Source organism: Bactrocera tryoni, unplaced genomic scaffold (genome assembly GCF_016617805.1).
Source record: "Bactrocera tryoni isolate S06 unplaced genomic scaffold, CSIRO_BtryS06_freeze2 scaffold_243, whole genome shotgun sequence".
NCBI classification, from domain to species: Eukaryota; Metazoa; Arthropoda; class Insecta; order Diptera; family Tephritidae; genus Bactrocera; species Bactrocera tryoni.
Window position 1 is genome coordinate 184,028 of NW_024395970.1, and position 120,328 is coordinate 304,355.

Genomic DNA, 120,328 nt, shown 5'->3' on the forward strand with positions numbered 1-120,328 from the left:
GAGCACACAGTCAGCGAGCGAAGACTCCGCCAACTGCTTTCCCTTTTAAATTCGATCTATACATGCAGTTGTGCGATCTGAGAAGGAACTGCCAGAATAAGGTTCTGCGGTGCACTGATCTACATTAGAAGGAATACAATCGAAGAAGCAGTGAAGAACTGAAGTGTGTCCCTGATAACAGTAGCCTTCGTAACTACGGTTTTATAGTGCTAGAACTACACTTTCTGATGAAAAGATCCATCTCTTCCTTTTATAAAGCGACCTGTTCGTTGCTATAAATATATATATATATAAAAATAGAGCACACGAACTAAATGAGAGTAATATTTGATATTTTGTACCTCCTAGTATAGTCTCCTAGTCCTAGCTAGCTCAGTTTAATTTGAATTTATGTTTAAGCCATTTCTCTCTGTCCACATTCCTTTACATTTATGGTAGTTCGTAAAGGACGTTCAGAAATTTGCCTTTTACCGAAAGAGCTATGTACATACATAGACTGGGAGGCAAACTCGTTCCTCAAGTTTCTTCTAGAACAAAGGGTAACGGCGCCACCTTGCGAGATGTGATTCTAAATATTTAATTCTTGACTCAAAAGCAGCGTCTACAAAAGAATGCAGTGAGCAGTCACCAAAGCTCTGGCCGAATCACAATGGAAAAAATAATTACACATAATAAAGTGATGAACAATAAATGTGAAAATTATAATTTATTTCGATTATCTAGGAAATACACAAAAATTAAAATAAAAATTACAAATTGCTTCGTAAATTCCCAATTTCTAATAGTTATGAGACAATCTTTTAACGAGCGATGTTTCTAAATTGAGTAAATTCTAATAAAAAAGCCAAAATTTTAATTCATGTGAACACTTTTACAGATCGGCTAAGTTCTAGTGGTCGCATGATCTACTAGACATTTGGAAAATCTAAAGATTTAAGCGACAAACTTGGCCTTGCGTTGCTTGCCTCTATATTGTGTGTTGCATGTTCTCTTTTTTACGGTTTTTCGCACACATTATTTGCTGAAAATGCCAGCTAATCTTATCCGAACGGCTGTCAAGCTAAACACACACACAAACACGCCTGCATAGCATTTTCTTGACAATAACTCCGGCGTTTGCAAACCTGAGCGTTAATTTCCTACACCTGAACTATGTGCGCTAATAAAACGAAACAATTTTTTTAAATAGAGCAAATATTGGCAATAAAAATCTTGCAGCCTGACTGCCTAACTCACAAACACAACACCAATGCGCTGCTTTCTGTGGCACAAATGTTTTTTCACAGCTTCGACAGTCGCTGTCGTTGTCGCTATGCCGATTGTTTGTTTCTGTTTGTGTGAGTTAATTTTTATGCGCAGCTAAGCGTGCCTCTAAAACTTGCCACAAATTGCAACAAAGCAAACATTGACCCTGAACGATGTTGGTGCAAGATAATTCATTGTCAGGCGCGTGCAACAATAAGGTGCAATAAGTAAGATTAGCCTAAATGCGGGCGGGCTCGGCATTAGAATGAATAGTAGGTGTTATTGCGCAAACTTATTAATATTGACTTCAATATATCAATATCATCAATATGTCAATTTGTCAATGAATCATAATGTAAAAATAAAATATTATGAATGTTGTTAATGTCATCAATAATATCAATATCATCAATATTATAATATTTTCAACACCATCAATATTATTAATTCATTCAATATCACTAATGCTTTCAATATTGACAATAAAATATATTTCATCATAGCATCAATATCTTCAATATTTGCAATATTTTTTAAAGACATCAATATTATCAGTTTCATCAGTTTTGAAAACAAAATAAATTTCATCTATCTCATAAGTATCATCAATATCTTCAATATTAGCAATATTTTTAATGCCAACAATATCATGAATTCCATCAATATCCCTAATATCTTCAATATTGACAATAAAATAAATATCATCCGTCAATATTATCAATACGATCAATATCTTCAGAATTTTTCATTACCATAAATACCATCAACATAATCAATATAATCAATGATATCAGTATTTTCCATACAACAAAAGTATTGACAATATCGAAAATATTGATGATATTGACGATATTGATGAAATTTATTATGTTGTCAATAATGATAAAGTTGATGGAACTACAATTTTTTCAATATTCAATACTCTCAATGTGGCCAATAGCATCAATATCATCAATATTATCAGTTTTATCAGTTTTGAAAACAAAATAAATTTCATTTATCTCATCTATATCATCAATGTCATCAATATCGTCAATATTAGCAATATTTTTAATGCCATCAATATCATTAATTCCATCAATATCACTAATATCTTCAATATTGACAATAAAATGAACGGATGATACGTCAATATTATCAATACGATCAATATCTTCAAAATTTTTCATTGCCATAAATACCATCAACATAGTCAATATAATCAATGCTATCAGTATTTTCCATACTACCAAAAGTATTGACAATATCGAAAATACTTATGATATTGACGATATTGATGAAATTTATTATATTGTCAATAATGATAAAATTGATGGAACTAAAATTTCTTCAATATTGATAATATCATAAATTTCATCAATTCATCAATACCATCAATATCGTCAATGTTATCAATATTTTCGATATTGCCATTATTCAATACTATCAATGTTGTCAATATCATCAATAACATGAATATTATCAGTACCATCAATATCAACAATGCCATCAATATTGACAATATAATAAATTTCATCAATATCGTCAATATCGCCAATGGCATCAATATTTCAACACAACAATATCAATAATATCTCAATATTTCAATATATTAAGTTTCAATAATTTTTTTTTATAAAAAACCGTTAAGTGAAAAAAACCATTTCACACTAGGCAACATCTTGTGTCCGGTTAGAAAAGTTAGAAAACCGCATGGTCAATAAATAAATTATAATAGATGAAAAAAATATAAAAATAAATTAAATTTCAAATATGCCACCGCTAAACACATTGGATGCCAACAAACAATACTAACAATAAAAAATGAATAAAAACAATAACAACAACAAGCAATTGGAAAAATACCGAATGAATAAAACAATTAAATGTGAAATTTAGTAAACAAATAAATAAATAAAAACGCTTAGCCAATATGCTACATTCGCTTTTGCCGCAGCTTGCACTCGCGCACACACACACACACACATGCATACTGCCATACACCGTGTATCACCTGCGCGCTTGGGAGTATATGGTTGCATGCATAAACGCCATTTGCGCCGCATTTGAATTATTTATTGAAAGTGTCGTTTGCGCTGCACAGCACAGCCGAGCGCCGCCGGCAGCAGCAGCGGCATAACACTGTTACGCTTGCCTTGCCATTATTATGGTTATACATTTGCTTTCCATTTTTTTCTCTTAATTATCGAAGCTTGTGTCAACATGGCGTAGACATTGCCGCCAGTCACCATTTGCCTGTTTCTATTTGAAATCAATGTCACCGGGGTCAATGTCACTAGCTTGTTGTTGTTGGTATGGTATTTGTTGTCGGCGTTGCTGTCATTGTTTTTGCTGTTAATGTTGCTGTTGCTGTCTCGATGACTCCATGGCAAGCATATGTCAAATGTGCAACCGTTACATTGGCATACTGACATGACACTGTATGGGAAAATTATGAGGCCGCTAGCAGTGTCGAGGATTTTTTAGGTTATATTTACTTCGTTTGCGATAATAAAACAATAAATGTAAGTTATCTTTTGTTAGTGTTTTAAATGAGGAACATAGTTGGACAGCTTAGTCACACTTTTTGACGTTTCCACCGTAATCATTTCAAATGCAACGCTGTATGTATAGGGTTATCTAATAAGAGTGATTTGAATTCTTTAAAGAAAACTCACTAATTGTTAAAGTAATATTTTTTATTTAGGTGAAGTATCGAGTTTTTCAATAAACGCGCTACAAAAGCTCCTTCCTATAAAAATACATTCGATGCCATTATGTATGGAACTCGATTTTTTTCATGGCCAACAATTCTTGATCACCACGGCATCATGCCGCCGGCTCATAAACCGCACCAAACCGTAATTATTTCGGGATGCAATGGTAAAACATGGTGTACTTGTGGATTTCGTCCTGACCAATAACTCATAGGTATTTTTCTTATTGACGAAACAATTCAGCCTGAAACCAGCCAATCTCTAAAGATGATTTTTCGATGAAAATCCATATCATTTTCAATTTGATACTCAGCCCAATTCACGAACATACGACTATTCGGTAGTCAAGCGGCCTCAATTCTTGCGTAAATTTGATCTTGTAAGTATGTTGGCCAAGATCTTTTCGCAAAATTCGCCACAGCGACGTCACAAAGATGCTCAAAGCTTGAGAACGACGTATGAGAGACTGATTTGCGTCTTCCTCAATTGATGCGCTAGCGTCAGCAATATTCTCGATACCACGGACACTTCAGACGCTCAATTGTTGATTTGATAGGGCGATTATGACGACCATGAATGGGACGTAGCACTCTTAAAGTTGAGGTCCCGAATTTAGGTAGTAGGTTTTAGTATTTTGGACTGGTTGTTGGATCGTATATCTTTCCATGATAAAATGAAGAGAAATGTCAAAAGTTGCTGTCCCTATCGGTCTACTTTTGTAGCGTCCCTATTGAAAAACCCGTTACAATCGATATAATTAAGCTCTGAATATAAAATTAAATGGCCTCCACGACTTCTTTTGCTAGAATGAATTCGAAGAGCCCAATTTGCGAGTCCTTTTTTCACTAAATGAATTTGTATTTCATGTATAGCGTAGTCAATATTGACTTCAAAAGCGTGAAGAGAGTGCGTTTTTTTCTAAAGATCAACGACATCAATTAACACCACAACAAGTAGTCTAATGGTGTTTAATTGTTGTTCAGAACTTCTTGGCATACAATTTCACAATTTTTTGAAATAATCGAATCTCCAAACTTTTCACGCAATAACAACACTTGCTTGAAAGTCAGCAATATTTTCAATACATGAAGCGGTTATTTATCTTATTGGCACTTGAATAGGTTCCACGGAACGGAAATTTCAGTTTGGGAAACAAAAAAAAATCAAACAGAGCCAAATCTGATGAATATGGTGGTTGATCGAAGGTCTTCATTGCGTTTTTGGCTTTAAATTCCGTCACAATCGAACTTAACAAAAAAACAGCTTTATCGGGACGAGTCGAGCAAGAATGCGTTTCATACCCGAAATATCCACCAAAATTATTCAAGCGGACTCGCGAGCGATGTCGAGATCTCTTGTCTTCCCTTACACACTTGTTGCGAGCACCATATCCCCAATTTTTTTTAATATTTTCATCAGTTGAAGAGGTCGAGGCAACGATCTCTCGACCGTCTTTGAAGGAATTGTACCACTTGTAGGCTTGTGTTTTTGATAAAACTGAATCACTGTAAGCCTTTTCCAGTATTCTCAACGATTCACGAAATTTTTTTAGAAATAAAAAAAATCCGAAAGCTTTGACTCATCCATTAAAAAGCTTAGTGTGTCTTCACTCTTGCAAAGAAAATTTCACCATAGTTTCACGCGGCGCCGCGATGAGCTAAATGATACGGAATGAAGTCTAAGTGTTAAATGTTTAATAAATACCCTGCTTATTTGTGTCGATAATAATAAGCTGAACCTTTAAATTGCGGGATCTAGTGGTCATGGCGGCATTCTGTTAGTTGTTTTGTCTTATGGATAATTCCAATGAATTTTTTCCGCGTTAGTGGATAATACATATATATGTTCAAAATATTACATGTAGACAAAATAAAATATTTCCTTTAACTCCGCTTGGAGCGGTGGGACAACATTTTTATCAATATATTTTCGGAAAAATGGCTTTTCCAAGTTCATTACTCGGTGAGCCTATAAACCTGCCATAAAGCTATACACGTACTTATAACGCAAGCCGCTTGCTCCAAACCAGATGCCCGCTGTAGCCGTCACTATCATGTGAACAGAAGAAGATTGTTTTAGCTTCGGTACTCACCTTCGACCTTACCGACTTTGGAGGCCCTGCCAGTAACTAAGCACGGCATCGCTCTTAGGATCATTGTATTTACTAAGCCCGTTCATGGCGAAAAGATAACAATTCTCGAGGTGAGAATAATCAGATTTAATTAGCCTTATCTCTGAACAGGGATCATCGTTGCTTTTGAGACAGAAAGCTGTCACCAAATTTCGGCTCTTTTACTATATGAATCAAAGTTTTCTCACCAGCAATGTCTAAAGCAGCCTTTAATGCGTCGGAAAGCAACGACGGATGGAAGTACCGGGATTTGCTTTCAAATGCTTTTGAAATACTTTTTTGTGATCATTATCAAAACCAAATCTCTTTGATACGTTTTGTTTGGCAAACATTCTATTGAAGATTATCAACAAATTAAAATTCCGATTCTCTCGATTCCTTAGTGCGGCAAATTGTCATTGAAATCCCACACAGGTTGAGCAAGTTGTCAAACCACGAAAAAAATTCAAATTAACTACAACAACAATAGCAGCAAAAGCGCTTGGCAGACCCCAACAGCTTCATTGATATCGCTGTGACAAAGCATTTCCTTCCATCAAATCAAGTGATAATCTTAGCAAAGATATTGTTCTTTCAGGGAAAAGAAAAGTAAACGTTGAGAGCAAATAAAGAATAAGAAGAGGAGCAATAAAGCAAATAGTAAGAAATACAATTTTGTAATAATAAAACCAAAAAATATTTTTAGCAGAAGCATAGCAATAAAAAAAGAACTTTGAAAAGAGTACAAAAATACAACATTACAACATTACAACAACAACAATATTAAAATTAAGTAAAATAACCATTACCAAAACGGCAGCAATAAAGACACCAGCTAAGGGCTTCACAAAATCAAAGCGAAATCGGCAATCTGTGGAAAAAATCAGCCAAACAAGTACGTAACGCCCGCACAATTTCAGAAAAAAAAACAAACAACAGCTTATAAATATATGTACATACATACAGCACACGGCGCTTAATTCTCGTGGTGGTCCGCTGAGATAGCGCAAGCGCCGAGCGCCGAGGTAAAGCAGGCGAACTAGAGTTTGGCAAATCAAAAATTGGAGCATTCAACATTGAAATTGTAGCGGCATGTGTTGTTGCTGTTATTGTGAATGCTTGTCATTGCAGTGACGGCGGCGCACTGCCACTTACGCCGCTGTAAATGGACGCGCAAAACATACACACACACACATGCACATAAACACGCAGTTTAAGCTTTGTGGAGCCTTCATCACAGCACCATTCATTTCAATCAGATATGAAAAGCGCGTTCCTCTTGTCATCAACAAAATATCGCAACGACAAAATTCAACTAAAAACAACAACAACAACAACAACAACAACATAAAACAAGTTGCAGAAATAAACAACAATAATGTGACAAAGACAGCAACCGACTATGCCAATAGCAATATGCCACAAAGTCGCTTAATTCTAAAGCTGCTAAAGAAATATAAAATAAGTAAGGTGTGGCAAATCGCGGTTGTAGTCGAATATTACTTGAACCTTTTACATAAATTTATAAATATATATTCACTGCATTCAAAAAACATACTTGCGTAAATATAGATATAGGAAAACCTTCCAAGTAATTATAATATATCAGCAAATCTCGAGATAAACTTGATGCTGACCACAGTTGCACACTGCAAAAATAACAATGCTCGACACACATCACCTCTTCGACGATTTTGAAGGTACCAAAAGCTCCGTCAGGATCGCTGAATAGGGAAGGTACAGTCTTCTAACAGAGTGTACAACTGCTGGTGTATGCCGACCGTGCCGTTAGTTCTGCTTTCTCTAGGTTGGACAAAGAACCGAAGTAAATGAGTGTGGTAGTGAAGGAGGGTAAGACGAAATATCTCCTGTCATCAAACAAACAGTCGTCGCCATCGCGACTTGACTCCCACGTTACTGTTGACAGTCATAACTTCGAAGTCGTAGACTCATAGATTCCATTCCAACAACAACGTCAGCGTCGAAGTCCAACGCAGAATAACTCTTGCCAACAGATGTTACTTCGGAATGAGTAGGCAATTGAGAAGTAAAGTTCTCTCTCACCGAACAAAGACCAAACTCTATAAGTCCCTCATTATTTCCGTCCTGTTATATGGTGCAGAGGCTTGGACGATAGTTTTCGATTATTCGACAAAGGCTAGAACAAGTCGTCCGAATGTATGAAAACACCCCAACTCTGCGAGTTCAACGCAGTACTTGCCGGGGAAAGCAGAGGAAGAGGAAGACCTTCACCCCTTTGGAAAGACCAGGTGATGAAGGACCTGGGTATTCTTGGAATTTCCTACAGAGCGGCTGCCGCACTGTTGTAAACACTGCCATAACCGCATAAGCGTTTTCTACGCCAGTAAAGAATAAGGAGAACGAAGGTCTAAGTTTGGATATAAGAATTTCGCATATCATCAGCATTAAACTATAACCTATTCAGTAATATACAGTCAATTAGTTTTGCTGAGGAATCCAAAGTTTGAAATTCTTTTATCAGGTATTTGGGATATAGAGATAGGATTCGAGTTTGTCTATTTTTAGCTAAATACATATTATTAACAGAAAAATATGATCTTTAAGGTTTTTAAGGTAGCTCACATACCATCACCAATTTATAAGGAATAAAGTCGACCAGATGTTTGTGAATCCTATTATGGGAGCTAGGGAAAGTTTTCTTTCGATTTTATTCATTTTAGGCACAAAGATACACTGTTGTGAGTAAAACTCGCTCTCCCTACTTCATTGAGGTAACTCATATATGTATTTTAATTTGGAGATAGGAGATATATACACGCCATTTCCGAAGAGTTTCAAAGCACAGGCGTCCCTTCTTAGTGTGATTCTTTGTACCAAATAACAATTGTGCATCTTAAGACGTACTAACGGACAAACACATCGGCGGAATGAAAGAACGAATATATCAATAGATGAACATAAAGGCAGACGGATAGAAAAAACCTACTGAGCAACGAACGCGTCGACGAATGTTTGAACCGAAGTACAGACAATCTAACAGAAAATGTACATGAACGTATCATAATAAGAGACGAACACATCGAAGGATTAACAAACGGACAAGCCCAATACGAGCATACTAGACGGACGGACTTGGTAAAGGACCGATAAAAAGGTAAGGAAGGATAGTCCGTTCCCACGAGAGTTGGGTCTACGTAATCGGAACAGACTCAGGTTTTGATGCGACTGCCAACTCCGGAGAATTCTGCCGCTACAACAACAAAAAAGTAAGGATATAAGAATATTTTTCCATTTGTAGACGCAGTCATAGATAGAGGTACCAAGAAATTAACAAATTTATAGATGTGCGGACGTACCCAGTGAAGAATTAAGCGGATCAACATACAAGCTGATGAGTACTAGAGACATCGAAGCAACGTGCTGAGGATTGATCACATGAACGCAGTTTTTGATAACTTTTCAGCTCAGGCGACGTGGTGTTGTCCTATTTTAAAAGCAAATATGAGCTAAGCTCATCAAAGCGTTGCACCTGGGATGAAAAATATATGTATAAAAAGTCAGTGCGAAAGCGAAATCTCAGCGAGACAAGTTACAGCTTTTCTACTTTAATAGCCGCTATAGCCGCCACAGTCTTATCTCAGCAGTCTACATAGCGCACCGCACCATCGCACAAACAGCCAGCCAACCGACCAACCGCCAACAATCTTATGATACAAAATGTTGTTCTTAATTAAATTTTGCGTTACGTTGTTGATTCAGAGTGTTGATGCGACCGCACTGATACGCCACCAAGTCTGCGACTGCTGCTGCTTCGGCTATGCCCGTGGCCGCACACATACACACTCACGGAAAAGGCGCTGCAAGAGCAACTGCTGTGTAGCAATGGGCGAAAATGGCTAACACAGCAGCCGAGACGCGCTAAATAAGCTTGAAAAACTGGAGCAAAGCCGTCTGTCGTTCGTTGTCCATCGCCCGTCGGCTGGGAGTCGGCTTGATGTTGCTAGCGAATTTCCCATAGAGTCTCGCGACACCAAACCAGCGTGTACGTGTGTGTGCAACAGTGGCTGGCGATAATAAGACGAGCAGCACCAGTCCTAAGCCAATAAGCAACTTAAATAAACTAATAAAAACAACAACAGCAGCAACAAAAACGCTGGCACTATAATGTTGACAGCAACATTGTTAAGCAAGTAAGAAGAATCTGTGCGCTGTTATCGTTTCTTATTTTACTCGCTGTTAATGTTGTCCGACTTTTTCTTGTACTCTTTGTTGCTGTTTGCTTTGCTGTTGTAGCGAACTTGTAGTCGATGTGTTGATTAAAATCGCCTTGTTTGCCCCTGGCTCATAGCGACAGCAACGCTGTGGCCACTGTGTTGGTGGTGAATTTACGCTAGAAAAGTCTTAAGCTGCAGACTTCTTTGTGGATTTTGAACTCTGTGAGTACAAATATTTGGAGACAACGTGATTGTTCTATTTCAGCAAGATTATGACATTTTATTAACAGCCTACGACACATTGTGAAGCGCTTGGTCAAGCCAGTAAAAGTTTCTACTCTAAAGGAGTCAATAAACTCGTGGTTCGGCTGACTAAGACCGACATCTGAGGCCCAACCGATGTGCTTGTTTCAATAATTTAATACCGGTAAAGCAAAGTTATTGGTAGCAGACCCCTACAAAGGCAAAGAACATGAAGCTCCAGCTGAGGCTCGCAAATTCTGAATGATAATCCTTGCTCAGATCAATAACTTTGCACATTCGATTATTTTATATAGAAAATATATAGAAATTTATTTCTATCAAAGTTAACTTAACCGGATCACGCTTACTAATTTCAATATTAAGTAATTTATAAAAACTCCTTAGTATAAGCTACGACTGAGAATTTTGTCATATCCCGAGCTATAACAGGTCTCAAGGGGTCTTACCACGGGGCTTTCTGGTGTAGTAGGGACTAATGGGAAGTCTTTTCCAATTTACCACGGATTTCTAAGATCTTTCTACCGGAATATTTTGTTTGGAATCGAATCTAAGTCCCGATACATGCGGATTTCAGTAGTCTTAAATCTCACTATATCTCACTTCAGGCTAGGTTTACCAGATAGTTAATTTAATCATAAGCTCGTCGGATCCCTTGTCTGACTTCTAGGAAACCTTGGCAATATCATGGGGTCAGTATGGAACCAAACTATGGTTAGTTTATTGATTCAGAAAGGGAAGACCGCATTAAGTTCATCATTAAGACCATTATGGTAACCAAATTAAGCCTTATCCACTAACTAAATGGATTTTTAAAATACCTTATTATTTTCCATCTTCGCAGTCCAATCTCTCTTAAGTTGGAGCCCGAGCAAGCCAACTACTTTTTCGTTTTCTGGTGAATAAAAACGTTGTGTTTAATTCCTCGTGGATCTCCTTGCCAATTTAGTACGAGTTCATTAACACGTTCGACTTTGGAACCGTCACGCTGGGGCCGAATCTGCCCCAATGGCCTAAAATCATGATGCATTAAATCATACTTCACTTGAATATATATTCGCGAATATATTCGAATTTTGTCGGCGCTTATTTTTTGCACCGAACTTCGAGATGCTTTTAGACCGAACTCCGCTTTATATTAGGTTGTCAAATATCTCCCTTCCGCTTTGTTGCTCTTTATTCAATGTTTTATAAAAAGTGTTACAGTGATCGTATTTAGTTCAAATATGCGCCGTATCATTACATAATCTGTTTCCATTTAGACGGCAACTTCAAAATATCCCCCTCGTAGAAGCCCCCCTCCTTATTTGCGAAGAACTCGGACAGCCACTTTTCACACTGGTCTGGCGTTGTCCTGGTGGAACACTACATTCTCTTCCTGTTGGCCAATTCTGGACGCTTCTGGTCGATCGCCTGCTTCAAGCGGTCCAGTTGTTCGCAGTAGACAGTCGAATTAAGCGGCCATCTGATTCCCTTCCAATCCCACCAAAAACACAGCAAAACCTTCCTTGGCGTCAATCCCGGCTTGACCACTGTTTGGGACGATTCACCGGCCTTCGATCACGACCATTTTCGCTTGATATTGTCGTATGTGATCCATTTTTCGTCGCCAGTCACCATCCGCTTCAAAAATGGGTCCAGTTTGTTCCGCTTCAGCAGCATATCGCAGGCGTTGATTCGAAGGTTTTTTGGGTGAAATCATGCGGCACCCAAACATCAAGCTTTTTTGTGTAGCCAGTCTTCTGCGGATGGTTAAAAATAGTTGGGTGACCAATTCCCATCTTCTGGGCGATATCACGAAATGCCACAACTCTATATTTTCCATGATTTGATCGGTATTCGTCGACGCTGGTCTTCCACCGGCTAGCTTATGCATGGTGTCGTTTTCCCCGCTCTGAATCGTCGAAACCATTCCTCCGTAGTTCAAAGTGATAGACACCATTAATCTCACGGAACTTTATCTAACCGATTTTCCTCTAACGAAGGAAAACTTTAAAATTGCGCGAACTTCGGCGTTAGTAAACTCTATGTTTACACGTCCATAACTGTTGAACGCAATATCCAAACTAATCATGTATAGCGTCGTTTTGTAGGTTATGTCAAGACCTTTTAAAGATGTAAAGTATTGCCAGATACAAGCTCTGTAGCGCTTTATACATAGCCTGAAAGGAGGAAGGGAGATATTTGACAACCTAGTATTTGGGGAATGGGTCTTAAGACAGGGTCTAAGACATTCACGTGATGAACTTAAAAATAAGTTCGACAACTTTTATCAAGAGCTTTATTTAGAGCTTTTAGTTTCTTGTTAGTAATTTTAATTTACCTAACATGAGCGAGGTCAGTAATCAAAGGGAACTAATCGCTTGTATTTAAAAAGATCTGCTCTCAACTTTGGTATTTAATTTTGTTATTATAAATAATTTAAATATATACCCCAGCATATAGACATCAAGCTTTAGATCATTTTTAGATTACAGCTATAATTATTCAAGTAAAGAGTTTAAGCCATAAATTTCCTTGGGAACTGAAAAATATTCGCTGCATTCCATTCATTCATTATAAACGCAATCGACACGTTCACACCCAGCGAGCGAATATGGGCGATAGCGAGACAAGAGACTGCCTGCCACAAATCACGCTACGACCCGACAATGAATCTATGCAGATGCACCAATACACACATACATATGTATGTACAGTCATTGAAGCGCATATCGCTTTCGTAGTCCTCAACGCCTGCACCTTGCATCGCCTTGATTTCATTTAAATTACTCGCGAATGGTTGGCAATGAAAATGAGTCGAACACTCCGCAGCTTGAAATGGCGGGCAAAGTGCAAAAAACGCATTATCATTAGGCGTTTACCGCACACAAACCTCACACATACACAAATCCACTCAAAGCTAGATGGATAGATAGATGAATGCAAAGCATCAGCGCGGCGTAAAATAAGCCTCACAAACGAGGTGGGTGATCCTGGCGTTCGCACAGCGAGCGAATATACAGATTTGTACAAACTATATCTTTATATGACAGTATGTTTGTATTTGCCACAAGTTAGTGATCTCACCAGCAACACTCGGAAAGGGTGCGTAGCTCGTATCTTAAAAGTACAAAGGCGTCGCCGAAAAACTGAAATTTAGCTGAGGTTAGATTAGGCAACTGTAGTATCACCGAGTGAAAAGTATGCCTAAATGCCCAAAAGTCTTGCCCATGTTATATACGTGCTTCTTGAGCTTGCAGTGTCCAGTGTAGAATGCAACAAGTAGCCTGAGTTTGTCCAGGTGAGGTTTTTTTCATATTAAAACATGCTGATGTTGTAACCCCCCATTAACAACTTGGCATGGCGCATGCCTTTGGTTTTGTTACCAATAACTCTCCCTAGCTACTTCTTCTTCCGTGCGGAGCAGCTTCTTTATGGAATGCGGACCCACCACGACGAATGGTTCAGGTCCTACCGTCTGGATGCTGCTTAGCGTGCGAGCTCATCAACCAGTTCATTCCCGGCTATAGCTTTGTGACCGGGCACCCAGATAAGATGCACTTGGTTACGTTCCGATAGACTGTTCAACCGTTTTCTACACTCCTGCACCAGTAGGGATTTGATCTCGTAGGCAGAGTTTGCTTTAAGTGCCACTTGACTGTCGCTAAGGCTGTCGTAGAGGTTTATCCCTACGCAGCGACTAATGGCAAAAACTTCTGTTTGAGATATGCTCGGAAAAATTACCATAGGTATGGAGAATTTGTGCGTGGTCCTGCGACCCCTGCCCTAATTCCTTCCGACGTTTTCGAGCCGTCGGTGTGCCACGTGATTGTACTATCCCTAAGCAGTAGCTCGGGAGTGGAATCATTCCATTCAGCCTTACTGCTAAGGGTGACCTTGAACGTCTTGAAGAATAGGCTATGGTATTACACCACTTAAGTCCCCTGCCAAACCCTTCTGTTGACATTTGAAGCAGTGTGTGACCGACTACTAGGTGAAGTGGAACATAATTTCAAGTGCTGCCTTCGGGCATGTTTGCAAGGCACACGACATGTCACCACCGCAGAGTGAAATTCAGCGTGAGTCCAAGATATTTGACCATATTATACATCTCTACCTCTCTGAGGCTGAGCCCTACGTCTCGTAAACCGAATGATGGTCGTCTTCGAGAGGTTGACATTCAGCTCAAGTTTAAACCCGTATATACTAAGTTGCAGAGGGTGTCCTTGAATTCGCTTCTAGCTATAATAACAATATCATCCGCATATCCTTGACAGCGGATAGCACCCCAGCCTGTGGTCAACTTCTTGTAGTGCTGAGATGAATACTGATATACCCTACTGTGGTTTCAGCTATTCTGGTACGTAGTGCAGGCTCTATCTATCTACGCATTGTTGCTGCCACATTCCTTTTCTGCAGTGCTCTTTCTACGCTCTTGTGAAACGTGCTGTCAGGAGCACCTAAGATTCACAATGGATCCGTAAGTATAACTGCAATTATTGAGGTAATATACCAAAAAACACAGTCTACCACATAAACATATAGACTATACAAAAATTACACAAGTAGCCCCCCTTACAACAGTTTTAAACGCCCGCCAGTGTCAACAAAAAACTAAACTAGATAACTAATGTCTCTGCTGTTGATCGCTGCAACCTGTCAGCCAGTTTGTTTACTGACTTTTACTGCAGTCGACGGTATTACGAACCGAACACTTAGATGGGCCACAGGAAAATATCTATTAGGCCAGCTGGCACAATGAAGACACACATCAGTACTATGTACATATATTGTATATGCTAAATATACTACATATATGGACGTGTGTGTGTGTGGTCTGTATCTTTCAAATCACTACCTCAAATACACTGCGCTGTGGTGGCAACTCAAAAAGACGGCTAATTGCTCGAAATTATTCATTTCGTTGGCAAATACGAAACTCATTTTCAAGGCACTAAAACTTAATGATCACAACTTAAGTAATTATTTAACGAGCTGCACTTGGGTATGGATAGGCAAGTGCAGAAACTATTTTGCTAAGCAAAGAAAGCCAAGCTACTATGCGCTAATCACGTGGAAATATTAATTCTAGTATGTCTTTATATTGTCCTGAACTTACTTCTAGTATCAGTCACAGGTCATATGTTGCATACAGGGTGTGACCGAAGATTTAAAATTAAAATACGTTAATACGTTTATGACGTTAAGCACATATATAGGTTAAGGCTTCAAAAAATGTTTGTGAAAATCTAGTAGTACCACATAAGTCGCACGTTCGTATCGAAAACTTAGCTTGAACTATGAAAATGAATTAGTAGGTAATTTAGAACTCCAAGGCTTTTGTTATTACTGTTCGAGTGGCAAAAAATCTCTTACATAAATTAACTGGACCGTTAACTACTAGAATGTTCCGGCGTCGAACTGTGCATTTTATTTGTGTTGAAAGATACCAAAAATTTCGAATGGAATTAAACAATTTTTGGGCGAATTGTACCTTGGAGAGCTTATTGTCTTTCCTAAGGCAATATTTTATAATTGCATAAGTGAATACTTCATTCAAATATTCTGAAAGTTTGAGTTAGTTCTGATAACTTGTGATTGACTTGAACTGGAACTCTGTGGCAGTTAGCAGAAAATTAGCCTTCTTTTCTCCCATTTAAAATATTTACTATAACAAGATTCCTAACCATCGACCCACTGAGTTTTCGCACTGCACACCATATTCCAAGAAATTTTAATTTGCCTCACCATTTGTTTATTGCGTGCGAAAATCAATTTATTTGCGATAATTGCGGAAATGTTCATGCTAACAAGGGGTAATAATGGCACGAATTAAGTTCTATGTCTTCGATTAAAATATCGCAGCTGCGATTTGTGGCGTGCGCTCACATTAAGCACTTTAATTACGCACAAGCCAATGACTTGCTAGTAAAGAGTGATCCATTTCGAGGTTCCCTACTTTTTTAAAGAAAAAAGCACAGAAACTTCAAATTTAATGGGGAATATTTACTAAATATTATTAGAAAGAACATTCTTTAGCATTAATTTTTTGATGATTATCTCTTTCAAATGTTTACCGCGGCTACGTTTCAAATGGTCCATCCGTTGAGTCCAATTTTCGAGAGCTGCATGATGTTTTGTTCCAAGGATTGAATCGAAGCGAAATTGTCCCCATAGACTTTAGATTTTACATATTTCTACAAGAAAAAGTCTGACGGTGTGATATGACACGATCTTGGTGGTCAATCGACCGGCCCGAAACGTGAAATTATCTGCTCACTGAAGTATGCAGATCCATAAATCCATTAATTGATGCGATGTGTGTGAAGTGGCGATGTCTTGTTGTTGAAACGAAATGTCGCCGAGATCACAACTTTCAATTTCAGGCATCAAATAGTCGGTTATCATGGCGCGATAACGGTCGCCATTCTCGGTTACGTTCTCACCGGCAGCTTTTTTGAGGAAATATAGATGGTTCTACCTGACCACAAACCACCCTAAACTGTTGTTTTTTGTGTATAAAATGACAACTCTTGAATCTCTTCAGGTTGCTTTTCATCCCAAATACGGTAATTTTGCTTGCCTACATATCTATTGAGCCAGAAATGGGCATCATCGCTGAACAAAATTTTGCTCTTGGAACTTTGATCTTCTTGGAACTTTTTAAAAGCCCATAGAGCGAAACGATGTCGCTCCAGTGGCTCCAGTTCTTGCACAATGTGTATTTTGTACAAATTTGAAATCTCGACGTAAAACGGACGTTGTCAATTCGGTCGAATATTTTCCAATAATGAATGCTGGGTCTCAAGATGGGTGATTGTGTTGCTAATAGTATGCTCAGTAGCCCGGTTATGTTAACCATAAGTTGAGCGAAGCGCGCGAAACACATTCTTTACAGAAATTGAACAATTTGTAAACTTTATTCAGACGTATGGCTTTTCAAGATGAAATGCCAAACAATACTGAACAAAAATAACATGACAGTTTGGCACGACTCAGGCCTGATCTGTAATACAAAGGCTATTGAAGAAAGTACCCCTACTTTGATCACCCACTCTTGTTGCGAGTTTCACTTTACTAAGAGCCACAGGGCAGAGGGCCTCTTACGGCTTACTCTGGACCAGAAGGACCTCGCAGTCGCACAAGTTATGGTTATTGGCCAGCGCTTACTGAGTTCACTGAAGATCCAAATATCCAACGACACAACGCGAGAAGGCATCGAAAAGACTGATATATGTACCTTGAAATTATTATATCGAAAATTATCAACATAAATTTACTGATTACATTAGTAAACAATGGCAAGAGTTATTTCGTGCCACCATTAGACCCGATTGTTTCTATGAAGTTGTCAGAGTTAGACAACGACAACAAGTATAATTCTCACTACAGCCACTTCTACGTTACAGAACGTAAATACTCAAATTGTAGCCATCCAATCACGATCAACGATCGATTTCAATGGTCTAACCCTGTTTTATATCGGTAAGTAGTAGTAAGACAGTTGAGTTGATGGTGTTACCACTTTCATTGTATTGTCAGGCAAACATCGGAAGTCAGCAACTCCTTCAAAAGTTTGTTTCAACAAATCTGAAAGGAATGACTAATCGAGACCGTGACGCTCGGATCACGTGCTTGAGATTATCGTCTGCACCCAAGTTGTTCTCCGGAGCTGGCCTCCGCCACTTTTTCATTTTCTCAGACATTAAGAGAATAACTGCTGGCAAGAACTTTAGCGACACTAAAGAAGTAGCTGAAAAGACAGAGCTTTTTTTTCAAACAAAAGATAATCAAACCATGTTAACGATGGATTAATCGCGGCACGAAATAGCTACAGCCGTTTTATAGAAGTTAGAAGTGCGCACTGCCACTTCGCAAGACTTTGAAAACCCAAAATTCGCACATCAACAAATTGTTTATTGTAATGATGAGTTTCCCTCGGTAGGCAAATGCAAAAGTTCCTTGAGAAATCTGACAATCATCCCGAGACAAGTATATAATTATGACATTAGGTATTTAATTTGTTAAATAAGCTTGACGAAACAGCCGACGAAGATATAAGCGCTGGTACCGAAAGTTTACATCCTATTTATCTTATTGGCCAAAGTTCTTAATATGTTATTAAAAGCTCGCGAATGAGAACGATTATACAGGCTAGAGCAACTTCTTTTTCTATCTAGTATTTCTCGACAATTTAGGCTCATTCAGAATTGTGAAAAAACCAGAAACCTTACAGTTGATTAAAAGACCAAAGTGTGTCAGTAAGTTCGAAGAAATAAGAAACTACGATGCTTTTCTAATTATCCTTTACCTGAATTTGTTCCCCACCTCCCTCCAAATACACTGCCTGTTTGTTACATCTGAAATTTAGTTCATATTGAGTCCACAGTAGAGAATTATACATGGGAAAGTCGTCTCACTAATCCACTGAACTAATTTCTTTTCATACAACACTCCCGCGAATGACTTCCACTACTTTCTCATGCAACACATGTCAAGCGGGTTGGGAGGAAAACCAAAACCACAAACTTTCGCTGGGCGCTCCTCTAACCAGAGACGCTGCAACAAGCCAAATCAATTTTAATTTTCCTCTATTTTCTTTTCAATTAAATTTGTACATATTTTTATCGTTTTTCTCGCTTTTCTTTCCTCCGGACGCCGCATTTTATTTTTTGCAAATTACCAAACCAAATTACTGACCAGCGCACTAAAGCGGCCGCAAAGCGCCAATATACAACTGCATAGAAAATCGGCGGGAAAAAAGCGTTGCTCGCAGAAGCACACAAACAAAAACAAAGCGAAATCGAAATCGCCGAGCGAACAGCGTGAGAACTAATTGAGCCATTTGGGGCGCCGCGCGCCGCCAACTCAAAATGCGCAGCGGCAAAAGCGACGGCAACAATGCAAAGGCTGTTAAATAGCCAACAAATTGTGCCGCCGCTTAAGCGCAAAAGGCGCAGCAACGCCATCATTTGCGCATTGCGCGAGGTCCAGGCAATTGGCCGGTCGAGCCTGACAAACGAACGCGGCGACAGCGCAGAACGCGGATGTGTCGAACCGGCAAAGCGCAGCGACAACAAGATAAAACTACAACAACAGCAACGGCACACAATTACGTTAGTTGCAACAACAACAACAAATAATGAACGTCCAATTGCTTTCTTTATGCGAAATTAAAGTTTTGTTTATGAATGGAATTAGGCAAAAAGTTGTTACGGCGGCACTGGTTGACAGTACAAAGGCAGTAAGGTAAGCTACAAGCATAACAACAACAATTGCCACATAGCAAGTACTAGTTATTGTGAATTGTTTTTGTCATTTCAACAGTTGCGGCGTTAAGGCGCAAATATCGTCACAGGCACTTCATTTAAATGTCAAGTCGTAATTTCCTTGCAACAGCAGCCACAATCAACAACAACAGCAACAATATAGAATAAATGATGCTATTTAGGTGCCGTGTAAACGACAGCAAATGTGCAAACCTAAACGCATTTGAAATGCAAATTTAGTGCACGCCACACGACAACAACAAAAACAAACTATATACATATACATATGTACATACATACATATATGCGATATATACGGTATATAAGGGCGAAAATACACGATGGCTTAAGGAAGTGCTTCGACAAATATTTGTTGAAACCAAATTTTAATAATTATTGTATTTGCCTTAAAAATATGAAATACTAGATAAAAATATTAAAAAATTTTAATTTAGTGATGCCACCTTTTTTTAAATATAACGAGATTTGAGATATATGTATGTTACCTTGATAGGAAAAAAATACCATGGCAAAATAATATTATTAAGTAAAAATAGTAAAATAAATAAAATTCGGTGTTGCCACCTTTTTTCAATGTAACATTAAATGAGATTTTTGCTTGCTTGCATAAAAAATAAAATATTAGATAAAAATGGAAAACATTAAAATTGAAGGATGCCACCTTTTTTAAGAAAAATATATTACGTACAAATAAAAATATTAGGTAAAAATGGTGATTATTTTGCTTACAAAAACAGAAATATTATATAAAAAAAATAGTAAAAAGTGTTAATTTAGCGTTGCCATCCTTTTTAAATGTAAAGGCATTTGAGATTTTTGATACTTAAATAAAATAAATAAAAAATAAAATGTTTGGTGATGCCTCCTTTCTTTAAATATAGATATTGATTTTTTTTTTATTTTGTGAAGAAATATTTTGGTATCACAGTATAAAAAATATAAATATTATATAACATAAAAACGATAAAAAACTAAAATTTAGTGATGCCACCGTTTTGAAATATGTAGATATCTCAGAACTTCTTTGAAAACTTAGTAGTTCCAGCTTTTTTTAAATGTAGCGAGATTTTGATTATTTTGCTTACAAAAACAGAAATATTACATAATAAAAATAGTAAAATGTGTTAATTTAGCGTTGCCACACTTTTTAAATGTAAAGGCATTTGATATTTTTGCTTCAGGAAGAATAAAAGTATTACATAAAAATAAAGATGTAAAAATAATAGAAAATAAAAATTGTATTAAAAGTAACGATATTTGGGATTTTTGCTACTTTTTTTCAAAAAAACAGATGAAACTAATAAAAAATTAAAATTTTGTGGATGTCACCTTTCTTTAAGTATAGATATTAGATATTTTTTTATTGCGAAAAAATATTTTGGTGATGCCACCTTTTTTAAATATGTACCTTGAATTTGTAGAAACCTTCCTAATATTTTAGTACAAATCTAGGACATACGCGAAGTCCCACATGTGAGTTGCGAGGTTAACCCCTCCAAGAACCAGAAAGTAGCTTTCAAGCTCTCTGATAGAGCTTTTTTCTGATTCGTCACTGCATCCTAATACCATATATTTCTCTCAGAACTCAGGACCTACTTGGGTATAAACCGATCCTGAAATTAAATATTGCTAAGAATACCAAATATCGTACTAAATATGCTCGTATTTAGCCACTTTTGTGTTGTTGTTACTGAAAAAGAGGTATGCAACTGCTTTGCTTTATCGTCAGAGCAACTGTAAATTTATAGAAGTTGCATGCCGAGGCCGTGTTATTTGCCTTTAACTTTCTTATACTTCCTTTAGTTGTTCCTGTTGTTGTTTTTGTGCGTCAAGCCGTCGCAACCCGTTGCTTCAACACTTTATATCATTAGAGTAATTTAAGTAAATTAAATGAGGCGATTAAGCGATCGTCGCCAAAGCACACAACGTAGCTTGCTTATGCAACAACAACAACAAGTTTACATAAAACAGAGTCTTGGTTGTAACTTAAAAAGCAACTTGCAAGCGCAAACTGATTGCTGTGCTTAGGTGCTATCTTATTGTTATTGTTGTAGAGTAGCGAGTTATTTCCAAATGGCCGGAATTACCCGCTTTTCTTATTCAATTCCTTATAAGACCACATTGACACACCCAACAACATCGCGTCGCACCTAATGCCCCGCCAACTTATGTAACATTGCTAGCGTTGTTGTTTTTGTTTTTGTTTTTGCAAATTGAACATTTGTCGCATCTTCAATTTATGCGCTCATACTCGCGCTGGCGCACTCTTTGTGGCGGCAACAACAAAAGAACGCAATTTCAATTTGTAGAACAAGCTGAAAATTACCGCGTCTTCTAAGTGAGCGAATAAATATCCTCGCCAAATGGACGAGAGAAAAATTGACGCAATTTCGAGCATTTGGAGCTTCGCTTGCAGAAGAATTCCGAGACGTAATTTTTAATGAAATTTCCATAAATTTGTAAACTTGGAAATTATTGCTTTTTAAAATATTTTTATTTGAAATACCTCGTATCCTTGGGGATTCCAACTTAGCCATTTATCAAGAAGCATGATTTCGTAAAGTGTTTTTCTTATGATTCTAGATTTATTTTAATAAATTTTTTGCAGTTTTTATCGGATAATATTCTTTTAGAACTCCCAGAGGTGAACTAGTAACTGATGCCCGGAGGATATTGAAATTATGGAGGGAATACTTCTCCAGCCTGCTGAATGGCAGTGAAAGCATAACACCAGCAGATTATGTTCCCGATTCCCAAACGATGACGATGGAGCGACCGTTCAATTACCCGACTATGACAAAGTTGCGCTACGAAGAACTGTGCTTCGGTTCGTTTATAATCGTAAAAGAAATTTCCTAAAGAAAGCATAGATCTTTACGGAAGTTATGCTTACAATAATTGTTTTCTTTTTAGGTATTGCCTCAAAAAACCTATGGGGGTTAGAGAAATTTTGCGAGAGGATGATATCATTAATCATCATTTGATCGCACGCGACTTTTACTCTTCCTACTTATTTTCCACTAATTTTTATTTTTTATCTTCTAATCTAATACTCATACATATGTATCCATAAACCGCAATTTCTATATCGAACGTTCGTAAAATTATGAAATCTATCCATTATTCATCCTTATTAGCCTAGTTGTTGTTGTCCTAACCCATTCAACTGCCAACCGCAATACTTGTAGCAACACATTTTCCCAGGCACTTAAAGGCGCTCAGACTGCCAAAACGGTAACAACATTTGCTATATTCTGTATGATGACTCCCGAGCTCAAGTAGACGATGAACGAGGCGGCGGTGGAAGGCGACAACGAGGAAAAAGACTACTTAAAAGCTATTGAAATCAATACGATTTCAAAAGACACAATTGAAACTGGCAGAAAACCAGGGCAACACAGCCAAAGCAAAAACAAAGTGAACAGCACAAAACACACACAGAGCAACGAACGGCGAACGGCGAACGCGCCGAAATGGAAAACAATAGACGCCAAATAAATCAGAGCAAATATGAGTACGTTAACAACGATGTTGCATGCATAAAAGGAGGCAAAGAAAAAAACGCAAAACCAAAAACAAAATATATATGTATGTAAATAAATAGCGAATAACGAAACGAAAAAAACAGTTGTGGAGTTATAAACAAAAATAAAAAAACAAGACAGAAAGTGGCAAAGGAAGCCATGTGGCAGCGTTGCAGCATGGCGCTACACGAATGCAATGATGCTTCCACAGTTTTATACATTGTTGTTGCAGAATTTCATTGGTGACATTGTCGCCAAGGTAGTATAGCCAGCAGCTGTTGCTGTTGCTGGAGTGTTCTCTGCATTTTCTGCAATTCATACCAAACGTCGTTCGGAGCTCATACCCTTGCAAGCAGCGGTACTTACGAGAGCGTTCCGATGTGTACTTAACCTACAAGAGATAAATGGAAATTTTGGAAAAATTGCGCCTTATACTTTTTCAGGCATATTTCCTTACGTTTTCTGGAAGTCTTCGTGATAGCGATTACATTTGCAAGTGGAAAATAAACGAAGTTGCAAGGCGAGAAATCTAGACAATACGATGGTCATCACTGTTGCAATGGATAGGACAGTATTCGTTTTCTTAGAAGCAGATTCGTCAAATGGAGTCGTATTCTCTACGTCGCCGTTGGATTCTTCCAATAATTCGACATGGGACTCAACGATAATATTTCCTTTCCTTCGGTAGACGTTGCTCTTATCTTGAAACACTTTTGCGGTCTTTGGTGTATACCAGGAGATACATATTTCGTAAACAATCACGAAACGATCCAGAAACTCCTTCGGATCACGCTAAACAGTGTACAACACTATATTGAAGTGATCTCACAGTTGCGTTTAAAATCATTTGGTCTTTTGAGAGAGATCGTGGACGTTTGCCATTTTATCATACACGGTAGTGGATGGAGTCATGTGTAGAAGTACGCGCAAATGAGGAAAGTTCTCTGATCGCCATTCACTTGGGAATGGCTAAAAACGATTCTTTTACAAAGTGCGTTCCAAAGTAAATAGGACTTTTTAAATCTAGCGCCTCCTGGTGGCGCCATCTATATGTCGACTGGTGCGTTAGAATCTGCTGTTTTTATCGATTGTTCAGTGAGAAATTCATCAAAAAATCGTTCGAAATCATCATTAAAATTCATGGCAATGGAATTGAACATCTCCAGAACATCGATTTATCGCATTTTGACCGAACATTTGGGCTTACGAAAGGTGTGTACACGGTTTGTTCCGCACAAATTGACTTACGACCAAAAATTGCTCAGAATCCAACATTCGAAGGACATCATTAAAGAGGTCAAAATGGACAAAAACTTCCTTTACAATATTGTGACGGGTGACGAAACGTGGCGTTTCCAATATGATCCCGAAACGAAACGCCAGAGTACTGAATGGAAGGCACCAGACGAGTTGAAATACAAAAAATCGCGCATGGAGAAGTCAAAAGTGAAGACAATGCTGATTTGTTTTTATGACTCCAAGAGTATTACCCACAAAGAATTTGTTCCAGCCGGCCAAAAGGTTAATGCGGTATTCTACCTTGGAGCTTGGAAGCGTTTGGTGCGCCGTATTCAACGTGTTCGGCCCGACTATCGCGAAGATGAAAGTTGGCGTTTGTTGCACGATAATGCGCCGTCTGATCGATCGACGATCTTATGACCGATTATTTGACCAAAAATTACATTTTTACCATTAACCACTCCCCGTATTCACCAGATATGGCACCGTGCGACTTCTTAGTTTTCGGAAAAATGCCCATGAAAGGAAAGCGTTATGCAGACGTAGAGGCCATTCAAAAGGCTTGTACCGGCATACTGGCGGCCAACGAGCTAAAACACTCATTCGACATGCTTTTCGACCGTGCAAAAAGCTGTATTGAAGCAGAAGGAGACTATTTTGAATAAAATAAATTCATTTTACCGAAAAAACTATTTGTTCTGTTTTTTTTTTAATCTTGTTTCCTCGTACATAGGACTGAAGCAGCTCACGACTTACGGTCTTAGACCAAGTATCCTCTGGGTTGTCAAAACACATCCGTTTGAAGGCGAGCTAAGGTGAGATGGAGAACCATCCCTCCCCAGGGTTGTGCGCTGGGTTCGAGACCCACCATGTAAAAAACCCTACCAATGAAAAGAAGGAAACATACTCGGATAAGAGTGCTACTTCGGCCTGAGTAGACAATTGAGAAGTATAGTCCTCTCTCGACGAACGAAGGCCAAACTCTATAAATCACCCATTATTCCCGGCCAGCTATATGGTACAGAGACGTGGACGATGACAACATCTGATGAGTCAACGTTACGAGATTTCGAGAGAAAAGTTCAGCGGAAGATTTATGGTCCTTTGAGCTTTGACAACGGCGTATATCGCATTCGATTCGATGAAACGATGAGCTTTACGAGTTGTACGACGGAATTGACATAGTTGAGCGAATAAAAAGGCAGCGGCTACACTCCAGCTCTGAAAATATTCGATGTAGTACCCGCCGCGGGAAGCAGAAGAAGAGGAAGACCTCCACTCCGTTGGAGTGATCAGGTGGAGAAGGACCTGGCTGTACTTGATATCTCGAATTGGCATCGAATTCCTAAAAGAAGAAACGATTGGCGGACTATAATCCTGCTGCCGAGCATACGTCGGATGGCCCTCGTACTTACATATTCTAGCTGCATAGCTGCCCACTATGGGCGGATTGCGAGTGAACCCTGAGAAGTTTTTCGGCAACAACGTTGAAATCTGTCTGCCCGTCTGTTTGGCTACACTTTACTCTATGTGTTGGTGTGTATGCGTGTATGTATGTGTTCATTCGACAATATTTTTGCGTATGTTTACAAAATCATAAGCATATTTTTTATTATTATCCACACTACTATTGTCATTCGTGTCGCCTGCATACCTACATGGGCACATTGATTCCCTCACATGCTGCTATTACATACAATATAATTGTTGTTATTGTTCGCTTTGTTCGACGTTGTCGCCAATATGTTGTTGCATTCGCTTGCGATATCCAATCTGGCGTACAATATGAGTTTATGTCGATCGATATTAGCGACAATGCCTACAAAAACGAACAACAACAACAAATACAACAACGACAAAAGTACTCATAAAAATAACAACGGCAGAATTGTAACAATAATGCAGTGAGTTGAGTAAAAAACAGAAAAACAACATATAGAATGCAACACAATGAATGTTGAGTTGACAATGCGACAAACTTTTCGAAAAAATTGCTTGTAAGCTTCCTTTTGTTTGTATGTATGTATGTAAACCACAGAGTTGGGTAGGTATTTAAGTAGGCATTGTAATGAATGCCAACTTGCAAGGAAATTTGGAGGATAGGGATGAGGGAAAAAAGAGTTCAGTATAAATGTTGAGGCATTCTTATATCCCAAAGTTTTGGAGCGTGCTAGGGTAGCACAAGTTTTTTCACCAAATGTCCGTTATAGAAAGGTGTGTTAAGTGCGTGACTAGCACCCATAAGGGTTGTGGGTTTAAATTTCGGATGATGCAAAAATCTTAAAACATATATAATTTATTTTTCTTACGGGAAAGATTGAGGTCCGGACCAATTTGACACATTTTACGTCGAGATCTTAAAATAAAAGCGTACAAAATACAGCTGTGCAAGAACTGAAGCCGCTCGGCCTTCCTAAGCGACATCGATTCGCTCTATGGGCTCTTGAAAAATTCCAAAAAGATCCGATGTTTTCAAGCCAAATTTTGTTCAGCGATTGAGGCCCATTTCTGCCTCAATAGGTATATAAACAAACCAAATTTCCGCATTTGGGACGAAGAGCAACATGAAAAGATTCAAGAGCTGCAATTTCATCCAGAAAAACAAAGGTTTGTGGCCCAGTCGATTCATCGGTCCATATTTCTTCAAAAATTATACCGGTAAGAACGTAATCTTCAATGGCCACCGTTATGGCGCCATGAAAACCGACTATTTAATGCCTGAAATTGAAGCTAGTGATTTCGGCGACATTTGATTTCAACAGGACCACTTTCCACACATCGCTTCAATCAATGGATTTAATGAGAAAACACTTCGGTGAACAGATAATTTCACGCTTTGGGCCGGTCGATTGGCCACCAAGATCGTGTAGCAAACCGTTAGCATTTTTGGTATGAGGACATTTAAAGTCTAAAGTCTATGCGGACAATCCCTTTTCGATTTAGACCATGAAACCAAACATCACGCGTGTCTTTCGCCAGTTACCAGTCAAAATGCTCGAACGAGTCATCGAAAATGGACTCAACGGATGGACCATCTGAGACCTGGCCGCGGCCAAAATTTTAAAGAGATAATCTTCAAAAAATGCCAATGAATGTTCTTTCGAATAATAATAAACATTCCCCATTAAAATCTAGTTAATGTGTTTTTTCTTTAAAAAAGTAGGGAATCTCGAAAGTCGGCTTAAAAGTTCTTATGTACTCATGAAATTCCTGCTCTTCTAATTAGTAACCACAAAATCTCAATTAGTATACAGCTCAAGGGCAGATGAATGTGACATAATTTCCTTCTTCCGGGTCTACAAATTTCTGGAAAAAATAATGTACTTAGAATACAGTTTTGGATTAACCAGAGTCCTACTGACGAAATATATATGTATGTACCTAGACCTCTCAAACTTTTCATAAGCTATGGCTTCTTATTCTGAATATTCCATTAAGGAGAAGACGAATGATTGTTTTTATTGTTATGGTAGTGTCTTCCATTATCTGCCTACTTCACTGTTTACTTTGTTTTTAGGTTTTAAGTTTTGGGAGATTTTTCTGTCATGCAGTAAATATTTTTTCTCACAGTCACACAAACACATTCTCATTGAAATATGTACAGTCATGTACTTATGTATGTATATTTGTTCATATGTGAGTCTATTCGTTTGGTGCAATGTTACAAGCATCGCCAGCGAGCAGACGTCCGTGTAAAAACAAAAACAAGGAGAAAGACAGAATTATAAAAAATTGGCGAGATGTAGACGATCATAATGTTGAACAGACAGTTTAACCTAGAAAACGAAATAAATCTAGCGGCTCCTGCCAGTCGCCAGCCAGTGTAACGCTTTGTCATACATTTCCCATCCCAACTGCCGCGCGCTGGCAACAAAAAAGCTTCCTTTTCATTTGCAATCTGTAGAGTTCGTGGTCTGCAATATTTTGTCGATTTTATTTTCGGTTTAAACAATGAAAGTGTAACACTGGTAGACATGTATATACCATACCCCATATGCCATATATGTAATACATACACATATATTTATACATATATAATAAGTACATGTACATATTCTTTTTATTAGCGGGACATTTCGACAAATAACCCGTTCGTGAAAAGTGGACCCACTTGAATTATCAAAAGCTGACATTGTACCTCAGAGAAGATTTCAGATGAGTTCCACTAATTCTAACTTAAATAGCGCTAACTTAGGAGAATTTTCGATGTCGATATGTCTTATACACACAAGATAATTAAAATCCCACTACAGGGAGTTTCAGATGAAAGACTAGCAATATTTAACTGTTATTCTGACCTGTAATTGTGATCCACTCACTCCAGAAGAAACTATGGTTGTTTACTGTTTGAAACCGGCAACCTTATTACAGAGAAGATTCACGCCTTATAATTGACCACAAAAATGTACAAAACATCTCTATCTGTCTTAAAAAAGAATCAAGTCGTACACTACTTAAAATCAAATACAAATTAGTTTAATAAAGGCTGGTCTATTACGAGGTTCCTTACTTTTTTAAAGAAAAAAACAAAGAAACATCAAATTTAAAGGTGAATGTTTATTATCATTCGAAAGAATATACTTTGGCATTTATTTTTTGCAGATTATCTCTTTTAAATGTTGGCCGTGGCTACGTCTCAGATGGTCCATCCATTGACTCCAATTTTCATTGACTTGTTCGAACATTTCGACTGGTATCTGACGAATGACAAGCGTGATGTTTTGCTCCATGACCTGAATCGAAACGGATTGTCCGCATACACTTTATTCTTTACATATCCCCACAGGATAATGGTGTGGTATCACACCATCTTGGTGGCCAATCGACCGGCCCAAAACGTGAAATTATCTGCTCATCGAAGTGTTTTCGCAATAAATCCATTGATTGATGCGATATGTGGGAGGTGATGCCTTCTTGTTGAAACCAAATCATCACGAGCTTCAATTTCAGGCATTAAATAGTAGTCGCCGTGCGGTAATTTTGTTTGTTTACATGTTCATTAAGCCATTTCTGAACAGAATTTAACTCGAAAACGTCGGATTTTCCTGGAACTTTTCAAGAGTCCGTAATGCGAAGCGATGTCGCTTAAGAAAGACGAGCGGATTCAGATGTTGCACAAGGTGTATTTTGTACGCTTTACATTTTGAAGTAAAATGCGCCAAGTCGTTCTATACGTAAGTCCGAGTTGTTGCGACCGGCGCCGAATCGACCAAGTTCTTCGTGTACACTCTCAGCTCGGCTGCTATATTTTCTTCACCGCGTGCTGGATGTGGTCTATTCCGAATAGTACGTTCAGTAGGCCGATTATGTTGACCACAACTTGAATTTTCGTAATAAAGTTGAACGATTTGTAGACGTGGTTCTGGCATAAATCTTTCCATGTACTGAAGAAAAATAACATGACAGCTTGACACGACTCACGGTTGATTTGCCAAAAACAGCCGATTGAGAAAATTACCTTTACTTGGAACACCCGTTAGTGTACGTATTTTGGACTAAATAAGCAAATCAAAAATAAATTTCCGTCGAGAAGAACGAAAATTACGATTTCCTATTGGCAGGACGGTTTCTTCGTAAGCCATAGTAGCCGTAGTAGTCAACAAAAAAGAAAATCACAGCAGCGGCAATGTTGTATTTTTCATTCGGATTCTCGTTTTACATTACATTAACTAAATATACCTCTCTTTCATAAAATACCAATACATAGCTCCAAGGTCTCTCGACATTTCTGCATTATTTTCATGCCTAGGCTGGTTGTTCATTAAACAATCCGTCAACACAGTATCACATAAAAAGGCCAAGAATATTGACGGCAAGTTAAATAAGAAAGTTCACTTCTTAAACAAAAAATTTATCGGAGTTTGAGTCTCATAAGCTGAAAGTTATCAAGGGTAATAACCTTGTAATGATGTGGCATTATTATGTTGGGCTTTTACGGAATGATTACTTTAGGGTATAGGGAACAGTACTAATTTGTACGACAAGGATTTCGAACTGAAAGAATCACGGTATAATCAGTTTCTTTCTCAGGAAGAATTAGAAATACCCTTAGCAAGAACTCATTCGCAGAAGTGCATTGAATTAGCATATATAAGACTTGACAATCGATTCTACTTAAACGAAACTGATCTGGGGCTTTACCCTACCAAGCACTGTCAACTTCACTGCATTCCTCAAAATTATTTAAGGAATGTTTGTTGCCACTGTAACAACAATAGCTTGAGCGGCCTAAATTTTTTGTAAATTTGCAAGTAATTGCTTACCGAGCCAAACCCTCAATTTTGAGAATAATCTCGAGATAAATATCGGAAATCTTGCACCCAATTTTCACCTTAAGTTTCACAAAACCGCTTAATTAGATATATGGAAAACATATCTGAAACATACTTTAGACTTGGAAGAGGAGAAGCTGAAGGCCTATAAGCTTTGTTCTTCGGAGCTCAATTTCATTTTTTACATATCTATCTACAATATATAAAAGTTATAAACAAGGAAGCATAAAATATCAGAAGTACAAAAATAATGCGAAATCTCTCTTTCGAAAACAACAAAGTTCACACCAACCAACGCTTGTGCTCGAAATCGCGATAGGCGGCAAAAATGGCCAATAAAGCAATGCCTCTTTAAAATAAAGTCAACACGCCCACAAAGCCATAAATTGAACTGTTAATCAGTTCAAGCATAATTTAATGCAATTTATATGGCAGCAGCGACAACAACAATAACAAAATTATAAAACTAAAACAAGAAAAGCAAGAAAAAAACTGAAGCAACCGCAAAACTGAGGTGAGAAGCAGGAGCATTAGCAAGTTTAAATGAAAAAATAAAAATACATATAATGCAACAACAACAGCAAAACCACAAAACCGCCCAAAATTCGCAAGGAGCACAGTGGTAAAGAAAAGTGGCAAAGCGAAGTGATAAAAGCAAAGCAGACAGCCAACTAAGAAATGAAGCGCGAAATGACTGTGAAATGCGTCAGCGCACAGCAAATAATCAGCAGCAGCAACAACAACAATAATGGCAAGAATACAAAAATAACAAGGCTGTCCGCACAGGGATTTTTTGCTGGCTGTTGGAGGCGCAGAGGCATAAAAATTAAAACCAAATGATGAGTTAGTGATAAGCAAGCCAAGAAAAAGCAAAAACAAAAAAAAAATAAATAAATAAACGTCAACTTCGGCTGCACCGAAGCTGAAGACCCTTCACAGGTCCATTTCTTATAACATAAAAGGACATAAAGAGATATTTAACTTAATTTTGAGCGGTCAGTTTAAATGGTCATGGCTAAATCAGTTCAGCTCGTAACACTAATCATTTGTATACTTTAGCTATAGAACCTCCTAAGTTTTCTTTTAGATATTAGCACGAAAAGGAGCTGCCTTTAAACCGTTATGTCTGAATTTGGTGTCTCCGCAAAGCTAATACGAATCGTCAGGATCGTGAAAGACCTCTCTGAGGTTTCAGACAAAACGACAGTTTCTCGTGCGACTTCTTCAATCTACTGCTGAAGAAAACAATTCAAGCTTCAGATCTGAGTATAGAAGGTACAATCTTCTACAGAAATGTGCAACTGCTTGGTATGCCGATGACATCGATACCATTGGCATTAACAAGCGCGCCCTTAGTTCTGCTTGGTTCGCACGTCAACATTGACAGTCATAACTTCGAAGTCGTAGATAATTTCGTCTATCTTGAAACCAGTATTAACACCAAAAACAATGTCAGCTTCGAAATTCAACGCAGATTAACTCTTGCCAACAGGTGCTACTTCGGACTGGGTAGGCAATTAAGAAGTAAAATCTTCTCTCGACGAACAAAGACAAAACTGTACAAGTGACTCATAATGACCGTCCTGCTATAATGAGGAGTGTTCGAGGAAAAATTTTGCGGACGATTTATGGTCCTTTGCGCATTGGCCAAGGCGTGCAATGCAGGCGTTTTAACAATGGGGTGTACGAGATATACCACGTCATTAACATAGTTAAGCGAATTAAGAGACAGCGGGTACCATCCATCCCTGAAAGTATTCGACGCAGAACCCGCCGTGGGAAGCAGAGGAAGACGAAGCCTCCGTGGTAAACTCGGCTATATCCGCGTAAGCGCCGTCTCGTCAATAATGAAAAAGTAGAATGTGCCCTGTTAAGGGTATAAAATACTAAAATATAAAACAATAACTAACAAATAAAGACAGAGCTGCAGCGTTGTTGGCTGTGAAATGAGTTAAATGAAGTCAAAAGGTAAAAAGTAGGGAAGAGCCGAGTGCGTGGCCGCAGCGCTGTGTGAAGCTGAGTGGAGTAGGGTTGAGTTCAGCGCTGCAGCTGCCACAGCAGTTCAGTTCAGCGGCCAAAGCAAGTGGCGTGCGAATTACTACTGGTGGCTTAAAGCGCTTGCTGTTACTGCGGCCGATGCTGTTGGCATCCTTCTATTATATATACTTATATATATTTATGTATATACATTTTTAATTCTTAATATGTTTCTGCTCGCTTCTACAGGATGACTCTGAGCAGCCAACCAGCCGACTAGCCAGGCAGCCAGCATGCAAGAAGTGTATCAATCTCTTAATCAGATTGCATGTCCACTAATTCGTTGGCCAGTCGCACTGAACAAAAGCGTTGCAGCGCTCATAATGCCGCATTTGTTATTGCTGTTGTACGTTTTTATTTGTATTTTTTCATTAGCCGCGCGCACAGCTGCAGCTGCTTTTGAAGGCGTTCCGTAGCGTTTCTTTGCTATTTTTGGTGACGTCCCGTTTTTATGCACAACAATTCAATGTCAGTTATTATTGCGTTTGTTGTTTGTTGTTGCTTTGGTTTCTTGCTGCAGTAATTTGTAGCAAAATTAATGTGTCTTCAGATTAGTGGTGGGGCCAATTTGTGTGCGCGGGCAATTATATTTAGTTAACAGTATTGTATCTTAAGCACAATTAACCTGAAGTTAGAAGAGGGGCGCTAGAAAAGGAGGGGAGAGCATCGAATGTTTTTAGAAAACAAGAGAGGCAATAAATAAATTTTGAAAATAATTTTCACTTGCCGACAAAAAGTTTCCAGTGAAACGTACTTTGTCTTACCTTAAATTCTGTTACAAAATTACATACAACGAAGTCAAATTCTCAGAAATAGTACCGTTATTTTTTAATAGTTTATACCCATATATAATAATCAGTTTAGTACTTCCTTGCGGTTATTACGAATGGAGTGGGGAGCTAAAGAAAATCGTAATGCAGGCTGATCTCCTCATGAAAGCCTGCCCTTGACCATCTGCTGACAACGCGCTTGATGCATATTTTCTTCAATCAGAATGCATGTCCACAGAAATTAATTGAGATAATGCACTGCGACCTACGGTCTATTCTACCCTCTCCTATATCACATATGGTCACGAAGATCCAGCACTCTGAACAATTCCAGGAATTTCCTGTGCGCGATGGAGGTGATGTGATTCATTTCCACGTAGATGGATCCAAGGACCTTGAGCCTGCTTCTACAAATTTCTGAGCAATCTAGAATAACGTATTCTGGAGTTTCCGGTTCCATTAGTTTGCACATTGGCGTGGCGCATTCCAGTTGTCTACAGTCAGTGCCGCTCTCTTCCCACACTCTCCTCTGTGCGGAGCAACTCCTTAATGGTATGGGACCATACCGCAATGCATTATTCGGATCCCAACATCCTGGAAGTAGCCGCAGAGCGAACTAGTTCGTCGACCAGCTCATTGCCGGCTACTCCTTTATGCCCCGGCATGTAGATCACAGTGGCAAACTGATAGGCGGTTCAGTCTTCCTATACACTCCTTCGCCAATAGCGATTTGATCTCATAAGCTGAGATCGCTTTTAGTGCCGCTTGACTATCACTGAGTATAGCGATTCAAGAGATACAAGCGACCTTTTCGGTGGCACGTGGTCAACTGCCGTGAGACGTTCTTTTTTATAGATAAAAAAAATTATCTGTATTGAAGAAATGTTTAGGGACTGTCGAATACTCCACAAAAATAACTTTAACGTTTGAGTAACCTTAGTGCAACACTTTTATCCCGCCCAACTTAACTTTGTCTGACTTAACCCAACTTAACGTGGGTAGATAGAGTGTGTGTTTGACGATGCACATTGTGAAATCATTGGGACTAAAGTCCCCATACTCGATTATGTTCTCTCGAAACGACCCCGTGCATCTAAAGAAGTTAATCAATAAACTAAGTTTTATCCGTGCAACTTTCGAAACATCATCAAGAGACCTTCGACCAATAGTTGGGATTATTTTCCTATACGAATCTTTGCATTCCCAAAGAAGAAGTTTAAGACTATAAAACTATTTAAACTATAAAACTTCTTCTACCTCCTGACAGTATCTACAATAATCAATATATGTGACCTGGTCTACGGAAAGGTGGCTTAGGTGTCAAAAAAAAGGAGAACAATTAATGAGATAACGAGAAACTGACGACTATTTTTAACAGCTTTTCCCAGAAAACTAGTTTTCGCACGTTAGCTCCCTTTTCGTAGACTAGGTCACATATGATGTTATTAAACAGTGAACACTCCTACTATAGTCTTATATCATTCCTTTTAAATGTTAGTAGTCGGCATTTGCGGCCCATATTTCACAAGCAGGATGTTGAGCTAGTTAGGAATTAACTGCACTGAGACTCAGCTATATTTATAACATATGTGTCGATTAAAGGTCTTCTATCCCTCTTTAGTGATTTCAAAGCCTTGTCTCTCTGTATATATAAATATATTCCTTGTTGTGAGCACGCTCTTTGTCAGAACAGGTAGACTTTCTCTAATATCTGCGATCTCCGCTTGGACGACTTTTCAGTGGTCTGATGATCTATTATACGGAAGGCGATTCTGGTATCTAATATAATTTGGCTGAAAATACACTATCTTCTACTCGCTTAACTAGTTTGGACCCATCCAAACAGAAGCTCAACCCTGTGTTCCTGTCCACCGAAGTTCGTTGCTTAAATCTTTTGATTTAGCGGTAATATTGTGCTTACTTTTGATAAGTTTATCGTTCATGGTTCAGATAAAGGAACGATACATAACGATCAAAAAGTTATCGCTACATTATTTATACCATCTGATCAAATTTGAGCCGGACTGAGAGAAAAAATATATATATTTTTACGTATTAAATACAAATCTTTATTATCGCGTCCTTTATAGGCCTTCAGCTCGGTGACAGTGAGCTCAAAGATAGTCAAGGAGTGCATGACTTCACTACCTGTGGCATTAAGGTGCTTCGATATTAAATTTTTTTGTATGCCTGATGCCGATGAGCTCGCTAGAAAGGGCACCCTTAACCAAATCACAATAGGATAGGAACAAGCAGGTGCTCCCCGGTCGTTATGCACTCAAACGCTGGATCTATTAGATATTATTAGCATGAGCTTAGCAGGCGTTCGTCAGCAATCAGCATTTGTGGAATAGCTCATAATAAGACTCACATCGCCGCAATGACAGGTGTTCCAACTGGTTTTGTTCTATTAGCACTCACAAGGTGACGCTGAAGAATTTGGAAGATAAATGTTGTCAAAGTTGCAGGGAGGAAGATGTGATGGAAAAATCTAAATACTTTCTCCTTGACTGTCCAGCTGTTTCTAAGGTTTAAGCATCTTGATTGCCATACTTTCTACGAAGCCGGCGAATTGGCTGGAGTAGATATTAGCCAGCTCAATAAATTTATTGCTGACGCTTCGCGCTTTATAGATTTACGTTTTTTTGATAAGTACTTAGGAATTCTGGGCGAACAAGCGTCTCTAGCAGTCCAAGTGCAATTATTCGTGGTATCACGCATATCAGCCTATTTACGTAACCTAATTTGCCCTTCTGCTTTCTGAGTGCACTCATCAACAACTCGGTTTTCGGAAAATGCAAACGAACAGCTGGTAGGACGCGGAGTGTCGTGTCGTAGCGGAGAGAAAACAGACTGCTTCCCTCGCGACGTTACAATCGACTATAATACGTGCGAGATGGAATAGATACCGAGAGTTGAAGAGGAAAGTGAGATACGTGCGTACGATTAGGTTGACAAGCTGGCCGACAGGGGTATTGCTCGAAAATTCGACCAAGAAATGCGACGACTAATAGAAGGTTTCAAGACCGGAGCATACTCTTGTAGAACCCCCAGAGGAGGTGATCTGGTAACCGATGCCTAGAGCATAGGAACACCGCACAGCCTGCTGAATGGCAGTGAAAGCATAACTCTAGTTGATGTTGAACCCGATTCCCCAATCAATGACGATGGAGCAGACATTCCATTGTCCGACTTTGAAGAATTTCGAATAGCAATTACGCCTCTGAAGAACAACAAACCATCGGTGGCCGATAGATTTCCGGCCAAGCTATTCAAATACAACGGCGAAGAACTGATAAGGAGCATGCATCAGCTAGAAGATGGTCAGACGAAAGCATGCCCGACGATTGGAATTTAAGTTTCTCTGCCCAATCCACAAAAAGGGAGACCCCACAATCTGTGCCAACTACGGTGAGATAAGCCTTCTCAACATCGCATAGAAGATTCTATCGAACGTATTGTATGAATGATTAAAGCCCACCATCAACAAACTGATTAGACCTTATCAGTGTGGCTTTAAGCCTGTAAAATCAACAACTCACCAAATATTCACCATGCGCCAAATCTTGGAAAAGACCCGTGAAAAGAGAATCGACACACACCACCTCTTCGTCGATTTCAAAGCTGCTTTCGATAGTACGAAAAGGAGCTGCCTTATTGCCGCGATGTCTGAATTTGGTATCCTCGCAAAACTAATACGGCTGTGTAAACTGATACATAACTTCGAAGTTGTAGATAATTTCGCCTATCTTGGAACCAGCATTAACAGCAACAACAGTGGCAGCCTCGAAATCCAACGCAGTATAACTCTTGCCAACTCCTTGGTGCTACTTCGGACTGATTAGGCAATTGAGAAGTAAAGTCCTCTTTCGACGAACAAAGACGAAATCCTACAGTCCTACTATATGGTGCAGAGGCGGCCACCATGACAACATCTGATGAGTCGGTCTTACAAGTTTTCAAAAAAAATTCTGCTGAAGATGTATGGTCCTTTGCGCATTGGCAACGAATACCGCAGTCAACGTGTCCACGCCGATAAAGAAGAAGAGAGGGTTGTCAGGCACAAAATTAAGATCAGACTAAAGTAAACTTCGCCAGATTACTTTCTAGTTGAATAAGCCACATTTTTACTCTACACAAACCAGCCAATCGTTACTGCATTCCAACTCTAGATACATATATTAATCCCTTACATGTTTAAATTTCCGCATGAATATTTCTAGTTATCAGATCCTGCTAGCACCAGAGAGGCACTCGATTTTATGAATTGGTTAATACTCGTATAGCACAAATAATGAAAATTTTTTCATAAATAATAATAATTATTATGTAATAAATAAATAAAATAAATAGTACAACATAATAACATTCTAGTTCTTCACTTTAATGTAAGAGTTCACATATGTATGTATTTGTACCTGCCTTTGTGTTCGGCTCTCTTGTGCTCAATGACCAACATAATCGTCGCACATTTCACTCGCAATTTACGATTAAACTTTATTTACATGTGATTCTCGCCTTTGAGCGTGGCTGAATGCAAACATACACATGCGTACATATATGTATGTATGCCTGTGTATTAACTGTTTGAGCTTATGCAAAGGCGAACGGCCGATGCGGCGGATGAAAACGGACAAAATTGCCTGACAATTAGTATGAAAATTTGCTAACAAACATTCGCCGGCGATCAGCGATCAGTCAGCTAAACAACACAGCAACAACAACACACGAAAATTGCAGTGCTGTAATGTGGGCATGTAGAAATGTTGGCGGCGACAGCAACAAATGTGACGACAGACAATTTAGTGGCAGCAATGATGTTGCAGCAACAACGAACTGGCGAACCGGCGAGCCGGCGAAGGTCCAGCAGCAATAGCAGTTACTGCAATAATACAACAACAATAATAACAGCATGAAAATATTGCTGCTGCAATTCAAGAAGACACCAGCGCTACACTCGGCAATGAGCGAGAGGCTGGCGCAGAAAAAGGCGCAAGAAGAGGCACACCAAGTGTGGGCAAGCTTGTACAACAATAATCACAAAGCGAATAGTGTATGCATATGTGTGGTTGTTGTTATTGTTGTTATGCTAGCACTAATCTAGCAAACAGCACTTAACATCAATCAGCAAAAGAAAACCACAACAGAAGTTGACATATGAGTAAACAAGCAATGCGTTGCAAGTGCGGCACGGGAGTGGGCTGTGGGCACAGTTGCGCATAGTTGGCAGGGAGTTGTGCGGCGCGTATTTTCAAAAGAAAAGCGCCGCAAAGTAGGTACGGACCAAAAATGGCAGAGAATGAACCGAATTGCACTTGGACTTGAGACACACTCACTAAATATCGCGAGGACGCTTGTATGCACAATTTGTTGTTATTGCTATTTTAACAGTGCATGTCAATTGCAGTTGTTGTTCGTGGACTTGTTAGTTCTTTGCAGCACAGCTGCGGTTGTTGCCCATACTGTTATATGCAACTGAATATACAGACATGTACGTATGTATTCATGTTTCCAACAGCAACAATAGCAACTACAATTAACACGCGCAATTGCTGCGCAGAAATGCGTGAAGTGTTGTCGATTGCATCGCACTGCTGCCGGGTCGCTTGGTGATGAGCCGTAATGTGAGATTGCTGAAATGTTGTGACAGCTGCGCGAGCAACAACAATTTAGGCGCAAGCAATGACAATTAAAAATCATGTGACACGCTTTTTGCTTTGTGTTATTAATTCGTCGTTTTCTTTTTTTGTGTCTTTAATTTTAAAATTTTCGCACATAAACGCAAGCAATTTGGTGTGATAAAATTCGCATCAACAATGGTGCCTATATACATACATACATACATAAATATGTATGTATGTATGTACATATGTAGTTTAATTTATGCATAAAATTGCAGAGACCGCCTATTGTTTGACGGGTAGCTAAAATGTGTTCAATGAGCCGTAAATTAGAGGCAAATTATTGACAAGATTGCAGAAATTGGAAAGTAAATATTGCAGCACTTCAGTTCTCAGGAGTAGTATATTTGTTCTGACTTTAAAATGCAGCAAATGTGAAAACTAGCAAACAGCTGTTTTGTGTTTACAATCATATAGAAATTAAGAACACAAAATTTTTGTTGAAAAGAAAATGCTTTTGAAGTAAGTTTTGGTCGACAAGCACAACAAAAAACTAATAAACAGCAATAGTAAAAGTAGCAAACGCGGCAACATTCAACAGTCAGCAATGTCTACACGTCAGTCAGTCAACTCAGCAGCTGCTTTGTCAAACCATCTAACAGTCAATTCATCCAACACTGCAAGATATCTAATCGGCCGACCGCCTGTTCTATAGGCGGTAGTGAGTCCTTCAACTTGTTTAGCAGTCAGTCAGTACTTCAACTACAGCAGCGCATCACTGCCGCCATCAGTGCACATCAGTAGTACGAATGACGGTCAAGTCGCGCTGCACTTTCAACACATACACACACTCAGCACTTGAATGTCATGAGAGATTTTTTATACGCCACAAGTTACAGCAGCTACGCGTTTGCACAATTGCAAGTACGTAGTTGTAATTGTAGCTTTTGTTGTTGTTGCTGCTATAGCTACAACGTCTACGGTTTGCATTTCAAGATTTTTATCCCGTTGCTTAATCGTCTGACAAACTTGCAACAATTTGCTCTCGATTTATTAGAGCGAATACAAGTTTTAAGTTCATGCCCACTTTTTGTCATTATACTGGACTCTGTATTAACAATGGAAATGAAATTCTTAGTTTAAATATGGCTTTATTGATAATTAACTTATTAAGTTGAATTTTCATTCCAACAAAAAAAAAAACATTCAAACACCAATCAGTTAACAAACGTTAGATTTTTGAAATGTACTTTAAAATTGAAGTAAAAAATTTATACAGGGAAGTCATGAGAAATGAAAATTTAAGCTCTCAAGTTCAATTTACCTATTCAGAGTTAAACAAAAATACAAACAGTAAATAAAACATAAATTTTGTAAAAATTATTAATAAAATAAGTGTATTAAATAAACAGATAACTGAAACACTGAAATTTAACTCTCAAACTTTGAGTCGCCCTACAAAAGCAGCACGTGAACAGAGAACGTAAAATCTGCATACAATATCGTAAACCGGCGAAATGTCAAAATATTTGTTTACAAATTGCAGGCGGCGTGTTTTCTTTAAATTATTGAACTAAACATTTATCAGCAAGTAAGAAGTTATAATATGAGTTTCCTAAAGCCAAAAGAAGTAATTGAAGAGGGTGATACAGTTATACTTTATCTCACTGTAAATTCGATGCATGCCATTGAAGCAACACCAACAATAGTCAACAAAAAGGGCGAAACCATTGAATATGTAATTAATTATTGAATTAAATAATACTAGCTTACCTTAAATTTTGTTATTATTTCATGCAGATATTTCAAACCTCATACGGCGCGTTAAAGGTGCGCAATCTAATTGGTGTCACTTATGGTTCGCGGGTGGAACTCTCGAAAGGGTGGGCCTATGTACTGCAGCCAAATCCTGAATTGTGGACCCAAACGCTGCCGCATCGCACACAAATCATTTACACACCCGATATTAGTATGATACTCTTCCAACTCGAAGTTCGCCCTGGTTCAGTGATAGTTGAATCTGGTACTGGCTCAGGTTCACTGTCACATTATTTTTTACGTGCTATTAAACCTTATGGTCATTTGCACACATTTGACTTCCACGAAGCGCGAGTGCAACAAGCGCGTGAAGAATTCGAACGACATGGTTTAGGTGATTTTGTAACCGTTTATCATCGCGATGTGTGTCAACTGGGTTTTAGCAATGAGTTGGAAGGCAAAGCGGATGCAGTATTTTTGGACTTGCCGGCACCTCAGCTAGCGGTACCATTTGCTGCTAAAACACTTAAAACGGAAGGTAAATCTAAGTGAATGTTTGTGAGCATGGAAAATTAGAAATGTAAAAAATTCTTACATATTTTATTAGGTGGACGTTTCTGTTCATTTTCACCTTGTATTGAACAGTCCCAACGTTGTTGCATCGCTTTACAAGAACATGGATTCACAGAGATTCGTTCAATGGAAATACTACAGCAGGAGCATGTTGTTAAAACTAGAACATTGCCCGTGCTAGATTTAGAGTTCCTGAAGCACAAGGTAGCTATTAATCGCATTTATGGTATAAAAGTAAAAATAAATATTTCATCGTTTATAGAAACCCTCTTCTCAAAAATTGGATGAATCGAGTACTAATGAAATCAATGAAAAGACAGATAATTTAAAAACTCCGAAAGAAACCAAGAAAGTGCTCACATCGTGTGCGCCACCTACCCTACCAGGCCACACAGGATATTTGACATTTGCAACTCTTCCCCCAGCCTTCGTACGATAGCAAAAGTTCTTCTACAATTCAATATTAAAAATATGTTGTAGTACCATAAAATAAGTTTACAATGTATAAATTGTCAGTTGTATAAATATTTTTACAAACCCCCAAAAAACTAATCAAGATTGGCATGTAAGTTTTAATTTAATTTGATTCAGGTGATTTAGCACAATCAGAATTTGATGACACATGTTAAATGCATAATGAAAGGATTTTAAAGATTTACAGGACCGTACATCATAGTATAATTTACCTTTTACTACGATGATATTCATTTGCGACTTGGGCGTTTCAAAGGTGGTGTTATATCAGGAAGGCATGATTTTTGACAGTTAATTCTCAGGATTCAAATACATCGAATAATCTGCTTGAGTTTGTTAACTGCCCATTTATATATGTATATATTTATATTGAAATTTCAGTTTAACTAGCGGAATAAACACACCTTAAAAAGTAACATAATGTGGATACGGATATATTATTTGAAAAAAATTTTGACGTTATTTTCGTTGAGGAAAACTTTGATAAACTTCAATCTTACGTCTATCTATCAGATATCGATTTTTTATCGATTACAATTTAAATAAATTACTTCTACCAATTTTTCCAGCTTCAAACCGAATTACTGTTTTCTTAATCTATATTTGGATTTGGTTTACATGAATATAATTCTGATGAACTTTTAATTAAAGGTAAAAGTGACTTTGATGCACTTTGACCAGAGAACGTACATTTATAAATATACGTTCTCTGCAATTACAATCTTTTCAAATTGCATTCTACACTTCCGAATGTTTGCCAAAACGAGTACGCCATACATTCATATGCCTTGAAGAAAAGTATACAATACAAGGCTGAGAAACTGAAATGACGAATATCTCTTAAGCACATTGCCCTTCCGTGCCCTGTCAATAATTGCACAAGAAAAATAAAATAAGTGGAAAAGCCGCGCATCTTTCAACAAACAAGAATCGTACGAAAAAGCAACAGCAGAAAACTATATAATCAAATCAACCACTTTCAGTACACGTATACAGTTAAAACAATTTCATGCTCAACGCAGCAATTCGAAGTGGTGGCACATATCTGTATCGTGACCTGTGCAAATTTAATTACTCAACAGCTACTTCCGTCTGCCGACAATTCAATACAACACAAGAGCAGTTTCAGAAATTATCGCAGCTTTGTAGCAAATCAATACTACGTTCATTTAACAATAAATCAGTTACACACAATACCTACGTCAAAACAAATAAAATAATTATGCCAGAAGAGCAAAAACCTCAAGTTGTGTTTGTGTTGGGAGGCCCCGGCGCTGGCAAAGGCACACAATGCTCCAAAATAGTAGACCGCTTCCAGTTTGTACATCTCTCTGCCGGCGATTTACTGCGCGAAGAACGGGCACGTGAGGGTTCCGAATATGGTACATTAATAGAGAGCTACATACGCGATGGCAAAATTGTTCCTGTTGAAGTAACTTGCTCACTGCTGGAAAACGCAATGCAAAACTCGGGCAAAACTAAGTTCCTCATTGACGGTTTTCCACGTAACCAAGATAACCTTGACGGCTGGACACGTCAGATGTCGGACAAAGTCAATTTCTTATTTGTGTTGTTCTTCAACTGTCCTGAAGATAAGTGTGTGGAACGTTGTTTGGCACGCGGTCAAGCTGGTTCTGGTCGCAGCGATGATAATTTGGAGAGTTTAAAGAAGCGTATACAAACGTACAACAACGATTCATTACCAATTATCAAGCACTACGAACAAATTGGAAAAGTGCAACAAATCGATGCTAATCCAAGTGCAGATGAAGTATTCAAGAATGTGGAAAAGGTATTTGTCGACGCAGGTTTCCAATAGAAGTGCTATGTGCAATTAAGTATACGGCCATCACCTTGATTTGCAACATCATTCACGTAGAGTTAAAATATTGCGGAAATTGTTACTATTGATTATTAAATTGTATCGAAGTGGATATTAGAAAATACTTAATTTTACATACAGTCAGATATACATGTTTATAAAATGTGTGGTTTTTTCAAGTATATGTACCCAAGGTCAAGTTCTGTCTACTTGCCAATAAAGCCTATAATTTAATTTAGTCTACAACAGATTGTTTACTATTAATAATACTACTTCTTACGTTAGGGTCAGTTTGTGAATAATATGCTTATTGTATGCAATTTAGTTATAAGTCATACAAATACATATATTTAAAAATGTGTAATTTTTGTATTTTTCCAAAATTTTCACATTAATTTGGAAGGAATGATTTAATCGGCCAAATAGGCATTACTTGGAAGCGCACAAACGTTTGTACAAATTATGCATCATAATAATGACTAGCCTTTCGTATAAAAGCGAAATTTCTTTGGGGGAGGGAGCGTTGATATTAATGAAGCTCTATAAAGTAATTATTTTAGAAAAGGGACACGGGGAAGAGTACGTTCGGTGACGTCTGTCGTACATTTGTAAGATAAGGCAATACTTAAAAAAATACATAAACACAATGATTACGAATAGTTTTATCAATACATACATATACGTACATATATACTAGTAAGACAACGAGTAACTTATTAAATTAATTTAAGTTAAGAAATATTTCCCATTGTATCTGCTTCTTGTATATTTTGTATTGAGGGCATACTTACATATATAAAAATATGAGAAAATTTAATATGGGAATGCAAATTGTATAAAATACTTCAACTAAATTGTTACTGAATAAATAAATTAGAATTTTAAATGCAAACAATTAGTTTTTATAACAATTTAGACCACAGACGGAACTTTCAATTCTTCAACGTGTATTTTGAATTGTTCCGCCAAAAGGCTTACATACTTTTTATTATGTACATGAGAAAATTTTTATTTGCACTTCGCTTTTTTAATAACGTGATTGAAATGAAATTAATTCATATAAAAATTACCACCTTATTTCAGCTAATATGTGATATAAAACTTAAGGTCATATAGCAATAAAGTAAAATACTAATATTTAAAGTGTGTTGCGAAGCCTGAATGCCTGTTCAATCGTTTGCAAATAATTCCTAATCTCTTCGCAGTTTGTCCAAGCGCGCTTGCAAGTCGGCATCAGCATCGGACACTGGAGAAGATGCACCACTTCCACCAGCCGCTGCTGTGCTACCGCCATTACCACCATTGCCGCCACCACCTGCACCCGAACCTATACCACCAGCAGCTACCGCAGCCGGTGTAGTCTTAGCGCCACCAGCAATAGATAATGATCCTGAGGCAGTGGGCAAATCTCCTAATTGTTCACCTAACTGCAAGCCTAATTCATCTAACACTTGCGAAACTACTGCATCAGTCTCCTCTTCGTCACCCTCATCCTCCATCGCATCGTCAATGGCTTCATTAATCATTTCTTCTTTCATATCCATGATTTCAGATTGCTTTTCAAATTCATGTAATATCTTTTGAATTTGTGGGAGATTCAATTGGCGGTTCATATTTTGCATTGCCTTAGTAACGCCTAATGCAGCACAACAAAGAAAAGGGTACAACCATGGCAGTAATTAAATAAAATTATCAAACTTGGTCATGTTAGCAAATACTCACCGCGCATCGCTTGTGCCATGGTATTCTGTGATTTTAGGGTTTGTATTTTCAGTGAGACTGCTTGTATATTTGCCTTCATCAGCATGAATTTCTTCACATAGCGTCGTGTGCGTACCAAATCTTTGGCCATAATTTTCACTGCATCCATTTGACCTTCCTTCGCCATACGTTTTATGTCCGCAATGATCTTTTTCTCCTGCTGCTCCATTTTCATGCGTTCTCTGTCCAGATCACGCATAGCCCTATTCAGGGCGCGTTGGTTCTTGCGTAGCATCTCATCCGGTGAGATTTTTTTGCCAAACAACCAATCCATAATAAGATTTTAATTTGTTAATCGAGTAAAAAGTACGTGCACAAAAATCTTTAGCGAAGTTGGAAGGAATTTCGACTTTTCTTATATTATATTGAAAAGATGACCAAATCCAAATAAAAAACACACACAAAAACAAGAAATTACTCATCCACAAATGTCAACAGTTTACTAATGGATGTCATCACGAAAGGGAAGAGTGTGGCCAAGTTACTCTAGAAAAATGTGGTTAAACACAAAAAAATATATTTTTAAACACTATAATCGAAAATTTTGGCCGAACTCCGATTTAAAAGTGGTAAAGGTTCAGGAGAGTTTATGAATACTTTTTCTTAACTTCTTTTAAATAGTTTTAATTACGCCACCGTGTGATTGTGATGTTTATTAAAATATATTTAGTACTGGAACACACCTTTCAAAATGTCAATTGAAGCAAACAGCTGTTCATGTTTTCTTGACATCGATTTGGGGGAGTGCCGCAATTGTAAAAATATTTTTTCTGCTTGGAAATTAGTTGTAGATTTTTTTAAATCTAATATAGAATTTTGTCATAATGTCAGAAGTGATGAAAGATTTTGATAAGCCAGACTTTAGTGTGGATAAATGTGAGTAAACAGTGATACCAATTATATAGGAATAAAAAATACAATCTTTGTTTATTTGGGCTTTTAGACACCAAACAATTAGTTAAAGAATGTGTCGGCGGCGCAGACTTGCAGCAACGCAAGAAGGAGATTCAGGTTTACAGCGACCAAACATCAGCAACGCTAAAAAAATCCGTTTATGCGAATTACATGCAGTTCATTGAAACTGCAAAAGAAATTTCACGTAAATATTTATTGAAAAATTGTTACGTGTAGCTAAATATATAAAGAAAATTATATTATATGTAGATCTCGAATCGGAGATGTATCAGTTATCACATATACTCATAGAACAGCGTAATATACTCGCCTCCCTTACTGACGAAAAGTCACCAGGGAATGCGCAGAATAACGAGGAAGGCGAAGAGCAACCAACACAGGAGGATGTGGAAAACAGTCATGCTACGCGTGCTGTAAAAGAAATGGTGCAGGGTTTCAATGGCAATCTAGAGGGGAAAACTTTCCTTAACGAGGGTGCACTCATCGAATTAGACACCAATGATTACCGTCCTATACAGCGGGTATTTTTCTTTTTGTTTAACGATGTGCTTATCGTGTGTAAAGTAAAACATGACAAGTAAGTAAAGGAAGCTAATTATATGTTGTCTTGTTACTAAAAAAAATTTATCATTTAGACGGTTAGAGTTTCTTTCAGAATATGATCCTAAGAAAATTGCTGTGATCAATATCAAAGATTTAGATGGTGTACGTAATGCAATAAACATAATAACACCAGATGGCTCGAAGATTTTCCAAAGCGTTACTGCTGCGGGCAAAGTGAGTTTATGCAGAAAGTTAAAAATTATAAATAAATTATATAATTTACACGCAGACGGAGTGGATAGAGAAATTGGAAGTTGCCTTTCGCTTTGACCAACAAAAGAAAACCAATAAAAAAGGGCCTGCACCACAACCACCCAAGGCGAAACAGTCATCGCAACACCAAAACGATTCACCAAGTGACGCTAAATCATTGGCCTCCGAGCTCAGTCCTACTGATTCGCACGCTGGCAAAGCTGTAGAAAACTATGGACCCGATTGGATACATACGGCCAGCGAAGAAATACAAACACTTGTCGCACAAAGGTATTTCGAAGATGCGCAGGCGCTAATTAAACGCACCCAAGACTATATAGCGAAAGACTCTAGTTTTGTGAATGCAAAGCAAATAACGGAAAAAGTTAAGGCCTTAGAAACACAGCTGACAGACGTACTGCTGCAAGAACTTTCCAATTGTCACTGTCGTAATCTGCAAGTGACACTACGGGCCTCACGGCGTTCGCTAAAGATACTCGTCGATATTGGACGTGCACGACAGGCTTGTGGCACGCTACTCAAAGTGGCCACAATGGCGCTACGTACAGCACAGCGTGAGGCGCGACGCAACAACACTGAGATATCCGAGTTGTTCTTCTGCGATCTGACGCAAGTGGCATGCGAATTTCTAACTGCCTTCGAAACACAACCGGCGTGTGTCGGCGGTGCGTACTTTACATGTCTTTAACTAGAAATCATAAATATTCTCACAATTTTCTTACAGCACTCGTGGTGTGGTGCAATGCTGAGCTGCAGTATTTTGCCAGTCAGCTGATAAAGCATTATCTTACCAAAGGCACGCACTTGGATGCTGTAGCAAAATGCATTGAGGGCATACGCAAGCCATGCGCTAAGGTTAGTGCGGCAGATATTTTATTTTCAATATTTTTTTTTAATTTGCCTATTTCCACTGCCAGCTGACTGAAATCGGTTTAGACCTTTCATACCACCTCGAAGGTCTCTTGCGCAGCACCCTGGAGTCGCTTATCGAGGAATCACGTGTGCGTTTGCTGGAGACAGTTGGACGCAGCGAAGACACTTGGCAACCATATAACTTGCAAACCAAAAGCAATCTTAAACGTTTGCTATTAGAATTGGATGCGCTTGGCATCGATATGCGCACACATACCACCGGCGACACGTGGATCAATCTCACACAGTCCACTGTGTTGTTCACACGCCACTATCTGCAGTTGACGGCACAATGCGCACACTTGGCCAAAAGTGAGGTGCTGTGGCCTAGTTTAGAGCTGCTTTTGCGTGATATGATGATGGCGCAGCAAGCTGTAAAGCCGGTCACAGGCCTTAGTGTGGACGTAAGTCCTTTTTTATATATTTATTTTTACATTGTGTATTTATATTTAAATTTTTATTTATCTCACGCAGCCCAACTTCGTGTTGAAGAATAAGCTATACCTGCTGGAGGAATTGCTGCCAATTGCTATGGCCAATTATCGTAGCATAAGTGGTAGTGAACGTAAATGTGAAATGCTTTTGGATTTGCAGCGGCATTTGCGCAAACAGTTGGCGCCTGTGCCCAAGCAGCGTAGTGTCTATCAAACTGATGTCTTTTAGAAAGACACAGCAATTTGAAAAGCACAAAACTAAAAAATAGCTAAACTATTTTTAGGTTATAAAAACAAACTCATCGATATGCTTATTTTCGCATTACTTTGATTACACATATATTTTTTTTCATTTTATTATCATTATCTTTATAATAATTATTATTATTAATTTAAATTTATATTATATAATAATTATGTACATAAATAACCACATGAATAAATTCCAATCGATTATTTGCTGCGCTTTGTTCGCAATCCGAAATTGCATATTGTGTGCAGCGTACGATTTTCTAGTATTTTAGCTGGTTGTTGTTGTTTGCTAACAAAATTCGTTTCCTCATATTTGCAATTTTTAATTTTTGTATTTGTTTTTCGTTTTTTTTTTATTCGAATTGGCTAACAAAACAATTGCCAACAATGCACACAAACTAGCCCACAAATAAATATGTAAACGCAGTGTTGCCTTCTAACGGTTCTTATATATGTAGGTATATGCAGTTTTTCACCTTTTCTTTTAACTACATTACAGTTATGTGTATTTAAAGCAGTGTTGGTTTGGAGTAAAACGTTTAAGCGTTGCACTCTCAGTTTTTGCGTTAATTCTTTGTTTGTTTTTATTTTACCTTTTTTAGCTTACGAATGTAAAATTTATTTTTATATTTAGTTAATAAAAGTACACAGTGTTTATATGTATGTTTAGAACCTATATATTTATATATATATATATATATCTATATATGTATGTACTTCAAATATAATCTACATATAAATTAAAAGTAAAAATTAATTTAGTTATTTTTCATGTATTTCGTCACCACTTTACATTTTTCGACTTTATCGTTGTGTGAGTGCGTTCTTCTGCGCATGCGCACATACACAGGTGCCTACAAGTGTGGGATTGTGGGTTTAAGTAGCTGTTGCAGCGAAGCGTAAGGTTAAAGAAAACTCAAAAAAACAAAACTTAATAACAGTTAATTCACCACAATGTGCAAAAAATAACGGTTTACTATTTACATTTTGTTTTTTTTTTTTTAATTATATTTTTATATATGTTTTCGAAATTAATTTTCACAAATATACATACTTTAAAATTTCCTTTCTAATTTTAAGTGGCAATAAAATGAATTTTATTATTTACATACGTAATTGGAAAATTACTTGAAAAATACCTTTTAAAGCGCCATAACTACATACAGCGCTTGCAGGGAGTACGATTATTGAAAAATGTGACTCAGAATTCGCAAACAAAAAATATCCCAGAAAAAATGAGTTGAGCTTCAACCAAAAATTTTATGTTTCCTTTAGAGAACTGAGTTAATTCTTTGTTATTTCGGCAACAACATAGATATGGCAAACAGTTTTGGAAATATGCTAGCTGTAATGACATAACTTGGCCATAAGAAAATTTTAAGCTTCGACTCTCTTAAAGAAGCATAATTTTCTATGCTGTTGTTATTTTTTTCAAGTATGGACCACCACGAAGTTTGCAATTGTGATTCTTTACACTAAAACTGTTATCCTAGCAACAAATGCCATATTTGTATGTTTTGACGTCAAGTATTTTCACTAATGCCCTCTTCGTTGTTATACAATTCAGTGAAACAGTCGAAACAAGACATTTTGTAAATTATTTATGAATAAGCACAGTTTTAGGCGCATTTAATAGTTTCTGAATCCAAACCAGTAAAAAGCGTGAAGTTTTAAATGTGTTCTTTAAAATTTTATAAAAAATGTGACAATTGTACATATGCCACTTGAGAACTCGAGCTTTAAAGTAACCATAGCCGTTATCTGCGATGTCAAATTGCCTTTCTAACACGATTTGGTCTAGATATTTTAAACCCTTTGCATCAACTAACAACTAAAATATGAATATAACGGTTATTATATGACTTTTTTCCAGTTATTTATATACTTTTTATTTATTGTATATTCAGTTAAATTTACGCTTCGCACTCGCTGCTTTACATGCTCATTTTCTTTTATCATTTCATTTCATTTTCATTCCAAATTTATTTTCGTTACTTAATTACATAATGCATGTTTTGTTTGAATTTAAATTTAATTACTATATATAAGTATTTATATTTATATATATATATGCATATATATACATATATTTACTTTTATATTTCCATGTGTATGCGCGTGAGTGTGTGTATATGTATACTTCTTTGTTGCCATAGTATATGCAAGTTTTTGGAAGTGATTGAGAAATAGAAAAGATCGGAAAGTCTACAAAATAGATAGAAAGCCGAATGGACTATGTGGGGGAGAAATAACAAGGGGTTTCATGTATAGAGAGTGGATGTTAGTAATAAAAAACAAAGGTAGAAAGTCAAGCAAGCATAACTGTGTGGACGGGGCGGGTATGTAGCCGAAGTAATGCTTGAGCTCGTTGGGTTAGACTTTAATTGCCACACAGCTGCGTGTTGATCAAGTCGAAAAGCTAGTTATACTGCAAAGTCTTGTGGTTTGAGTGAAATTTACAATATTTTGTGCAGCAGCGAAATGCTTCTGTAGTTGTAGTAGAGCAACACTGTGGCAATTATTGAGTTGAAAGCACAAAATTTACTTTCCAATGAAGCATCTTCTATGCTTTGTTGATTCGTTTGCCTGTTTTCACTTCTTTGTTGTTGTTTTGGATTAATGCTCTGCAAAAGCGCGCATTAAACGCATGTATACACCTACATAAGTGTTATTTACTTCTCGATTTTATAACGACGTTCCTTTACTATAATTTAATTAATTTAAATTTAAAGTTCTTCTTTTATTCATTTTTCCATACAGTATTATCGTACGCACTTAAACTACACAGAAATATATATATAACTATGTATATATGTAAGACAATTATAATTAAAAAATAAAATAAAATATCAAAGCGCTTAAAATGGACAAAAAATAAAATAAAATAAAATGATAATAATAGATCATTAACACTAGGTATTTAAGCGTTTACATACATACATGAAGAAATGACATTTGAATTTTTTTTATTTAAAAATATACAAGTAAAATGTTTAAATGTTGCAAAAAAATGAAAAGTAAGAGCAAGAAGAAAACTCGTAACAAACAACAGAAAGCATGAAGCGTGAGGCGTGAGGCGGAGCTTTTACGAAAAGTAGCCAAAGAAAGCGGTAGTTTCGGCGGAAGAAACAATACATAGACAAATATGTTTGGAAATTTGCTTAGCTTAGAAAAAAATTACAGTTACTAAATTAAACGCGTAGAAATTACGACGCGACTGCCCCAAAAAAAACAAAGAAGAAAAGAAATGTGGCGATGAATGCTTGTTTGGTCTAGGGATAAGGCGACTCGACGCAGCGCAACTGCTGATACAAGCGGCGCGACGCATGCACGCTTTTCGCAAGCCAAGACCAGCCGGGCCATATAAGAAATGACAGGCGACAACTTATGCTTCTCCTAAGCATTTACGCGGAAGTTGCGTAATAAATGTTCGTTAACAGTTCAATAAAATCCCTGAACTTACAAGTTTTAATTGTAATTTTTCGTTTCTGTTTTTACAAATTTTTCTGTTTACTACATTTTTTTAGTCACTTGTATAAATATATAATGCAGTAAAATATGTGCTAAGAAAGAATTGTTTGTTATTGGATTTTTTCGCCTTTTCATGCAGCAGCATTTTTCGAGTTATTGAAGCGTACATACATACAAACATACATAATATTAACCTTGGAAGTGGCATGCATGCGTACTGTTAACAGTTTACGAGCTATATCAGTTGTCAACAAGCCAGAAAACAAACAAATTATGTTTACCCCATCCACATGGTTCACACGTTCGAGTAGTCCAGCACACTTTTTGTCAATGAATAAGCAAACGTTTTTCTTTTACTGCTTTACTGTGCCGCACATGTTTTGCAGTTATGTATTTATTTTTCGTTTGCTTAAGTTACGGTGTTTTTGTTGTATAGATTTTTTTGTGTTTTTTTGGGTTTTATAATATTTTAATAAGTTCTTGCATTTCTTGCACTCCTGCTGCGCGTTTTCTTAGTTTTTAATTAATTTTTTTGTTTTGTGTTCTTCTTCTTGTCTCTTTAACTTTACTTAAAATTACTTAAAACCTACAATTTGTTTATGTTATTATTTATAATTATATATTTTCTTATTTATCGTTTCTTCTTTACCTTTTTCGTGTTTCTGGTTACTTTTCTCATTAAACATGATTTCCATGTACGTCCGCTTATAAGAATATTCATTGTCCCTCCTAACCCAAACTATCTGCACAATCTTGTTTCTGCATTTTTCTTACTTTCTTTCTTTCTTGTGTTGTGTTTGTTTTATTTTGTTTTGCTTAGCTTTTCGTGAGTCCTATCAAAAGCCACTACTACAAAGCGAACTATTCATTTTTCATTGCTCTGTCGGCACGACATTCGCGTTTGCGCGCTCATACATTTTACACATTTTCGCAACTTATTATTTTCACCAGTTTCTTTGCCATTGTATATGTGTATGTGTGGGTATGTATGATCGCTTCTGGGTGGTAATATAATTGTTTTGCACAAAAGAAAACTTAGCATTTCTTCTTATAGGTTTATAGCAAAATTAAACAAATTAGAACTTATTAGTAAATAACTTCGTAAACCGTTGCTTTTTTGTCGCCGGAGCCCGTCACAATGTATTTGTCATCGGTTGATATGTCGCAGCTAAGTACGGATGAAGTTTCTTTCGACTGCAAATAGGAATTAAAAAAAAATATATATATAAATATAAATGAGTTTGTGAAACTGTAACTCGAAGAGGACATACCTGGAATATGCTTGCACCGTATGGTGTTCGCCAGGCATTCAATAGATTATCCTTGCCAGTGGAGACAAACCATTTGCCACAGGTGGCGAAACGTAACGAGAGTACACAGCTTTCGTGTAGATGCAGTTGATATTTGTCTGGCTTGGATGCGTGCAATACTTCGACATGTGAGTTCTCCATACCCACAGCGAGCCATTCGCCTGAAGAAAAGAAAGAATAAAATAATTTATCGTCAAGCATTAAAAAAGAAAACAAATAAGAAAATATAAATAAAATGAAAAAATAAATAAAATGAGAAAAAAATAAAATAAAGTAATAAAATAAAATAAAGTAATAATATAAAAAAGAAAAAAAGAGAAAGGAAAGTTTTAAAATTTCTAGCAGGGTCGCAAATCTTTATTAAAAATAATTTTTAAATTTCTAATCCCAAATACCAGATTGTTAAAAAAAATTCAATTTATTTTCAATATCAATTTTTAATTGTGATTTTAATTTGTTTCTGATTAAAATAAATTAAATAATTTTTTTTTTTAATTTTTCGAAAATTAAATCTTCAACTTTGAATTAATAGTTAAATGCTGTACGAAACTTACCTGTCGGACAATAGCCCAGGGAGAATATTTGAGAACTGAAATCATGCTGTTGCAATTGGCGGCCTTCGCGTAAATCCCACGAACGCACCGTATTGTCAAGACCACCGGTCCACAGTCGCGAACCATCCGGACTGATGTCGATGCATGAGGCGCCGTCAGTGTGTCCTTGGAATTGGCGCACCAATATCTCATTGTGCAAATCCCACACCGCGATATTACCATCGCTACAGCACGAGAAGCACACCTTCGAATCAGGACTAATAGCGAGCGCATAACAAGCCGGCGCTGCGGATGTCAATTCGGCTTTAATGCGTGGCGTTGGACTGGCCAAATCCCATATGGAGAGATTGGACGCCTCACCGCCCACAATCAACGTACGACCGTCAGGCAGTAATTTCACGGAGCGTATGTAGTTGTCACGTTGCAGACAGTCCAATTGGCTGACTGGATTTTTATTATTCGGCTGTGAGATGTCCCAAACTTTAACGCAACCCTTGCCACCTGTGTACACATACTTCGTGGGATTCGAAATGGTAACAGCGCACACTACCTCACCGTGTGATAGTGTATTTATTTGTCGGGCGTGTCGTGGTATGCCAACACCAACTAGTGCGTCGGATGGGAACGGCACCGGTTGTAAGCTGCCTTCGCCATTCATGTGGAACGAATATGCGCTACAAGAGAGAGAATGATGAAAGTTTTGTGAAAAGCCGAAAACAAAAAAAAAAAATAAAAAAAAATGTTTTGTTTTTGCAACTTACGGCTTTCCACCAGTTAACGCTTGGGGATGTGGAATGCCATTTGTTCGTACGTGCGCATGCGGATCGTAAGGTAGTGGTGGCGGTCGCCCATATGCCGGATCGGATGGTGGCCTCTGATAGGGGTCAGCAGGTCGCTGATACGCTGAGGCTGGATAACCGGCAGGCGGCGGACCGCCTTGTGGCATCAGCTGTTTGGGATTTACGCCCGGAGCTGGTGCGGCAGCATTTGGGGTGGGAGTGCGTGCCTTGGCGCCCGGTGTGCCTGGCTTGTCCATCTACAATGTAAATTATGTATTTTATAAGTGAAACAGTTGGAAATAATTTCAGCATTAATTAAAAATATATTTATAATTCGCAAAATTTATGTTTCAAGGCCTTTTTTATTTGTAATAGAAATGTAAAAATAGATGTGTTTTATTTGACCAGGCAATTAAGCTATCAGCTTATTTTTTATGGAAGGAATAGAGACAATAACAGTTGCTAGTTTTTTCGTTCACAATAAATGGTCATTTGCAAAAAGTAGTTGTTGGTAATAACTACAAACATTATTTTGACAGGTGAAACTGTAAACAAACCAAAACTACAGATTTTTATAAACGGAAATTACGTTAAAATTAAGACATAATTAAAAGTTTTGTTTTCAGTTTTTTTGTATTTTTGACCTCATGTAAACAAAATCGATTCATTTGTAAGCTTTGTTAGTAATCCGTTCACAAATTTAAATATTCAAACTAATTTCTCTTAATGTCAGACATTTTGAAATGAATGGAAATCAGCTGACTGTTCTTGCTCGCATTGCCAACACAATTCGTACTTAAGCTAAAATACGAAATAAGCTAAGTGCGTTTTATTTGTCGCCGATTTATTTTTTGAAGGTCAAATAAAACACGCCTAATAAAAATTTCAAAATTAAAAAAAAAATTAAGATTAAAAATTCAAAAATATTTTAAGGGGTTATATATCTTTTTTAATTTCAAAAAATCGAAATTTATTTATGACTTTATCTTAAAGGACAACTCCTTGAGAACATTTTCTCAAATTTTCATAGAGATTCGAGCAGTAGAAAAAAAGTTACAGCACTTCTAACCGTGCGCTTCGTCGCGAGGAATTACACTAAACTAATGAAATTTGTTTACTTGTATGGTTTCAGTTGACTTGTTCGACCTGGGGAATTGTCACCGCAAGGCTCTGCCAAAAAAGGCCTCTAAAGGAAACAGCCACCCCTTAAGAACTATTTGATATTTTTCAACGAAATTTCGCACAAACATTCTTAATAAAGTGTACTATCAAAAAATTAAAACATTCGTGTAATGAAATAATTGCTACATACCAAAAAAAAAAATCCAAACTTTGCTTTTTTTCTTCGACAAAGAAGGTATATAAACCTTTAAACAAATATTTGTACTATATAATAGAATTATATACTATACATATGTAGAATAAAATACTAAATCGTGATAAACTAACCCTATTTACTTACATCTTTAGTTTTTAGGCTGGGAGTTGAGCGTGACGAGCTGGAGCCGGAACGTGATGGAGGTCGTTCATTAGGCGGTTTGACACCGCTGCTGCCCGGTTTATCGAGACGTTCACCGTTCAGACTTTCACGATCACGCGCTTCCATCGACATGTGTTCGCCGTTCGGACGTGGCGAGTGGGATTCCTGTGACGAAACAAAAAAAAACGTTAATATAAAATAATCTAATACCAAGTTTTATGAAATAAACAAGAGATTTGGGAAAAATAGTTAAAATAATAAAAAAAATAAAAATAAAATATGTAAAAAACGAATATAAAAGAATATAAAAAAATATAAAAAAAATAAAAATATAAGATGAATAATGAGAAATTTGGGATGACGCAAATGGGGAAAACACTGTGTTCATGTCAATGTATTTACGCTTTTTTCTTAATACTGGCAACGTTCTGCTGTACTTTGGGTTTGACAAACTCAACTCACCATTTCATTTGCAACATCTACGACTAAATCTTGATCGCTTTTCTCTCCTTCATCGTCCTGCAAAAATTTTGAAAAATAAAAAAATATTATCAACGCACGAACTATTTGTTTTTGTTGTAAACTTTTGTAATTCTTTTTAACTAAACCAAATTAAAATGAAATACTAAAGAAATATTTGCTACGAAATCAAAAGAAAAAAACAAAAAAAAATGATATTAAAAACTAAAAAATGGAAGCGTAAAAAGAAAAGATAAACTAGCAATAGTAACAAAGTAACCGAAAACTTATGAAACACGTACCAATCACACAACGTGTAAATAAAATGCAAAATCTTTTACGGAACTGTAATTTAAACTCAAGCATTTGTAGCAGCTTTAACTAAGCTTATAACAAAGGTAAAAAAATATTTGAAATTGCTAAATTACTATAAAAACCAATCGATTATAATTTGTAAGCAAATGACAGTTGTCAACAAATAAGTACTATGTCCCAAAAGGCAAACCAAGCAAAAAAATAAAAATAAAAAAGAAAAGTTATTGCAGAAGAAACATATGGTATATGCCACAAAAATTGTAGAAACAAATATTTGCAGAAAAAAAATTTAAAAAAAAAAAAAAAAAAATTAAAAAAAAAAAATACTTTCGAAAAAAACATTTGCGGACAGTGTATAAGAGAAAGAGAGAGAGGATTATTCTAAGATATCTACAAAATAAAAGTCACTACTACAAACCAGCTAAAACTTATTTATGCAGGAAATTAAATTAAAGCTAAAGCTAAACTATATTCAGCTACATTTTTAATGGTTAACAAAACTAATTAAAAATTTAAAAAGGTACTAAATTAACTGACGTGCACGATGCAGCGCCGTCCTGCTGTTACTCTCTTTTATTTTTAAAGTGAGTTGCTTTTCCAAACTGTTTTATTGAAACAAAATACGGTGAGTTGAGTTTTACAATTTTCCCATAATAAGATTTGGCAACAAGTTTTTGATTTTTTTTTTTCGTTTTGTACAGCATTTATATTGTAAATCTATATTCGATTACATTTATGTTTGTATGTCGTTTTTTTTAATACATGATTTTTAACAATATTATGGTATACAATGTAATTTTCCAATAAATGCCAACGTAAAAACAATAATTACACAAGTTTTTTTATCAATAAACTGCTATAATAGAAGTATAGCTCATTTAACCAAAGCCAAAGTAGAAGCTTTTTACCTATATATACTATTATTCAAATTTTAATTCAAACTTTGTCTGGGCGAGCAGGACAGTGTTGATGAAGATGTTGGTGATGGAGGTAGAGGTAGTATAAGTAAAATGCGTAAAGTGGAATTTTGATACATATTATTATTGTACTATATAATTATATAACTAGGTTTTTGATTAATTTAATTTATTCATACATAATAATACAAATAAAGTAGAATTACTACTATGATTCTTCATCTAAAGCACATCGTGCTTTCGTACGGCAATGCGTTAGAAAAATACTCACTTGTAGTTTCTCGTCTTTTCGACGCTTCGAATCATTTTCAATATCCAATGGTGAACGTGTGCGATATTTCTCACGATCAGCTGGGGACACTGAATTCCGCTGCAAAATAATAAATAAAAGCAATAGTTAAATATTATATTTTTACTTTATTATTGAGTTTCACACTTACTAGACGCTCTTCAGCGCCGGCCGGCCCGTCGAGACCAGTTGGTTTGATATCGGGTCGATGATGATCTGTTGGTGCCTTAAGCAGGCCCTGTGGTGCATGTGGGAGACCCATTGACGCGCCCAGTGCACCAAATGGGCCAGCTAGTGGCGCTAAACCAGCCATTGGCTGCGGTGGTCCACCGGGCACTTGCTGTGCGTGTATTTGCTGCTGCATATGCAAATGAAAGAGAGACAAAGAAAGGATGGCATATGTTATTAGTTAATCAACAAAATTTTATTATTTTTTACGAAATTTTTGAAACAATAATTTATTTATTTAGGTTAAGCATAGAATAGTTGGAAATTGAAATAAATTCATTAAACAAGATCTTTTAGTAAAACGCACATTCACAAAGTCAACAAACAGGAAAGCCAGGGTCTGAACAAGAGTGACGAACTAAATTATTTTCAAATTTTCGTGATATTTTAACAAGATTATTTCGTAGGAAACGGTGAAGTGTTTGTCTTTCAAGGCAATAATGTTTATAAACTTAAAATTATTTGCAAAGCAATCACAAGCTTTAACATGAAACAATGAAACTAACCTAACCTCAGCAAATATGCGCAGAAAATTTTTGAAACAAACGGGTAATAATAATAAACAGCTGAACGAATTGTAGACAAGATATGAGAAAAAAATATTAATTGAAAAAAGTAAAAACAATAATTCAAAACAGTATGAAATGAACTTTTTTTCGTAAAATAATTGTAATTTTAAAATAATTTGTAACGATCGGAAAATTTAAATTTTTAAATATATAATTGGAATACAAAAAAAATAATTTTACGATAATCCCAATTTATTTTAAAGTAAAATAAGATGAAACGAAAGTTTATTATTTCATCGATTGTATTATATTGTTTTATTAATATTTTTAAAATATATTTTTGTATAATTTTGTATATATTTTTTACAATTCTAATATATTAATAAAAATTTAAAACCAAAATTTTTTAGTTTTTTTGAGGTTTTTTAGACTTCCATGAATTAAAAATTTAAAAAACACAGCGGTTTGAATGTTATAACAAATAATAAAATCAATTAATTAAATGATACTTTACGTTAATAAGCTAATTAAAACTAAAATGTAACAAAATAATTGTTGTATGCATGTAATTTTTGAATAGTTTAAGCGCATAACGCTTAATTAAAAGCTATAAAATAAAATTTTAACAAAATACGAGTTGTTAAAAAATTTTATAGCGTGTACTCTTCAAAATTAATATTTAAAGCACAAATATATTTGCTTTCTTTAACTCTGATACTAAAATAATTGATTTGACAGCTGAATATTTAAATATACCCTTTAATAATATTATTTAAAAAAATAAATAAAATTTTTGTGAACTATAAATAAATTAGAGCGCAAATAATGAAGAATTGCAGATCAAACAGCTCACTTTACAGAGTAAGTAATGCAACAAAGTGAAAAAATGTAGCAAAGCTAAGAAAAAATAATTAAAGGTAAAATATTATATAATTAACAAGTAATAATTAAATAGTAACAGTAGTTTAACTATTATTAGTTTAGTTCGTTGGTCAACTATGCAGGGCAGGCGCAAAACAATCTTCATGAAAAAATACTTTGAGAAAACCTATAATTTCAAAATTTATGGTTATTTTACAGCCAGTGAGTGAAATTTGGTTATTTGCCGACTTTTATTAATAATGCAAAAAAAGAAATTGTGGGCTTTAAGCATATATGTATAAGTCTGTAAGGATTCGTATCTCATCTGTTTTGTTGTACTTCAGTCCTTATAGCACTAGAATTAATCAACACGCTCACTAATACAACCTCGAAATTTGAGAAGTGAAATCGAAGCATAATTTCAATTAAATTATTTCACAAATTTGCTATTATAAAATGTAGATAAAGCAATCAAACCTATCATCTACAGTTATGCTTGTAAAAAAAAAATATTTATACAGTTATTAATCGTATTAATCGAATTGGGAGCAACTTGCAACAATATGCTAGCGAACAGGCACACACACATTAAAAACAGGTAATTTATAAGAAACAAATATTTAAATGCATTTTAACAATAAGCAAACTATAATTAATTGAATTTCGCACCGAAAATGGGCAAGTTTTTCTTTTATTATATTGTATGTGTATATTATTTTATATATTAACATTTTCAATTTGAAATAAATGAAAGCCAACAGGCACAGAATGCATACAACTGACAAATTTTAACCGTTATGCATATGAAGTATTATTGTTTTATAAAAATGCTCTCAACAAACAAGTATTCTTGCGCTTATGCTTGTATGTAGTATGTGTATGTATATTTTATTTATTGATAAACTTGTAATTGTTAGACAAAAAAAAAATTAGAATAAAGTAAGCGAAACAAGTACATAACTGAGCGTTAGAAGTATAAAACTAGTGGTAGAGAAATAGCAGTAATAAACGTATTGAGAAAGTGGAAAAGGAACTTACTAGAAGTTGTTGAATTCCCTGATGCTGATGCTGCGCGTTGCAACATCAAGAAATTTGATGTGTGTGTGAAGGGTATACATTTGTTTTATTAAACGATTTTTTTGTTGCATTTTTTTTTAATGAAAGTGAGCATAAAATAAAATGAAAAAAGAAATTAAAGTATTAGAATATGATTATTAATCAAAGTGTCAACACAAATAACTGAGAAATTCGCAACAAATTTCTATCATATGCATATGCAGAATTTTTTTATAATTATATCAATGCTTAATGAAATCTAAACAATTAACAATAAGGAATATTAAAAATATGTATATATCATACATTATTTTATTTTGTTTTATTGAAAAACGAGCTATATTTAGAGGGAATGTAGAAGAAAGTAAATCAAGTCTATACGCTGCCTTTTAAAATATGTACTTATATACACATTCACATATTTTAACTTGCTGACGGCATATTAGAAAAAAGATAATATCAATAAAAATAAAAATTTAAAAAAGTTACAAAAGAATGTCATCAGCTGTCAAACCAATTATTTTTATTATTTTAACTCTTTGCAATCATATTTACATACATACAAAAACAACAAATTATTTATACCAACAATAAAAATGAAAAAAGAAAGCTTGATATCTTAAAACTATTACCTAACAGAGATCTTTGACTGAGACATAGTAACTTAAGTGCAAATAATGTACGTCTGCTAGGCTACTATGAAATCTCGTTATTATTTTATAAATGGAAGCTTACTTAAAGGCATAAGATGATGCAAGGTAGCGTTTTGAAAGCATTTTTATTACTATTTAACGCTGTTTTTTGTCCGACCAAAGACTGTGACTGTGATGTGTTTCAAAATATAATTAAGGAAATATATTCGGCGCTATAAAGTCAGATATGTATGCTCAGAACTGGAAGAAGGAAACAGCGGATATCCTATATTATGTACATAGTTATAAATGATCAGCTTGACGAGCTGAGTCGATTTAGACATGGCCGTCTGTTTATATGTATGTATATACGAAAATTAGTCCCTCAATTGTTGAGGTATAGGTTCAAAATTTTCTTACGTTTTTTTCCCCCTTTTTTCATTTGTCGGATTGAGCGATAGCAACCAAGTACAGTTGATAGTTGTCAAACAAATTAAATGATCAAAGTCAAGATTTTGTATGAAAAACTATTTAATTAGAAAAGCTATCTTAACAAAATTTTGCAAGGGTAGATTGGACCACTGTAGCTGCCATGCGAACTGAACTATCAAAATTAAGTTATTGTAAAGAAAACTAGATATCTTGACGAAATTTTGCATGGATTACTGCCCAAGCAGTACTAAGATTTATCTTAACCTTTAGCAGGGGACGTGACAAATTTATAACACTATAAGGGTCGCGTAGTCTCACAGGCTACTACTTTCAAAGTAATTTTTTGTTGTAAAAATCAATTTAAATATTTTATAACTCTGTTTAGTTTTAACCATTGGTATGTAATAAAATATCGAACTAGTTTTTATCAGCGGTTTTATTATGAAATATTAAAAAAAAATGCAATGAACATTTAATGCTACTTTGGGAAGTGGTCAATTTGCAAAACACGCGACGCCTGTGAGGCTACATGTCACCAGTTAAAGGTTAACAATCTTTCGCAATGCTCCTATATACGATAGGATATATTACGGATCAAACCACTATAGCATATAGCTGCCATAGAAACTAAACGATTAAAATCAAAATAAATATCTGCTATTACACATCGTCTGTTAGCATAACTGTGTGTGTATATGTGTGCCTATTTACTCTAGCAAAAATAAAAAACGAAAAGGAATTTATGCACATTATTGCAGAATACTGATTATTTGTTGTAGTAGTAACAGTCGAAACGAATAAGTGATGAAGATATGTTTTATTGTACAATAATTAAGGAAATTAGTATAAATAAAACTTACCCCGATGATCAGATTTAATTCCTGCATCGTAACTTGTTTCGCGCGCTCCACTGCATTTAAGACCTGCTGCTGATGATCGGCTTGTAGAAATGGTAGCAGCTGATTTATCAAGGTATTTAAACGTTTGGCGATTTCCGTCTGCACACGCAAGCATAAGAAATGATGAAGAGCAGAGGATGGTTGCGCAAACACATCACGTTCGTTGATGAAGCAGTGTATGTTGCAGTTGATATATTTGTTTTTTTTTAGTGTTTTTTTTTTTTGTTCAAGCGGAAGCGCACAATGTAAAGAAAGTAAATTGAAAAAGAATTAGAACAAATTGTCAGACGAAAAACGAACAAAATACATTGTATGTATGTGTGTTTATGTGTCAAGCTCTGTGAGTAGGGGCGTTTGCAGCTAAAAAAAAGTGTGTAGTTGTGTGTACAATTTCAAGCGCCGACAGGAGTGCACCATTCAGGCACTCGTGTTGCCTGATACAATCGACAACTTGTCCGCTATGCCGACTTTGGCAACTGTATTTGTTAGTGGTGAGGGACGTGTTTATTGAATGAGTTGTGCGTATTTGTTGTTATTGTAATCAATGTTTTATTTTTCATTCGTATTTGTATAAAAGGAAATTACCTGTTTGTGCATTTCAACATTAAGGCCATATGACATTTCGTAGTACTGAAAGAAGAGTTGCAAAAGATATTAAAATTAATAAAAAAAAAATTATAATAGTGAATTAGATATAGATAGAAAATTACCATAACATAATGGCGCTGCATTTCTGTTTTTTCATTGGCAAGTTTTTCGCACTCCAGTTTTAATCTGAAATTAAAGAAACGTAAAAGCGAATTAGTATTGTCAGGAGTAACCAGTAGAAGCCAATCAAAGACATATCAAGCCGGGGCTAAAGAAATCGTTCGAACTGTAGAGAAAAAGATTAATTAAGGCAATTAATTACGTCAAAGCAAGTGGTATAATTAAAGCACCGAAGCATATTCAAAGAAGCAATACAAAAGACTCAAAGTAAGCTGAGGTTCAAAAGAAAGAGCAAACAAAAGGATAAAATCAAATAACCGAAATGGCTTCGCAGCGAAAATACGCGCCAAAAAGAGATTAAATTTAGTATATATAACAATAAAAAACTATAACTTCGCAAACCCTTCAACAACAATTTTCATACAAAGACTGAATTTTGATCGGTCAGATCGTGTATATGTATAGTGGTCCGGTCTAAACAATTTCCTTCGCGATTGTAGTGTTTACTATTTAAAAAGCGTTATTAAGTTATTTGATTTATTCCGTCATCATGACCATGACCGCTTTTGGTTACAAACAGTTCTTAGTGTGACAATAATTAACCGGCTAAAGAAAAGTGTTGTTTCACTTTTTAATAACCTTTGTAATAAGTAAGCACCAGATTATTACCAAATTTATGTACATATGTACATATAAACTCGAAAAAAAAAACTTTTATATCAAAACAAAAGACTAGTTCGAAGTTAGCTGGATAAAGTAATCCGAAAGGTTAAGTTAACCTGAAATCATTCAATCTCTTTCAAATCAAAGAAGGTAGCTGGTACCTGAGTGGTAGGATCGATTTCCAATCAAAGACGATTTTTACATCGCTGACACTTACGGAACAACCTACACCATTCTAAAGCCTAATTACATGATCCTCTCATGCTTGCACTTTTTATTGCATTCAACTGCTCAATATATTATTTTCTCTTGGCAATTCCCCTGGCGATGATTTTGTGCAAACGCACGCAATGGCAAAAAAACACACCTTTACACTCACATACGCATGCCTAACTATGCACTACCAAAAAAAAAAAATACAATTATAACAATCGACAGCGTGTAGCGCAGCAGCAGTCCTAAAACCTTATTCGGTTACCTCGAGAAAAGATCTGATCAAGTAGGGTAGGGTAGATGTTTAACCTACACACAAACATATACATATACACATTTATACACATCCTACTACAACATACCAACAAATCGAACTCATGAGCAGCATCCAGCTTGCTTGTCAGTCACTTGGCCAAACCATTTCATATGTACCTACAACAAACATATGTAGGTATTCAGCCATCCAAATATTTGTCCGTCCATTTGTTGTATTTAACAACAAGAGCAAAATATCGAGTGTGAATAACAACAGAAGTATTAAAAAAAAACGTTAAGCAGAACACGAGGGGAACCGGTTTTCAGATGCTGACTATGCTACTGTCTATCAGTCAGGTCTGGTCTACCTCGTACTTGTCCGCTTGACTGCCTGCCTCTGAGTTCGTTTTGTTTGCCTATACTTCGCGTGAAGCGGCCGCACACAAAAACCAAAACATAAAAAGAAAATAAACACAGAATACAAATATACAAATGTGCATGAGTATGTACATATGTGAATATAAAACTGCTAAATGCAACAACAATAAGAAAAACAATGACACGAGTGTCGAATATGGAGTGAAGTATAGTTGTTGTTGCCGTAGTTTTTTGTTATTGTTGTTCTTGTCTTACTGCTACTGCCGTGCTATTTTGGAGGAGCAACGTGCGCAAAAGCGTGAAGTGAACGTTTTTCGGTGCTTGCTAAAGCGATTAAGGAGTAAATTGAAAGGGGGTGAAGTAGGGGGTGTTGTACGAAACAGTGAAACAAACTCGAAAATAAATAGAATTAAAAAGTTTGATTTGAAAAGTATTTTTTGTTGATATTATAAAAAAAAAATAAGATAAATATATAAAAAATCAAATGAAAATTAAACAACGAACAAAATATACGAAAAATTTTTTTTAAAATAATAGTAATATAAAATATATATAAAAGGAGAAAAATAAAAAATATTAATATAAATAATAATAAAAAAATATATAAAAAGAAAATATTAAATATGTATGTATGTATGTATATACACGAATATTTTTTACATAAAAACAATTTTTTTTTAATTTATGAAAAAAAATTTACAAAAAAAAACTAACATTGTTTTTAGTAATAAAGAGATTAAAAAATATTTATCAAAATATAAAATAATTTTAAAAAAATTTTCCGAAAAGAATAACAAAAACACGCTGGCAACAACTATACTTATGTAATGTTTTTAGAATAAAAATCTTAAACTGTTTTAGAGTAAGCAGGATGACAGTGTCAATCCGCCACCATTCCTCGAAATTATTTCAGATAGTTTTCTGCCGCTGCAACAACAACAACCGTACTATGTTTCTAAATAATGTTTTATCTTATTTAATATTATTTCTGTAGTAATGCAGTTATGCAAGTGTGAAAATTTAAATTTCACCATCCTTTAAATACTTTCATTCATCAAAACAATTGAACAATTAGATGAACTACTACTCTCATTCATATCATAAATGTTGTTGCGGTAGCGGTATAAGTTATATGTATGTACATAGCGGAAATAATTTTAGAGCCTACCGAGTAGACCGTCTTTAATCGGATAAAAATCCAGGTTATCTTTGGTTACAGATATGCGTAAGATGCGTGAACGATCCGTTTTAATATATGGCTCCCGAGACCCACTGTTAAATATCGAATTGTAAATATGTGCACATGTACATAGGCGTGAGCGTTTATCTAAACATTATAGTTTTTTTATTAATACATTATCGGTACCAACAACACATGTTTTCATGAACCAAAGATCAAGTGTTGAGTAAGAAAAGGCGGGAGTGAGCCAAGAATTTGTAGTTTCCAACAATTTTGACAGCTTGATATTTCTACCGCAAAATTATGATTTGAAATTGTTAAAATAAAAGTTTTATATCGCACTTGTTACGTTAAAGTGTAACAACTCAAAATTTGAACATTTTCAGTAGAGACGAAAAACTGTTGAGTCGAAAGAAGTCATTCTGAAAACAAAGAGAGAGTCATAACGGTTTTTTTTAACGAAAGACTAGACAAATCACTGAACGATTTTTACAGTGGGTAGAGGTGACACTGCACATTATTTTCTTGCAAAAAACTAAAATTTGGAAATTTTGAGTTGTTACACTTTAACGTAACAAGTGCGATATGTCAGCTGTACTGGTCTGATATAAAGAATTTCGGAGATTGTAATACAGATTTGGACAATAATCCATGCCAAATTTCGTGAAGATAGCTGTCAAATTAACACGTTTTTCTTACAAAAATTTTATTTCGATCGTTCAGTTTGCATGGCAGCTATATGCTATAGTATCCGAACTGAAAATTTAATTTAGATAGCATTAGTTTTTCCTTGGACAATAAGTTATTCCAATTTTCAGAAGATATGGTCGAGAAAAAAAAGTAATCGATATCCTGCGGTTTCGACACATACAGCATAGCTAAATGAGCTCCGCTTGTCATACTGATGATTTATATATAAATTTTACAGGATCTCCGACGTATAAAAAAAATATAAAACAAAAGTAATTTGAAACACTAAAAGTGAAGACAATTCTGCATAATTCCATTTTAAGGTTCATTAGGTTTCTATAAATTGCATATTGGGATGGCTTTCGCATCATCCAAGTATGAATTTATATGCAAATGGTTACATGGAATAAGTTTTATATATGGTATGCTCAGCTTACTAAAAGATAAGATTACGTTGAGACATAAAATTCATTCAGTTTTTAAATTTTCTTCGAAAGATATACATATGTACATACATACTTGCATATACATATATGTATAAACATTTAAAGATAAGATTTATTTTAAAATTTAGCTGATTAATCAGATGTTTATGTATGAACCTAATAAAGTAATAAAAAATTATGCTTAAGTTTATACAAACAAATGTGTATATGAATTTCGATTAACATGCATGTCAAACTAGTAAATGAAGATTCTTGGAGAAAAGTTTAAGTAAAAGAGAATTCTTTGATTAATTCGGGAACGATGAAATATGCTCTCAATGTGTTATTACCAAACAAAAAGATATGGCATATCAGTTGGATTAAAAATTTTTATAATGGAATTAAAGTTCTAGTAGATTAGTAGTTGGTAGTTTTTCCGCACTAAAAACTTTACAAAATATTTTAAAAATACTTACGTATGATATTGTGCCTGCAGAAAGTTGAACTCCTCCTTAATTCGTTCTAGTGTGTCAACGATTGTAAATTTTAGTGGACCCTGAGGTGGTGGTCCCTATGTATTGTTTAAATTTTAATAATTTACACATACGTTGTTACAATTGTGTTTTTGTTGATACATGAAAAATAAAATTTTTGTATTAGTATTTTTTTTTAATGATGGTATTATAAAATTTAAAATAAATAGTGCCGTAATGGCACTTGTGCACTTACCCCCGCCGAGGGATGACGCACCGGTGCAGGATACATTTTGCGCACTACACCACACAACTGCTGCTGTTACTCTTGCTCTACTGTTGCGGCTTTTGCGGTAGAGAGCAGATTCAATTGTGCTGTAAATTTCCCGCTTACCAAAAACTTTGAAGTGCAGATTTATAATATATTGTTAAATTATTATTTAGTTGAACCACTTGTCGTTTTCTAGCGAATGTATGATATTACTCCGTTTAGTATATTGAATAAACTTTAAAGCCGGATGCACACACCTTACACCACTACCACTGTTGATTAACTATGGTTTGAACCGGAGACTCCGCCACTTTTTCCACGATTTAACCATTAAATTTCATCTAAAATTGTTTATTCCACAGTAATTGATTCACAAGTGTTGGAACGTTTATAATGTAATCGTTCGTCCAGCAAGTTGGACTTATAGGCTTCTTTACGCTTTCTAGCCCTGAAGCACCCTGCGCCTTCCTTCTTTCCTTTTGCCGTCTTGTCTTGCACACTTTCTTGCACTATGGGGTGCTTGCGCTTCCTTACTGAGAAAACTTTATTTGCTCAGTTTTTTCATTGAGATTTTTTAAGTATTTTAGCTTGAGTTTATAATAAAATTTATTTAGTTACGTTCCATGGGACCTTTAAGAACAATATGAAATAATTTTTATTAATTTTTTAACAATTTCTTTATATTTAAAAGAATTTTTATTATTTTGCACAACTTTTTCTACTTTTGCTCGCTCGCTCGTTGGTTTTTTCCGTATTTTCTTTTACATGTCTTTTCGATACGTAGAATTATGCACACAAAGCAACATACACGTAACCACTATGTAGCACAGCCACAGCCAGTCAAGGCGCCCGCGACGGTGTTATGCGTGTGGTGGGAACCGACGAGTAGCGAGCAGATTGTTGTAGGTAACGAGTCGCAGCGCCACCACAAGCAAACACATACACCCGCACGAAACCATCAACCACAGTCGGAAACGCAAACCGCACATACACTAACCAAACGAACCAACAAAAAAAAAAAAAAAAACGCTCAATCCGCAGTAGGGTTGCATTGGCTTTAAACTAGTACATTTCATACACTCTTCAAAAAGATTCTACTAAAAGTTTTCGAATACAATTTATCTGACAATCGCTGAAATTTAATTATTTATGTTTAAAACTAGTTATTACATGTGTAGCGCGAATATAAGAAGTCCACATCAGTATTGCTAATGCAAATAATAAATGCAAAAATATATTAAGTATGGTAAAAATTAATGTTTTGCTAACAAATATTTAAAAAACGAACAAATGTGCTTGATTAGTTAAATATATAATAAAAAAAAATTATAAGTTATTTCAAACTATATATATTCAGTGTCATCGAAAATACTTCTTTGGAAATTATAATAAATAAATTTGGCCTACCCTACTTTAATACAACACTGTCATACCACCAAACATACCACTAAAAATCCCAACGTACAAAACCGACGTAACCAAAACGTAACCGACACGATCGACCAACAAGCGACCGAAAGAGCCCGACCACACAAAACTGAATCCACAAAAAAAAGATATAAACAAAAGCAATTAAAAAATACCATTTTCCACCAAATCGAATTACTTTTTCATTTTTATCAAATCGATTGTATTATTCATTTCACATTCACTTCAATTGTATAAAAATCTTCCTTTTCACTAAACTGTAGGTAAATTAAATATTAATTTGTCAAATATTCCGTGCACTTTTCTCCATTCTTCCATGCTCTTCCATCTACTCGCTATTTCACTGTCACTGATGCCGTGAATTTTGTACGCATTCTTCGTTCCCGCAAGCGCACACACACTATTTCAGAAAACAACGAGTGACCGACCCAAAGCACGTATTTGCTAATCCAAAGAACTCTCACTCGCCACTCGTTCATTCATAGTAGACAAACAGTATTGCCAAAATTTAGCAAAACTTTAACTACGTTAAAGTTTTTATGCGAGCGTGCAGCAATACATGGAATTGGTTTTTATTTTAAGCAGTTGTGCAAAATTTTCTTTAAAAAATTTAAATTTTTAAAGCAATTTCATTTTAATACCTTTGCGTTCCAAATCATCGTAATGGTTAACTTGTGGTGTTGGCAACTCTAGAAAAGCGGCACTAATGGCGTTTTGCTGTGGTGGTAATTTTTTGCATTTATATTTTTCGCGAAATTTTTACCTGCACATTTCTTGCTCATATTATAAATGTTTAGCTTTGCACTTAAGCAAATAAATTTATAGTTATACACTTATGATGTGTATATTATTTTATTGTTCACGAATTAAAATATATGACAAGCAAACGCCTATCCTTAACTTAGGCCATCGCAAATTAAAGCGTTCAGTTTTTCTTAATCACGCCATATTCTAGGAAATCTATCCATCATCTCACATTTACTTAATACTGTCGGAAATTCGCAAACACTATATAATAATTTATTTAATTTGAATCAAAACAACGTAAATTTAGACGCACGAGGTACTCAATGAAGTTCACTACAGAATGATTGCTCTCAGAAAATGCGCACTCGTTTGTGAACATACTCGCTACCTTTCGTTTTGTACTTTGTGCTTTGTTAACCAGCGTTTCGCTCGTTACCATCAGTTAAAGAGGAATAGAATAAATGCAGCCATGAATATTTGCAATTAGTGCATATGCGCATAAGAGAGATGCTTGACTGAATAAGTGGTACTCACTAGCTGTCCCGTTTTTTCTTAGCTTCTATAATTTTATAGTTAACCCTTTTATGACACCTCAGAGAATAATAGAAATATTGAAAAATGGATTCCTAACAATTTACATAATTGTTTACATTAAAACGTTAGATAGAAATTAGTAGTTTCTTCAAGCTATCATTTTTTTCCTTTTGCTTAAATTCAAAAATAGCATTAAAAGGTTATGCTAATAATTGTATATTACCCATTCTATAAAATATAGCATTCTATTGTGAATCTACAATATGACTATTTTCGGTTTAATTTTGGTTTTTTGCTTTTCAAATGAAAAATATTATTTCAGCAAACAACCGTATTGAAAATAATGTATAAAATCTATATATAACCCAAAAAAAACAATGCAATATGTTATTTGCTTAGTTTTTGGAAAATATGTAAGTATATTATCAAGGAGGTAATGAATTTCTGGAAACAAATTTTCAAATTTTTATTTCGATATTGGCTACTTGGTATCACTTCTTTGGGATTGGGAACTTAGATATATAACTGAATTTGTGTTGCTTTTAAAGAGCAGAACACAATATAGTCTTTATTCGACGCTGAATAAGGTATATTAAATTTGCAATGTAGCTTGTAACACCCAGAATAAAATGTCGGAGAAATGTACATATATACATATGTATGTACATATATGAACAGCATGACTAGTTGAGTCGTTTTTGAGATTTCGATCAGAAATTATGAACACGTGTTCTCCAAGAAGTTACTCATTTGTCAGAACCAACGTTCCCATCACAGTCGGGTCTAAGTAACTGGAACGGACACGGATTTGTACCCGGGTAAGGATTGCCAATTTGGCACCATTGCTCGAAATTACTTCACTATATAACATTTAGCTGCCACAAAAACTCAATACTGAAATGCATGTCCTTGTTTATACATTTGCATTTGACAAGATATATTTTCGAAGTTTTACATATATTATTATCCAAGACAACGGCACAATCTCTGTGGAAATTATATAGATCGGACTACCATAGTATATAGCTGCCATACAAACTGACCTCTGAAGAGTATTATAGCTTCGGTGTTAACAACAATAAAAATATCAAAGTTTAGAATTAGCGTATTTATTTTTAATAGTACTTTCAACATTGAACTCGTAATCAATTTCTATAAAGTTAATTACTTGTAGATAAACTTAAAAGTACTCTTTTTCTGTAACTATCTACTGTACGCAAAAAAAGTTGTACACGGTCAGAGTAGTAATTGCAGTTTTTTGCCTGTTGTGCATGCTCCAGTCGTTTTTGTCGTTTAAATGCTTCTAAACGTATACTTCCTCGTTGATATGCAAATATACCACTTAGAAAATTCCAAAGCGTTATTTCTGGCCAAAAAATATTTGTGAAGTAAATAACTGTCGTCGAAAGCTAAAGAAATATATATGTATATGTATATATATAGTTACATATATGCTAAAAATAGGACCTCGTAAATCAAAGATTAGCCTACCTGCCACATCATAAAATCGCTTATACGCGTTTCGCCGGATGTTCGAAAAAGCAAATCTGGTGGTGGAGAATGTCTTGTATACAGACATTCTTCAATTAGGCGCTCGTTGATATTTTCTGGTTGTAGTTCGTCCCCCAGTTTAAGTATAGTTTCAACAGACTGTGTCATTTCATCTCTCGACGTGTATGAGAAGGCTATATTAAGGAATAGTTTATCATTGTGCTCGGTAATTGTCATAGCTTTTGCAATTAACTTCTGCAAATCCACAGGCAACAAATTGAAATTTCCAATTACCAATATACGTACTCCATGTTCATTCAATTTTGCTTCATCATTTATTATATTTAGGAATTTTTCTCTCGCCAAATCCAACAAATCCTTCACTTCTTCATCAGATCTTTTGAAGTTTTCGATGCTAAATGCAAAAGCGGTTACTTCCTTTATTCCTATATCCAAGCACCAACGTAAACATTTTGACAACTTATCAAATCCATGCGAATGTCCTTCTATGTTGCGCAAATGTTGAGATTTTGCATATCGGCGATTACCGTCCATTACAAATGCAATGTGTCGTGGTATATAACCACCGGAGCCCATAATTTTCATGGCTAGTATTTCGTGCCATTTGTACTTATAGTCTGAAATCCACATTATCTCAGTTAGTTTTCTTTTATTCCTTTCCCTATAACACAACTTCAATAACACGCATTCCTAACAATAATAAGAAATATAGCTGAAAACTTTTGTGTAATCCACCGTGTCATACTCAATCAATTATATCAGCTTATGAATGACAGAAACAATACTGTCACATGTGACGTCATAAGAACCAATGTAGAAAGTGTCAAACTTGTAAGAACATTTTAAATTAAAGAAGAAAATACTTGTAAATTCGTGAAATAAACTTATTATAATTAATTATAATCAAAAGGTTTCAGGGAGAGAAGTAGAAGATTGTTTCAGAAAAATAATTAGCTCATCTTTAAGTAACTATCTCTAGCATATCGGCAAAATAATTATATATTAGGTGATGCGATTGCAAGTTTTCCAGCAGCAGTTGGTTTTATTGTCAATAAACATATTTATGATAGAATTGAAGTTAATGCTAAAATTAAAGAAGTTTAATTGATTATTTGAATATTAATTTTATTATTATTCTTAATTTCAAACTGTCAAACCGATACCAAATAAAGTAATGAAGAGAAATTGTCGTAAGCTATATTTTTATCATTCTTGATGTCAGCTGACATATGTACATGGTAAAACCAGATATGTTTTTTTAGCAATCAAATATTGCAGCTAAATATATCATTATACTATCGCTTTTATAAACTTAAACAAAATATAACTGTATTTAATATTTTAGAATGAGACAATTTGCTCATGATACACAGAAAAATAATTCCTATATTTAACAATATAATTCATATTACAATGATATAAAAGGTAGTTGTCTCTTTCGTTCGTCTTGAAAATTTGTCAAAGCGGACTCAACAATTTCACCACTCGACCAGGCAAACGAGCGAGGCACGAATCACCGCGAAAAAAGATAGACGACAAGAATATGAGGCGACGAAGATTGCTGCAGCAGAAGAAGAAATTTTTCATTCGCTTGAACGTATTGACTGGGGAAATAATTTTTATTTATGCAAAAAAAAATAACTATAAAAGTAAATCAATGTGGCATTTAATTAAATAAATGTTTAAAAATGGAAAATAACAAACAACTGGTAGCGGAGAGAATTGTAACTCCAGGTAAGTTATGTCAATTTTACGTGAAAAAATTGCAAACCAATAAATGTATTGGCCGACGGTGTTAAAGAACAGTGGAACAAGGAAGAGATTGTCATCCACTTTGTAAAGTGAAATTAATAAATATATTTTTTAAACAACTTCATATATAGTAAAAAACATAATTTTGTTATTAAGTAAATTATTTTCTTCTTACAGAGCTATATTTTCTCATATCCAAGTTCTTGGCTTCGGGTCCGCTCCGTGAAACTGCTGAGGTAAGAGTTGATTGTAAACGAATTATGTGCAATATAATTTATAATAAAGCATAAATTTAATTAAATTTTTTCATATAATCTTCAGGTTCTTGTGCGTGAGTTGGAACAGAAGAAAGTAAGTATGTTTATTATTTGCAATTATAAAAAATGTATATATGAGAAGCAGTGGACATAGTAGTAAAAACAAGCATTTTATTTGTAAACAAACTTACTTGCTTCTACGTTTACATTTTTATGGAAGTCAGAACGACGCTCTTTCCTGGAATACTTGTACCTATTGCCATTTGTACTACGGCTATACTAAATCTGAATTTGTGAATAATTTAGTAAAAAGCCTTAATAAGAAAATTACACTTTCAAATGATATACTTGTGCATTCTGACTATATCCAGTGCAGGTGATTTTGAGTAAATGAACGTGCTAAAGTCTTTCTTGCCAAATACATACATATATGTATACAGGGAAATGTTTATGAAATCCTTGGATCGCTCCAACACAATATTTCGGTATTGCGATGGGAGTAAATAAAATAAATTTGTGAAATATTAATTTTTTAAAAGATTAATTATAGTTCTTTAAAATTTGGATATTTCAACCAAATTCCCTTTACCTTTTGAGCGAATATCATTGTTTATGTTTTCGTTTTTGTTTTGTTCTTTAATTTCTTACTATTTGCCAATTTTCGGTGCAACTAATTTGCGGCTTTCTTAGAAAGGCTGAAAAAATTGTACAAGTAAAAAAAAATTAATTATTTTTAATTATAGTAAGAAATGCCTAAACAATATTTGACTTTTTTTTCTACATTTTTCAAGGTTTTACCAAGACGGACGGATTGGCTAGGTCATGAACACGAGCAAAGCTTTGCGGAATTGGTGAGTGTAAAATATACGATACGTACATTTTATTCTTTATAAACAAAAAAATTTGAGAACAGTGGGCCGAATAGTTCAAAGGTAACAATTGCGTTTCAATTTTTCAAATTTCAAAAAAAAAAATTAATTAACACTTTAGAACCCAAATTTAACTTTGAATTGTTTACTTTTCTATAATTATTTAATAATAAAAAATATATATTAAACAAAACTAAAATGTAGCTGTATTATATGCAATTTGTCCCACTGTACGTGCCTTACACTTAAAATAAGCTCTTTGTTCTCGAGATAAAAGTTCCATTGAGTTATATCGAAGTTATTTATTTCAAAAAAAGGTGTGTTAAATTCTTAAATAATGGTTGCACATTATTTTTTGAGTAAAATACAGATGTAGTAACAATGACTACCATTGTTGGCACGCTGCTCCGCCATGTTGTTTCGTACGTTAATGAGGGGTTGAAAATGTTTATTGATTGTTTTGATATTCTACAAAAATTAAAAATCTAAATAATTAAAGTTCTTGGGACTAAGTAATGTGAATTAATTTAAATAAAATGAAAATTTTAATTTTTAAATAATTTTTGACATTTCACTATTTCAACGAGAAGTTCTGTAAATAACTAGAATATTTGATTCCGTTTAAAATTTTAAAGAAATGATTATAATTTTATTAAAAGTAGCAACTAAAAGTTTTCGAAATTGAAAAATATAATACCAAGTAACATGTAGATATGTATAGCTAAACATCTTGCAGCATTCGTCGCTGCATACGATGTTGGCAGACATTTTGACTAGGGTCTTGACGGTTGTCTCTTTTACTCAAATCTTCTATAGTGATGATTTTCACTTCATAAAAAGAGAAAACAGTATATAATCAGTATACGCAGTAATCTTATTAAATATAGTGCTTAAAAAGAGATAACAGTTCTATCGGAGCCGTGGTGGATATTGCGCTTTTCATCTCCTTTTATGCTTTGTCCGTCTTCGTATTTATTTTTAATTTTGACGTATGGTGCAATTCTCATACGTTATTTTGTTACTGCAAGCTTAATATTTTGTGATTTAAAATATAAATATATATTTTAGGAGCAAAAATATGCACATGTTGGACCAAATCATCTTTTAGAAATATGTTGTCGCATAGGACCAATACTAGACAAAGATCTACCTCCTGCAGTATTGGGTATAGTATCCTTACTTGGTACTGGTCGTCAGAGTTTACTAAGGACCGAAGAGAGCATATATCGATCCCGGTCCTTGCTAGATTATTGCACACGTTTACATGGTGTATCACTGCCAGATTCGTCGGTAACAAAACCTATACACAATTTGCGTAAGTAAAAGAAAAAATATATGAGCCAACTTATATTATGTATTGTTTTTTCATTAATTTAGAGAAAGTACTAATTGGACGCGAGTATGGAGGACCAGTGCGTCGGAAATTTTTGGTACCCATCAGTTTATATGGCAAAACCAAATTACTTAAACGGACAGTGGGACATTTGTCATCCGTCTATTGTGTGCTCTTTGATCGCACTGGACGTTATATTATAACGGTAACTATAAAAACACAAAACGTGATCCATAAATAATATTTTTTTTCCTATTTAGGGTGCTGATGATTTACTTATAAAAATATGGTCAGCAATGGATGGTCGTTTGTTAGCTACGTTGCGTGGGGCTTCTGCAGAAATAACGGACATTGCTATTAACCTTGATAATACAATGTTGGCAGCTGGTTCATTGGATCGTATATTGCGTGTTTGGGATATGCAAACTACTTCGCCTATAGCCGTACTTTCGGGTCACACTGGCATGATAACATCCGTAAATTTTTGCCCCTCACCGCGGGGTGATTTAAAATACCTTGTGACCACAAGTACAGATGGTTCAATTGCATTCTGGCAATATTCGACACCGCGCGGTCAGAAAATTACGTTTGCACCCAAGCCAATACAATATCATGAAAAGCTACGACCGGGACAAGCACAAATGATGTGTACTACCTTTTCGCCAGGTGGCATTTTCCTTGCAGCTGGTTCAGCAGATCATCACGTAAGGGTATATATAATGTCGGAAGATGGACCCAAACGTATACTCGAATCGGAGGCTTACACTGATGCCGTAGATTCGGTTCAATGGTCGCATCGTGGTTTACGCTTCATATCCGGCAGTAAAGATGGTACGGCACATATTTGGAATTTCGAATCACAGCAATGGAAGAGCACAAAACTTTGTATGACTGAGCGATTGCCGAGGTGAGTATATAATTATACTGAAAGTTTCTCATTGATAAAATGTAAAAACCCAAATGTAGCTGCCCTCCACCGGAAGAAGGAAAGAAATTAAAAGTTACTATGGTTGCTTGGGATTGCTCGGATAAATATGTCATTACTGCCGTGAACGACTTTACAGTGAGTTAAATGAAATTGCTTGCATATATGCCATATATATACCGATGCATTTTAATATTTAAAGATAAAAATTTGGCATTCTAAAACTGGTAAATTGCACCGGGTATTGCGCGGCCACAAAGATGAACTATACGTACTGGAATCAAATCCGAAAGATGAGCATGTGCTGCTTTCCGCAGGACATGACGGGCAGGTGTTTCTATGGGATGTTGAAAACGGAGTTTCTATAGCCGAGTTTATGAACGATATAGACGGGCAGGGTCATGGTGGCGTATTCGATGCAAAATGGTCGCCAGATGGCACAATGTTTGCGGCTACTGATTCGCATGGTCATCTACTTATATATGGTCTTGGAATTGGCCCAGATAAATACAAAATAGTACGTATAATACATATAATTTATTTAATATGTCACAAATATAATAAAAATAAATTTTCATTATGCTTTTAAATTTAGCTTCCAAATGAACTATTTTTTCATACGGACTATCGCCCTTTAATGCGTGACGCTTCTCAATATGTGGTTGATGAACAAACACAAGTAATGCCACATCTGATGCCTCCACCTTTTCTCGTGAATTCGGAAGGTAACCCCTATCCCGTACAGTATCAACGTTTTGTACCTGGCCGTGAAAATTGTACCCGCGAGCAATTGAGACAAATATTAACAGTTGGTGATGATGGTACCGTTATTGTTCCCAATATCAATGGTACAGCTGGCAACTTCTTACACATTGATCGCCTAATTGCGGTATTGGCTAATCGCCAAGGTACTGCTCCAGTGCCGCCTGCAATGGCAGTTGGAAACAATCTACCAGCTAATCACTCACAACTGGATCGCCTTATAGAGGCACTTGCAAATCGGCAAGGACAAGATCAAGCACCCGACTCTAACAACCGCCCATCAAGTAATCGTTCTGCAGCTGGTGCTGTTGGAAATTCACGCTATAGTTTCGATGATATGCCAGGACGTCAACTTGATACGAATAACACTACTCGACAGAGAACCAGTAGCGTTCGAACATCAGGTGAACATCAATTGATACCGACAGTTGATCAGCCCGCACAGCCATCACAGATTAAATACTTTCGCCGCATCTATGTGCGTCCTATGAAATACCAACAACTGCAAAATCTAAAGCAAACTGTGTACGCAGCAGGACAGTTTGAGCTGCAGGAGTATAAACGTGAGATGCGCAGGCGACCAATAATGATTAACACTGGGAACGTGGCAAGCGCACAATCCAGTGCCAATCGGCAACGTAATACACGCGGAAATAACGGTGCAGGCGGTGCAGTTCGTTCACGCCGTCGGCAAGGACAAAGCGGTCAATCACAGCCGGCTTATCGTACGCGCGCTGTGCGCGATCAAGAAGAACTAGATGCGCCACCGCCTCCAGAAGAAGAGGAGGAGGATGAGGAGAGCAATTCATCATCGGGCGATACTAGCTACTCAAATGTAGAAGAAAACCTAGAAGAGTCATCGGATGATTCGGACACCGAAAGTTCTGATTATTCCGATTGGGTAGCCGATACCCCTGGTCCGAATTTGGAGCCACCAAAACGTTCAAAACGTAAACCATTGTCGAGAAGACGTACATTTAGCGACGATAGCAGTGACGAGACTACAGAGCAAGCCACGACATCTGCCGGTGCAGCGGCAAAATCTTCTAGGCGAAACAAACGTGTTGTTATACCACCTCCAACACCGAATGGTGAAATACCTGAATTGTATAGGCCAGCCGAGTGGTTGTCCGAAGTGATACCTCGTAAGGCACCTTACTATCCGCAAATGGGTGATGAAGTGGTGTATTTTCGTCAAGGGCATCAACGTTATCTGGAAGCAGTTCGTCTCAAAAAAGTATACAAGCTGACTCACAGCTCGGAGCCGTGGAACTTCCGAACTCTACGCGACCGCGAATACGTACGTGTAATAGGTATCAAATATGAAATACGCCCACCACGTTTGTGCTGTCTCAAATTGGCAATGATTGATGATGATGGCAATATGACAGGCACATCTTTCAAAATCAAATACCATGACATGCCGGACGTGCTCGACTTCTTGGTCTTGCGACAAACTTTCGATTTGGCAGTGCAGCGTAATTGGAGTGTTGGTGATCGCTTTCGTTGTATGATTGGTGATGGCTGGTGGATGGGGCAAATCGAATCACGTTATGCACTTTCAACGGACTTTCCCGATTCGTATTTTATGTGTTTCCGCGTGCGTTGGGATAATGGCGAATACGAGTACATGAGCCCATGGGATATGGAACCGATTGATGAGAATCGTCTACCCGATGAGGTGGGTGGAGCGGTGCCCGTATTGCAAGAAGAGATACGTGCCACATTGTATCAACCGAAATCGGAAGAATGGCATCGCGGTGATCGTGACGGTTCTTGTAGGCGCATCATAAACGGCTTAGAACAGGTAAGGAAGAAGCCATGCAGCAAATTGAAAAAAAAAAAACAAATATGCAAACGAAATTTTTAGGTTATGCGCTTATCGATTGCCGAACATTTTTTGGCACCGGTTGATTTGAATGTATATCCTGATTACGCCTATCTGATTGAGTATCCAATTGACTTGACAACGATAAAGTCACGTTTCGAAAATCACTTCTACCGGCGCATTACTTCAGCTCAATTCGATGTACGCTACCTTGCTACAAATGCAGAGAAGTATAATCGTTCACATACTAATATTGTGAAACATGCTCGCATTATAACGGATCTTTGTTTGCGCGTAATAAGGTGAGTAATCGAAAAGTTTTAAAACTATTTTATGCTTTTGGTTTTTTTTTTTTGATATTTAATGAATAATTTTTTACGCCTTTAGGGAGCCCAACGATATAGATGTTGCAGCTGTTTATCATCAATTAGTTGACGTTTATCATTCATCAGAAACTGAAAACGATAATGAGTCGGATGTGGTGCCTTCGACAAGCACCGGCCCTTCAACATCGGCTGCAGCACGTCAAAAGATATCAGCGACACGCAGGTATGTACACACCATTGCAGTTCTTTAGCGCTGATTGGTTTCATACGAGTTGCAAATATTTACAGGTCCAGTCGCATACGTTCAGATGGTGATTGGCGTACGGAATGTCGACAATTATTGGATTTAATGTGGCAGCGTAATGACTCGGTGCCCTTCCGTGAGCCCGTAGATACACTTGAATTCCCCGACTATTTGGAAATCATTGCCTCACCAATGGATTTGCGGACTGTTAAAGAGGATTTACTCGGTGGCAATTACGAAGATCCTTTGGATTTTGCAAAGGATGTGCGTTTGATATTTCAGAATTCTCGCAATTATAACACCAATAAGCGTTCACAAGTGAGTAATGAAATATGCCTGTACATACTTTGGTGATCAAGAGGCTTTGCTTTTGGCTTTTGTGCGGTTTCGGTCCATTTAATTTTGTTTTATTGCTAGTGCTTGCATTCCATTTATTTATTTTTTTCTTTAAAACTAAGCGGAGTACATATTCTCAGATTATTTCTTATTAATTATTCACTTTTTGTTTCGTTTTGCCACCAAAACTTTTACACTTCATTTATCTCAATGGTTGTATCATCTAAATTACCACAATATGTTAAAATATTACTTATTCTTACTGTAAACTTTTAGAAAACGCTGTAAAAATATGTATTTATTTTCTTTTTTAATTTTCATCGTCGTTCATAACCTTAATTTATTTCATTCAAAACATCCTTTCCTATAGCAACATCGTATCTATTTTTTTTTTCTTTATTATAGTGGGTTTGATTTATTTACCTCCAACTTTTTTTTTTATCAATTGGCCTTTAAAATTATGCATTTTTTATGTGTATTTTCTTCTATCGAATATCATGTACCTTTTTTAAAACCAACTTTGTTGTTGACACTCCTTGACCGGATAAAAAAATCCGGGTCCTTTCCGCTTACGTAGACCCGACAGTCGTGGGAAACCTTTCGTTGTTTTATTACTACTAAGTTCTGCTTCAAGTTTAGGCCATTATAAAATCAAACTATAATATATTATTATTAATGTAATGTAGTGGCTATGTTCGTCAACTCTAACCACAAACTGCAATCCATTGGTTTCTAATCTGGACTTCCAGATGGCTAATCATCTGTATCTTGGTTTTTAAGTCATCATTTGCTTCGTGTGCTAGAGTTTCAATGCTCTCAATCGGAGAGGATCGTTGTTGTTGTTGTTGTTGCAGAGGACGATTTCTGTCGAGTTGACAGCCCTAGGCCGTGTAAAAATCTGGGTCTGTTCCGGTTACGTAGTTTCGACTGTCGTGGTAACGTCAGTATTGCTTAACTGCCTTATCACACCTTCTAAAACATTCTCCTGGTACACTTTTCTCCCAGTTTTAACACTTTTAATATAGAAGTGAAGAGGTTTAACGCCTTTATAAGAGAATCATCACCAAACCATTACGGCAGCTAGATTGTGATCAAGTTAAGCTCTTAGAATGTGGTTTTGCTTATTAAAAATTCTCTGTGAAAACAGTGAACATTTTTTCGTAAGTTTACGAGTAAAATATTATAATTAAATAATTTTCCTATAAAACTAGATGGATAATTATTTTCGTGGATTTCAATGTAAAATATTCAATTGATTCTTTGCTTACCTACGACATAACGAAAATTAGTTTGTAGTAATTTCTTATGTAAAAATCTGCCTTGGTTATTTGTTTATTTTTTGCGTCGTTCGTGTGTTTTGTCGACATGTTTTTGAAAAAAAATTGTGAATAATTATATAAAATATCATTTCCTACCTTTATTCCTTGCTGTTTTACTGATTTTTATATACTTTTTTCTGCTTTCCGTTCATTTGATGGAATTTCATTAATAGCATTAAACAAAATTTTATATAAAAAATCATGTTCCTATTGTTAATTCATTTTTCTTCATTCCCACCATGCTTCCATGTATCAATCAAACAATCAATAAATCAATCAATCATGTAAACAATATCATTGCAATGAATGACGATCTCATTGTAGGAAAGTTTAGCGGTAAGGTTGCAATTCACTTGAAACACCAACATAAATCACATTAGCAATTGTACTTATCCTCTTCCCGTCCTCTTAAAACTTCTTCATCTATGTGCTGCTTGTGCCGTCTGTCTGCAACGCAACATACGGCCGCCATAACCTTACTTTTACTTTTACCTAACCACACCATTGTCTTTGTATATCAATAAATACTCTTTGTTTTAGATCTATGCCATGACGCTTCGTCTGAGTGCGCTCTTCGAATCGCAAATAAAGAGGGTGATAAGTAATTGGAAGGCGGCGCGTCGGCGTGCGAATAAGACTTCAGGAAGCGGTGGACGCGGCTCAAGTAGCAGCCCTGTAAAGCGACAACCATCGCAAGCAGCGAAGCGTGCCCGTACACACCGATCTACGCGGCAATTGCATAGCACAGACGATGATGATGATGATGACGACGACGACGATGACGAAGCACCAAGTAGTAGGGGTCACTTGAATGTTCAGTCACGTGCGGGACAACGTCGTGTCGGCGGTGCAACTACGAACAGTAGAAATGGACTACAGCGTGACACTGTACCGACGGCAGCGAGCACATCAGCCGGTTCGAACCGCGTCAGCTCATCCTCCTCATTACAGCGGCGCAGCGGCGAACCGACACAGGCAACGCGCAGCTCACGTCGCAAGGCGGCCAGTCAAGAATTGGATGATGATGATGACGAAGATGAAGAAGAGGACGCTGAAGTACATGTAACGGATGAGCATAGCACTGCCTCGAGTTCCACCTCAGAAGATGATAGTGACAGCGATGATAGTTCAGAGGTTGGTTTAAATGATAGCAACGAAGGGTCAGATAAAGAAATGGGGCGTGGCAAACGTGTCGCAGCAAGGCGACGTAAGCGACGTAGCGATGCAGATGATTCAGAGGACAGCTATAAGCCAGACAATGATAGACGCGGTAATAGGCGAAGTAGTGGTCGGACGCGGGGACGAAAAAATAAAGCAGCCAAGAAGACAAGTCGAAAACAACAAGATAAACGCCAACAAGCTACGCGCAAACGTCGCAATCGCATTGAAGACGATGGCGACGAGGACTATATGGAACACAGTAGTAAGAGAAGTACCACAGCCATGACGAATGGTGGTACGCGACATAACGCCGTTACGAATGGCAATGTACGCAGAGGCAATCGACGACGTTTGCAGTCGTCGGAGGACGAGCACACCGATATGATGGCAAATCATACGAGTTCACAGCCAGATGAGAGCACACAAGATACGATTACCGGGCATACGGCGGCAGGAATGTCAACCCCTAAAAAGCGTGCCGCCACATCGGGCCGATCGCAACGTGGTAACCAAACAAGTAACGCTGTAGGTGAAAATGATGCCTCGACCAGCGCCAGTGCATTACTGCAACAGAGTCCATCACGTAATACGCGCATGCAAACGAGCTCATCACATTCAAGTGGTTTGGGTTTGGGTACGCTGAGCAATAGGCGTAGCGCCACAGAAATTGATCACAGCTACCATTTGCCGGTGCGCAACGGACGAATTGCCGACTCCGATACAGACTCGCGCGAAGTTGCGGCGAATGCGCGTCCAACCAGGTCGAGCTTTAAGCGTGCAATCTTGGAGTGGGCGCGCACCAGCGATGTAGAAGACGCAGAACAGGAAGCAGTGGACGAGGAGGATAGCGAAGATGCAGAGGAGGTGGGTCAATACAATATTTTAATATATACTGATTGGAAATTTATATACGATCTATTTACAGATTCTGCCTACACCGACGCCCACAAAGTTAACACCTTCTAAGGCCAACAATGCCAGTAATAGTAATCCATTAAATGGCCCTTCGACCAGTCGAGCTGCTCATAGCGGCGTCGCTGTACCGGTAGCGGTGGGACAAGTCCGTCAGCTGCGCACCAATCGCAATACGGTCGTTGAACCGCTGGACGAGGACGAAGACTCAGATGATGGAGATGGAAGTGAAAATGAACCACTCGTTTCGAGTCAAGGCGCCGGCGCTGCCATTAATGGGCGCATACCTCGTAAGTAAATAGACAAGAAAAATATATAAGAAATTATTCATTTGAATGTTTTTTAAATAAAATTTCGTTTTTCATTAAAGCTGTCAGCTATCCACCAACCCGCAGCACAACTAACACTGCCACGCCGCGGTTGCAAGCGCATGCCGCCGCCATGAGCAACGCGCACATGACCCGCTCACACGCCACATCAACAACGTCTTCGTCAAACGTAACTACCTCCACATTATCAGCGCACGATCACAATTATTTGGGCGCGGAAACTTTAGGTCCGTCCACATCGGCAGCCGCCGGACGCAGCAATACACGTCGTGTACTATCGCGTCATCAGCGTAACGCCGACGAATTAGATAGTAGCGCTGATCCACTAGAGAACATAAGCCTGCTAATGCAAAATCAACGTCTACGTCGTACGTTACCAACATCGACGTCGCAGAGTGCAACCAACGGTGGAACGGTAGCAGCAACGGCGACTACACATTCGCCGCAGCGTACAGTACGGCGTGGACGTTCACGTTATAGTCAAGAAAATTCGCAAACTGCCGAAGATGACGATGACGATGATAACGATGCCGACGGAAGTGGTGGGGAAAACGCCAGCGGTGCTTCCGACGAAGGTACCGATGGTGGCTCGAGTACACATGATGATGTCGATGACGCCACCGATGATTCGGAAGACAATCAACCGTTAACATCGTACGTACCATCTGGGCGGCGGACACGTAATCATGGCAAACCGGCGCGTCGCACCAATCGCCGGCGTCGTTCGGACGACTCATTTGTATGCGACGATGATGATGAAGACTACGAAGTCGAACATCAGCGTCAACGACAACAGGCAGGACCACGTTCACGACGACACAGCGAACGCGATCGTAATGGTGCACAGCGTGACAGTCGCCAACAGCGCGGTTCGCGCAATCTAAAACGGCCGCGTTACAATGAACAGAGCGACGATGAAGGCTCCCACGATTACAATGGCGGACGAAAGCGACGTCGTGATGCAGATGGTGGCGGTGGTGTAGGTGAAGTGGTCGGGAGCTCTTCACAGCGTACAGCGGCTCCGCGACCGTCACGCAATGTCGAATATATGGACAGTTCGGAGGAAGATGACGACGAACAGTTGGTGAGCGTTAGTAGTCGTGGACGCGTACGTAAGATTTCAGCCAAAGCGCGTGGTATCTTCAAAGATTAAAGCCCCTCGTGTATTACCGACTGAGTGATGGCAGTACCGACGCTACAAATTTAATATTTAAAAGCCATTCACGCATACACACACACTCACTCAAACTAATGCATATAGTTAAATGGATACGAAAAAAGAGAAAAAAAAAAGCATGATAAATGTGAACCAAGCAGTTTTGAAGATCTTGCTTCTGAATTTGTAATTATTATTAATATTATTTCTATATTTTTATGTAATACTTAGCTCGTTTTAGCCGCGCGCTTTCACTTTCTAATACATGTAGTTACATAAATTACTCTCCAAGAAAAATGCGCTGTTGTGTGAGTTTGAAAACGCTTTGTAGGTTTTCAAGTGCGCGGATAATTAGTTATTTAAGATTTAGTTAAAATTTATGCTTTAAATATATTTGTACATGTTGGCGATTCGTGGGAACTTGGAAGCTGATAGAGCCAATAAAAAGCGCATAACAGAAAGCGCCAATGAATATATAACTTATTTTGTTAGAAATTTCACATTTACTTTAAATGATAACATCGAAGAAGATTTAGCTATTTGCGCTTCTTCTTTATTTATTTGATTATTTAATATGAATTGTTAACTTCCCTGCGTTCTTTACATAAATAAAAATTATAATTTCTCTTTTATCTGAGTATTTAGATGCTTTAAATTCAAACTTCACTTAAATCTCGGAAGAAATATGTATAGGGCTCTCCTGCTTCCAATTACCTATTATACATATATTATTAGTCCAAATTATTGATTTATATTTAATTTGAAATATTTCATGTATGTCTCAGTTCATTTTCATTATTTGCTGAATTACCGCAGATAGATATATGTAAACACACATAAACATACATACATACATAATTATATACATTATAGTATACCTTCATTTCATACAAAGTAACGCGGCCCATCGGTATTGCCTCTCATCATCACCATACATAATTTTCGTTTTGTTTTTTTTTTTCTTCTGACTACTAATAGTCATAACTTATTTCAATGTAAAATTATAATTACTACTACACTTAGAACAGATAAGATCAAATACAAAATAGAAATTTCAAAATCTGATTGTCTTATTATTATCTCCACCGCATGCACAAAAGTTATTTGTTGTTGTTGTAGCGATTTTCGAATGGTCGAATACTTGGTAAGAGGAGTGGGTAAGTTATTGTTGTAGCTACTTCCAAATGGGCGAATTCTTGGTAAGAGGGAGTGGGTTTTAGCTTCGATTGGGGTGCGTAACCCTTAAGGTGTTATATCCACTTGTGAATTTCAAAAAATCCATGTCAAATTTTCAAACAGAAAAATAAAAGTTATTCTCCGAAACTTTGAAGTTGCTTCGGCAAATAGTTTCCGGGATTTGAGTGTCTTCGTAAAAAATTGTTTAACGCTTTTGCCTTTCATTACTCGGCTAATTCCGCACGCATGATTGATTGATTGATTCAATATGAGGAATGCACCGCGACCTTTGGTCTATTGTGCCCTCTCCTAACTTACATAGACTCATCTAGCCCCATCGCATTGATGAAGTTCAATAGACTTCCGGGCGCTAGTGAGGCTATGCGATCCCTATCCGGAAACATTGATCCTAGGGCCTTAGTCCTGCGTCTACAGACTGCTGCGCAGTCAATCAGCATGTGCTCCGGGGTTTCAGGCTCCAAGTCGCAGAACCGGCAGTTGACGCAAGAGGATAGGCCCATGTTGTACAGGTGCCTATTCAGCTTCCAGTGACCGGTATACCATGCGACCAGTAGCCTGAGTTTGTTCCTGGGGAGGTTTAGTATAACCTTGAACCTACTCAAATTGTATCCTCCCATTAGCAACTTGGCATGTCTCATACCGTGCGTTTGCCGTCAATACTCCTCCCTGCCCACTCCTTCTTCCTTGCGAAGTAGCTCCTTTATGGTATGTGGACCTACCCCAATAAAGGGCTCTGGTCCCACCATCTTGGTGGAGACTGCGGAGCGGGCTAGCTCATCTGCCAGTTCATTACCGGCTATACCTCTGTGACCAGGCACCCAGATTAGGTGTACCTGGTAACGTTCTGCAAGGCTGTTCAGCCTTTCCCTGCACTCCTGCACTAATAGCGATTTGATTTCGTAAGAAGAGATCGCTTTTAGCGCCGCTTGACTGTCGCTGAGAATGGCTATTCTCTCATTACGATAGTTGCGTTGGAGGTTTACTTCTATACACCGACTTATGGCGAAGACTTCTGTCTGAAAAATACTTGGGAACTCTCCCATGGGTATGGAGAGCCTAGTGCGTGGACCCGCGATCCCCGCACCGATTCCCTCCTACATTTTCGAGCCATCGGTGTACCACCTCAGCGTACTATTCCTCAGCATCAGTTCGAGATTGGAATCGTTCCACTCGTCTTTGCTGTCGAGGGTGACCTTAAACTTCTTCTTGAAGATGACTGTTTTGGTAGTGCTGTCCCTCGGGAGGAGGGCTGATGGTACATCGCCACTTATCTTTTCCATCCTCTGGGACGAGATTACCCTACCTTTGCCCCACCCCTCTGCCGTTATTTGCAGAATTGTGTGCTTGGCTACCTGACCAATAACCAAGTGAAGCGGGGTAAGCTCCGTAAGAACCTCCAGTGCTGCCGTTGGACACGTGCGCATTGCGCCCGTCATGCAGACACAGGCTAGCCGCTGCAGCTTCGATAACTTGGTCTTAACCGAAGTCTGCGACGCTATTGAGGCCCAGGCCACCGCCCCGTATGTGATTATTGGTCGCACTATTATGGTCTATAACCACCTGAGGATCCTTGGCTTACAGCCCAAGGACTTGCCCGCCAGCCGGTTGCACACCATTAAAGCTTTTGTTGCCTTGACCAGGGTCAGGTTTACATGCTGCTTCTACCGCAAAGCAGAATCTAGCATCAGACCTAGGTATTTGACACTAATGGTCATTCCTATCTCTCTGCCCCCAAGTGTAAGATTCCTGAGACTGGGTAAGGACCTGCGTCTCGTAAACGGGACTAAGGTCGTCTTGGAGGGATTGATGTTCAATTCAACCTCTTTACACCACATCTTCGCCAGGTTTAGACCTCTTTGTATTAGGTCACAGAGAGTGTCTTCGTATTTTCCCTTTGCTATAATTACAATGTCGTCCGCATACCCTTGGCAGCGGATCCCATTGTTCGTTAGCAGTACTAACAGGTCGTCTACGACTAGGCTCCATAGCAGTGGTGATAACACACCTCCCTGTGGGCAGCCTCTTGTTGTGCCTAGACGAATCCTCTTATCACCCACTGTGGTCTCAGCAACTCTGGTACGCAATACGGCTTCGATCCATCTGCGCACCGGTGCTGCCACATTTCTTTTCTCCAGTGCCTTGGCTACACTTTTATGAGACGTGTTGTCAAAGGCACCTTCGATGTCCAAGAACGCGCAAAGCATCACCTCCCCATGCTCCAGTGAACTCTCTATTTCAGAGGTTATCTGGTACAGAGCAGTATTGGTGGATCTACCCGCTCTGTAGGCATGCTGAGCCGCATGCAGGGGTGCTCTCTTCAGCACTGTCGACCTTATTTCATGGTCCACGATCTTCTCCATGGTTTTTAGTAGGAAAGACGTTAGACTGATTGGCCTGAAGGATTTCGCCAATGAGTAGTCTTTCTTACCCACCTTGGGTATGAAGATCACCTTCGATGTCCTCCATACTTCAGGGATGTACGCCATTGAGAGGCTTTCCCTCAGCAACCGAATCAGGTGAGGCAGTAAATGCCGCTCCCCCCGTTGTAACAGCGCTGGAAAAATACCATCCCCTCCCGGAGACTTGAATCTCTCAAACGAGGTCATTGCCCACCGGATCGAGTCCGCCGTAAAAAGCTGTTTGGCGATACTCCAATCCTCGCGGGATGGCCTGTGTTCGATCACGGGTAGACACTGGTCTTCCCGAACCGTGTCCGGGAAGTGCGCCCGCAGAAGCTCCGTCGCTCTGTCCTCTGCGCTGGTCGTGAATGTCCCATCTCCTCTTTTGATTGCTACAACTGCGTCGTTTGTGCCTCTGGCCAGAGCTTTATGCAGCCGGGCCGCCTCTGGTGTCGAGGTAACATTTTCGCAGAATCTCCTGAAGCTAGCCTGCTTTGCAGACCTTATCTCCTTATTGTATAAAGTGAGATAGCTCCTATATTCTTCCCAGACCCCCGTACATTTCGCTTTGTTGAATAGGCTGCGTACTTTTTTCCGGAGGTCTGCTAGTTTCCTTGACCACCAGGGACAGTTTCGCCTGTCTGTGGTGACTTATAGGGGGCAGCTACGATGATAAGCGTTAATGATAGACTCGTTTAGCTTAGATAGCCTAATCTCCAAGCCTGGGCCTGACACGCTGTTATCAGTCTGCACAAAAACGAGGTCCTTTTGGCAGCCGCCAGTTAGTCAAAAATCAAAATTTTAACCAGATTGATAATTATCTGTGTTCATCTACAGTAATAATACTTTTTTTGGCTTTTGGATTTGAGATAATTTTTAGCAAAAAGTCTTCTTCACCTCCAGACACCTTTTTCCAGTGGTCTTCTTGGCGATAGGCTACGGGATCAAGGGAATTCAAATTTTACAGAATGAATCGCCGATTATTAAGTGGATATAACCCCCTTTTCCAATGTGTTCAAGTGTTATAGAGTACGACTGACTAGGTTCGCCGCAGTGGTTCGAAAATTTGTGATTGTAGTTTTTGGCAGTGGCAGAATGTTTCTGAGTTGGCAGTCTTTGGCCGGATGAAAAACTAGATCTGTTCTGATTACGTATGTAGATCCGACTGCAAAGTACACGGAATTTTGAGGTCAGATGCTAGTTCTTAAGTTTTAAGACATCTTATTTACATCCACTCTAGACAAGATAGTTTAGTCGTGCCAAAGTGTAATATAGTTAAGAGTTGTCGGCAATCCGGTCTCACTATTTATTCGTGTCCACTTGGCAACAACAAAAATAGTGTTTTTTTATTTTATGTTAACCTTGCTTAATGCCTACAGAAGAGCAATTAACCTAAGAATAATCTAAAATTTAAAGTCGAAACTTATCCCTTAGAACTTGGGTAACTACTTCTGTAGTGGTTAATACGAATTTTAAATACTATATACCGAAAAAAATTATTTCGAAATCGATAAGTTCTAATTTATACCAATAGGAGGATAAAACGGAGTTTATAACCATTTTATCGATGGATTTAGGTGGTTATTTGTTACAACTTTAGAAGTAAAGCTTTTAACATACTAATATTTATTTATTATATTTGTTTAAACTTATATGTAATAAACTAAATTATAGATGTATTCACATATGAAAGAAATTGGTTTAAAGATGAGCGTTGCGTTTTACATATTCCTTTGCCAATTTCTTCACCTTCTCCACATCGGCTGCTGTGCCGAAACGTTCTTCGAACTCTAAATATTTCTTGAAAATCGTGCGCATTTTCTTCATTGGTATCTTTTGTATGATGGCGCGCTCCAAAACGCTTCTACAAGAGAGAAAATATAATGCATTAACAATGTATATAAACAGTAACTTAAATACAATACGAACCGCGCAGAATCAATCATTTCCGATTTCACCAACATATCAATGTACTGGGCCCACACATCTACACGTTTCGGATATGAGGTGACAACTTGATCGAGTAGTGTTTGCGCCATTTCATTGTTGCCATATTTGTGATTTAAGTTGCCGAATGCAACAATTGTATTGACATCTAAACGAGGAAAAAGTGTTGGTATTAATTTATGTATAAATTTATTTTCGCTAAGACCATTTTTATAACAAAATGTTCACCAAAATCTTTATTAATAGTACTTACGCTCTCTTTCGGGCAAACATGCTAGCGCTTTGTGCAGCAGTTGCTGCGCTCGCTCTTGCATTTCGATGCTAAAATATGCATTTGCTGCCGCACGCCATATCTCCGGCTGTGCCTTGAACTTCTTGGTTACCAAGCTGATCATCTCAATGAGTTCCTGTGTTTTCTTGGCATCGCAAAGTATCTCCAAAGCGCGCAAATATACCTTGAGTGGATCATTGTAGGCGATCGCCTCTTTTAGCACCTCGTCGAAAGCTTCTTTATTACCATAGCGTAGCTCTAAATTCAACAATGCCACCCAAATATTAATTTGCTCATTATTATCACGATATGAAATGGCTTTGATGGCGCGACGTGCAACTGCGCGTGCCTTCTCAACCTCCGCCGATTGCAAGTGATAGACCATATAGTTAATCCAGTGTTTACTGTTATTCGGCTCGGAAAGCACTAAACGATCGAACTGATCAATACTCTCGGGCAGATGATTTGGATCGGCATATTTTGCTTCGATTTCACGCAAACGTGTTTCCTCTTCACGTTGCAATTTGAATTTCTCAGCGGCGGTTAATTTTTTCTTCTTTTGTCCTGCTTTACTGTTGGCATCTTCATCGTCCGTTTCATCTTCGTCACTGGATGCCAACGCTTTGTTGTCATTACTCAAACGGGAGAGATCTGCATTCCAAAAATCACCAATACCAGGTAGTTTTGGTACATCTTTTTTCTCTGGCGTTTTCTTCGGCAGCGTTTCTTCCTCATCCGAGTCTGCGTTATTTTCAACAATAACTATTTGGTTCGGTGTTTTGTCCTCGTAAAAGAGTATATCATCGGTTTTGGTTTGCTTATTTTTCTTTTTCTTGACTGGCATGTCACTTTCGTCTGACACTGTTTGTTGTTTATGTTTTTTTGCCGACTTTTCTTGTTGCTTTACAGCTATTTTTACTTCATTGGCCGACGTCGTCTCTTCGTTTGCCGCAACAATTTTCGCTTTCTTCGCCTTCGGTTCATTTTCTAGTTCCATTTTTGTTTTACGCTTCTTCTTGATATCGTGCCACAATTTCCAGGTGTTATCCGGCACTGCAATAGGTAATTTATTATGTATAAAAGCAACCTTGCAGAAATCACCTTCCTTTAGAGTGGCGCAAGCAGAATTTTCAAAATCGTTAAAATGCAGACGCAGTGGACAATAGATAAGTGGATTGGGTCCTTTTTTTAATGAGCACACGTAGAGCTGTTCGGTTTTCAGCAATACTTTGGCATTGATGCCGGTTTTGTCTACCAAATTGCTTGGTATTTGCTTTTCTCGGCTGACATGTGCAACATCCACTTGTTTATTGCTGATGTAAACCAATTCGCTTGAATAGTCTACCCATAACACCAGGCACTCCTGGCTAGCACCCACTTTGGGTGGCTTCGCTTTACCAACCAATGCCGATTTTGCCACAGCCAAAACATTGGTTTTCTCCAACTCATACTGCCAATCATTAGTGTCAGCATTTACACCCAGGAAGCGTGCCGAAACTTTGTCGCCCACTTTATGTTGCCCTATCTTGAGTCCCAATTTTTTATGCGCTTTACGCACTTCCGTTACTTCATTTAAATAGCTGCACAAGAAATATAAAATAAATCTTAGAAGTTACATTTTGTATACAATTATAAACTCACTCTTCCAGATATCGCGCACTGCTGCTTAACTTCCCATCCCAAACGTCAGTTAATTTAGCTGTCACTGTTATAGTCCTCGTTGCCGGTTCTTTACCCAGCACTTTCACAAAGATCACTTGCTCGGGCGTAAGTTGCACATTCGCATTTTTATGCGCATTAACAAGCAACATCTTTAAATGGACTTTCACTAATTTACCGTAATTACGTATGGGCACGAACAGCTCTACAATATCTTCATGCACATTCTTCACGTATGCCTTCAGAATATCACCTTGTTTTATGTTTTGCCAATTGTTGGTCAAATGAGTTAGAAAATATGATACATCACGCATACTGAATATATTCTTCACAATACAAACGGCTTGCGTTTCGGTGTCAGGTGTGTAGGTGCGTAATTTAGCATATACTAAATCGGGGTAGTCTGAGAGTAAACGTAATGGCACTAGACCTTTTACTTCGATGGCATTCACTTCGGGATCCTCTTCATCGAATTCATAGTCACCTTCTGGATGGTAAGTGATTTTTATTTCTAAACCCGATTCCAATGTGTGCAAAACTGTAACCGGACATATTTCACCCAAACCGAATGTGTCATCAGCCATTGTTAGAGTGATTTGTTCACCATTCTTGGATAATATGCGAAATGCCATTGTCTGGCCCTCATAGAATGTGTACATATCACTACCAAGCACTGAACTCAAGCGTTGTTTATATAGCATGCCTTTGAGATTGTTGAAGAATTTAACCAGCAGATAGTTGTCGTTACATTTTACTATGGTACCCATATAAGTGGCGTTTTGGCGTGCATTTGCCAGTGTGCTAAGTATCTTGCAGTGTTTTGCCAAATATTCGGGCCGGTTAGTTAGATACACTGTACGACGTTCTGTGTTCACAGCCAATATACGACAGCGTACTTTAGAGTTGACCTCTAGAATTTTGGGTACGGGTGCAAGGTACAACTTTTCAATAATACCTGAAATACAATAAAATATGAAAATCAATATGTATAAATATTTAATATTTTTACATACCCTTAACGCGACCCACTTGCATTGTATAACCACCAACTTTAGCGTCACGTTCCTTCACAACAGCAGTTACAAATTCACCAGGTTTTAAATCATCCAAAGCAAATATCTTTTCGTTAACTGTATTTGCATCGTCTGTACATATATAAAGCAAGTCCATAGGATCGTAATCAAGCACGCGCACCTTATGCTTTGTTTTTTTGGCGTATTTGATCAAAACTTCATCTTGATCATAGTTCCCCTTAAAGTTTGCTTTAATCGATTTATATGATAATACACCTTTAAACTTGTTCTCGAGCACCAAAATTACGCCACCGGTGCCTAGGTGATGCACTTTCGCTGTTTCGATGATGTCGCCTCGCTTATAATGTTGCTCCTCAGTTTGTTCAATAGCCGATGTGCGCAAGTTTAAAGTCAGATATACAAATTTAGTGAGTGGCATAACGTACAAAATACGTGCATTTAATGTAGAATTTATTTCATAGTCTTCTGGTAGTGCCAAAGCTTCTGCCAATTGGTGTTCGTTCACGTACGCTGTCAATGCTTCGTTCATTATTGTGCCTTGCAGACCATCCTTCAGTTGTTTTGTTATTGAAAATTGGACAATAGTACCAGGCAAAATGTAATCTATGTTCGGTTCAGTTTGATTCTTTATTTTCATGTTCTCCGGTTTAAGTTCCTTACATGTGCATGTACTAACTGTTTTGTCAGCTGTAATTTTTTCTACTTTAAGAAAAATTAATTCACCAACAACGTGATTGGGCTGTGCTTTTTCTAGTGGTACAAATGTGCGTAGACCTTTAATACCCGTTTCAATAATATAACCATGTTCTTGTACTTCTTCTATAGCACCGTTAAACACAAAACCTTTTTTCACATTGGTATGGGAAAGCTCTGAGTGCACCTCATTCGGTCGCAATGACATTAATATTTGCATACGACCATATTCGTTTTGTTTAACTTCTTGTATGCGTCCATAAACAATTTGCCCAAGATGATAGAGGTCGGTCAGTGGTCTAAAATTGTTACTTGCCTCGGATTGCTCTAGAAATTCTCTGGTTGCTTTCGTGTAGGAGTCTGATATTTCTAACGCTGACACTCGCGCTGTCATGCGCCCGGGTAGGGAAATACTCAGATAAAGTGGATCTACAGCTTTTACTACACCCATTATGTTCATGCCATCTTGTATGGTATCGTAATTGAGCAGTTCTGCGGATACAGACTGGATTTGTTCATTTTCTTCTTCTGCGCCGGCAATAAATTCATCATCCTTAGGTTTTTTCTTGGGTTTCTTGATTTTTGTTTGTAGTGCTCCAAAGATCTATTGAATATGGAATTTATTTGGTGTGTGCATGGAATTTTGAAGTCTGGTGTACTTACAATATTTTCTTTAATTTCATCTGGCTTATTTTCTTTTGGTGTGATTCCGCCTCGCGGAAAACTTTTCTCCACGATAACCATTTTTTATTTTAGAAATACTTATTTTACAAAAATAAATCAAATTTGAAAATAATTGCACAGTGAAGGAAGAATAAAATGCGTTAAAAGTAATGAGAATGAAACACACGTGTGGTCGGAGAAAAGTGTTGTTTCTTTATAACTGAGGGAATTTTCTTGTTCCCTAAAAACTGTTTCAATCACTAGTTCAGGATAAAAAATATAAAAATGAGCAAACGTTTTAGCAGAACGTATAATATAATATATATATATATTATACGTTCTCTGTTGTGAGTATGAAACAACAAATCATTTACAATATTTGCAAGCTTTAATTCTATCCCAACTATATTTAAAAGGCCTTTAGTAGAGTTGTAGAGAGTTGACAACATTGCCCTCTTAAAAACATATGTTTTTTCAATAAAGATTTGTTGTTTTTCCACATGTTTGCCGCTTTCAATTGTAAATTGGTGTTAAAAGATTTTTATTACTTAAAACAAAAGTTTCCTGCGGTTGCAAAATGCAGACAATACGTGAATTCACGCGAAAAACAAAGCGTGGAAATATTTTAAAGGTATGAAACATAATAATTACACAATAAAAATAAAAACTCATTTCATTTATTATTAGATCGTGCGGGAGCATTATCTGCGGGATGATTTGGGTTGTGGCGCTCAAATATGTGAGAACTGTGTGCAGGATGAAACATCTGTGGCCTTGTTGCCAGAGCGCAATGTGAAAAGCACCTTATTTCCCTTTCCACATTATTTAGTCTTAGACACAAATGTTGTGCTTAACCAAATCGATGTACTGGAAGAGGATGCGATATCCAATGTGATTGTACTGTCGACAGTGCTGAGTGAAGTAAAGCATAATAGTAGCGCTGTTTATAAGCGATTCCGGGAAGTTGTGCAGCATAAGCCACGCGGATTCTACGTGTTTGTGAACGAGCATCACAAGTAATTTCGTATATTAAATTGTTATACTTTCTTTAAAATAAGTGCAAATAAATATTTATTTAAGGGATACATATGTGGAACGAGAACCCGGTGAGAGTGCTAATGATCGTAATGATCGCGCTATTCGAAAAGCTACACTATGGTATGATCAACATCTAGAAGAAGCGCAAAATAGTCGCGCAATGAAAAAGTCGGGACGGCCACGCACCAGAGTTGTTATGATCACTGATGATGTTGGCAATAGAGAACGTGCTGAAAAAGATGGTATATTGGTAGCTAGTGCTGAGGAGTATGTAAAATCGCTAACCGATTTTCCAATGTTAATTGATAAATATGCGCGCAAGAGTTTTGAAAGTGACAAAAAATCATTGCCTATATTCCCCACACACTTAAGTGTTAACGAAATACATGATGGGATTAAAGCGAAAAAGCTTTTGCAGGGCTCATTTCAAGCGTCACGGGAGAATTACTTGGAGGGTGCCGTATCTGTCGAAGGTTATGAACATCCGGTAAGTTTTAATTTGCTCCTTAATTAATTCATATGGTATTTAACAGTTTGTCAAATTACAGGTACTCATACAAGGTCGTGAAGCGCTTAATCGTGCAGTTGATGGTGATATTGTCGCAATCGAACTCTTACCACAGGAAGAGTGGACAGCACCAAGTGAAATCGTATTAGAAGAAGGTGCCGATGAAGATCCTGGTGATAATGTGGAACGCACCGAAAAAGAACAATCCGTATTTGAGAAAAGCCTTACAAAATCTGATGAAGTACGACCCACCGGCAAGGTAGTTGGTATTATACGCCGTAAATGGCGTCAATATTGCGGAATTTTACAACCTAGTTTGCTGGAAAACGCATCACGCCATTTATTCGTACCGGCGGATCGTAAAATTCCACGCATACGTATAGAAACACGTCAGGCGGAACAATTACAAAATAAACGCATAATTGTCGCTATCGATTCCTGGCCACGTAACTCGCGTTATCCGCATGGTCACTTTGTACGCAGTCTTGGTCCCTTAGGTGATATGAATACCGAAAATGAGGTGATCTTGCTAGAACACGATGTGCCGCACAGCAAGTTCTCTGAGGAAGTATTGAGTTTTCTACCAAAAATGCCATGGGTTATTACGGACGAAGTATGTTTATCGAAATATTTCTGTATATAACTATTTTCGATTTAAAGCTTTTATTGTTTGGCAGGACTATTCAAAGCGCGTCGATTTACGTGACTTATATATTTGCTCTGTGGATCCGCCCGGCTGCACAGATATTGATGATGCGCTTCATTGTCGCGAACTACCAAACGGTCGTTTAGAAGTGGGTGTACACATCGCTGATGTAAGTCACTTTATACGACCAGGGAACGCTTTGGACAAGGAGGCAGCAGCACGTGGTACCACTGTTTATTTGGTAGGCAAACGTATTGATATGGTGCCGGAACTTTTAAGTTCCAATTTGTGTTCGCTGGTAGGTGGCGTCGAACGTTTTGCATTCTCCTGTGTCTGGGAACTGGATAATGAGGCGAATATATTAGCTAAACGCTTTCACAAGAGTGTAATCAAATCCAAAGCGGCAATGACATACGAACAGGCACAAATCATTATCGATGATGCTACACAGCAAACGGAAATCGCTAAATCTCTGCGACACCTTAATAGATTAGCGAAGATATTAAAGAAGCGACGTATGGATAATGGGTAAACATTTTTAATAAAACATATTGTGCAAATTTATATATATTTTTTATACTCTCCAGCGCTTTGGTGTTAGCCTCACCTGAGATACGCTTCCAGGTGGATAGCGAAACGCATGAACCACTCGAAGTGGAAGCGAAACAAGTGCGTGAAACCAATTCCATGGTTGAAGAGTTTATGTTGCTGGCGAACTGCACAGTGGCCGAGCATATATGTGCAGAATTTCCCGAATGCGCTATGCTACGTCGGCACCCGCGTCCTGCACCAAGCAATTTTGAGCCGCTCATTAAAGCAGCGAGTCATCAAGGCTTTGAAATCAAAACCGATACGGGTTTGGAGTTGGCGAGCTCATTGGATGCTTGTGTGAAACCGGATAATGTATACTTTAATACGATGATACGTATTCTGACCACACGTTGCATGATGCAAGCAGTGTACTTTATCAGTGGCACACTGCAGCCGGAAGAATTCTTCCATTACGGTTTGGCCACACCGATTTATACGCATTTCACATCGCCAATTCGTAGGTGTGTATTGCGAAATATAATTTTATAACAACTCTTCAAACAGAAATAATTTCAGATACTCGGATATCATTGTACATCGTCTGTTAGCAGCTTCTATTGGCTCTGATAGCACATATGCCGATTTGTTGGATAAGAAGTTGAACGAAGAGTTATGTCATAACCTAAATTATCGGCACAAGATGGCGCAATATGCGGGACGCGCATCTGTAGCGCTGAATACACATTTGTTCTTCCGCGGCAAAACACAGGACGAAGAAGGGTGGGCATACTCTGACATGCAGATCTGAATTTGAAACTAAATTTTTGTATTTACAGTTATGTGTTGTTTGTACGTAAGAATGCATTGCAAGTGCTCATTCCCAAATTCGGTTTAGAGGGTACCGTTTATCTAAACTCCTTATCCGGAGACAAAAAACCCACGCCAGGCGGTGTAATATTCACGTTTAACGAAGAGGTGAGCCCAAATTCACTTTTATTTATTTTATTTTTAAATTTCGTAACTTTGTCTAAAGGACTACACACAACGTTGCGGTAATGTCGTTTTTCATGCGTTTGACCCAGTGACTGTCCGCTTGAGTTTAGATTCGCGCAATGTTCAACATGAAAAACTCGTATTTCAATTGGTTAAACCATACATCAAAGGGTTCAGCGTTGAATTAACGGCAGAGCAGAGTGGCGACGTAGAAATGGTGGACGCAACGACGGCAAATGCAGCAGATGGTGTACCGCCACAAAAGAAGAGCAAAAAATCGCAGAAGAAAAAGAAATAATTCGTTGTAGAGTTGAATAAAGTGTTTTTTTTTACTAATAAACAAAAGTTGCTCTTATGCTATTTCTGTTTTTTGTTTGCTAGAACCAAACTAAATATGCTTTTTTCATTGTCTACATACATATATGCACTAGTTTTGGAAGGAAACTCGTTTTGATATTGTGGTAGCGATAGAAAATATGTCCCATTGTTTTTCACCGGATAAGAATCCTAGTCCGTTCTGGTTACGTAGACCGGACTGTCGTGGGAACGGTAAGGAGCATCTGTAGTCTATTGTGCCTTCCCTTCTTCTCTTAGATTTATTTAGTCCCAGCATTCGTGGGTCGTGTTTGGGGTTAGAAAAGGTTCTTTGCTTGAAAAATGCGAATCGTACATTTTTGTACAGTGTTACGTATCAAGCTTAGCTGTTGTGTTTTCTAGGCATTCCAGAGCCAATAGTGGTCTGATCTCGTAAGAGCTCTCTTTCAGTCCTACCTGACTATCGCTGACTGTCGAAAACATCTAAACTAGATTATTAAGCTGAAAGAAAAGCATATGAGTAAAGTCTGAAAACGAAGTCAACAACCTTAAGGGTTGTTCGTTCCCACCCCAATTGGGTTTATGTAACCGGAACGGATCCAGTTTTTTATCTGGGCAAGGACTGTCAACTCGTCATAATCCCTCGAAATATGTAACTTTAGGAACTTTTTTCACCGCTAAAACAACACTCTTTCGAACCAGGTAAGTTTAAGGTAAACATAAGGGTAGTTGATCTCATTAAAGCACATTGACCACAGTAAGGGTTATTGATCTCGCTAAACGTAAATCCAAGGGTCATGGATTTAAAATTATTGAGCTATCTAAAAGCCATTGAACTCAGCTGAATGCTAAATGTAAACAAAAGGGTCATTGACCTCAGCAAAGGTCATTGATTTTGCAACAGATCATTTGGAGGCTGGCTCCACAATAATTTCAAGGAAAGTCAAACGACACAATCACTCCAGTAAATACTACAGTAGCACCAATCACGACTTACGGGTTTCGTCTACCTTGATTCAACTTTAATCGATGACTAGAGTGAAGGAAATAGTAATTTTTAGGAGCCGGCATGCGATATCTATTAAAAAAACGTAAACGGTAATAATGATTTTCTGAGTCTTGCCGGTTTCAATAGGATCGGAATTTCTTCATAAATGGGACAGTTTCCAGCAATGAATGCGAGATGTTATGTGAGATAGAACTCAGGAAATTCCGAATAAGAAACATCATCTAGAAATTGCTACAACCGAAATCTTGCCAAGAATCAATGAAATCAGTGTAGTATTTGAAGACTCTAAATCTTTTAACTCAGTTGTAGGTTGGCGAATCTCTCAAAATACAGATGAACAATATTAGGCATAGATCTGAAAATAATACAGAGTACAGTAGCCCTACTATATCCTGGGTAGTGCAGGAGATTAAATTACAATTTTTTTTGGTGTACCCTTTGTTCGACTGAATATAATTTCTGTAAAACAAGGCAGGAAACGGCACAAAGAATATCAATATGTACGTCGATAGTCAAGCGGCAATAATCTCACATCGCATGCGCCAGATTATCTTCTTAGAACAGGGAGGCAGTAGTTATTGTGGCTGCCGAAAAGCGGCTGCATACTGGGTTCCAAGCCAAAAGGACGTTCCGGGAGACGAAATAGCTGATGGGATTGCTAAGCAGACCATTCGTTTGACCATCGAACCAGTTCAGGAAATACGCAAGTCGTTAAGAACGATACACAACGAATTTTCCGAAAAAGCCTACAGATGGATAAGGGAGAGATGGATTGCCTTACGGGCATGCAGTATCGCCAAGATCATGCGCGAAGGAGCGGAAGTAAATCAAGCAAGCTTTCCACTCACACGATCTCGAAAAAATTGCAGCACAGTTGTTACTGTGTTACAAACAGTACAAACTTACTGGCTTCGAATTTTACCCGTATGAGCATTATTAACGATGACAATTGTAGAAAAAAGTTTCAGTAAGATATCGGAAGTCTTAATCACTTCCTTCAGGGTTTGACTTACATATTGAAGAATTGGAAAAGCAATGCAACAGTAATTAGTATAATAATTTGTCCAATCGAAAAGATTTTGAGACTTTGCTTTATTCATGAACAGTAACGATTCCAAACAGACATAGATTTGCACAGATATATAACTATGTATGTATATGTAAGTAGGCATATGGGCGAGCCTTTAGAAAATTGAATATTCTCTACCGAAAATCTCATATGTGCATATCTATATAAACATATAAGCAAATAAATTTTTTACAAATTCATAAAATACACACATACATATGTATATACATAAGTAGGTAAAAAAATGTTTTTATATGCCGTTTTATGCCTAATTAAAAACACTACTAAATCGCTAAGACTTCGCTCCAGTGAAGCAACTCGTATTGAGTCAATGTAAATTTTATTTGTGTTTTTTATTCCAAAGTTAGTATAATTAATCACATAACCCTATTTCTTATTTAAATGCGGCGTTGTATGTGTGTGTTTGTTAAAAAACACTTTTTCCGCGGCGCTCTGCTTCTTCTTCTTCCATTTAAACGTTGCTTAAGAATGCTTAAGTGTTTCAAAACTCGAATTCAGTTTGACTTGAGCAGCTCAAGACAACGGCTGTGTGTGGAATTGAGAACCGAGAAAGAAGGAACTTCGAGGGGCAAAGTGCCTTAGACAAAGTGTAAAAGGATCATTCAAGGATATTCATTAAAATTGAAGTGAATAGAAACTTGTTTAAGCAAAAGTTAGATTTCGCCAAGCATTTAAATAACGGTTTTTAAATTTAAAGTAAAGCAAATAAAATGGCTGGCGATAAAGTACACAAAAGCAACCTTAACACTTTGCAGGGTAAGTTCAATAAACGTACATACGCTGGAGGAACTTTATATCTAAACACATAACTAATATTTAAATTATGCCTATAAAATAGACAACAGTTTTAAATAACGGTGATTTAAGCGCTTAAGCATCTAATTGCCGGCAACGAGTAAATAAAGAGTATGAAATGGCAAATGGCGGTAAAGCGCATTAAGAGTGAAAAAATCTGTTGAATTGTAGTATTAATCATTTTTAAATTTTTTTTATAGTTATTATTATTTTTTTTTTTTTCAAAATAGTAAGAACAGCTGGATTGAGAAAATAGGATAAAAATTATAAGAAATACTTAAGGAATTACATGGGTTTCCTCGGGTAAAAAACAGCATTTTTCAAAATTTGTTTTCTCATATAAAAAATTAAATATTTTATTAGAATCTTTTATTGTTACAAACATACACTATTAACAAAGAAATTCTGAAATTTTTGGAAAAAAATATTTTAAGCTCAGCCATTGCGACGCCATTTTCGAAAACCTCTCAGAAAAAAGAAGCGCTCGCGTTGGCAGGATAACTCCTTGCGTGATCATCTAATGTGAAAAAATACGTGTTTTAGTGAAAACCTTAACTTAGAACTTGGACGAAGGGAAAAAACTGAAAATTGGTTTTTTGGCAGACATTTTTACAAAAAATTAAAATTTAATTGAATTTTTTTTTTCAAATAGCTGTAATCGAAAAAAAATCTTGACCAAGTCTTTAAGAATTGTACCTCAAAGACCGGTATAAAATTTCATGAAGATCGGTTGAGCAGTTCTCGAGTAAACTTGCCAACCGACTACAAAAACACAGTTCCGAGAAAAACGCGTTTAAAGACGACGCACTCAGCCTAGCTAGCCTCGAGCGCACAAGTTTTCAAGACTGTATCTCCGAAAATATTACTAGTACTACTACCCTAGCGATATTGTAGAATTGAATAAGACAATAAATAAATTTGATTTTTTGAAACCCGTAAACCCTTGTAACCCCTTAACGAAAACATCTTCATCTATCTATCTACATCTCAAGAAGATCGATGTTTGAAGACAAAAGTACAAAACTTTAATTTTGTCAAAATTAAGAACACAATCATTGAGTGTAATTTTTTTAATATTTCCCATGTAATACTTTGGCAGGTCCTTCTATGACTTTTTGCAATAATGCGACAAAAGTCCTAACTTAACTTCCAGCTGTTTAAATAAAAAGTTAATTAAAATAGTGAAATGAAATCGGTCCTAAAATCACTTCCAAACATTAGGAGTCCAATTGCATATTCGATTTTCAGACGATTTTGGCCGTAAGCCCGAGAAAATAGTTGAATAAGTGCAGGAAGCAAAAATAACTGAAAAGCCTGGTATCGAATTGCGGTATAAATCCTGTCGAGAATAATTATGTAGACTTTTCAAAATCAACAAACGCAAATTTTTGAACATCCTAGCTTTATAATAGTAGATCGAAATCCGAATATTTTAATAGTGGAAGATTTTTCTAAAATATGTCTCTTAAAAATTTGAACTAACTCCTGACGCAATGCGTGCCAATCGAACAAAGAGCATAAAGTATTATTACAAGATTATAACCTCTCGGGATCATACAATCTAATCCATGCTAAAATACACTAGCGTTATAGGAGCTTAGGACAGATCCTAAGCGATTCAAGTGACCGAGAAAATTAGAGATTAATCTCTCTTCATCTCATTTATTGTGTTCTTTGATGTTTTCCGAGAAATGGAGAATATTGCAGCTTAGAGTCGTTCCGATATAGGTTAGGTTTGATGGCTGATCCAGGTTGGTCTACTAAATCCAGGCATTTGTGAAGCCATAAAAATAGAATTCCTGTAATTCGAACGCCAGCAAAACGCCTTATGGCTGATACAAATTTGAACAGGCGTTAAATTTCGATTCCCACCAGTTCGATGGTATATCTGGTAGTAAAGAAAAGTGTGAGCTACCAAGTGTTTGAGTCTTAATCCCGCAAACGCGAAACAATCAAGCAGAAAGTGCTGAGATGTTTCCAAATCGTCTACTTTCATACAGTAGTCTTCGTTTCCGATATGATGCGTGTATTTTTTTTGTTGGAATGTTTGACTTATTTAAGACCGGAACATATCGCCGCTCGCTGACAAAAAAGTGAAAGATGTATGTAAATTTTCCTAGCCACTCAAAAACAAGTATGCACTGCTGTACTTATTTGATTAACTGTTTATATTAAAATATGCAGTTAGTTTTTTAATTTTAATTTTTAAATGAAATGTGAGTTTAATAATTTTGTTTTTGTTTAGAAAGGTTAAAGGTCTTTTAATTTAGAATCTGAAACTGTTTTTAGCTAAACAACGGGTGATCGTCTATATATGTACATATGTATGTGCTAGTGACTCTAGCTAAAAAAATGTACATATGTAAGTATGTGTGTTTGCATGATTTAGTAAGCTAATATAAAGGAATAATTAACCAAGAACTTAATTATTCAGACGTTTCACTTATATTTACTGATGTGGAATTTAAATGACTGACCTATGCACAGACGTCACGTAGAAAGGTGTACAAAATATACGGTTTTAGACCGTTATCGCATATTTGTGTCTATTTTTTTTTGAAAATCATATCGTTTGCGGACACGCATGTGTCGGAAGAAATTGCGGATGCCAAAATAAGCTGAAAACCTTATGCCTAAGAAAGATATGTTTCGATAATTAATATTAAACTAATAAAATACCCAATTAATACACTATTAAATTAGTTTTTGTTAAAACAACCTAAACATTTTCATAAAATTTAACGGGAAGATTATTCTCTTACTTGAGTTTCATCCATATGGGAATACATTTTGGTATGCTCCGGTGATGGAGACCTGAACAAAATACTGAAGGTGGATAAATGAAAGACGTCGTAACATTGACCTTAGTTTTGGTTAACGTAAAACTTCTAGTATCCAGTATCAGTCTACCATACCATGTTTGTAGGAAGCTACAAATGAATCGGATTCTTATATCGGCAGAGGAAAATTATAAAAGAAAACAAATAAGGAAAGGCTAAGTTCGGGTACAATCGAATATTTTATAATCTTACAACTTGCAAGATTCAAAGCCAGGGAAATACCTTAAGATGTAAAACGTCAACCAGAGGATCGGAATCTAGGCAATTTTATATATAAATATACAATATATAACTTATAAACTCACCGACATATTCAGCATAAGGTTTGTTAGAAAAACGAAAATCATTATTTGTAGAGTATGGAAGTTGGGGTAGTATCAAGCCGATTTTAAATATTTTTGCCAATGCTACATACTACAAAAAACGTTGCCTGGGTTTCATTAAGGTACCTCACGTATAATCTCCAATCCTATGGAGTAAAGTCAGTCGTATGCTCGAAATCCTGATATTGTTTATATGGGGGCTAGGTCAAGCTTTTGACCAATTTTATCTATTTTAGGCAAAGTTACATTGTTATGAGTGAAACACGTTCTGTAATTTTCATTGAGATAGGAAATTCGAAAATATTAGATGTATGAGGGCCCAGGGAAGTGTTGACTCGATTCAACCCATTTTTGAATTATTATTGTCTGGAAAGGATTCTCTCTGAATTTCAATTGTATATGCCATTGACGGGATATTTTCGGTCAAAAGGCAACTATAGATCTTAATTTTGTGTTTCGCGGCAGAGGTCCGATTACGACCATCTACGAACATTTTTTTCTACTAAGGAACACGCTTATCAAGTTTCATTAAGATATCGCAATTTTTACTCAAGTTACAGCTTGCACGGACGGACGGACGGACGGACGGACGGACGGATAGACAAAGAGTCACCCGGATTTTAATTCGTCTCATCACCTTATCATTTATATATAACCCTATCTATCTGGATTAATTTTAGGTGATACCTACAATCGTTAGGTGAACAAAACTATTATACTCTAGAGCAACATGTTGCAAAAATATAATTATTACTAGCGACGGCACATTTTAACTTCTCAGTAAACTTTAGTAACTTAACTTTTACATAAAGGATGTATTTTTTAGACATGTGGTTTTCAAGACAAATAAAACGCATATAATTTAATGTTATGACCAAGAATTTACAACTTTATTACAAAAATAAGAGTTTGTCATTATTTTTTAAAATTTCATTCAAGACACGCAATTTTCGACCACTTTGCTACAGGTCAACAAAAACGCACCGAATATTCTCTTACAAGGCATTAATTGGCTCGAGCTTATCTGCGTAGACAAGCGACTTCACATAAATAGTCCAGCGGCGTTAAATCGTACAATCTTGGAGCCCACGGCACAGGCCCACGATGCTTATCTCACGGCTTCATTTGTAAAGAAATGTGGAGCAATGATTGCCTTTGGCCATAGAGCACACCAAACAGTGACTTTTTGAGGATGTAACGGCATTCAACAATGGCTTTCCGATTATCATCACTCCAAATGCGACTATTTTGTTTATTAACGTACGCATTCAATCAAAAGTGAGCTTCATCGCTGAACAAAGTTTGTATGTGAAAATAAGGATCGGTGACCATCTCGTTTTAGGTTTGGTGAATAGGCGACACATAAGATAGTCGTTCCGCTTCAATTCTAACACGAGTTGGATTTTGTAAACCCGCAAACCAAGATGCTTCCGCAAAATCTTCTATAAAGTGAATGGGCACAGATTTGATGGACGTATGCTCTCGTTCGAGTCTCTCTACTCTACAGCATTAATAGAGTCTTCTATGCACACTGTATGTCGCAAACGTAGTGCGATCCCGGTTGTTCGAATTACCGTCTCTGCTGGGTGATTATTTCGATCGAATCTTACGCAAATCGCGGGAACTGATCCATTAGGTTAGGTTAATCTGGTAGGCCAATAAGTCACGCATAGAACAGTTAGGTCCTTTGCGCTACCCGATGTACTACAGTTGCTAAGTCCAAGAGAAGAGAGCCTGCGCTTTAGACATTTCCTGCGTTGTTCTCGCTCTGTCAGCCCCATCCTGCGGGCGGGTGTCGCCACCAGACAGTGACCAGTTAGTATTCCCATCATGTTTCTACAGTCTCTTATATCGAATGCCAATAGGAATTTTGTGTATATCCGATCTCGCGTTTTGTACAAGACTTTTGCACTTTTCCACCCAGGCAGCTCCTTCCATCGGGTTTTGATTTTCTTTGCCATGCTTCTGTCGAAATCGTCGTATAGACAATGCATGGGTTTCCCAATGTTGTTCACGTTTTCGGATGTTAGCCGTACATTATTCTTCACAATCTCGTCCACTATTTCATTGCCCTCGATGCCTTTGTGGCTTGGCCCCCAGTATAAGTGAAGTTGTTTGCTTTTGGCAAAACTTTCCACTGCCGTTCTGCCTCCCAAGACACTTCGAACTGATCCATTAATTTGATAATATGTACATTTACACCGTAGTATTCGATTATTAAATGACAAACCAAGCTGAATATAAGTCAAGTACTCGTAACAGATGTCAAAAAGACCCACTTTGAAAAAAACCACGCGTGTAAAAAAACACCCGTTATAACTTATTTACTTTATTAGATAATCCTCTGCCTAAAGTCGCTTTCTTGAAACACTCTGTGATCTCTTTACTTTTTAAATGTTTAAATATCTTTAATAACAGTTAGATAGAAACAAGGATAATCTAATGAGATATAAAATTATATGTACATACATATGTATATCCGATATAAAAAGGAATTGGCATATCGTCGTTTTCGATGTATGTATATATTCGTTTCTATAAATAGAACTGTAGAAATCTTGAAACATTATCTTTTCTTTTTTTACTTTTAACTTATGTAATATTCGTGAATTGTACATTCAATTTAATAATCCAAAGTGCACTAACGATTCGACATATTTCACTTCCGTCATTTGAATTAAATTAAAAATCGCATAATGCGAAGAACCGCGGCATAAAGGAATAAATTTCATTACCTCTTAAACGAATACATAATTTGTTTTGGATAACCTTTCTATTCAATAAGCGAATTCATTTAGAAACGGCTAATGAACTCACGAACCCGTAATTCAATTGAATTCTGGTGTCTTACTATAAACCGTAAATGATGTTCCTCACACTTTATACGAACTAGTGGAACTGAGCAATGCGGTCGAGTTGACGGTCTGTGGTCGCATAAAAATCGGTATCCGTTCCGGTTACGTTAAACCACTTTTTGTGTGCACGGAAACCTACTCCTCTATCAGCCTAATGGTGGAAGAGAGTAAATATTTAAATATTATTTTGATTTAAAAAAAGTTGCATTGATTATTTTTCAGGTGAACTAGTAAGTGACGCACACGATCCAGTGTACATGGATGCCTATAACCGATCCATTTCGAATCCTGAAGAATTTTGGAGTGATCTTGGACGCTTAATCGATTGGCACAAGCCATGGGAGCGTGTTATGGACAACAGTAATCCACCATTTACGAAGTGGTATTGTGGTGGTTATGTGAATGCTTGCTATAATGCTGTGGATCGACATGTACTTAATGGCAACGGCAATAAAGTAGCGCTTATATACGATAGCCCGTTGACGAATACTATACGTCATGTCACCTACCAAGAGCTGTATGATGAGGTACTTTACATGGTTTCTTCTATTACTATTATGGTCTTTAAACTATTCTTAATACTGTTAGGTCTCAGTGTTTGCCGGCGGTCTCGCAAATTTGGGGCTGCAGAAGGGTGATCGCGTCGTTATCTATATGCCACTGATACCAGAAGCAATTGTCGCTATGTTGGCCACGGTGCGACTCGGTGCTGTGCACTCTGTGGTATTCGGTGGCTTCGCAGCCAGTGAACTTTGTATGCGTATTGAGCATGCTGAACCGAAATTTATACTTGCGGCGAATTGTGGTGTCGAACCTCGTAAGGTTGTACCCTATTTAGACATATTACATGAGGCTGTCGAAATGTCAAAATGGAAACCAATTTGTAATATCGTATATATACGTGAAAATATTTTGCGTAGCGGTAATATGAATTGGAAAACCGATATGTTATGGGAAACGGTACAACATTTGGGTGGACCAGTCGATTGTGTACCCGTCGAGGCTAATGATCCGCTCTACATACTCTACACCTCGGGTACTACAGACAAACCGAAGGGTGTGCAACGACCAACGGGTGGGCATTTGGTGTCACTGATGTATACGATTCAAAAGATTTACGGCCTCAATCCGTCTGATGTGTGGTGGGCTGCCTCGGACTTGGGTTGGGTTGTTGGACATTCTTATATGTGCTATGGTCCACTATTACTTGGTGCAACAAGCGTGATGTATGAGGGCAAACCAGATCGTACACCCGATCCGGGTCAGTACTTTAGGTACGTTTGATTAAAAAATCGTATAATGTGGACAATAATTTTGTTAATGAATCGTTCTTTGACAGAATTATAGAACAACATCGCGTCAATGCGCTCTTTTCTGTGCCAACTTCTTTCCGTGTTATACGTCGTGTTGATCCTGATGTTATATATGGACAAAAGTATTCTCTTAAATCTCTGCGTAACATATTCATTGCTGGTGAACACTGCGATATTGAGACAAAAAGTTGGATAGAACGTATTTTCAAAGTTCCGGTATTAAATCATTGGTGGCAAACCGAGTCGGGCTCGCCGGTTACTGCGACATGTATCGGTTTTAAACACAGCTTGAACCCGCCTAAATACACAACTGGTTTGCCAGTGCTTGGCTATAATAGTAAGTAAAAGATAATAGTTCTTCTTTTCCATAGAAACTCACCTGTTATTTTCCAGTTAAGGTCCTAAAACCCGACGGTGAAGAATGTGAGACAGCGAAGTTGGGTCGTATCGCTTTGAAATTGCCCCTTCCGCCTGGATTCATGTCGACACTTTATAAAAATGACGTACTCTTCAATAAAACATATTTCCAGAAATATCCGGTAAGACAATGTTGAAAAAAATATTTATTAATAAATCTAACTTTGTTAAAAACTAAGCTACTTTTGAAGCTCCCAATGCTTTGTCTCAATAATATCTAAACTTGGGAATAATAGAATAATGTTAGATATCAAGCTACAAAATTTCTTAAATTTTGAGGAATTATTTTTTGGTTATTTTCTCGTTTCTACTTCCATCTCAGGGCTACTACGACACAATGGATGCTGGTTATAAGGATGAAAATGATTATATTTTTGTGACGGCCCGTGATGATGATGTCATCAATGTGGCTGGTCATCGTATTTCAACATCAAGTTTAGAAGATGCCGTTCTACGTCATCCCGATATAGTTGACGCCGCTGTATTTGGTGTCCCCGAAGCGACCAAAGGACAGGTACCACTTTGCCTTTATATACCAAAGGACAACAGTAAGAGGACTGGTGCGAAACTCTCGTTAGAAATTGTTAAAATTATACGTGATGTTGTTGGACCTATCGCCGCATTTCGTTTAGTGGCGCCCGTAGAGGCATTACCACGTACACGGTCGGGCAAGACGATGCGTCGAGTAATGGCAGATTTTGCAAAGAATCAGTTGGTAGAAATACCGTCTACGATTGAAGATCCGACAGTGTTTGCTGGCTTGCGACGAGCATTACAAACTTTGGGTTACGCAATGAATGCGCCGGATCCGGCGTTGAGTACTAAAAATAATTCTGAGAATTAAACGCATTTAGCGGGAACAAGAAATTAGGTCATGCATATGTTAGTAGTGTTATTTTAAAGGTTACTTTATATATTTATGTATATGGTAAAGTTAAACAAATATAAAGCTGACTACGGAGTCGAATTCGTTTTGTTTTGTTTTCTTTTTCAAATAATAAAAGGAGTTCTATAATTGTCCATTACGTTTTGGGATTTTTCAATAAATGGAGACAAGATTATTATTATTATAGCAACATAGTAAACAAAATCTTCTATACACTTGCTTAACACAGCGGATAAATGTAGAGGTAGGCATTTTCCGAACTATGTAAGCATCGGTCCGTTTCGGTGTTGAACCCGACATGTAGTATATGTCGCATAAATGTATGTCTTGTCTTTTATATTTCGGGATTTGGCAACCCTTAGTGTTTACTCAGAACGTTTCAACATACGAGTACTATTTGTATTGTTTACAGCAACTTAAAATATTCATCTCGTCCAAAAAATGGAATTAAATCACGAATATTTTTGCGCGATTTTTTTGCAACTTTTGTCATGGATTAACTCAGTAACAAGTTATCGATGAGTTTTTTTCAATTTTTTGGCGATGAATATCGATGGTATGGTGAATAGAATCGAGGTCGGAGATCACTTCAAGACGAATTTCGGGAAGGTCGTTCAAAATCAGTTGATGTTTCAGAAACTATTGATGCTATGGGCAAACTGATTTGAGATGATAATGTAGCCTATCGTGAGACTGAGACAACTATACACATTATCAGCATTGGTTGAATTAGATCCCATACAATTGCTCAATCGCTCAAAATCGGCTCGTGTCGATTGGTCGAGAGAAATGTTAAAAAAATATTATAGCGGTACCTCAAAACACGTCTATGCCATCGTATATGTGGTTGGACCACTACCAGATCTGTGTCGCCTCGTTAGACCATTTTATGAGATTATATTTCGTTTAAGAACGAATATACCCAACTCGCTTCCAACTTCTCTCTGCGACATACTACTGTTATCAAAATAAAAAGTGAAATTTGTCTGTTTCATCTCCTTCAAAGTTATCCCCTTCCGCTGCAATACACTTATGCCAACGAATTTTCCAGTCATCATAGCACTTGGAAAAGTCCTGCGTCGTGAGCCATCAGAGCCTTCTTCGATTCAGCTTTTATATCCTCAATTAAGTCAAAACGGTGTCCTCGGAGTGATTAGGTGAATTTGCTGAATAGCCAGTTACACGAAGGTAAATGCGAATGCGGTGGTTGCGGCACGATATTAGTTGCACTTCTTTGTTCAAGAAATTTAGACATAGTAAAACTTGCAGAATTCAATTTTAGAGCCTCACAAAACGACGTGTATATCAAATACTAATGAATATTAGGTTGTCAAATATCTCCCTTTCGCCTTTTGTCTTTTGAATTTCGCGGCTACGTATAAAGTGCCACAGAGCTCGTATCTGGAAGTACTATACATCTTTGGTCTTGACATAACCTACAAAACGACGCTATGCATGATTAGGTTGGATATTGCGATCAACAGTTAAAATCGTGTAAGCATGGAGTTCACTAACGCCGAAATTCGCGCTATTTCTATGACTGCCGATGAAAAATGGATCACATACGACAATATCAAGCGAAAACGGTCGTTGTCGAAGGCCGGTGAATCGTCCCAAACAGTGGCCAAGCCGGGATTGACGGCCAGGAAAGTTTTCTTGTGTGTTTGGTGGGATTGGAAGGGAATCATCCATTATGAACTGCTCCCTTATGGCCAGACGCTTAATTATACTGTCTATTGTGAACAACTGGACCGCTTGAAGCAGGCGATCGACCAGAAGCGTCCAGAAATGGCCAACAGGAAGGGTATAGTGTTCCACCGGGACAACGTCAGACCACACACTTCGTTGGTGACTCGTCAGAAGCTACGGGAGCTCGGATCGCATCCATCATATAGTTCAGACATAGCGCCAAGCGATTACCACCTGTCCCTGTCCATGGCGAACGCTCTTGTTGGTGTATAGTTGAACTCAAAAGAGGCTTGTGAAAAGTGGCTGTCCGAGTTCCCCGCAAATAAGGAGGGGGCTTCTACGAGGGGGGTATTATGAAGTTGCCGTCTAGATGGAAACATATTATCGAACGAAACGACGCATAAATCCGATTACAGTTACACTTTTTATAAAGCATTGAATAAATAGCAAAAAAAGCGGAAGGGAGATATTTGTCAACTTAATATTTTGACGTGAAATTTCGCATAGATGTCACTAACAGTACTACCAACTTACAAAACAAATTTACCCATTCGAAAAACACGCGAAGTATAAATTAAAAATTCACCTTTCAATTTGATCACAGTAGTAAATACTTTCTGTTTCAAAATGTGTAACATTGGGCAATTCTTCTGCGGGGAATTGGCATTGTTTCATAAAACTTCAAACGAATCTGACTCGCAGTTTAGTTCTGACCGCAACATCGGTCTGGGATTTGAATATTGTTTTTTGAATAAAAATTGAGCAGTGAAATGAAGGAACGCTTAGATACTCTATACGATTACTCTTCTCCTTTAATGGTGACTATCAAAAATTGATGTAGCGATTTCAATGCGCTTGCACGTCGGCATTTAATGAGCCACGCTCAGTTGCTCCAGAATAGAATAACGCGACAGAAGTAAAATATATCGATTGAGTACAAAAGGTGCAACTGTGAATGTACTTCATAGCAGTTGTTCTACGTCGGCGAGTCCTAAAAAAAGCGAAGTCTGTCTTATTAAACAGAAAGATCTCATTCGCCATCTGCTCACATCACCGCCGTCGCTATTTACAAATTGGTCAAATAAGTCTCATCCATCGTATTTAACAGATTTTACTCCGTACAATTTTTTTTTTCGCAGAGAAATTTCAGTCGAATGAGGGAATTACCAATGGCACAGAGACCTACTTTGACGATTTTTTGAAAACATATTTTTTAGATGGGTTAAAGAAGTTTTAGAATTGTAAAGCCATGTGCATAGGCTGAAATTTCCTTTATTTTCCAACACTTTCGATAATCTTTTGTAGGCTAAATATTTCTAGGAACACCCTCGTACATACAATATACAAGTACTTTGTGTAGTTATTATGTGTAAAGCGACAACAACCACTACAGTGACGAAATTAATGTCTTCTGCAAACTTCGCCACCAACAAGTGTGACATATGCCGACTAAATTCCCGAAGTGTTCGTGCCTGATGTACTAAGCACCACGTTGGAACTGCAGTTGATGTAGCGGCAAGAATTGCAATTTGTTTATGCAAATTTCATATACATTCCAATGGTTTTTGATTGATTTTCACGCGAATGCCTACTCACTTCAAAAGCATATATGTATATATACTATACATAAGTATGTACAATGTACATATATAACTAAATTTTGTATTTACATAAAATATGCCAACGACAGCGAATGGACAAACTTTAAACAATGAAACTATTATCACTTGGCCACAAGCATCTTAGTTGTTGGTCAGTTACGATGAGTTTTTGGAATATTTTATATGTGGATATGTATGTGTATGTATGTATGTATGTACATTATGGGCATACATTAAGTGCATTAAGAATGGTATTAAAAGAAACTAATTATATATGACACAAGTAAGGAAGTCTATCTGCCGGTATAACCGAATTTATGTATTATTTAGGGATTCAGTTAGTAATGGTTCGTCCGGAAGGAGTACGAATTATTGAGCTTCTTCTTTTAGTAGAGATCTGTGCCTCTAAAATGAAGTAAGCTAACGGCAGAAGTCACCTGTGTAAGGATAAAAGAAAAGTAAGTTTTAATTTTTAAATAAACCTTAGCATACATCATTGTCTCATTGCCAGGTGCTAAAAAAGAGTAAACTCAATTGTTGTTCGCTCTTCTAATATGTTGGTTCGGGTATAATGCGGGATCCCAAACTCAGGCCTAGTGTAAAGCGAACTCATTGTCGTGCCTTATTAAGCGGTTGATAAATAATGGTTCTTTTCTCATATAAAAAAAAAGCGAACCGATCTAAACAATTTCTTCGGCTATTGCATCATTACCTAAGCAATAACTCATGTCAAATTTCGTTTAGATTTATCGTCAAATTAAAAGCTTTATATATAAGCTATATAAGCACTATATTCCGATCGTTCAGTTTGCATTGCAGCTATATAATATAGTGATCCGATCTGAACCGTTTTTTCGAAGATTGTATCATTACATTATGTAATAATCCACTCCAAATTTCATTAATATATCACCTTAAATTAAAAAGCTTTTCATATAAGCACTTTGTGCCGATCTCTTAAGTTTATATGACAGCTATATGTTATAATGGTCCGATATCGACCATTCCAACAAATGAGCAGTGCTTTGATGAGAAAAGGGCGAGTGCAAAATTTAAGAATTTATCTCGAAAACTGAAGGAGTAGTTCGTATATATACAAACGAACAGCGGACAGACACACGGACATGGCTAAATCGACTAAGCCACGTTTGACGTTTTCTTTGTGGTATTACAAACATCGAGGCAAACTTGATATACCCAGTTATAATGTTATATTATAAACCAGATCTTATATATATAACAAAATAATATGTAACACAAAACCGCACGATTCTTCATAAGGATATAATGTAACGCCAAATTCAAAGTTGTTTATTCCGACATTCCATGACTTCTTCTTTACTATCGTAGACACCACTTTACGCGTTTTTTCTTAACGGGATGTAGCGCCGGTTTGAGATACCATGTTCTTCTTCTCCATCTTATCTCTCCAACGAAGTGGATGTTTTCCTCTGCTTCCCCCGGCGGGTACTGCGTCGTATACTTTCAGAGCTGGAGTATTTTCATCCATACGAACGACATGACCTAGCCAGCGTAGCTGCTGTCTCTGTTTTATCAAATGCGATATTATGCTTTGCCAATGCGCAAAGGACCGCAAATCTTTCGCAGAGCTTTTCTCTCAAAAACTTGTAACGTCGACTCATAACATGTTGTCATCGTCTATGCCCCTACACCATATAGCAGGACGGGAATAATGAGTGATTTATAGAGTTTGGTCTTTGTTCGTCGAGAGAGAAGTTTACTTCTCAATTGCCTACTCAGTTCGAAGTAGCAGCTGTTACCAAGAGTTATTCTGCATTGGATTTCGATGCTGGCATTGTTGTTGGTGTTAATACTGATCCCAAGATAGACGAAATTATCTACGACTTCGATGAAAAGTCAACAGTGACGTGCGAGCCAAATCCATTCCATCACTTCACTATCGGATTTTTAGCATTCTTAGGTACTCGACCAAATCGAGGTCTTAATAGAGTTTTATTGTCAGTTCAAATTCGAAGTACATTTTCATTTAATATATCATAAATAATAGATCAGTTAACAAATGCGAATTCCGCGCTTCATCAATGTGCGCGGGTATAACTAGTCTTAGAATCTTGGCAGCTTTCTTCTTTGTAAGTATGTATGTACATATGTATGTACCTACATATGGTATGTAGTTTCGAGTGCAGAAAATGTGATATATTATATGCACACATTAGCGCAGGATAATGAGATTATACGCATATACGATGCATGCTGCCCACAACATCTTAACATATCTTCACCAATCTGATTACACTGATTGAATGAATGAATGATGGAAAATGGTTAGATGTTTGGTGTTTGGAGTGCTGGTAACTCCCACCAGTTATTGTTTAAATGCATTTACGTCATTCTGCTTCCTGTCATCGAAATGACCAACTTTTGCTCTTTCCACAATACTCTTCGAATTGTCCTTCAGTTTTTGCGTTTTTGCCATTATCTTAGCCAATATTCTTGAATTTTTCTAACACGTGGAAAGCGACTCGTATTCTGTACACGCTCTTTGTAAAATTAATTGCATTGTCTCAATGCAAATCCCAGAGTCATAAAGCACAGATTATCGCGAAATTCTATCACAATCCTCTTGCATGAATGCCCTTCACTGTAGCGTTTCGCTCTTTCGCATTTTAGCGCATAAATTCACACACCTACTTAGATGTACTTACTACGGTCCAATTCAATGTTAAAATAAGATGAATGTTAATGTAAGTATGTGTATGTATATGTAAATTTACATGAGTATGAAGGCAACCATAGACAAATATTTAACATAAAGATCGGAATGACGTGCGAAATTGATGAAGTCATTTTTCCTTCATGTCATGTCCGTGATAACTCCAATTTTGGAGCGTAAAGAGTTAATCCAATATCAATAGTTCTTTCACTGATAGCTACTCGGAAAAATCGCCAAATCGTGGAAAAGGCCCAAGAAAAGAGAATCGACACTCACCACCTCTTCGTCGGTTTCAAAGTTGCTTTTGAAAGCACGAAAAGAAGCTGCCTTTATGCCGCGATGTCTGAATTTTGTATCCCGCAAAACTAATACGGCTGTGTAAGCTGACGTTGAGCAACACCAAAAGCTCCGTCAGGATCGGGAAGGACCTCTCCGAGCCGTTCGATACCAAACGAGGTTTCAGACAAAGCGAAACTCTTTTGTGTGACTTCTTCAATCTACTTCTGGAGAAAATTGACAACCGCGCCGTTTGTTTCTCCAGAATGGATAAGGTCATGTCGTCTGAATGGACGAAAACACTCCAGCTCTGAAAGTATTCGACGCAGTATGCGCCGGGGGAAGCAGAGGAAAAGGAAGACCTCCACTCCGTTGGAAGGACCAGGTGGAGAAGGACATGGTTTCGCTTGGAATCTCCAATTGGCGCCACCTTGCAAAAGAAAGAAACGGCTGGCGCGCTGTTGTTAACTCGGCTATAACCGCGTAAGCGGTTTCTACGCCAGTAAAGAAGAAGAAGCTACTCGAAAAAGCTTTCATGGTACCAAACTCAATAAGACTAAGGATGGAACTAGTTTGCATAGAACCATTTGTTACTCTTTTGGGCTCATCAGTTCGGGTCGGGTTGACCCATTATTCAGAAAACTGCCTGAAACTAATTTTTAAAGAATGGTGGGGTGATTAAAGGTTACAGTCAAACAAATTAGGAAAGAAATCCGATGCTCCTTAAAAATGTCAATCATTGATTCGAACATCGTATTTAATGAAGGCTCACTTATTTGCCACGAAGTTTGTTACACCCAGAATTAAGTGTCGGAGACCCTATAAAGTGTATATATATGTATATAGTATGCAAATAATAAGCGTAAAGACCTGAGTAAAGTTAATTAAGTCCGCCTGGCTGTTTATTTATATATGCGCGAACTATTCCTACAGTTTTTGAGATATCGATCTAAAATTTTGCACACATCCTTTTCTCCTCAAAAAGCTGTCGGAACCGTGTATATCAGACCACTATAGGTTACGATCAAAATTAAGGTCTTCTATGGAACTTTTTTTATTTGACAAGATATCTTCACGATATTTGGTATGGATTATTGCCCAAAGCTACCCTACCCTACCATCTCCGAACAAATTTTTTCAAGATTGTTTCTTCAGTAAGTAACCTAAATTCGACTTGAATCTTGTTTATAACAAAAAACGTTGCTAGAAAGCTTTTGTTATACATTAGTTTCTATAAGAAATGCACCTGTGCGAGGTATTATAGCTTCAGTGCAGCCAAAGTTAACTGTTTTATACTTTTGCAACCTGTTGCTCTAGAGTATAATAGTTTTATACACTTAACGTACATATCACCTATAACTTATCGAGATAGGTATAGTGTTATATATATATATAAATGATTTGAATGACGAAAAAATGAAACAAGTTGAAGCACCTGCGAGCAAAAAAATTTAAAAAGTAGGCGTGACCCGCCCTCTAATAAGTTCATTGTACATACATATCTCCTAAACCACTAAAGATACAACAACCAAATTTACCCAGCTCAAATATTATGTGAACTCCTACGGACAGTAAACTACTAAAACTGCTATAAATCAATAATTAAATAGGCCAGAGACGTTAAAATTATCCTTCGAGATGGTATGAGAAAACTTTATGGGAGCCGCGGTAAAAATTTTACGATGCTCGTGGCACCGCCCACTTTTTGGTAAAGTCACATATCTCGGGACCCGCCTGACCGCTTTCGATTAAATTTAGTATGAAAGAATGTCACTTCTCATATTGCAATGCCACAGTGCAAAAATGGGTAAACTCGGACAACAGCTACGCCTACTTCAGTAGGAAGGAGTAAGTTCGGGTATAAGCAAACATATTATATTCTTGCAACTTGCAATAATCAAAGGCTTGGAAATGCCTTAAGGTGTAAAATGTCAACCAGAGTATAAAATTCCAAGCAATTCTCAATATACATATGCTATGACTTATATCATACACCGACCGACATATTCGACATAAGTTTTGTTAGAAAAACGAAAATCATAATTTATAAGTATGGGAGCTAGGGTAGTATCGGCCTGATTTTATCTATTTTTGTCAGTGCTACATACTATCAACATGCCACATGCTAATAAAGTTATCCCTGGGTTTCATTAAGGTACCTCACACCCAATCATCAATCATATGGAGTAAAGTCAGCCAGATGTTCGAAAATCCTGATAATAGTTGTATGGGAGCTGGGTCAAGTTTTGGCCCAATTTTATCTATTTTAGGTAGAAAGATACACTGTTATGAGTTAAACAAGTTCTGTAATTTTCATTGAAATAACTCACACACTTACCGATATATGCGGTATAAAGTCACCCGAAAGTTTAAAAATCTTTATATTAGGTATATGGGAGTTCAGGGAAGTATTGACCCGATTCAACTCATTTTTGATACGCAGAGACACTATCATCAGGACAAAATTATATATGAATTTTGATATTTTCGGTCAAAAGTCACCTATAG

The 120,328-nt window shown here is 37.2% G+C and overlaps 10 protein-coding genes across 16 annotated transcripts; 6 read left to right on the top strand and 4 right to left on the bottom strand.

The window, feature by feature from the left end:
• Positions 1 to 40,796: 40,796 nt before the first annotated feature.
• LOC120780241 (tRNA (adenine(58)-N(1))-methyltransferase catalytic subunit TRMT61A) lies at positions 40,797 to 42,444 on the top strand. The gene is made up of 4 exons (XM_040112499.1): positions 40,797 to 40,981; positions 41,044 to 41,539; positions 41,609 to 41,778; positions 41,837 to 42,444. Exons 1-4 carry the CDS (start codon positions 40,850 to 40,852, stop codon positions 42,011 to 42,013), a joined length of 975 nt encoding a protein of 324 aa, XP_039968433.1. The 5' UTR covers positions 40,797 to 40,849; the 3' UTR covers positions 42,014 to 42,444.
• A 412-nt stretch (positions 42,445 to 42,856) lies between these two features.
• Positions 42,857 to 44,234, top strand: LOC120780235 (UMP-CMP kinase). The gene has a single exon (XM_040112490.1). It carries the CDS (start codon positions 43,058 to 43,060, stop codon positions 43,865 to 43,867), a length of 810 nt encoding a protein of 269 aa, XP_039968424.1. The 5' UTR covers positions 42,857 to 43,057; the 3' UTR covers positions 43,868 to 44,234.
• Positions 44,235 to 44,765: 531 nt separating this feature from the next.
• Positions 44,766 to 46,063, bottom strand: LOC120780236 (charged multivesicular body protein 2a). Its single transcript, XM_040112491.1, has 2 exons — positions 45,593 to 46,063; positions 44,766 to 45,506 (listed from the first exon to the last, which is right to left on the bottom strand). Exons 1-2 carry the CDS (start codon positions 45,903 to 45,905, stop codon positions 45,061 to 45,063), a joined length of 759 nt encoding a protein of 252 aa, XP_039968425.1. The 5' UTR covers positions 45,906 to 46,063; the 3' UTR covers positions 44,766 to 45,060.
• A 188-nt stretch (positions 46,064 to 46,251) lies between these two features.
• On the top strand, positions 46,252 to 49,250 carry LOC120780234 (exocyst complex component 8). Its single transcript, XM_040112488.1, has 8 exons — positions 46,252 to 46,507; positions 46,575 to 46,730; positions 46,796 to 47,123; positions 47,182 to 47,323; positions 47,379 to 48,027; positions 48,087 to 48,217; positions 48,280 to 48,678; positions 48,749 to 49,250. The coding sequence occupies exons 1-8, from the start codon at positions 46,456 to 46,458 to the stop codon at positions 48,935 to 48,937; spliced, it is 2,046 nt and encodes a 681-aa protein (XP_039968422.1). The 5' UTR covers positions 46,252 to 46,455; the 3' UTR covers positions 48,938 to 49,250.
• Positions 49,251 to 50,332: 1,082 nt separating this feature from the next.
• Positions 50,333 to 70,938, bottom strand: LOC120780232 (protein groucho). Of its 7 annotated transcripts, none has more exons than XR_005705842.1 (16): positions 70,477 to 70,937; positions 68,393 to 69,037; positions 68,140 to 68,234; positions 63,862 to 63,925; positions 63,737 to 63,781; positions 63,113 to 63,250; positions 61,171 to 61,200; positions 58,686 to 58,892; positions 58,517 to 58,615; positions 57,017 to 57,073; positions 56,537 to 56,719; positions 55,057 to 55,331; positions 54,296 to 54,969; positions 53,703 to 53,902; positions 53,081 to 53,625; positions 50,333 to 53,017 (listed from the first exon to the last, which is right to left on the bottom strand). XR_005705842.1 is itself a non-coding variant. In XM_040112482.1 (16 exons), exons 3-16 carry the CDS (start codon positions 68,426 to 68,428, stop codon positions 53,518 to 53,520), a joined length of 2,211 nt encoding a protein of 736 aa, XP_039968416.1. In that variant the 5' UTR covers positions 68,429 to 68,599; positions 68,665 to 69,037; positions 70,477 to 70,937; the 3' UTR covers positions 50,333 to 53,517. The 7 variants fall into 7 exon arrangements, 6 of the variants coding, with proteins under 6 accessions (XP_039968416.1, XP_039968417.1, XP_039968420.1 ...); XM_040112482.1 differs by having other exon boundaries at positions 50,333 to 53,625; positions 68,393 to 68,599; positions 68,665 to 69,037; XM_040112483.1 differs by lacking the exon at positions 70,477 to 70,937 and adding an exon at positions 69,991 to 70,237 and having other exon boundaries at positions 50,333 to 53,625.
• A 1,271-nt stretch (positions 70,939 to 72,209) lies between these two features.
• LOC120780247 (dehydrodolichyl diphosphate synthase complex subunit Dhdds) lies at positions 72,210 to 73,404 on the bottom strand. Its single transcript, XM_040112507.1, has 2 exons — positions 72,608 to 73,404; positions 72,210 to 72,525 (listed from the first exon to the last, which is right to left on the bottom strand). The coding sequence occupies exons 1-2, from the start codon at positions 73,256 to 73,258 to the stop codon at positions 72,277 to 72,279; spliced, it is 900 nt and encodes a 299-aa protein (XP_039968441.1). The 5' UTR covers positions 73,259 to 73,404; the 3' UTR covers positions 72,210 to 72,276.
• A 661-nt stretch (positions 73,405 to 74,065) lies between these two features.
• Positions 74,066 to 87,197, top strand: LOC120780231 (bromodomain and WD repeat-containing protein 3). The gene is made up of 16 exons (XM_040112481.1): positions 74,066 to 74,362; positions 74,558 to 74,616; positions 74,702 to 74,731; positions 75,429 to 75,488; positions 76,575 to 76,821; positions 76,884 to 77,044; positions 77,100 to 77,746; positions 77,806 to 77,902; positions 77,967 to 78,281; positions 78,360 to 80,333; positions 80,397 to 80,656; positions 80,742 to 80,903; positions 80,969 to 81,242; positions 83,120 to 84,604; positions 84,666 to 84,942; positions 85,023 to 87,197. Exons 1-16 carry the CDS (start codon positions 74,317 to 74,319, stop codon positions 86,132 to 86,134), a joined length of 7,206 nt encoding a protein of 2,401 aa, XP_039968415.1. The 5' UTR covers positions 74,066 to 74,316; the 3' UTR covers positions 86,135 to 87,197.
• Positions 87,198 to 91,064: 3,867 nt separating this feature from the next.
• LOC120780239 (protein RRP5 homolog) lies at positions 91,065 to 96,150 on the bottom strand. The gene is made up of 6 exons (XM_040112496.1): positions 96,001 to 96,150; positions 94,624 to 95,941; positions 93,593 to 94,565; positions 91,934 to 93,531; positions 91,663 to 91,828; positions 91,065 to 91,597 (listed from the first exon to the last, which is right to left on the bottom strand). Exons 1-6 carry the CDS (start codon positions 96,079 to 96,081, stop codon positions 91,435 to 91,437), a joined length of 4,299 nt encoding a protein of 1,432 aa, XP_039968430.1. The 5' UTR covers positions 96,082 to 96,150; the 3' UTR covers positions 91,065 to 91,434.
• Positions 96,151 to 96,508: 358 nt separating this feature from the next.
• Positions 96,509 to 100,076, top strand: LOC120780244 (exosome complex exonuclease RRP44). Its single transcript, XM_040112503.1, has 9 exons — positions 96,509 to 96,631; positions 96,688 to 97,016; positions 97,081 to 97,525; positions 97,587 to 98,159; positions 98,224 to 98,720; positions 98,780 to 99,244; positions 99,300 to 99,503; positions 99,560 to 99,698; positions 99,757 to 100,076. Exons 1-9 carry the CDS (start codon positions 96,578 to 96,580, stop codon positions 100,012 to 100,014), a joined length of 2,964 nt encoding a protein of 987 aa, XP_039968437.1. The 5' UTR covers positions 96,509 to 96,577; the 3' UTR covers positions 100,015 to 100,076.
• Positions 100,077 to 102,633: 2,557 nt separating this feature from the next.
• LOC120780246 (acyl-CoA synthetase short-chain family member 3, mitochondrial) lies at positions 102,634 to 111,640 on the top strand. The gene is made up of 6 exons (XM_040112506.1): positions 102,634 to 102,886; positions 109,166 to 109,470; positions 109,532 to 110,217; positions 110,283 to 110,593; positions 110,650 to 110,795; positions 110,996 to 111,640. Exons 1-6 carry the CDS (start codon positions 102,841 to 102,843, stop codon positions 111,515 to 111,517), a joined length of 2,016 nt encoding a protein of 671 aa, XP_039968440.1. The 5' UTR covers positions 102,634 to 102,840; the 3' UTR covers positions 111,518 to 111,640.
• Positions 111,641 to 120,328: the final 8,688 nt, after the last annotated feature.

Bases quoted from the DNA above. Each gene is read 5' to 3' on its own strand.
- LOC120780247 (XM_040112507.1), bottom strand. From the start codon at position 73,258: ATGTGGATTTCAGACTATAAGTACAAATGGCACGAAATACTAGCCATG. The intron at 72,526-72,607 runs GTAGGCTAATCT...ATATTTCTTTAG, and splicing joins GCGATTTTATGATGTGGCAG to CTTTCGACGACAGTTATTTA.
- LOC120780236 (XM_040112491.1), bottom strand. From the start codon at position 45,905: ATGGATTGGTTGTTTGGCAAAAAAATCTCACCGGATGAGATGCTACGC. The intron at 45,507-45,592 runs GTGAGTATTTGC...GTGCTGCATTAG, and splicing joins CATGGCACAAGCGATGCGCG to GCGTTACTAAGGCAATGCAA.
- LOC120780235 (XM_040112490.1), top strand. From the start codon at position 43,058: ATGCTCAACGCAGCAATTCGAAGTGGTGGCACATATCTGTATCGTGAC.
- LOC120780244 (XM_040112503.1), top strand. From the start codon at position 96,578: ATGCAGACAATACGTGAATTCACGCGAAAAACAAAGCGTGGAAATATT. The intron at 98,160-98,223 runs GTATGTTTATCG...ATTGTTTGGCAG, and splicing joins CATGGGTTATTACGGACGAA to GACTATTCAAAGCGCGTCGA. The intron at 99,699-99,756 runs GTGAGCCCAAAT...CTTTGTCTAAAG, and splicing joins TATTCACGTTTAACGAAGAG to GACTACACACAACGTTGCGG.
- LOC120780239 (XM_040112496.1), bottom strand. From the start codon at position 96,081: ATGGTTATCGTGGAGAAAAGTTTTCCGCGAGGCGGAATCACACCAAAA. The intron at 91,829-91,933 runs GTAAGTACTATT...TTCCTCGTTTAG, and splicing joins ATGTTTGCCCGAAAGAGAGC to ATGTCAATACAATTGTTGCA. The intron at 91,598-91,662 runs GTTCGTATTGTA...TCTCTCTTGTAG, and splicing joins GAAATGATTGATTCTGCGCG to AAGCGTTTTGGAGCGCGCCA.
- LOC120780234 (XM_040112488.1), top strand. From the start codon at position 46,456: ATGTCAGAAGTGATGAAAGATTTTGATAAGCCAGACTTTAGTGTGGAT. The intron at 47,124-47,181 runs GTAAGTAAAGGA...TTTATCATTTAG, and splicing joins TGTAAAGTAAAACATGACAA to ACGGTTAGAGTTTCTTTCAG. The intron at 48,218-48,279 runs GTTAGTGCGGCA...TTCCACTGCCAG, and splicing joins TACGCAAGCCATGCGCTAAG to CTGACTGAAATCGGTTTAGA.
- LOC120780241 (XM_040112499.1), top strand. From the start codon at position 40,850: ATGAGTTTCCTAAAGCCAAAAGAAGTAATTGAAGAGGGTGATACAGTT. The intron at 41,540-41,608 runs GTAAATCTAAGT...ATATTTTATTAG, and splicing joins TAAAACACTTAAAACGGAAG to GTGGACGTTTCTGTTCATTT. The intron at 41,779-41,836 runs GTAGCTATTAAT...CATCGTTTATAG, and splicing joins TAGAGTTCCTGAAGCACAAG to AAACCCTCTTCTCAAAAATT.
- LOC120780231 (XM_040112481.1), top strand. From the start codon at position 74,317: ATGGAAAATAACAAACAACTGGTAGCGGAGAGAATTGTAACTCCAG. The intron at 80,904-80,968 runs GTATGTACACAC...AAATATTTACAG, and splicing joins AAGATATCAGCGACACGCAG to GTCCAGTCGCATACGTTCAG. The intron at 84,605-84,665 runs GTGGGTCAATAC...ATCTATTTACAG, and splicing joins ATAGCGAAGATGCAGAGGAG to ATTCTGCCTACACCGACGCC.
- LOC120780246 (XM_040112506.1), top strand. From the start codon at position 102,841: ATGGCTGGCGATAAAGTACACAAAAGCAACCTTAACACTTTGCAGG. The intron at 110,594-110,649 runs GTAAGTAAAAGA...GTTATTTTCCAG, and splicing joins GCCAGTGCTTGGCTATAATA to TTAAGGTCCTAAAACCCGAC. The intron at 110,796-110,995 runs GTAAGACAATGT...CTTCCATCTCAG, and splicing joins CATATTTCCAGAAATATCCG to GGCTACTACGACACAATGGA.
- LOC120780232 (XM_040112482.1), bottom strand. From the start codon at position 68,428: ATGTATCCTGCACCGGTGCGTCATCCCTCGGCGGGG. The intron at 58,893-61,170 runs GTAAGTTCCTTT...TTGCATATGCAG, and splicing joins AGGGAATTCAACAACTTCTA to CAGCAAATACACGCACAGCA. The intron at 58,616-58,685 runs GTAAGTGTGAAA...ATTATTTTGCAG, and splicing joins CCGGCGCTGAAGAGCGTCTA to CGGAATTCAGTGTCCCCAGC.